Here is a 127,223-nt window from a genome sequence, read left to right on the forward strand (position 1 = left end):
AATCGTTATATGTGCATCAAGTGCCTACAAGCGTGTTAGTGTAATAGTTCGGGCTTAATTCACAGGTTCAGTAGGCAGTATTTTGGAGAAGAAATCAATGTTTGAATCTCGGCAGTGAGAGTGTGAGAATTATGTCCAAAGTGGGCAAATCTATTCCTAGCGCACACCGACATTTAGTCCTATTTGCTGAGTCAATGAGTCACCGTGATTTACATCCTATCAAATGCATTGTCGGACCGGAGTGTGGGGGGCAAGTGGATGGTATCCATTTCCATTTCCTAAATTCACTCTCAACTAACAAGGTGGAGGCATAAAAAGGCTGGTAATTAATTAACTTGGTTTCTATACTCAATTAGTTTGTATATTATTGTAAGATGTTCAATTTAATTCTTGTATTATCAAAAATAAAATTATTAAGCAAAATTGTGAACATTGTTAATTAAATCATTAAATATGCTTATATGGTTAGGTTGCGTATATAGTAATAATGTGGCTGACAAATTACTTATTAATATTATGTAACATAAAAAATATTTTAAATGTCACTAATAAGAATAATTAAACTCATAATATTGGAACAATAATAAATTGATTCAACATCTCCAATCCCACAAACTAACTTATATCATAGCATATTTATTAAAACCTTATTAATATAAGAAAGAAAATGTCAAACAATGATAAGTTTCTTAATTATTATACAACACTAAATCATATACTGCCAAAATTGAAAGGATAAAATTAATAATATTAGAACTATATACCACATAAACAAATTTTATGTAATACCACATAATTAATTTTTTAAAAAAAATGTTTGATATATAATTCTTATTATACTTTTTTGTAATAAATGCTTTTTTTATAATCAAGAAAAAATATTTAAAATATTTATGTAGTATTACATAAAATTTATTTATATGGTACATATTTTAATTATATTATTTTTATTCTTATAATGTTGGCAAATATAATTTAATTTTTATATAATTAAGAAAATTGCTTTGTAATATTAATATGATGATAGTATGTATATAATTTCTTTTTTTTTTTTTGAAATACTACTGACTCTATTACAATGTAGTGTTCACTACCACTGAGGCTCAAACTCACAACCTCCCACAAAGGGGAGCAATTTGGTGCCAGTTAACTACAAGGTCCTTGGCATGATAGTATATGATTTAGTTTTGTATATAATTAAGAAAATTACTTTATAATGGTTTCTTTCTTATATTAATATATTTTAATAAATATTGTAAAATTAAAAGTTATAATGTAATAACAAAATTGTGCAATATTCTTATGAAAAAAGGTAGAATCGCCCACCGCAAGTACAGTTTGTGTAGAGATAAATTATATTCTGCAAGCCCAGTTTGTATAGGGATAAATTATAATGACTTAACTGATCAACAAGATTAATGTTGCTCACACATTGTCGCTGATGAGACTCGGTCTTTAATCTCTTATAACAAATTTTATTTTTGTGACCAATTGCGGTATCGATGTCAGCAATTGCGTAGTACTCTCATTTGACTATTTGAGTGGTGTGCGTGAGGTCTCTCACACCAATTAGAAATAGAATGAACACAAAATTTCCCTTTTTGACTATTCAAGATGTGACATTTCAACCAGCGGTTGGTCAATGAAAAGGTCAACGCCTAATTATTGTGCAAACGATAAGTGCATTTTTAATAAATAAAATTCATATACATGATTTATTGAAAGGATAAAAGGAAACAAACAAATTGTTATTCACTTTTTTTATTGAATCAATCAGGAGCGTTATGTTGTGCAACCGTGTGCATCATGCATGGTACACACGGTTACAAAAACAACGTCATTTTGACGTCCGACTTAAAAAAAAAAAAAAAAAAAAACAGTTTCGATTGCTATTAATGGCGTTATTTTGTGCATAATTTGAATTATATAGTTCATTTATTCTGAATATATAGTTCATTCATTCTGGATATATAGTTCAAATTATGCACAACATAACACCGTTAACAGCAATCGAAACTGATTTTTTTTTTTTTAAGTCGGACGTCAAAACGATATCGTTTTTGCAACCGTTGTCCTTTTTGCAACCGTGTGCACCATGCATGGTGCACACGATTGTACAGATAATTTGCCAATCCATCAAAGTATTTTATACTGTATCAACAAAGTTAAAAATTTGTAACAAAAAATAATAATAAATGTAATATTACGTACTTTTTTTAAACTGTATACTAGTTACTTTTTTTTATTCTCCATATTGCGACATTGTTATATTTAGTCATATTCTTTTAATTTCGTCACATTACATACTTGACTTTTATCTCTTTGTCACAATTAGTCCTTTAAATTTTTGTCATTTCATCATTTAATAAAGAAGTATTATTCAAAGTGGTACCAAATTGCTCTCCTATATGGGAGGTTATGAGCTCAAGCCTCAGTGGAGACAGCACTAACTCTTTGTGCTTCAATAGTATTGAATGATTAAATAACAGCTTTTTTTTTTTATTTTAGAATTATTTATTGAACAAATATAGGCCCTGTTTGGTAAATGGCTGTTAGTTGGTTGAGTTAATTAAATGGTATGACTAGTTGAACAAATATAGGCCCTATTTGGTAAATGGTTGTTAGTTAGTTGAGTTAATTAAATGGTATAACTAGTTGATAACATTAGCTGATTGTAGAAAGGTTAGTTGGTTGAGTTAATTAAATGGTATAACTAGTTGATAACATTAGTTGATTGTAGAAAAATGTTTGGTAAATTAGTTGTTAGTTGGTTGAGTTAATTAAATGGTATAACTAGTTGATAACATTAGTTGATTGTAGAAAAATGTTTGGTAAATTAGTTGTTAGCTGATAGTTGTTTGGTATAACTTCTTGTCGCAAAAAGTTAATTGAAAAAATTATTTTGAGCAGTTTTTTAAATTTTAGCATTTTTGAGTTACAAAAAGCTAATTAATTAACCAAACACTTATATTAATTTTTTAACCAAATCAAACAATTAATAGTGGTCAAATAAGCCAAAATTGATTAATAGACTAACTATTTTACCAAACAGGGCCATATTAATTTATTATTGTGATGTGAAAGTAAGATCGCTTTTGAAAGTATAAGTATTACAGGAATGTATAAAACATAGTGAATAAATTACAGATTTGATGATGTAAAGATAGAGTCTACTTTTGAAAACGAGAGAGTATTTAAGAGATAAGTTGATAAGGATAGCGTAATAGTAACATTAATTTGTTGACATGGGCACATGCAAACCATAATGGAAAGGATGGGCACCCACCATTTCTTGCAATGGATGGATTATTGTGCAAATGCTTTGCATTCAAGCTGAAAAGACAATCATTAAACCCAAATTAAAGCTCTTTAGTTTTTATCTTTATACCCTGGCGCAGCTGCTGTGTAGATACAGAAAGCTAGCAGCCATGTAGCTTAGACATTATCATGATACTTGGATGAATTATGAGTGTGGGGTTGAAGAAGGAATTGGGGGTGGGGGGTGGGGGGTGGGGTGGGGAGGGGTCTGTCTATTACTCCAACCCTCAATTCTCAGGCCAACTGAAAATGAAAAAGATCTCTGTCGGATCAGGGTGTGAAAGGCTTTTAGAGTTAGGGATTCAATCATTTGGGAGAAAAAAATGGGAAAGATGAAGCAAAAGTTATTTAGCTTTGATGGCCGTGTACTCATCATGACCTTTCGCATGGATTTGGATATCCTTGAAAGATGTATTTCGTCTGATAGTTAGACTACAAATTTATTATGGTCAACAATCAAATTTAACAATTATTAAGGGTGTTTGGTAAATAACTATTAGATGTTAGTTGATTTAGTGGGGTTCTCAAAAAGCTGATTTGACCAACTTTTGTAATTTTAGCATTTTGGAGTAATAAATTGTTATAAAAAGCAAATTAATCAAACACATATATGCAATGTTTAATCAAATCACGCAACATAATGATCAAATAAGTCAAAATTAACCGATAAACTAATTATGTTACCAAACAAAGCAGAATATGCAATGGAACATGATTCACCTTGTAATCCACAGTATAATTTGCACAAATTTGGTGAAACAAAAGTTTGGCCTGTTAATTTCTAGCTGTTCTTTCTGGATAAGTGTCTACCTGAGCATAGTCGATAGTCCCTTTTTTTCTCCACTAATCTATATCTATATCTATATCTATATAATAACAAAAATACTAATAAAATTTTTTAAGCACAAAGAGTTTGTCCAATCATTTCTATATAAATACACTATATTTCGCTAATAAATGGTATCAATATTAATTTGTGCTAGTAAATGGTTTTGTTCTAATTTTCGTATAATATATAAATTATACTCCATAAAGAGATTTTTTTTTTTTTAATACTATTGACTCTATTACAAGGTAGTATATGTTATATACTTTCTTTAACTATTGCAACCCCAAGAGTCAATACCTCACCATCGAAGTTCGATCTTGTGACCTTTCCTCAAGGGGAGCTACAGAGGTGTCATTTGAGCTAGATAAAAATGGAACGTAAAACTTGTTATTTAGAATTTCAAATTCATGTTCCTAGATTCCAAGACTTTTGCTAATAGAAGTTTAATTGTAAGATTTGAAAAGAAAGTAGTTTTTTTTTTTTGTTGTGACGAGAGAAACCCACTGCCGCTACTCGAGGGTATGCACTGGGTAAACTCCGTCTTGTGACCCTTAACCGACAAAGGATCACAAGTAAACTAACCTAGGTTGTCCATAGCTAACCAGCTCAAACCAAGAGTGCTTGGATTCGAATTCGTGACATTGTTGATTACAAATTCGTATCTTTAACCATCTTTGCAAGAGTTGTCCCAAAGAAAGTAGTTTTTTTATTCATAAGGGTAGTCATCAAATCAAGCCAAATCAAATATCATGTTTGAATAAAACTTGCTATATTGACAAGGGGAGATTGGAAAAGCATATCAAAATCATGCTACCTTTGGAATTTCTGTCCATTTTCAAACCATTTTCTCCCTCACTTCATTGAACCAATAGTTTCATAACTCAAAATCATACCAAGAATGGGAACGGAGGGAATCCTCGCAAACTTATTTTAGAGCTTATAGCTTATTTTAAGCTACAAATAAACTATAAGCTCTATTTGGTAACTACTAGCTTTTAAGCTTTCAGCTTTAAACTAGCTTATAAGAAGTGACAGATTTAAAGCACTTCAATACTCATATCATCAACGAGGGAGACAAGGATCACACCTGTTCCGGTTGCAAAGAAACTTCACCCAAATCTTGAAAGGAACCAGAAATGCGTCCACCCATCACTGAATCTGGTAATGAAATGCTGATGCCAAAAACATAAAGAGTTAGAACGAAAACGAGTCTACAATCCATGAATATGTTGCCCAGGAGTCTCATATGAAACACAACTGAGAGATACAAAAACAATCTAGTTCTAGTCTAGTATAATAAAGTTTGTCATCAGAAGATACTAAAAAAACCCAATGTAAATGGTTTCCATTTTGTCAACCTCATCCAAAAAGCCAAACAAAAGCTATTATACCATATAGGGAGGCAAAAGAAAAAGGACTTTTGAGAATCTAAAAAAGCTATATATTTTTGTTACAGTATTAGTTGAAAGGCTATATTGTACACCAACTTGATAAGAGTAACAACTCCCGAGGCCCAACTAATTTCCCACCCACATTCCATTGGTTGAATGTAGATGCACGAAAAGCACGTTACTATAATCTAAAATTCTATGGTGCATTGCTACAAGCACGAAACGTGAGTAAACAGTATACCGGGCAGCTGACTAAAAGTTGCCAAGAGAGATTTTTACTTATCGACTGCCATAGAGTGGACTCGTGAAAATTTTATAAGTTGAATACCCGTAGAATGGGGAAACATTAGAAGCCATCTGCACTGTTGTCTTTCAATTCTGAACTTGGACCGTCATCGAAACCCGAGCCCGGGGCGAGCTCATTGAGATCAAGAAAGCGCCTCTTTCTTCCTCCGCCTTCAACTTCGTCTTGATCTGTGCTATTTGATATTTCGGGTGCATTTGCTTGCTCTGATGTAGTCCCGGTCGCCACATTAACAGATTGATCGGCTTTCCCGTCCTGATTATCGTTGTTTTCCTCGGACTCGGTACTTCCGGTTGAAAATTCAGCGTTATTATTATAATCAAGACCATTATAGTACTCCTCTGAAGAGTTCGACTTCTCGGGTTTCACTGGCTCCATCTCTGATTCTGACAGCTCATACTGTCTATAATCGGGTGCATTTGCTTGCTCTGACGCAGTCCCGGTTGCCACATTAACAGATTGATTGGCTTTCCCGTCCTGATTATCACTGTTCTCCACAGACTCGGTACTTCCGGTTGAAAATTCAACGTTATTATAATCATAATCATCTGAAGAGTTCGACTTCTCAGGTTTCATTGGCTCTGTCTCCGATTCTGACAGCTCATACTGTCTATAATCGATACTGTTTCTAGTTGCCCTTCTACTACGCCTCAAACCTGATTGAAGCTCACCGGCAGACCTCAGTTTAGTTTCTCTTCGAGTGCGGCCCACCCGTAATCTTTTTAGTCTTCGGTGCTCCCCGCTGTCCTCGCTGGCACTAAAGGAGTCATCTCCATCCTCCTCCTCCTCCTCTTCTTCTTCTTCTTCTTCGGGATTTTCTTCATCCCATTTGTACTCTTCATCGCCTTCCGAGCTACTAGAAGCCATACGCCGCTGTTTTCGTCTCCTTAAATATTCGTCATCGTACACTACTTCACCAACTATATCATCATCGCTGTTGAATTCCGTCTCGTTATCAGATACAGCTTCAACAAACTCTTTTGCAGAATAGCGTTGGGGTCTCTGCCTTCGTCGGTTGCTATACACAGCGAGACTAGTCAGTCTTTGTTCATTAGCGAAAAGTAAAAACAGATATCAATACAGGAAAGCACGCAGTACCCGCGATCCAATGGCTCAGCTTTGTCGTAGTCATCATCGTATTCATCATACTCGGGTGACTTAGGTGACCGTACTTTGAAGGACACGTGTCGAAATTGAGGACCTCTCGATATACCATTTGCAGGAGCTTCACGTTTCACAGGGGATGGCTGTTTCTCTCTGAGGATAAAGAAAAAACAACAAATCTGTCGGCACAAAAGATTGAATTCAACCAATTAGCTAGTCTAACCCATGGACTTATAAACCCATATGCTCTCACTTATTTTATCAATGTGAGACACTCTTAACAAAAAGAAGGGGGATAAAAGGTACGGGGAAGTAAAGGGGGACCTAAAACGAGCACAAGTAGAGAATTTCAAGGTCATAAGATCAATACGTGGTTACTTTGATAGCCTCATTAATTGATCGATCATAATCATCTGCAAGACAAGCAGCACACAATTAAACGTCCGGTGATACTAAACCACACATGAGAAACCTCTACCGTATTCTTAACCGAACATGAGAAATCTCTACTGCATTCCACCTACCAAAACTATAGGTCACGGGCTTTCTACCACGAAGGGAACGTCCAGCAGTAAAACCATCAATATTCATCATACTGTCAAGCAACAAAGCTTGTCTGTGCTGTTTCTTCAACAATTTCTCTTTTCTCTGCAAAAAAAGAGATAACTATAGTACAGAAAAGTAACACAAAACAGGTAGTATTGAGGCAAGAAATTGAACCCTACCTTGTGGACCTTCTCAATCTCATGAAGCATGTTATTTTTCAACTTTTTCCCAACAGAAACCTCGGTTCTATTGCTACTTACAAATAGCTTCTCCTGTAGAAAAAGGTAACCTACTGAGCAATGAGACGGGAATCATTGGAAAAGGAAAAAGGGAGAAAAGCGAAAAGGGTAAAAGTTCAGAAGGGAAGTGGACTGATCAACAACTTATGCATAAACATAATATAGATATAACCCAGTAACGGAACTATGAAGACTACGATATTAATAAGCTATGACTTATGGTGTCAAGGATTTGCACAAATTAAATGGTGGCAAAACAAAGGGTTTGAAGAAAATGTAGAGTTTTCCAAATTTCTTTGTTATGTTGGAAAACTGTTCTCTAAATACAGAACAGTTGTATTTTCTAAAATGGAAAACTGTACAAGTAAACATGTTTTCTGTTCCCTTCAAAAAAAAAAAAAAAAAAAAAAAAAAAAAAAAAAAAAAAAATGTTTTCTGTTCTCTAGTTTTCTATTTATCTAGAAAAATGGAAAATTTCTCCATTAAATGCACCCTAAGTAAGAGCACATAATTGCTCCAATTGACTCTCTTTTTCTCAATCAACCTCTTTTCATTCAACCCTAACATTAAGCCTTACACCCTTACATCCTTTCTATTCTGTTTGTCAGCTGTAAATGCTATGGAGTAATATTATTGGCATCCATATACTATATAATTAGCATCAATCTACAGTTTGGAGAGACAATAAAATGGAAAATCAATCATATTTATTGCAGACAAAGAAAAAAACCGTTACAAACTGTTAAGAGTCCTACATTGATAAATAAGAGAGAACATATGGGTTTATAAGGCCATGGGTTAGACTAGCTAATTGGTTGGATTCAATCTTTTAGTGTGGTTTGACCCAGGTGCATTATAGCCCAGTTGAGTGACCCTGGCCCAATCTTAGTTTATAACACAAACAGAAGAAACAAAGACCAATATTGTGGCTCTATTAGTTACTGTCAGTAGAAAACCTTTCTGCTTGAAACAAAATTGTTCAAGATAAATCCAGATATGAAAGGTAGTGCCTTTAATTTTGTGCTTACATCCAAATAGAATGAGGAATATCTTTTCTTTGTTTATAAGTTAATGGAATATGAAATATCTTAGGTGAATCAAGGAGCTTTCCATTTTCAATTCTGCATTCTAGTTCATGATAAATATAGAAAACGGGCATTCATCATTCATATTTTCTTTAAATGGCAATGATAAAATACAAAGTAACTTACAGAGACATCCTGGAATTCATCCAAATTAGTCGCAGCAGTTTCCCACTGGTAACATGAGTTATCAATAGGCTGAACATTTTTCCCCTTTCCTTTCTTCGCCTCAACTTTTCTGATCTCACGGTATAATCGATGACCAATGATGGGATCATCTTCATACCTAAATTACAACAGGATGTAGCTGAAAAGCTTTCACATCTAGGTAACAGATGGCATTTAAAACAAGAATAGATGTCCTCTAATGCAACAAGAAAATTTCCCGAGGCATATTCTATTGCAACGAACATATAAAGTTAAGCAAGCAAAATACTAACCAATAAGAGATTCCATGTGAATCACCTCCGATTCGTTCTTTGCGAAACACAGAAAGTTGAACGCCTTGTTTTAATGAGTTATCAATATAGTTACGAATATCCTCTTGCTGCAAAACGATATTGTTGGAATTTCAGATCATTACTAGTACTAATAACAGTAAATTAGGATAAAAAGGGGGAACGCAGTCAAGGTTACAGAACTATTCAGGCTGATACACAACGTTTTATCAATTTGCTAAAGTTCCAGCTCGGAATCCTCCACCACAAAGTTTCAGTTATTGATTTACTGTGATTCTGTTCTTTTAAACTTTCAATTCCGGGGAAGGAAAAAAAAAAAAAAAAAACCTTATGCACACATAACAGATTTTTTTAAATTTGCTTTTCTTTTCCACTGAATTTCACGCCCCAAATGGTGCCTCAAGATTCTTGATGGTGCACAGAGAATAAGAAAAGGCATGAAATTCAACCAAATAAATAAACAACCCAATACACTTCCAATTAACTGTAAGGCCATATTTTTTTGAAAAATGTTTTTCTTTTCCACTAAATAAATTTATCCTAAGATTTCATATCTGGAGTTTTGAACAAAAAATAAATATAAACAACCCAACCAAATAGGAAAAGATTTTTATGAATCATTGTTTGCAAGATTGCATCCACCCAAATGGATAAAACATATCCCAGCAGTATCCTTTTATCTTCCCTCTAAATCTGCATTTTCAATGAATATCTAACACAACCAATAATCACTATACTACAAGAATAGATCATCAATCTTTAATAAATCAATAACAAAACCTTATATAAATAGCAAATAACTTAGAGCAGTAAGAAATTGAAAGCCAGATATATGTTAAACTCTACCTCAACACGAATGTCACATAATGCTTTCAGAATAACCACACGAACAGCAGGATCAAGTGCACTGTATGCATCAATTTCAGCCCTAAAATTTCAGAAAAATTCAAAAATAACCAAACTTAATTTGTTAAATAATAAAGACTAAATACGTTTGAATTTGATTTGCAATGCATGATCACTCACCCATGTGATGCTACGATAGGTAATTCCCCCTCTGCAACCTGCAATGCATAAAATGAATAAACGGTTAGCACTTCAGATACAGTTTTTCTCAACTTCACTTCTCAGAGCTGCAAGTAACTTACCCAGTGCCACCAATCTCTTAATTTTCTGCACAAAACAGTTACCCAAGTATTGTATCCAAGCGCCACTCGTGCAACAGGAGGGATTGCCTATGGAAGTGAAATAAATAAAATAATAAGCATTGCCTGTTAGCAATTTAGCAATGCAGAGAAAAGCACAAGTGTCTAAATCAGTATCCAAAAATAGCCAAAACTCAAAGTTACCACCTATCGCTGTGCCTTTAAATGGAAACTTAGTAACAAAACTCATGCATCCATTTTGACATGGTTACATGTCTGTCACCTCCTAAAATCAAACTACTAAGTTCAATAATTTCATAGTTGAATAATAGTTGCTTATCAATTACCACAGAGCAATCAAACTATAATTACAACAGTTATTACATAAACACAACAGCAATGCCTAATTATTAAAATCTTTTTCAACTTTGTATTCTAGTTTTCTCCAAGCCTTATAAATGTGTCTACACACACACACACAAATAGTTCTACAAAAATGACCTCTATCCTTGTTTGTTGCTAGGTTGATAAGAGCAAATGAACAATGCTTAAATAGTTAAATGACTTAAATCTAGCAAATTTGACACCCACCAACATATACTTTAAAGAAACTAGGATAATGGCCAAATGGTTACATAGATTTCAATTCCTTATTTGAGATAAGAGTCCAAACAACAGTTTCTAACAGTCAAAAGGCTTGATGATAGAATGAAACATATCATATCATACATGAATTTCCCCCATCTATCAACCGCTTTGTTGCACCATAGACAAAACAGAAAATAAAGTAGCTTTTCTATGTATACTCATCTTTTCAACCCTGAAAGGGACTTATAAAAATCCACAAGCATAATCGTTGAAAGTAGCAAATAGAAGTTGCAGTTTTAGTCACCACCAATAACATTCATGTTCAGTGTACTGTTAAGACTTAAGACATATTATCTTCAGTGGGTTGTACAAAAGCTTTAATTTTTCATAATTCCTAGATTCAATACACATCATGGTCTCTTTCTGCAAGACCACCATCAAAACCACAACCGCCGCAAGTAGTAAACATTAATTAATGACATTTGAAGAAGGGAAAATGAAATCTTTACAAATATTGTCACTCCAAATAACAAAAGGCACCACAAACACAGAATAATAAGAACAATTTCTTTATCTTCCTCGTGAGTTGCAAGGATGCAATACATTAGAGAAAAATACAATAGTCACCATACAAGAGATGCCCACAGTCCTAAAAAAGTTGGCATATCATTAAAAAGAATAGAAACTAAAATCACCATTGGTACAAAGTTAGATAGCCTCAATTTAGAAAACCAACTTTTTTTTCCTTTTAACAACAAAAATGCACTAACCTTCAATAGTGGCATGTGTATATCAGCTAGTGTACTATTTGGCATGATCAATGCTGTTTCAAATTCCTCAACTGAGAACTCCACTTTAATGTTCAACAACGGCCTGAAAATCTAAAACCAGAACAGCAAGAACACATTAGCTTCAAACCACCAAACTTAACAGTAAAGTCACAAATTTTCTCAACTTGAGACATACATTCAAGAAATTCAGTATGGAAGCTAACTGCCACATGGACCGGAGCTTCCACCGTGGCAACTGTGATGCCTCCGGCTCTGCAACCAAAGGAGTAACTATCTTACTACACTGCTGCTTAGACGACTTGGACAACCCATCCTCCTCTTCCTCTTCCTCGCCCCCATTCATCTTCTCATCCTCATATTCCTCCTCCTCATCCTCCTCCTCCCTGAGCAGCCTAGCAGCCAACCTCTCCTTCCTAGCTGAAGTCTTCTTCTTACGCTGCCTCACTGCGGCCTCCGCCTCGGCAGCAGCAGCCGCCTGCAGCCTCGCGGCAGCGCGTTTCGTGCACTCCCTCGCCGGCCTCTCTCTCCTAACTACAAAATTGTTGTTACTACAGTCACTGTTCCGTTTACTTAGCTTGCTATTACTGTGGTTACTGTTAGCAGTCTTGTCACCGGGATTCTGTTGGATCGGGGATGAACCGGACATGGCGAGATCAGAGAGGGGATTGTCTACGGAGGGTTTAGCAGAGAGATCATGAGGTCGCATTGAGAAAAGAAGGACTCTTTTCTATTGCAAGAACAAGAAACAGAGCTTTTTCGGCAAAGGGTTTCAGAAATTATCGCGAAAATTTGTAATTTGTAATAAAATAAAAATAAAAAATATTGCTGTTAATACTCCTTATTTTATGAGTAGGGTAAAACTGCAGAAATACATTAAGATTTAAGACAACATCATTCGATAATACGAAACATGGATACTATAATTCTGATAAATTTTTAAAAATAAATAATAAAAAACGAAGTTCAGCAGGTTTCTAGTGGGTGTTACACTGTTCTTGGGGTTTTGGACTTTTGGGGCAAAACTGCAAAAGAGACACTGGATTTTCTTGAAGAGACAGAGACAGAGAGAGAGAGAGAGAGAGAGAGAGAGATGGTGAAATTTTTAGAGGGTTTGGTAGGGAATTGAGAATTCCTTGGAGAGGAGAAGAGGGACCAATTTGGCAGTGTCGAGGGTTTCCACTTTCCAGTGAAACAGAGGAATGGGAGAGCGACAAGATTTGCAGATTTGTGGATTATACTATCAAATAATATACATTCAGTATATAAATAATATATTAAAAATCTAAATTGTATTCTGAAAAAATATATTATTTGAATGCTAAAAATATATGGAGTATTATTTTATATAATGTACATTCAGTACATAAATAATGTATTTTTAATATATTAAAAATGTACTTTTTGTTATGATTCACATAATACTGGTCCACACAATAATTTGTTAGGGAGCAAAAGACATTGTATGCTAACAGTGCACCTTGAATTTTACAAAGAGTTTTTTCCATTTTAATCATATGACTTTAGAGTCTCCGTCAACTTGGGTTCACAACTTTCATTCCCGACATAAGATGTGTTTTCATTTTGATTTTCTTTTTTAAATTTAGTCTTTCTGACGACATGATCAATAAAGACTCACCGAAAGTACCATTTCAGAGTCAAACCCGACATAAGGATGGATTAAATCACATCCAATTCACCATCTCCTAAGATTCTTACAACTCATGCAAAAGATCATATCGTCATATTTCTCTATTGTGCTTAATGGCCACATTAATCAGCTAACATGTTGCAACTCTATTTTATTATTCCCTATATATGTGATGAATTTTCACCTCTCATTATTGTTGGTCTAAGGCTTTCATGTATTCCTCAATAAGATTTCTCAACAATCATAGTATTTATAGTTGTACAAACATTGAGTTAGGATTAACTTGTTCTATATTCAATAACATTTCACGTATTTTGGTTTTCTATAGTGATGAATGCATTTGCACTTGAAATGTGTGATTATAAATAGACATATATGGGTAGTGCTAAAACTACTGTGGAAGATATTACAATTTACAACCAAAGTGACTGATGGATATATTAGACCCGGAACGAACCGACCCGGAAAGACGGACCCGAGAAGTCTCGGCCCAGTCAAGTGGGCCGTGGCCGAGTCGGCCCAAGGCATTTCGGCCTTGGGCTGTGGCCGAGTCGGCCCAAGGCATTTCGGCCTTGGGCCGAGTCCGGCCACGAATGGACTCGGTACACCCGAGCCCATCACCTTGGACTCGGCTAGGCCGAGCTCGACACGTGCCCAGCTCGGCCATGCCGAGTCGGTCCGCCTTGGACCCGGTCCCGGAGGGGACGCGGTCAATGCGGACCGATCCAACTAACCCCGATCCTAGGGGTGCGGTTGGGGGGTTTGAGCTGATATAAAAGGACTCCCTCTTGTCCTAACAAGGGACCTGATCATTACACAACACAATAGATTCCTGAATTGCTATCTTCTAGCCTTATTGTCCTAATCAAGCCTTGTAATAGCTTATTAGCGATAATTAATACAATATACGGTCCCTGCGACCTACGGTCCCTGCGACCTTATTATATCTTTGCGTCGTATTATTTATTTCGTACGTATACTTATCCGGGTTTAATAATTCGGGCTACCTCCGGAGAATTAAATCCATCATTGGTGCTCTTGTTGAGAGCTGCTGTACAAGCTTGAGCGCTCTCCCTATTATCATTCATCCACAGCGATGACGAGATCGAGATCCAACTCTCGCCACACCAACGGTTCCCGCGGCAGCAAACGGGAACGGCCCCAACAGGGCCCCCAGCGTCCAACCGGCCGCCTCCAACAGGTCGGGAGGAGACCTGAGGGCCCAGCTCACCAACCACCGCAGCAGTGGTGCACCACCCCCCGTGGCTCCCGCTGCTACGGCTCCCGCTACCGATCCAACTCACGCCCTCATCCAGGAGGGGGTGGCGGTCTTCGAACAAGCCTCCACGGCACTGGCCCGTGTTGCGGCGGGCCTCCGGGCAGAGGAACAAGCCGACCTAGGTGCCACCCAAGGGGGCGTGCCGCCGAGCGCCATACCGCCTCCACCTCTCTCCCGGGGGCGCAACGGGCCGAGCGTCGTGCCACCTCCGGCACGGGCCACACAAGGAGAAGTCAACTCCCCCCGCCCGACGGACAGACGAGGAGGAGGGAGCTCCCGCCGATACCGTCAGCACGGTGATGATGGAAGGGCCCCAACCCAAACCAGGCCCGCCCTGGAACGGTTGGGCGAGCGCGTGTCGGCACGGGACAGGTTGGGTCCGAGGCCGGCCGCCAATGACCCACCAGCGGCCGAATCGGGCTCCCGCAGGCCGCCACGACAAGCGGCGGGCACTCGGAGGTCGCCAAGTCGCGGACCCCGAGCTCAACCGCAACAGGAGGCGGGCTCGCTTAGATCCCCAGACCGTGAGACCCGAGCTCCCCCGCGACGCGGACAGCCCGCCCGGGTGGAGCGAACAGGGGAGACAAACGGCCGAGTCCCGAGCTCCAACCGGGACGAGGTCGAGCAGTTACGGAGAAGGATGGACGAGCTCCATAAGAAGTTCGATGAAAGGGACGGGTCTTCAGAGTCCAATGACATACTGTCCACCCCATTCGTGAGTTCTATCATGGAGGAACCCCTGCCCAAGGATTTCCGTTTCCCCACCGTCAAAGCATACTCGGGAACCACAGACCCGCGGTCGCACCTCACCAGGTACAGGGCCGCCATGATGATTACCGAGGCTACCGACGCCATCCTATGCAGGGGATTCTTTGCCACTCTGGACGGACAGGCACATGACTGGTTTGGGTCCCTCCCAGGGGGATCCATCTCCACCTTCAAGGACCTAACCAAGCAGTTCCTGTCCCACTTCGCTACCAGCATACCAAGGAAGAAGTAGATTGCCGACCTGTGCGACCTGAAACAGAAGAGCTCGGAGTCATTAGCCGAGTATCTCAATAAGTGGAAGAAGGAAGTCATGGGAGTCGCCAACTTCGATGGTAAGTCGGTTATACCAATTTTCAGGAACAATGTGAGGTCGGGTGCTTTCCACCAGGATCTCATCCGGTACCCCCCAAAGAACTATGCCGACCTGATGGACAGGGCGGCCAGATATGCTGACGCCGAAGCTGCCGAGAGGAGAAAAAGGGAGCAGGAAGAAGGGAGAGGTCGGAAGGACAAGGCCCCCCAGGAGGAACGCGGCAGGGCATCTCGGCAGCATCGTCGTGACTACGCCGAGGGGCCCAGGCTGAACCCCACACATTTCCTTACCCCGCTGACGCACCCCGTGAGTGTTATCCTAGCCCACGCAGAGGACCAGGGGATCGTCGAGTTCCCAAAGGAGGAGTGCATGAAGATCTCGGCGAAGGGCGACCCCAAGAAGTAATGCCGGTTCCATCGCCAAAAGGGTCATGACACGGATGAGTGCATCCTCCTGAAGAAGCAAATTGATGAGCTCATCCAGATGGGTTACCTGGGCCACTTCATTAAACGGCCCAGCCAACCCCAAGGCCAGGGCTGGGACAACGTATGGAAGAAAGGGAGCGGTGGCTCCGCGCCACCCAACCCGGCACCCCGCAAGAGAGAGCACGGCCAAAGCTCTGAAGAGGACGACAAGACGACAGAAGACTCCCAGCCCCCAAAGAAGCGGTCCATTTATGTCATTTTTGGAGGACCCGAGGGTGGCGACACCCAAGCCGAACGGAAGAAATGGGCGAGGAGTCTATACGTTGGGGAGGTAACACAAGCCCCACGGGAGAAGAAGCTACGAAGGGAACCCATCACCTTCACCGATGACGACTTGCCGGATGGTCCCCTACCACACCGAGATGCCCTGGTGATCAAGTTGGACGTCAACAACGTGGTGGTGCACCGAGTGCTCGTAGACACGGGCAGCTCGGTAAATGTCATGTACTACGACACGTTCGTCCAACTCGGCCTCCCAAGAGACCAACTGGAGCAGGTTAGGACCCCCCTATCCGGGTTCACGGGGGACTCGATCGAGACAGAGGGGTCGATCAGCCTAGACGTGGAGATAGGCACCTCACCTCACCTCAACAAGTGGAGGGTCGAGTTCGTGGTTGTAAAAATCAGCTGCGCCCACAACATGATACTTGGCCGACCTGCCCTAGAGGACCTCAGGTGCGTGATTTCCATGGAACACCTGTGTCTCAAATTCCCAACGCCGAACGGGGTCGGGACTGCCCGGGGGGACCAGAGGGTGAGTCGTAGCTGTTACCTATGGGCGTGCCGCCAGATGGGCAAGAAGGACCTCCGGGTCCACACCATAGCCGAGAAGGACTTACGAGACGAGACGGGTCGGCCTCGGGCCGAGCCCATAGTCGAGTCGGAGGAAGTCGTCCTGGATCTCAACCGACCCGACCGGGTCGTGAAGGTTGGGGTCGGCCTCCCGGATAAGCTCCGAGCTCGCATCATCGACACGATCCGGAGCTACAAGGAGATCTTCGCATGGGGCCCCGAAGACATGCCGGGCCTCAGCCGCGAGGTGATCACACACAAGCTGGCTGTGGACCCCTCGGTCAAGCCAGTCCAACAGCGGAAGAGGTACCTCTCCACAGACAGGAGGGAGTTCGTGAAAAAAGAGGTCGACACCCTCTTGGAGATAGGTCACATCAGAGAGGTCATATACCCCACCTGGTTGGCTAATGTGGTCCTCGCCCCGAAGCCGCCCACCTGGAGGATGTGCGTGGACTACACCGACCTCAACAAGGCCTGCCCCATGGACCCCTTCCCGCTTCCCAACATCGACCAGCTGGTGGACGAGACAGCAGGGTGTGCCCTCATGAGTTTCCTTGACGCATTCAGGGGGTACCACCAGATCTTTATGGAGGAAGCTGATGAAGAGAAGACGGCTTTCACCACTCCAGAAGGGGTCTACTGTTACAAGGTCATGGCCTTCGGCTTGAAGAACTCGGGTGCCACCTACACCCAGATGGTAGCCAAGGTGTTCAAACAAGTCCTCGGTCGCAACCTACAAGCTTATGTAGACGACATGATAGTGAAGAGCACCGAAGCCAACCTGCACACGGACGACCTAATTGAGGTATTTTCAATTATGCAACGTTTCAATCTGCGTCTTAACCCCAAGAAGTGCACCTTCGGGGTCCACGGGGGGAAGTTCTTGGGGTACATGGTTTCCAAGAAGGGCATAGAGCCCAACCCGGACAAGGTAAAAGCTATCCTGGACATGGAGCCCCCACGGTGTCTCCGGGAAGTCCAGCGCCTCAATGGGCGACTAGCGGCCCTCGGTCGTTTCCTCTCGAGGTCGGCCGAGAGATCTCTGCCATTCTTTGGAGTACTCAAGAAGACCAAGGGGTTCGAGTGGTCTCCGGAGTGCCAAAAGGCTTTCGAGGATCTCAAGACATATCTGATGTCGCTCCCCCCACTAGCCAAACCCGTCAAGGGGGAGGTCTTGTACTTGTACCTCGGCATCTCCCAGGCCGCGGTCAGCTTTGTGCTGGTCCGGGACGATGACGGGGTCCAACGGCCCGTGTACTACACGAGCCGAGCTCTACGGGGAGCGGAGATCAGGTACACGCCCATCGAGAAAGCCATATTTGCGGTAGACATCACCACAAAGAAGCTCGGCCATTATTTTCAGGCCCACCCCGTTCACGCCCTTACCAACCAACCCCTAGATGCGGTGTTGAGGGCCTCGGGGTCGGCCAGCAGGTTGGTCAAGTGGGCCATGCGGCTTAGCCAGTACGACATACAATTTCGGACCCGCCCAGCCATCAAGGGGCAGGCACTAGCCGACTTCATAGTCGAGTGCACTGCCCGGGAAGCCACCGAGCAGGCCCGAGATGAAGACGAGGAGTGGTGGACTCTGTCCACAGACGGAGCTTCGGGACCAAAAGGCTGCGGAGGTGGGGTCGTCCTCATCACACCCGAGGGGTTCAGAGCCTACTACGCCCTCCGTTTTTCCTTCAAGCTGTCCAACAACGAAGCCGAGTACGAGGCGCTCCTCGGAGGACTCCGACTAGCACTAAACATGAGGGTCGAGAAGCTCAAGATCCGATGTGACTCTAGGCTAGTAGTGGGCCAAGTCACAAGAGAGTTCGAGGCAAGTGACGAGAGGATGAGGAGGTACCGGGATGTGGTGCTCCAGCTCCTGGGCCAGCTAATAAACTATGAAGTCCTACAGGTACCCCGAGTCCAAAACACGGATGCCGACATGTTGTCCAAGCTCAGCCAGGGGGCCCTGGAGCACATCTAAAAAATTGCCCGAGTTGAAGACTTCGAGAGGTCGAGTCTAGAATTCTACCCAGTCCTACCCATACAGAGCCGACCCCCCTGTTGGTTGGACCACCTCAAGGAGTACAAACAGACAGGTATGCTACCTCCTGATGAGGTTGATGCCAAGCTAGTGAAGTGGCGTGCCCCCACATATGTCATCATGGGGGACACGCTCTATAAGAGGTCGTACAACGGCGCCCTACTCCGCTGTTTGTACCCGGACGAAGCCAGGTCGGTTATGGAAGAAATCCACGAAGGGACCTGCTCCGCCCACCAGGGCGCCTTCACCATGGCCCGTCGAGCCATCTTGCAGGGGTACTTTTGGCCGAGAATGGCCAAAGAGTGTGCCGACTACGTAAGGAGTTGCGAGACATGCCAGCACTTTCAGGTCGGCGCCGGCCGACCAGCCACGAACTACACCCCGATCAGCTCGGTCATCCCCTTCTCCAGGTGGGGGGTGGACATAGTAGGGGCCCTGCCTATGGGGTCGGGCAAAAGAAAGTACCTCATAGTGGTTGTCGACTACTTTACCAAATGGGTAGAGGCGAAGCCGCTGGCAAGCATCACAAGTGCCCGGTGCAAACAGTTTGTCTACCAAGACTTTCTATGTCGATTTGGGGTCCCGATACAACTCATCACTGACAACGGGTGCCAATTCGAAGGGCAAGAGTTCGAGGCATTTTGCGCCGAGTGGCGCATCAACCATAGCCGAGTCGCCGTTTGCTATCCACAAGCCAATGGGCAAGTGTAGAACGCCAACCGCACCATAGTAAACGGTTTGAAGAAGAAACTTGAATCCGCAGGAGGAGCATGGGTGGAGGAGCTCGACGCCATCCTATGGGCCTACCGCACCACCCCTAGAAGGGCCACCGGGGAGACACCGTTTTCCTTAGCCTACGGTTTTGAAGCCCGAGCCCCCGCAGAGGCAGTCATACCTTCCCGGCGAGAAGAAGAATATGACCCCGACACCAATGAGAAACACCATAGCGCCGACCTCCACATGGTAGATGATAGAAGAGAGGCAGCTTCTATCCGAGCTGAAAACTACCAGCGACAAACCAAGTCCTACCACGACAAACGAGTGCAACCCCGTTATTTCCAGGTAGGGGACTATGTACTCCGGAGGAGAGAAGCAAGCCAACCCCAAGCCGGAGGGAAGTTCGCGGCAAACTGGGAGGGCCCCTACATTGTGGCAGCGGTGGTCCATCCCGGCAGCTACAAACTCAAGAACCCCAAAGGGAAGGAGGTACCTAGAGTTTGGAACTCGGAGCATTTATTGAGATATTACCAGTAATCCACCACAAGCCAACTCGACCATACGGAGTTAGCGACATCTCCATTAATGTTTTGCAAATAATGTCATAGGAGGCGGCAGGCCCCCTCCGTTGCTATGAACAGAATAAAGTTATGTAATAAGAAACACCTTTTCTTGTTCACTTATCGCACAGGAAGGCGGTTTTGTACCCGGCCTCCCCAAGCATACCCCTAAGGGGGAACGAGGTCCGACCTCGCGTACCAGCCCCGACGGAGGAGCCCCAGGGTCGAGTCCAGCAAGGACTGGACTATCGGGGCTAACATACCCTAAGGGGGCACGAGGTCCGACCTCGCGTACCAACCCCGACGGAGGAGCCCCAGGGTCTAGCTCAACAAGGACTCGACTATTGCGGCTAACATGCCCTAAGGGGGCACGAGGTCCAACCTCGCGTACCAACCCCGACGGAAGAGCCTCAGGGTCCATTCCAGCAAGGACTCGACTATCAGGGCTAACATACCCTAAGGGGGCACGAGGTCCGACCTCGCGTACCAACCCCGACGGAGGAGCCCTAGGGTCTAGTTCACCAAGGACTCGACTATCGCGGCTAACATACCCTAAGGGGGCACGAGGTCCGACCTCGCGTACCAACCCCGACGGAGGAGCCCCAGGGTCTAGTTCTGCAAGGACTCGACTATCGCGGCTAACATACCCTAAGGGGGCACGAGGTCCGATCTCGCGTATCAACCCCGACGGAAGAGCCCCACGGCCTAATGTTCAAAGAACTCGGTTCGGACGGCTATATATATAAAAGCCACGGCCGAGAGTCCACTCGGCCAAGGCCATGGACCAGCGACTCGGCCACGGCCGAGTCCTGGCAGCTCGGCCACGGCCGAGCCTTGGCAACTCGACCACTAGGCTGTGGCCGAGTCCCGTATTGGCCCCGAGCCCCGAGTCTAGGCCCCGGCCTACCAAGGTGTTCTCTCTTCTTGTGGAAGCATAAAGGCAAACAAGAGGTGTTCTAACACGTTTCAAAACACGAAGAAGTCCATACAAGATAGAAAATGCAATATCAAATCAAGGAAATACGAAGTTCATGCGGACAATAAGTTCAAACAAAATAAGCGGGCTCCGCACGAAGCCAAAACAAGCGTAAGTTTTTTGCTCTAAGTGCCACCAAAAGAAATCAGTCTTGGCTCTAAGGGCCACAAAAAGTAAGCAACTCAGAACTAGCCATTCAAGTCGGGGGCGTCACGGGCAGCGTCAGGAGCAGCCATCCCCTCAACATAAGTACTCAAGCTAGCATGGATGCTCTCCGTAGAGCGGAAGACGGAACCCATATGATAAAGAAGGGATGACGCTAATCAAGCCGCTATCAAGTCTAATCCTTGAGGTTGGGGTCGGCCACGTTGGGGTCGGCCATGTTGGGGTCGGTCACGTTGGGGTCGGCCATGTTGGGGTCGGCCACGCTGGGGGGTCGGCCACGTTGGGGTCGGTCACGTTGGGGTCGGCCACGTTGGGGGGTCGGCCACGTTGGGGTCGGTCACGTTGGGGTCGGTCACGTTGTGGTCGGCCATGTTAGGGTCGGCCACGATGGGGGGTCGGCCATGTTTGGGTCGGTCACATTGGGGTCGACCACGTTGGGGGGGTCGGCCACGTTGGGGTCGGCCACGTTGGGGTCGGTCACGTTGGGGTCGGCCACGTTGGGGTCGGCCACGTTGGGGTCGGCCGTGTGGGGCTCGGACACATGGAGTGCGACTCGTGTTTACTCTCCTTCATTAACGAACCTCGGCCCAAGACGCCTCGGCACAAAGCACCTCGGCCCAAGAGGGGTTACCTCATGAGCTCACCCAAGAGGAGGACGACTACCTCATGAGCTCGCCCAAAAGTGAACTCAGAAATCAAAGTCTCATACACGATGTCAGGGAGTCCAAGACTTGTTAGTGTTCTTGCGGAAGAGAAGAAGTCCCGATTGCGATCGAGTCACACCAAAGTCGGCCAAAGAGGAATGCGGAAGAGAAGAAGTCTCGCTTATGATGGATATATTATGATTGGAGCAAACCGACCCGAGAAAGCGGAACAAGGAAGTATGGAATAGACCCGGGGCATAGTGGTTGGGCCCCGTGCTCGGCCCAAGGTGCCTCGGTCATGGTGAGCTCGGTCACAGGAGGTCGACTAATTATTAACTCGGGACAATCGCGTCGGAGTCGGCTCGCAATGTGTCTACTCTCTATCGTTATCGACTTATCACAACAAATAGAGTGGGGGACTCGTGATGGATATATTGGACCCGGAACGAACCGACCCGGAGAGACGGACCCGAGAAGTCTCGGCCCAGTCAAGTGGGTCGTGGCCCAGTCGGCCCAAGGCATCTCGGCCTTGGGCCGAGTCCGGCCACGAATGGGCTCGGTACACCCGAGCCCATCACCTTGGACTCGGCCCCTGCCGGGTCGGTCCATGGTGGACTCGGCTAGGCCGAGCTCGACACGTGCCCAGCTCGGCCATGCCGAGTCGGTCCGCCTTGGACCCGGTCCCGGAGGGGACGCGGTCAATGCGGACCGATCCAACTAACCCCGATCCTAGGGGTGCGGTTGGGGGGTTTGAGCTGATATAAAAGGACCCCCTCTTGTCCTAACAAGGGACCTGATCATTACACAACACAATAGATTCCTGAATTGCTATCTTCTAGCCTTATTGTCCTAATCAAGCCTTGTAATAGTTTATTAGCGATAATTAATACAATATACGGTCCCTGCGACCTTATTATATCTCTGCGTCGTATTATTTATTTCTTACGTATACTTATCCGGGTTTAATAATTCGGGCTACCCCGGGAAATTAAATCCATCAGTGACAATTGGACATAAACCATTGTCAATTTTTAATAATATATAATAATACTAATTATGATAATATAATATGTCAATATGATTGGAACGCACATTTTTCTATGATGGCTACAAATTTTCTAATTAATAAGGTCCTTTACCACCTTATTTTTATTCATCTCTTTATGTAGAGAAGGTACTATTATTTTTAAATTTATCGTCGTAAAATTTAATAGTGAAAATGTATGATTTTTTTCACCATACCTCTTTTTTTTCATCATGTTCTATGAGTATTGGAGAAAAAATATAAACCTAATTTTAACTTCTTATAGCATCTATAAGCTCGATCGTTCAATCATTTGGAAATAATACCATAATTTTATCTTTATTTTATCTTTAAGTACAATATTTTTTAAGTAAATGTCTTACAAGTCAATAGTAGTAACAATAATTGGAATCACTCTCTTTTGATGCCTCATGTGATCAACTCACCTTCACAAAGTTAATAATGTTGAGATTTATCAACTCATCAAATATAACCTTCCATTAATGCTTCTTGATGATTCAAGTGTTAGACTAAAATATCACATGCATCAAAGAATATGTGATCATAGGATCGACTAACCTCCAGCCATAGTTTCTGTTACGGTTGAGCGATCCGGACTGCTGCAGAGATAACGAGTATTTTGTCTCTCACTTTACTCAGCTCTCTCTAGATGGTGTATGAGGTATGTAATGTGAGCAGTGAGAGGACTAGTGACCTTATATAACCACTGGCCATCATTGTGGTTGATTGTCTTTAGGTCTCCTAAACCCTAACCAGACTCCTAATCATAATGGTAGTCTAGCTATTAGGTTATTAGTGTTGCACCACATATCAAATACTGAATATTATCATAACTTATCCTAATGTTATAATAATAGTAACGGATAAACGTTACATCAAGAACATCTATTAGCTTAGCTTCCTAGCAACTTGAATGAATATCTTAAGAAGTTGGCCATTCACTACTTCCATAGCATCAATCTTCTCATCTTTAAAAAATTGTTTGTATTGATCTGAGGAGAGCTAGTTTTGGCGTGGAACCGGAAAGGATGAATAGACTCTTTAAATATTTACTAAATTTTAAGCTATACTCTTGTGTATAGCTTGACTATTTAAAGTTTGTTTAGAAACAAATTAATTGTTTATACTTAATTAACTTAATAATTTTGTCAACTACCATGTAGTATGATGACATCTCGGTTATCATTTCAAATAGGTGGTTATAGCGACAGTGGGGGCTTAGATTCTTAATTTCTTTCATTATTTAGCATTTTCAACTAAAATGAGAAAAGTGAACACTGCACCACTCACCACTGGATAGTGAATCTCACTGCCGTTGACCCAACCCAGTCGCCGCCATATCCACCATCGCAACTTTCGCCTTCACTATGGTGTTTTTATTTGATCGGAACAAAGGTCAAGCTTGAGATTTGGGGATTGTATCACTCCCATGGTGAATTATCAACATCATCACTTTCAAGTTTGAAATAGGGTAGTTGAAGTTTAGGTTAAAAAAACTCCACTTCTTAATTTTGAAGAAGAAATAATACCATAGTATATAGTCTATTATAGAGTTAATACCCAATATAATCATCGACTATAGTGTTTTACTCAATTTAATCTTAAATGACTTTTTGTACTTTATTAACCTAAACTTCAACTACCCTATTTCAAACTTAAAAGTGATGATGTACAATAGAATTAATTTCACTTTTGGTCCCACGACTTTAGAGGATCTATCACTTTTGGTGCACAACTTTAAAAGTTTTCAATTTTGATGCCTAACTTTGTTGTTTTTATCAATTTTGGTCCTTTCAACCAAATTGATGACGAAATATTGCCGGATTTTATATTTTTAGGGGTAAAATTGTCATCCCAAGAAAACATCTTCAATATCTAAACAAAATCACTCTAAAATCATATCTATAGGTGTTTGATCGATGAGAATAATTGGGAAGACGGACAGAAACTAGACACAGATCTATGAGATTTATAGCATCGACGATTGCCAAACTCTTATATTTCTCTTAACATGATTTTTCTTTTGTTTAGATATTGAATATCTTTCCTTGGGATGACGATTTTGCCCCTAAAATGTAAAATCCGGCAATATTTCATAGTCAATTTGGTCGAAAGGACCAAAATTGATAAAAATAACAAAGTTAGACACCAAAATTGAAAAAATTTAAAGTTGTGCACCAAAAATAATAGAAACTCTAAAGTCGTGGGACCAAAAGTGAAATTAGTTCATGTACAATATAAATGGGTATTAACTCTATAATATGCTATATACTCTAGAATGTACAATATACTCGTCTAAGAAGTGGAGTTTTTTTTTTTTTTTTTTTTTTTTTTTGAAAAATTAAGAAGTGGAGTTGAAAGTCATAATACACATTCGATTAACTTTTTTTTTTAATTATATACTGGTATATTCATGAATGGCATACATGCTTGACTGGAATGTAGAAATTTCACGAGGATTTACCGTATCTTTTTTCTGTTGCAATTATAAGTAGTAATTACTAGAATGTTTGGCGTTGCCGGCATCCCGGCCACTGCATAGAGGACCTGAAGGTTTGTATGATGTTAGGGATACGCAGAGAACACCCGCCACCCGCTGGTTCTCAGGTTGATGATCGGGGAACAGAGGAGGGGTAGGTGGTGGTGGTCTCGACTTGGCCATGGTTTCCTATCCAGAGAGAGAGAAAGGGTAAAATAGAATAGGTTAATAGGCTCTAGTAATAGTTATTCTCCTTGTAAGGGGGATGAGCTATTCTCTGGAACATGTAAAAATGTTTATCAAACAAAGAAATAGGCCTATTACTAGGAATGATATGTCATTCCAGACCTATAATAAGCATCATTCATTTTAGTGTTCGTGAATCATTATGGGTGATAAGTGATAATGATACATTTAATTCCATTTAAAAGTATGAATTTTGATACAAATTAAAATTATGTTACCATTCTTAATTACCCATGAACCTTGTTGATTTCTCGATAGTATAATCTTGAGATAAAATTGATTAAATATTTTGATTTTGTTCTCAGAGTCAGGGGACTGGACTTGGCCTTTTTATCAGTCTTTATCCAACAATTTTCTAGTCACATGTTGTTGGACTTGATCCTTACCTTCCGCCAAACAATCCCCTTGTCGATCAATCGTTACAAAGTGGACTATGGTTCAATACGACGCTGTTACTATGAATTAATAACGTATCACGTTATAGATATATATATTGTTAAATGAACCTTTAGTAGAATTAAAACAATACTTTAGTATGTTAAATAATAATAATTATTATTTAACCATATTTAAGTTTCACTTATATAGGGTCAAATTCTTGTTATTCCGACAAAGCTCTGTTTGGAAGAGCTTATTTAAGAACTTATAACTTATTTTAAGCTACTAATAAGCTATAAATTCTGTTTGATAATGTTCCCAAAATAAGCTTGTAACTTAAAATAAGAGCTTATTTTGAAACGCAGGTAGCGTTTCAAACCTGCGTTTCAAAATAAACTAGTAGCTTCCTAACTTTTTTTCCATCTTTGTCTTTATTATTTTAAAGAAATAACATCATTTACCCTTCCCAATTAAAATTCTTTTTCTTCTCTTTTATCCGCAACTTTCACCGCAAATATTATTATTATTATTATTATTATTATTATTATTATTTTATTATTATTTTATTATTATTATTATTATTATTATTATTATTATTATTATTATTATTATTATTATTAGATGAAGGAGATTCACAACAATATTGTTATTTCATTATGGGATGCTAGATCATGATAATGCTAATAGTTTTATTTCAAAATGTTAATTTTTTTAAAAACAAAATATTAAATTTTATTGTAAACAAACTAATTTAAATTTTATGAAGATTTTGTCTTTTTTCATTTATCAACTTATCAAAAAACTAATTTTACCAAACACTTCAAGCACAGCTCTTCAGTTTTCAACTCCTAGCTTATAATTTTTCAACTTTCAGCTCCTTTTTAACTTTTAGCTACCCTTTCAACTAGGTTTGCCAAAGATAGCTAAAATCTCGACCTTAAAAGAGAAGAATATGCTAGCATGATAATACTAAGAATGCCTAATAATAGCTAGAATTTCTCAAATAATTGTCTAAGATTAGCTAGGTTACCGGGGTTTTAATGAACTTCAACATCACAACTGAAAAATAAAGCTTCCAGCCCAATACCATCAATTTTCATCATTTCTTGCTAATCCTACCTCTAGCCACAAGCCCAAATCAGTGGGTTTTCTGTCGTTTAAACAATATATATATATATATATATATATATATATATATATATATATATATATATATATATCTACTATCTACTATCTACTATACTAATAAGAGCCCAAGAGAGTTAGGCCTATAATGGGTAGAAAAAATGGCGGTCAAATTTTTTAATCAAATGAATGGCTCAGATTGATCAGATTTTAATTTTTCCTTAAGATTTCCTAATTTATCCTTAATGAATATGATTATCCGTTTTTTCCGTTAAATATTATATTTTCCGTTAACTTCTGTTAGTTCACCGTTAACTTACTCATTGATTTCAATAACAAAGGTCTTAGGTTCGAACCTCATCCCAATCAAAGTTGGCATAATTAGTACTCTATTTTACTCTTATTAAATTAAATAATAATGATAATAATAATAATTTAGTAGCTACAAAAAAATTATAATAATACATATGCATTTCTTTAATTTAGAATTATGTGTCAACAATGTCTTTATTTAAAAAAAAAAATATTCATTATCAATCAATTAAATAAGAGAAATAATTGCATTAGTTAGATTGTCTTTATTTTTCTCAAATATCAAAATTTTTTACATTCAAATTCATCAATTGATTATATTCGCTACATTGTCCCTACAATGTCTTTATTAAAAAAAAAAAATTATTCATTATCAATAAATTAATTAAGAGAAATAATTTTATTAGTTATATTGTCTTTATATTTTTTCAATGTAAAAATTCTTTACATTCAAATTCATCAATTGATTATATTCACTACATTGTCTATTATCTTTTTTGTGCACTATTATTTAATTAAATATCAAAGTTAAAATACAAAATAATGCTATATATTTATTTACCAAGTATTTTATTAATACCATAAAAAATTAAAAATTTATAATTAATAAAGTCAATCATATTAACTACTTTAGGGATTTGTTGACAAAGAGAGTATTCAAATCATACAACAAATTGAAGTGAAAATTACCTCGCAATGTCCTTGTTTGACAATCAGCAATTAGTGGTTAGCGTTAGCGAATTATGACCTTGTTTGGCAATTAGCGGTTAGCGGCTAGCGTTTGCGTATTGTATTAGTGGTTAGCAAATAGCGGATTATATTAGCGGGTTTGACCAGCAGATTGTATCAGCGGTTTGTAAAAAGATGTTAGGTAAAATTAGTTGTTTAGATTAGCGGTTAACATGTAAAATGATCAAAAGAGTATAATAATAATAATAATAATAATAATAATAATAATAATAATAATAATAATAATAATAATAATAATAATAATAATTTTTGAAATAATAATAATAATAATAAGGAAAAAAACACAAATGATGTGGGATCAAAATCCCACATCGAAAGTTTTAGAAAATAAATGGTGTTGAGCCCCCTTATAAAAGGAAGCTCAACGCCAATTAGTTTCTCTTGCCCATCCCACATCGGATGGGCAAGAGAAGAGAAGTCAGAGGCTTCTTATTTAAAGAAGCCTCAGGCTTCTTACGAAATAGTGTAATTTTTTTTTTTTTTTATAAAATAAAATGGAGGATGTTTTGGGGTAGGATTTTCCTTTCCCAAAACTCCAACCCCAAACAGCGTTTGGGATTTCAGTGGTTTGGAGCAAACTGCTGCTCCAAATCGCTGAGTAACCAAACATGATTTTTGGCGTTTTGATGGAAGTCCAAATGGTGGATCTGCTATTAATTAAACAATGCCTAGGTTTGACAATCAGCAGTTAACTCTTTAATATTAGTATATATTTAATATTTTATACCCTAATTTTTATTTGCTCGCCCTTATTTCCCGTATTTGATTTCGACCATACCTATACAATTATTTTATTGACAATTATAATCAATATTGACTATATTATCTTGTATTTGTAAACTTAGAATTGCCTATTTAAATACACAAATTTAACATTTAATTATCTATGCATGAACAATTTCAATATAATCTTGTCTTGATATACCTTAAAGTACTTATTTAAAAAAAAAAAAAATCATTGGGCATTATCCCAATCGCGCAATGCGCGTAAAAAACTAGTATATATATATATATATATATATATATATATATATATATATACACACAACTTTACCGACAAATTATGCTGTGCATTCGTATGCACCATGGTGCATACGGATGCAAAAACGACGTCGTTTTGCATCAAAACGTGCATCTTACTTTTTAAAAAAAAAATCAGTTTCGATTCCCAGCAACAACATTATGTTATTCATTTTTTTAGTTCATTCATTCTGGATTTTTAGTTATGAAATTCTGGATTTATAGTTATGCAATTCTTGATGTATAGTTATGCAATTCTGGAGGTGTAGTTATGACGTTATGGATGTGTAGTTATGCAATTCTGAATTTATAGTTATGAAGTTATGGATGTGTAGTTATGCAATTCTGTATGTATAGTTATGAAGTTATGGATGTGTAGTTATGCAATTCTGAATTTATAGTTATGAAATGATGGATGTATAGTTATGAAGTTATGGATGTGTAGTTATGCAATTCTGAATTTATAGTTATGAAATTATGGATGTGTAGTTATGTAATTCTGGATGCATAGTTATGAAATTATGGGTGTATAGTTATGCAATTCTGATTTTTTTTTTTTAAGTTAGACGTTAAAACGACATCATTTTTGCATCCGGATGCACATCATAACGCTCCAACTTTACCCGCTGTCATACGGTTCGTCTCCGACAGTGTTTTTTTTTTTTTTTTTTTTTTAAATTAATTATTTTATTTAAAATGATTTTAAAAATTATTTTTTAAATCCACAACCGCCACGTCAGCAAAGTTTAAGGTAAACAGGTCATTTTGGACCTAATTGTATTAATTTGTGTTGTTTAGGGACACAATTGTATTTTTTTTTTTTTTTTTTTTTTTTTTTTTAAGTTCAATGGCCTAATTGCACTTTGTGTGCAGCTGAGTGGCTACCCTTATTCCTATAAAAAAAATATATATATATATGTCTCTCCCACCATTACACATTGTTTATCAAATAAAATTACATCCAAATCCTCATCAGTAACGACAGTAAGTACAGTACAAGATAGCCTAAATGCAGCTGGAGTGTTATTATCATCTTATTTCCTAAATCCTAATCTGAAGGGAAGTAAATAAATAGAATCTGAAAGCCTTTAATTTGGAATAGCAGTTCAGAACAGTTAGCTATTTTATCTGTTCTCTTCTTCCACAAGAAGATTATGGTTTACCTTATTATGAAATCACATAATCTCAAGCTTCCCTCAAATTGGCATGTGCTGTTATGTTTTGAGATTAAGATACGTCTTTATAATTCCCATCATCTCACTCCCGGGAAAGCGTCCAAGACAACCTCTCACCGCTGCTATCTCATTGAACTCATTAACACAGTCCCCGCTAAAAGCCCGATGCTGCTTGCTTCTCTCACCGCCTTCTACTCCCACATCAAGAGCTAAATCTTCACCAGCTTTGATAGTTGGAAGGGGAAATGGGTCGAGCGAAGTTTCTAAAAGGACTGTCTCTCCCCCCACTGCACCCGCAAAGTCCTTCAAACTACACAATGCAAAAGGGACTGGTTCGAAGCTGTGGTCTCCATATTCAACAGGTGTAGAGTGGTCTCCGGTGACACAAATGAAGAACTGGAATTTCCCAGATGATTCTGCTGGCCATAGAAGTTTAGCCAACTGTCCAATTGCACGATCTACAGCTTCAAGTCCTTTAACTTTGAAAACACTTGCTTTATCATGACCTGCATCGTCAATAGCCTGCAAAGCCAAGAATGAAATATTTACCTCCTTCAATTATCCTACATGTAACATTAGATACATTATGTCAAGCAATGATTCATGTAATGCTTTTTTTTTTTTAACTTGTTCAGAAGGACAGCATAAAATTTATGGATTATGTTACAAACAATTAGAAGTATTCAACACCCATATGAATAAAGAGAAACATTTGAGAAGCATAGTGATCTACCTTAATATGAAGGAACCCAAAGTCATAGCCATCAGATCTACCAGGTTTATGCTCATCTTCTCCAGGTACAAAAATATTGGGGCAAGACTGCAGAGGAGCTGAGAGTGCATTAGCTATGGCAGTTGCTTTAGATGTTAATATTGTCCGGTAGTCCCCTGTTGCTCCAGGAGCTTCTAGAATATCAATCCCAAGTGATAAACCCAATCCAGCTATAATCTTGGTAGGAGCTACCATGCATGGCCAGAGCCCATGTATCTTTTCAAATTGAGGAACCTAGACAAATTAAACCAACCACCTGAGAATAAAAAAGTTCACAATCAGAAGCAAAATGATTCTTTTTTTTTTTTTTTATGCTCAAAGCACTGTCTGGTAGAAACTTGAAATCAGTGTGAGCATAAATTCTTTATGCATAGATGCATGCAAGAGACGAGAAGAGAGGAATCTACCTCAATTCGAATACCACAACCTCTTAAAAGGACAACATTGGCAATGTTCTTTCCTTCAGCAACCCGCTTTGCATTCAGTGGATGGGCAACAAGAATGCGTGATATCTCTTTAGACAGTTCATTAACAACTGCAGCTGTGTGCTTCGCCTCTTCTGTATCATCAAGAGCCTGGGCTTGTAAAAGAAGTCGATTGTCCTTCAATGGGTCTGTTCCTGATATATTTCCACTTAGCTTTGGTCCCTTTACTACCACACCACATCTATGCTCTGTGGCATACCTAAAATAAATAATCAGCATTAACTTCACTCCCTCATTCGAAAGATAAAGGAAATCTATACTTTAGAAGCAGCAGCAAGAAAAGGGTTAACCCCCTATTAAGAGTCTAAAAAGTATAAACATGAATATATTGTGTTCAAAGATTTAATTGGAACTTTTTAAAGTTCAACGGCCTAATTGATATTTCACTAATAGTTGGAGGGCCAATTTGATCACTTTCCCTTTAAAAAAAAAAAAAAAAGAAAAAGGATTTAGAACTTTTTAACTCCATAGACCAGTGACAAGCAAGGATCAAAGTTTTAGGTAAATGAAAGCATATGTACCTGACTCTAACTTCATATTCAGGAAAAGATGGAAGCTTCATTCCATCCAAAGCTGCACAGAGTATTGGCCCTTCTTCTTCAAAATGTCTATCAGCCCTCCTGCTGATAACTATTCCAGTGGCCTCATCAAGGGTTGCAAAGTTTGACTAGGATAACAAAGTTAGGTTTAGGGCAAGGTCATACAGTGTAAAAGGGAACAAGATCATATCCAACCTCCCTAGAATGAGTTGTAATTCAATACATTAAAAATGATAGGAAAAAAAAAAAAAAAAAAAAAGTCATCGGCACTGCCAAAGCTCCGTTTGTATGCAGAGACACCTGTTTATTGCTTTTCCTAGTGACCCATCTGATGTATAGCATACAAGAAGAGGGAGAAAGTAAAACTATATTAAATGACAGATTTCAATGTATGATGGATAAGATTGGAATATCCAATTAGTTACTCAAGAAGATGCATAGTTAGATATAGCACACACAAATATTTAAATGCAAAAAAAGGGCAATGGGTACCATATATACATACTTTAAATGCAATATCACCAGGTGACATTGCCAGTCCAGCACCCATAGACTCAAATGCACCTCGGCCCCGGTAATACACCCTGGGATTGTAACCCAACAATGACAGATGGGCAGTATCACTTCCACATCCAAGGCCTACTTCAACAGGATCCATTAGACCATTAACTCCAGCAGAAGCTATAGCATCCAAATTTGGTATCTCTGCTGCTTGCATAGGAGTCTGGTAACCAAATCTTGGCAGAGATACATCTCCCAAGCCATCAATAAGCACAAAGGCCACCCTTTTCTTTGGATGCTCTGAGTTACCCATCCTTAATTCAATAAGCCCCAGCAATTCTTCCCTCTCTAATTTAACAATTAAATAAAAAGCATCAAAATGGTAGCTCAGAAGTTTCAAAAAACATTTCATATATGCTACTTGGCATGTTTGAACAGTTTCCCCACTCAAAAGTTTCTTAAAAGCATAAAAAGTTACATATGTGATATATCAAGACAAATTGTTTCATGTATACATAGAACTGGGAATTTCTTCCGCTATTACCCAAAGCAAACCATAAATTACAAGAGATAACTTCATAAACTAATTCGACATGGGATGATAGTACCTGAAAGAGAATGTTGATTTGTAAACTAGTAAAGGGAGAAGATGAAAAGGAGTGAGTTTTAGGAGTTAGATTTTGAGAGCAGAATCTGCTTAGTTCTATCGAAGTGAGGATTTTGGGTTGCGTAGTTATTCCGAAAATAAAAACTTTACCGACAATTTTGAGAGCAGAATCTGTTTTTCCTCTTCACCTAAACCTCCGACAATTTTGAGTGATTTGAATTAAATGTAATGTTTTGAGTGATTTGAATTAAATGTTTTTTTGAATTGAATGTTTCCATTGATTTTTTTTTTCATCGTTGGAATAAAATGTTATGAGGCTTCAAATGATTGCTTCGAACCAAATAGGCAATCTCATTTTTTTGTTGTGTTTATGAAATGCTGCCATTGTGTAGATGGAATTAAAAAAGGACTAGTCCAGACCGTTTATATATATATATATATATATATATATATATATATATATATATATATATATTGGTACAATTGTTTTTATTTAATTAAATTTCAGCTTACTTCATCTATGTGGCTTGAATCAAATGATGTATGATTTGTTATTATGATTGTGGCATAATTTATGAGTAATTTTGGTATGATTACATAAATGTTAGAGAAAATGTAGTTTATGTAATTTTTGATTTATTTGTTCTCATGCTCTTGCAAATCAAGTTCGGGCCATTCACTTTGACTCCTAATTCCTAAATTTCCTAATATGTTAGTTGAAAAAAATATAAAAACATTTAGTCAAAGTTTATCTACTATGAAGACCAATATCAGATTGCTAGCAACATTTCTTTACTTCCTATGGTTTTGTTAATACTATTTGTATTTTTTTATTTAATAATTATCATAACGATTCTTGTATAATTATTGAAAAGATACAAATAAAAATATATGAATGGCATGAATAAAATTTGTAATCACTGATTGTTATGGCACGACAAGGAGTGCATCTTGGACCAATTGATCCGAGTGTGCTAACGTTTCAAATGCAACATCGTAGTAGATCAATTTGGACCGATCCTAACTACGATTATGAAGTGAAAGTTACCAGGTACGATACGGTAACAGTGTGCGATGCCTCACGCGATTCTCGAGTGTAAGAATATCTTCGTACTGTCGGATTTTACGATATTTCTCGTTTGACGTCCATTAAATTGGACCATGGGCTAATTATTGCCCTTCTTGAGCGATGGCAGCCGAAAGTGCATGCCTTTCATATGCTATTTGGTGAGGTTGGAATAACACTTCAAGATTTTGAAGTGTTATTTGGGCTGAAGGTGGACGGGTTGCCAGTATCGGGGGACGATACTCTTTATGAAGCAGATGAAATTGTGACAAATTGTCTGCAACTGCTTGGATTTCATTTGGCACCGCAATTCATGACTAAGACAATGATTAATGGCACTGTGGTTCCGGCGGTTGGCCAGTTAAACGAGCATAGCACACAAGAAGCTGTGATAAAAAACACGGCGTTTAATTTATCATTTATTAAATGGTTTTTTGTTTCCGGACACCAGCAAGATGTATTATAAAACATACTTGTTAGAGTATATTAGAAATTTTGACTTATGTGGACAATACAGCTTGGCCGTCGTACAGCTGGGATGCATAATTTGGACTGTCAGGGTATACCGGTAGTGTTTCAGGTGGACAGACATTTCACACCCCATCTAGTGCGGTTTATGATCCTACACAGCACGGTTCATCTTTTGAACCGTTTTAGGATATACATCATCACCAAGATCCTCGACCGTCGTACAACGTCAGTCCTACTGATCACCCGATCACGCAATTTCTAGGCGATGTTGGAAACGTATTTCCTTCAACTCAACAGTTGTTTGCACCTTTAGAATGAGATAATCAACTACTCCGAAGGTCAAGTAGAGTACGACGGCCCACTGGGTGTGGAACCGGTAGTCGACATACGTCATACGTCCTAGCTGTATTGTCCACATACGTCAAAATTTCTAATATACTCTAACAAATATGTTTTATAATACATCTTGCTGGTGTCCGGAAACAAAAAACCATTTAATAAATGATAAATTAAAAGCCGTGTTTCCAAAATCACAGCTTCTTGTGTGCTATGCTCGTTTAACTGGCCAACCGCCGAAACCACAGTGCCATTAATCCTTGTCTTAGTCATGAATTGCGGTGCCAAATGAATTCCAAGCAGTTGTAGGCAATTTGTCACAACTTCATCTGCTTCATAAAGAGTATCGTCCCCCGACACTGGCAACCCGTCTACCTTCAGCCCAAATAACACTTCAAGATCTTGAAGTGTTATTCCAACCTCACCAAATGGCATGCACTTCCGGCCGCCATCGCTCAAGAAGGGCAGTAATTAGCCCATGGTCCAATTTAATGGACGTCAAACGAGAAATACCGTAAAATCCAACAGTAGGGAGATACTCTTGCACTCAAGAATCACGTGAGGCATCACACATTGTTACCGTATCGTACCTGGCAACTTTCAATTCATAATCATAGTTAGGATCAGTCCAAATTGATCTACTACGATGTTGCATTTGAAACGTTAGCACACTCGGATCAATTGATCCAGGATGCAATCCTTGTCGTGCCATAACTATCCTGAATAACAATCAGTGATTACAAATTTTATTCATGTCATTCATATATTATTATTTGTATCTTTTCTATAATTATACAAGAATCGTTATGACAGTTATTAAATAAAAAAAATACAAATAGTATAACAAAATCATAGGAAGTAAGGGAAATGCTGCTTTAATTTTCTGCTAGTGGTAATAATATTCTAAAGTGATATTGGTCTTCGTAGTAGATAAACTTTGACTAAATGTTTTTATATTTTTTTTCAACTAACATATTAGGAAATTTAGAAATTAGGAGTCAAAGTGAATGGCCCGAACTTGATTTGCAAGAGCATCAAGAGAACAAATAAATCAAAAATTACATAATCATAAACTACATTTTCTCTAACATTTATGTAATCATACCAAAATTACTCATAAATTATGCCACAATCATAATAACAAATCATACATCATTTGATTCAAGCCACATAGATGAAGTAAGCTGAAATTTAATTAAATAAAAACAATTGTACCAAATATATATATATATATATATATATATATATATATATATAAACGGCTTGGACTAGTCCCTTTTTAATCTCATCTACACAATGGCAGCATTTCATAAACACAACAAGAAAATGAGATTGCCTGTTTGGTTCAGAGCAATCATTTGAAGCCTCATAACATTTTATTCCAACAACAATGAAAAAAAAATCAATGGAAACATTCAATTCAAATCAACAACGATGCAAAAAAACATTTAATTCAAATCACTCAAAACATTACATTCAAACTACCAAGGATGAAAATATACATAACCTTTTGATGCAAAAAAAATGTTTCTTCAGAAACAAAACAACCACCAAAAACCCTTGTGCTTCTGTTTGCCGTCACCACCGCCTACGCCGGCTGCCGTCGCCACCGCCGGCTGCAGTAACCACCGCGCACCGCCGCCTAACGCCAAGTGCCAACACTTGAAAACAATTTTAGAATGTGAGTTATTGTTCAAAGTTTTGGGACCACAAATCTTTGTTTTTGCTTTTCAATATTCAAATCTGGGTGTGACCATACAAGATCGTTTGAATGTAAAAAATTGGGTAGAAGGTAGAAGAGATGAAGAAATTCTGATGGTGAGGAGTGAATTTAACATTAGAGTTTACTTTTCAAATTAAATACCGTATGAATCAAATGAAGGGTGGGTCTCGTATTATACACTATACACATACCGTATTAAATTAAATATTTATCCCCCTAAACACACCGTATGTCACCAGCGGCGTATTGGGACTTCAATTAATAAATGCATTGCGGTAGGCCGTTTCTTCTAAAATAGGACTCCTCCAACACGGTTTTCCCTACTTGGAAACCCCTTTTCATGCAGCTACTTTCTCGTATCCACCTCCAAGATTCTGCACCCTCGACAAAATCACCCACAAAATTACTGCTCCTGACGTGGCAGGAACTAACCATTAAAAAATAGAAAAACGAGGACACCTCATACTTACGCAGACAATTGCTCGCCAAACCTCTTGAATCTCGTCCTTGAAAGAAGAAATCTCATAAATCTGAAAAGGGAAGTTCTATTTGCACCACCCTATTTACTATTTGCACCCACCTATTTAATAGGTCAAATAGATAGTGCAAATACCAAAGTAGGTAGTGCAAATAAATGTAGTCAAAGTAGGTGGTAACATTTATTATTTATTATTTTTTAACAATAAACATTAAAAAAAAAAATGATCGCCTTTTTTTTTTTTTAATTATTTGTGTAATTATTTTTAAAATTTTTATTTTCAATACATATGTTTTTAAATTTTATTTTCAATACTTGTTTTTTTTGTTCAATATAATTTTTTTAACTTTCTATTTTCAATACTTGTTTTTGTTTATGGTTTAATTTTTAAATTCAAAATAATGATTAATTTTGTTATTTTAATATTTTTTATAACTTAAATTTGTTGTATTCATTATTTTATCTTTTTTTATAGAGATATAATAAATAAAATTTGAATCGCTAAAAATTGTAAAAATATATTAACTTCACAATAAAAATAAAATAAAAAATAAATTCATTCAATTTCAATCTAATATAACATTTTCCCGAGTACAATTAGAGCGTACATGCTCATTGTAACTTTCAATCCTATTCATATATGGAGTCATCCATGCATTTGCACAATCATATCTAAAATAAGCCCATTGTGGAGCAATTGTAGGCATTGGGTACCCTCCTGTCAATGTTACCTTGACATAATGGTTATTATTAACATAACCAAGGGTTATTGCTACATGCTCGTACCAAGGTGGTGGGCTAGATCGAAGTGGTAAATATGTTGTACTGCCGGCCATACTCAAAACATGTAGTATCACATTGTATCGGGAAGCAATTAGTACACCCATCTCCGGCATAGTCATCCAGTGCTCAACTGGTGCACACCGATCTTGTGCAAAAAAATTCAACATGTTATAGGCATTATACCATCCTTGAGTTCCAAACATATCGGTATATTCCATTGTGTGAGACTCTAGTTCTTCGATTAAATTGGATCGAATTTTGAACCATTCATCCTCCTTAAAACCGAGACAGAGAGCTACGGCTCGAAATCCACAGTTTCCGTCAGATTTCACATCTTGCACTTGCATGATAAAAGGATGGAATATAACCGGAAGTTGAAGCATATATAACTCTGTTCGTGGTGTGATTTCCAAAATTGAGATATCGATCAGTCCAAACAGATACAAACATTTCTTTATACGGTTGCAGCCAATTATCATCAATATAACCAAAAACACCTGAAAATGTGAATAATTGAAGAAATAATTACAGTAGTTGAACAAATATGCCTTGTTAAAAAAAATATTAAAATATACATCGAATAATACCTGGAAAGTCAACCAAAACTGCTTGTATTTGAGCTAAATGGAACATATATGATTCATGAGTCTGAGACTCAACTAATGCGTTCCATGATTTGTAGAATAAATCCCAATGATGGTTTGAGGGGATCGATGCCCTGCACTTTCTCAAAATACTTCTATAGATGTGCCATCTACAAAGTAATCCTTTAGCATCCGGATACACATTTTTACATGCTTTCATCAATGCCAACTCTCGATCCGTGACGATAACACGCGGGGTAATGCATCCCTCAATTGTGGCTTTGAGACAATTTAATGCCCAAGTATAATTGGACTCATTCTCTTTGTGCATGAAGGCGAACGCTATGCAAAATGTCATGTTGGTCGAAGTTACACCAACCATTTCGACGAGAGGCATCGAGTACCTATTTGTCTTATAGGTTGCATCTATCAACAGGACATGTGGAAATGCACGCCACTTCTCCATAGATTTAGGATGAACGAAGAATAAATCTTCTAACTCATCTGTTGCATTATTAGTTCGACTCTCATGCACATAACCATTGTTATGTAAAAAAGACATAACAACTTGCATTTGAGTTTTACCTGCATTATCCATCATCCGGAATTTTTGGCGTGCATTGTATATGGTTTTTGTGATGGAAACATTATCCGGATTTTGCATCTTCACCGACGTTAAAATATCTCGTGGTTTCACATGCATCGCTGACAAATTTTCCACCAATTCGACTTCATTTCCTGATAATCGCCTTGCATAAGGGTGACCTTCAAGGTGCAATGCAGGCTCATGATTATGGACTCCGCATATTACCCTAACCCTCCAGCAACCATCAACACGTATGTATTTCCCCTCCAATTGGAATGGACAATCAATTTTTCTTGTACCCGTGTTTTTAGATGAGATTTTTTTTGGCACGTAAGTACCACCACGGTCACACTGAAATATAACTGTAGGACTTTTATTCCGGGACCTTTTAATCACAATAACATAACCGAGATCCCGACCTCTACTTTGAACCCATTCAATTAAATCTTCGCGAGACATGAATGCCTAATAAAAAAATTATTTGTATCAATAATAAAAATACCTAATTAATTAATTATAATCATAAGTATACGTACTAATTAATAATCATAATAATAATTACATGCATGTATACCAACAAATTAAAAAAAACAAACAAACAAAAACAAAAACAGAAATTAAGTATACGTACTAATTAATATTAATAATAATAATAATAATAATAATAATAATAATAATATTAATAATTACATGCTTACAATAATAATAAGTATGCGTATGAATTTTGTTTACCGTTTCTGTAGACAATTCGCATGCAACCTCGAGATTTAGGTTCACTTGATCATCATCTTTAGTTCTATTGTCATCATAAATTTCGATTGCATTTTCGTCCTAAACAAACAAACAAATAACAACTCTTAATATATAAAGACAAAATAATATATTCAATATTGATATATTAAAGCAATGAATTTCTAATCAAAAATAAATATACATATCTAAATTTCTAAATAATATATAAAAGCAATGAATATATAAATAATACGTAATATTCAATTTACTAAGTTCACACACACACACATATATCTATATATATATATATATATATATATATATATATATATATATATATATATATATGAAATTAATGAACATATATGAAAGCAATGAACTTAAATTTCTAAATAATATATGAAAGCAATGAACTTAAATTTTTAAATAATATATAAAAGCAATGAACAAATATACATAAGTTCAATTGTAACATTTCAGTAACAATTCAAATAAAAAAAAATTAAAATACCTCGTAATGTTGTTGATTTTGATTTGGACCATTGTAACTAAGAAATTGGCTTTGATTTTGATCGTTGTAGCTAAACAAATTATCTATCCAACCGTCCATCACACACACACGAATTTTGATTTTGATTTTGATTGTATGACATGTACATCACACACACACACCACATATATATAGAGCCATTTAAGTCTTTTGGATTCCTTGCCATTCATTCTACACGTAATTTCATTTCACTAACAACAATATTAACTAAAAAATATGAATTGAAATTGTAAATTTACAAAATATATGTATTAAAATTATCAAGTTCAAAAAACTATCTATTGAAATCATAAATTTAAAATAAACATATATCGAAAAACAAAAAAAAATGGACCAGGAAGGCAAGGAGGCAGAAAAAAAAAAAAAAATGGCTGCTGGATGCTCCGTTTTTTTTTTTTTTTTTTTTTTTTTTTTTTTTTTTTTTAATTACATTTTGACCTCATAATTGTAAATTTAATAGGGTGGTGCAAATAGCATTTTGACCACCCATTAGGCTATTTGCACCACCCATATTTACTACCTTTTTACATTTTCAAAGTGCTTTATACCTCATTTTAGTCAATGGGTGGTGCAAATAGCAACCCATCCGAAAAGAGAAAAACGTTGAGAATTTCGAAAAGATACAGCCTATCGAGATCGGACGAGTACGACGTTGTTGCGGACTTGTGTTACTGGGAATTTCGTGACCAAATCCGATGACTCCTTCAACTATGACGACCTAGATAATGAAGATGCGCATGAACATGATGAAACTTGTTTAGATCCATGTTGAGATACGAGGGGGAAACTAGTTATTCTTGCAGTGCTTCTTCACTTTCATCATATTTGTAATTCACTTAGGGGTTGTTTGGTTCACGGAATGTCAGATTACCTTAGGGAATGTTAGATTGTTGGGAATGTTAGATTACTGGGAATGTTAGATTCTTGTGTTTGGTTAAAATTGGGGTATGTAATATAATCATGTTTGGTTTAGGGTTATCTTTTATTCACACACTATAACATCCTTAACATATTTTCATATATTTTAATAAATTTAAAAAGGGAAAATGGCACTTTTTCCCCCTTTGTTATATACTTATAGCACTTTTTCCCCCTAAATTATTTAAGTGGCAGTTTTTCCCCCTGATATATTAAATAGACATATTTACCCTTAAAATAAATATTTCATTTATTTTTCTTCTCCAACAAATTATAACCACGATTTGAAAAAATAAAATACATTAAGTGTTGAATTTAGAATATTTTAAAAATAAAAAAATAAAATTTTAAAAGAAAGTTTGAACCAACCGTTCAAATTGGATCCAAAATCGTGAACCGACGGTTCAAAATAAAACTCAAACCGCGATTATATATACTTATATGTGAGAGTCAATATAAATGCGAAAAAAAACATACACTATTTGCAAATATTATAATTCTAATTTAAGCTATTGCTAGTAGTTGTTCCGATTTGAACCTCCGGTTCACGGTTCAGGATCCATTTTTTTCCAGTTCACGATTTTAATAAACGGAAACCCAAATATTGGGTTATGTTATGAATCATAACCGAAATTTTTTAATTTGATTGCTATAGTGTTTGGTTCAGTTCGAACCGAACCGTGGTCATCACGACGTATAAGCAATAATTTGTTGAAGAAGAGAAATAAATAAAATATTTGTTTTAAGGGTAGAAATGTCCATTTAATATTATCAGGGGGAAAAACCACCATTTCTATAATAATTGAGGGGGCAAATGTGAATGCATGAATAACTGAGGGGGAAAATGTGCTATAAGCATATAACACAGGGAAAAAAAGTGTCATTTTCCCATTTAAAAATTAAAAGTTTGGTTTATGGTTATCTTTTATTCACACACTATAACATCCTTAACATATTTTCATATATTTTAATAAATTTAAAAATTAAAATAAATAAATAAGATAACAGTATCATATATTTTAAAATATTAACTAAAATATTAAACTTGAGAAACAAAATTATTTTATAGGCTAATCTAACATAATAAAAATAAAAAATATATAATTACAAAAATAATTTTATATATATATATATATATGTGTGTGTGTGTGTGTGTGTGTGTGTGTGCGTGTGTAATAAACTAACATAACCAAGGTTATCTTACATAACCTTAGAAATTGAAGGAAATCACATTCCCTTCAAAATCCTATGTGGAGGGAATGTTAGATTCCCTGAGATAATATGAACCAAACATAGAAATGTGAGCTCTGGAATGTCACATTCCCTTGGTTATGTTATATAATTTGAACCAAACGCCCCCTTATAAGAATTTTTTTTAGGTGTAATATTATACCTTGTGATTTGATGATATCACTATTACCATTTCAAATAAAAAATTAAAAATTTGAGTATCATTCCAATAGAAGGTGAATATATTATGTTAAACATTTACTGCAAATAAAATATATTATAATCATAAAAAAATGTGTTAAATTTATATAAAACATATTTTAGAGCTTTCTCATGTAATTAAAGCCTAAAACACTTGTGATCTTTAATCAGGGTTGTATACAGATTACGGAGTAATATTTAATTTAAATATTACTCCGTAATTATAATAGTTCACGATAAATATTACTAAATAATTTAAAAATCTTATAAGATGAAATGAATGTTGTTACCTTTCATTTATGATTGTACCATGCGTTTTGTAGACAAAGTATCATACAAATGTATACACTATATATTTGATTATATTATTCTTTAATAATGATGATGTTTACATTATTATTAGACAAAAAAAATAAATTCCTTTTTTTCTTTATATATGATATTTAGAATGTACTACCTTAATAAATTGTGAAATATAATTTATTAATTTGAACAAAAAATTTTAAATTATTTTAATTGATCAATGTGTTAATATTGGGCACACTTTTCTCACAGTGATATACAAATTTGATTCTTGTCAATATTTTTGAGTAGTGAATATGTGGTTTTATTACTAAAATATTAAGAATATATATAGTTAAAAAATAATATATTAAGGGATTAAGAGAGGCGGACGGCGTGCCTGAAGCAATGAAGCCTGGTTCCGGTTGTTGCTGGAATATCTGGACAGGAGTTCAGTGATCTCGGCGACGAGGGCGGCGGACTATCAGATCTGAGAGGCGGCGACGACGGCAAGGAAAAAAACTCTGATGCTTCGCTCCGAAGAAGTGAACTTTTCTACGAAGAAGCATGCGTTAAAGGGATTAAGGGATTTGTTTTTTTTTTTTTTTTAAAAATAATTATAAATACATACATAATTCACAGGCCGGGTAACCGGGTTCAGCCCTTACAAGTGTATAACGCGTAAGGGATATTAGTGAACATAGGTTACCGAGCTTTCAGAAAACTACTCATGTTCGTGTTCGATAAGCGTTTGTTTATGTTCGTTTATTAATGTAAACGAATAAAATAAACAAATTTTAGAGATCGGTTCAGAGTCTGAACAGTTATAGGCTCGTTTGTTAAGAGCTCGTGAACAAGTTTGTTTGTATTTGTTTATTAATATTCATGAACAAGCTCGTTTAGTATTCGTTTAATAATGTTCATGAACAAACTCGTTTAATGTTCCTTTAATAATGTTCACAAATACCTCTAAAGTATATATATATATATATATATATATATATATATATATATATATATATATATGTGTGTGTGTGTGTGTGTGTGTATTTGTGGATATATATATATTAATAGTGTATGCAAAACCATCTAATTGATACAACTAGAAAACATAAATGATAAATCTAATGGATCCTCCCAAGGCTACTACAAAATCAACAGCGTGTATTTGAACACACTAAATTATCAAACCAATTTCCATTGCTAATGAATTCATAGCTTAATAAGTTCATCAAAATGTAAAGTAATTTCTTCAAGAATAGGCTTTCTCCCTAAACTTTTGAATGTGGAGCTAAGGATTACATTACTGCACCTTTAAACATGCCTCTCGGACAAAATAAATAAAGACAATAGCGGTTAGGCCACTACTCTTTGTTTAAATAGTCAAAGATGATTATTGCATCTTTGTTTTAAAATGGTAAAAGAAGTTCTGCCACTTCATTATTTGAGCTAGGAAGCTCCTTGGGAGCTTGAATATTAAGACTAGTGGTTAGGCATTTAAACAATTAAACATGAGCTTTCTATTAGTAAAATAATATTTCCAAGCAATCCAGTCAACTCAAACAAGTTACTTAAGCATTATTTTCATCTAAGAGAGGCAAAACCCAAAAAAAAAAAAAAAAAAAAAAAAAAAAAAGGAATGAAGGAGAGTAGTGAGGCTCAGCTAAGGGGCTCTTTATACTTGACCAAAACACTAATAATAAGCAATTATGATGTTTTATTTAGTATGTTTAATTCCATTCTCTTCATTAGTCTCTCATACCTAATATTGTCATTGACAGGCAGGGCCGCAAGGGCACATGCAGAGCCAAAAAAAAAATGTTGAGTAGGGGGCTAGAAGCAGAGTTCAAGCAATTAAAAAATGTTCATGACAACAAACCAAACACCAATAAAAACAATTTAAATACTGAACCATAACATTTTTTTTCAAAAACTAAACCAAAAAATGTATTTTATATCAATTAATCAATCTATGACAGATTATGAATTCACAATTCAAATTTTATAAATTATAATTCACAATCAAAACTCACCAATTTACAATAAAACATTAACAATTAACAATTCACCAATTACAATTTATAAGACAATTAATATATTGTAAATCTCAGGAAAATTTCATGATTTATGGAATTAGGGTTTAGGGAATAAGGAGGTTGAGGTTCGAACCTGAGGAGCTGCAAGCTGCTGTTGGACGCTTTACGACTGGTCGGAGCGGATGACGGTCGACAGAAGACGGCTACACGGTGAAAGTTGCGAAGCTACTAGTCGCTAGCTCGCAGCGATCCAACGGCAGTGCGGCTGCGATTCTTTGAAGACGAAGTGGTCCTGCAGCTTTATCTTATTTTAGGGTGCATTCGGAAAATCGGAAAATGAATTTCCAAAAATGTTTTTTTGGAAAATAAGTCATTTTCTAAAAAATATTTTTATTTTCAGGGGTTTGGCTACACAACAGAAAATTATCTTTGCGTGTTTGATTCATTTTTCAGAAAATGAAAAGAATTTAATACTTCAAAATTTTAATTGCTTGATACTTTTTGATAAAATTCTTTTGTAAATAGCTATCTTTTGATATATATATATATATATATATATATATATATATATATATATATATATATATATATTAGTACTGTCAAAGCGGGCCGGCCCGCCCCATCGCGAACCTAATTTCTGGCGAGCTTTTGTGTGCCGGCCCGCCCCATCACGAGCCTAATTTCTGGCGGGCTTTTGCGTGCCGGCCTGCCAGGTAAGATTCATGCAACCATAACTCGCCCTGTAGGCCGGCCCGCGTTTTTTTAAGCTTTTGTGTTTGTTGAATTCAAAGTTAAAAAAAAAAGAAGTAAAATCTACAAAAACTAACATTGCGAATTTGCAATCCAACTTTATAATCTAACAAAAATTAATATTAATTCAAAGTTCAAAAAATAAGTAAAGTCTAAAAATAATATTAATTTTTTTTATGTTTAAAAATTAATAAAATATATATATATTAGAGCTCAGGCATGCTAAAGTAGCAGGTTTGATAGATGAGCAGACAGCTACCTGGAATTCACATATTTTAACAGATTTATTTAATGAGGAAAATGTGAGTAGAATACTAAGAATTCCTGTAAGTCCGGGATATGAGGACTCATGGTATTGACCTGATGACCCTAATGGGGTATATACAGTTAATAATGTCTACAGGAACATTATAGGAAATTATAACCACTCACCAGGGGATTTTAAGAAATGGACTACAATGTGGGGATGAAGGTACCTCCAAAGTGGAAGACTTCTTTATGGAGAGCAATTTGTGATGTTCTTCCTACAACTAATAATTTGATTATAAAGAGTGTGGAAGTGGATCCCACATGCCAAATGTGTGGGGTGGCACATGAGGATGTGATGCATACATTGATTACTTGTGATTATTCTAGATATATTTGGAATATTTCAGGACTGCCTGTGACAAATATACTCTTTCCCCGAGTGGCTAACAACTGTGCTTACAATGTTAACAGAGGATCAAAGTGGAGCTGTAGTGGCGATACTTTATCGTCTATGGAGATGCAGGAATTCGGCTGTGTGGGACGCCGCACTACCACACCCTACGGCGGCATGGAGACAAGCCATGGCGGCACTACACTCATTTCGTCAGGTTGTACGCCGCTGCCCAACCGCATCCTCGACTCCTACGGTGGTGAGCGGGGAAGAAGCCATGCCGCGATGTTATGTGGACGCTGGCTAACGGGAAGGCACGAGGGAGGCTACATATGGCATTGTGTTGTTGTCTCCCGAAGGGTCCTTTTTGGCGGCAACAAACGGAACACTCCCGAATTGTTTGTCGCCGTTTATGGCAGAGACTTTGGCATGCAAGGAGGCTCTATCCTGGTTACTGGAGAAGAATACAACAACGGTCACCCTTCACACAGACTGTATACAGCTAAGGAATGCTATACGACTGCTATCAACCAATATAATGTCCTATGTTGGGGTCATAGTGGACCAATGTAGGAGTTTAATTTATTCGTTTAATTATGTCTCGTTAAATTATATTTCTAGACAGATTAATTCGCATGCGCATACGCTAGCTTCGTTAGCTTTTGTTCAGGATCAAGCTATGCATTGGGACTATATCCCCCTGACTGCATTGCAGCTTTGATTCATTAATACAATCATTCTTTGGTTGGTTTTCTATATATATATATATATATATATATATATATATATATATATATACACACACACACACAATGTTACACAGCAAGCAGCATACTGCCTTACTGTGTAACTATTACACATGTTACACTGTAACATATGTTACAGTGTAACATATATATATTTAATAATTTTTTTATTTGCGCGGGTCGCGGGTTGCGTGTCAATTTTGTCCTGTCCCGTTAGACTCGCATTTTCGCCCGCCTATTTTTTCATGATCTTAATCCGTTCCATCGCGGGGCGGAGGCGCAGTACTATATATGGCTTTACGTTTTTTTTTTAAACTTAGAATTCAAAAAAAAAAAAAAAAAAAAAAAAAAAAAAAACTCGCAACTCGGCCCGCGGGGCCCGCCAACCCGCATGGGGCGGGCTTTAGTTGCATGTACCCTAGCTTGTGGGTGGCGATTTACAACAAGTCTTTCTTCATTTTTTTTGCAAGAAGCGCAAATCCCAGCATACCCCTGAACCTCTTAACATTACACCACTGAATCCCCAATCCTTTGCTTGTCGTGCAGTGACAGTACCCCAAGCCCTTGAACCAACCCGCGCCGAAGGTGGGCCGACTCGCAAAGGCCTGCAAAAAATTTGGCCCGAAAAATTTGGCATGGGAATCCCTTGGAAATGACTTCCCCCCCCCCCCCCCCCCCAAAAAAAAAAAGGGAAGTCATTTTTCCCTAAAACATACCTATTTTTCTTTGACTAATGTATCATTTTCCAACCCAATAGGGTAGCTTAAGTGGTAAATGAGTTCTCTTTGTGGGGGAGAATTTTAGGGTAACTTGAGTTCAATTCCCACAAGTGATGATTCCCTTTGGGCCAGCCTTTGGACTACATTGTGGTTTACATTAAAAAAAAATGCATCATTTTCCCCCTCTCTTGCCAAACACTAAAAACTCGGAAAACATTTTTCGGAAGTCATTTTATGAGTTTCCAAACGCACCCTTAGTGTAAGGTTGAATTTAACACTCAGAAGTAGATTGGCATATTAGACCCTTCTGCATTTTTGTTTTCTTTTTTTTTTTACAAGAGAAGTCCGCAGTCATGACCCAATGCAACATGCTCAATCAAGAGTGACAATGGACTACTGGCATAAAGTTCATTTTTAATACATTTAATGTTCATTTTTTAAAAGTTCATTGAGTAAATACCAGCCAAGTCTCTCGAGTTTAGTAGTTCCACCATTAATAGTTCTAAACTTTCGTTTTGACTCTTCGTCATCCTTTGAATTTCATAAATACACTCTGCTAGTCCTTCCGTTAAGTTTCCCCGTCTCAGCCATGAAATCTTAGGGGCATAATAACCTTTTTATTTATTTTCCCCAATATACAACCGTGAGCCCTTTGATGCTGGCCCTCTCTTCGCAAATCGCCGACAGCCCTCTCATTGTCTTTCAAATGACCTCCGCTGGTCGCCTCACTCCCCGTCGTCCGACAAATTGTAAGTCAACTGTGATTCTTTTTCCTTTTCATAGGTGAATGGTCACCATATCATATATATTGTTCGCTGAAGGGGGAGGTTCCAACGAAGTGATAGATTTTTTTTTTTTTTTGAAAATAACGAAGTGATAGATTGGTTGGTCGTTGATTGAAAATCTTGATTTCTGGTCGTGAAACATCACCCCTCTGTCAGTGTTGATCTTGAGGAGATCACACATGCATATTGCTCTCCTCTGATTTGCAGTGTCTACACTCTTTGCATTCCCCAAGTAGCACATGGTCCCCTGGTGCTAGTTCTGTTACTCCCTCTCCTACACTCTCCACAATCCTAAAATCCCACAAACAAAATCAAGAATTTAATTTCAAAAACATTACATCTAAATAACCAGAATTCTTGATTAATGAATATAAGCTTACCCTGTGGCCTCGTGTCCTAGAATACGAGGAAAGACAGGATTTTGCCCCTACAAGACCTAAAAAAAAACAATCATTTTTTAAAAGGGCAATCAAAATGCAATATATAAAGAAGGGTCTGGGATTTGTGCACGTATAGTATACCTTGGCTAGTTGGCAAAGAGAAGTGAACAAAATCTTGATTTGGACTTCCATTTTCTGTGGCGAGGCGACCTCCACTTCCTCTATCACTAGCGGTTTCCCTACTTCCTAGGCCACTGCAGCTGCAACCAAAAACCCAAATCAAATATACCATTAGCCTAAAACTGAATCACTCCCGACAACTCAAATGATACTAGATTGTGGGTAAAAAATTGAGCCACCCATGTATTATGAAGAAGATGAAAATGTAAAAAAGATAGAACTTTTTGCATCGAATGACTTGCCCAGCAGTGCATGTCATTTTTGTTGTCTGAGTGTTTAAAGCTGAAAATATGTGTTAGTGCGAATTGAATTGGAATGTTGGAATCGAATGAGAGGGCCGTCGGCGATTTGCGAAGAGAGGGCCCGAATCAAGGGCTCACGGCTGTATTTGGGGGGAAATAAACAAAAAGACTATTATGCTCTTAAGATTTCACGGTTGAGATGAAGAAACTTAATAGAAGGACTAACGGAGGTCATTTTTGAAATTCGGAGAATGACGAAGGGTCAAAACGAAAGTTTAGGACTATTGATGGTGGAACCACTAGACTCGAGGGACCTTGGCTGGTATTTACTCAAAGTTCATTTATAATTATAGTATACTAAATGTTTATTGTTTGGTATAGTATAAATAAACCTTTAATGCATTACTAATGAACTTTTAGTATATTAAAAATAAATATTTATTAATAGTTCACATTACAATGTGAACGATGGTCCATAGTATAATTTGCCGAATTGTACTTCACTAACTCAGTCACCCATTCCGGGGCTTAATTAACTCAACAATTGTTTGGATAATTGATGGCGGGGCAATTTAAATTTGGACTTAATTAACTCAATAATTGTTTGGACTAGTTAATTTTAAAATAAATTACTCTAATTAAGCAATCAAACTAATAAAATATTATTAGATAATTTTAATTAACCCAAGCAAATTAAATATTAGTCTAATTAAAATAATTAACTCAAATTTAATTTTAAAATGAGGTCCAATAATAATAATAATAATAAATTTACCAACTCATTTATCATTTTTAAGTTTTCATCTTCTACAAACATTAAGGCAAAAGGCTAAAGTGTAATATCATCACAGAATTAAATATATTATATTTACAAAAGTGGACAACAAAATAGCCAAAAATGCAATTCTTAGATTTATCTATTTGTTTGTTTACATTTGAAAGAACAAGGTTCGAACCTCTGCAGTAGTGTAGGGATATGTTCAAAGTGGACAGATCCCTTGTGCGCACCGACATTTGGCCCTGTTTGGCTGGAGTTGGAGATTCAATCTTTTAGGAGAAGAAGAATTGAATCTAAAGCTGTGGTCTGAGGTCTTTGAGTGTGCAGGAGCAGAATAGTTTAAAGAGAAGAGGACAAAATTCAAAGCAGATCAACAGACCAACAGAAAGTAGAGAGTTAGCAGCAGCAGTACCAGATTGAGATTGTTATAAAGGAGTGCAGAGAGGGTTACTCCTGAGGGAGAGGAAGGAGGAGAAGGTGAAACAATGGTGGAAGTACCATTTTCCTTGGAGCAGATATACTTGCATCGACTAGGACGAACAACTCTGTAAACACCGCTACTTGCTAATATGTACATGTCCTTGTTGTTATCTTCTCCAAACGAGAAAATGTAGCCCAGAGCAGGAACCGATGAGCTTCCAGGAACTAAGGTACAGTTCATTGGAGAATCATGAGAACAGGCGAAAGGAATCTCGCTGGTGTTGAAAACTCCACTGCCCCCGGGATTTTCAGTGCCTGCCCATATACCACCTGCGTAAAGATCTGCATACAGATACCTGCCAAATTTATTCACATGATTACGCTAAATCTTCTATTGGTAATCTGTAACGGATTGATTTTGATATACTTACCTTCCAAACATGCAAGGATCGGTTGTGGCCCGATAGAAGTATCCACCAGTGATTGATGCAGAACCTTCATTGTTATGTACTTCAGAGTGGTTGTATCCCATTACTGGAAAAAGTGGATTTATTGAGTTGGCAGATGTATTTCCTCCAGGTGACTTTGGAGGAGTGTATGGATACTGGCCCTCATAAACACGCCACCCATAATTCCCGCCCTTTGTGATCATATTTACCTCTTCATATCGATCCTACGGGATAACCATAAGGGTAAGAGTTCAAATTAATCCAATCACACCGGTCCAGGAAAAAAAAAACCTATGCTTCAGTAAAAACTTGAAAGAACTTGAAAAAACCTATGATTATGTGTCTGAAAGTTTAGTAAAATACCTGCCCAACATCTGCACACATGAAGTAGGATGGCCTTGAAGAATCAAAACTACACCGCCAAGGATTTCGTAGTCCTAGGGCCCATATTTCTGGCTGCAGTTCTTTATCTTCAGCATAAGGATTATCCTTGGGGATAGAATAATTTCCCCATAGACCAAGTTTCATGACTTCTTTTGCACCTGGAAAAAGGAGAGAATTGAATTTCTGTTTATACCTATCACTCCTATCAGTAGTTTACAGTAAATTGGAAAAAAATTTGCCCTCATCTTTTTATGACAACTTACTTGGTATAGTATCAATATCAAGCCGGATAATCTTTCCCAGAAGTGTATTTTTGTTTTGGGCAAAGTTGTATGGATCCCCCAAACCTCCACCATCCCCCAGACTGAGGTACAAATATCCATCTGTAGGTCCAAAAAGAATCTGGCCTCCATGATGAGACAAAAATGGAAGGCCCATTGTGAATATCCTTCTCACTTCTTTGGCATTGGCAATTTTTGCCTGAAAGAAAATGCAAAAAAGGCATTTAGGATCACACACTGAAATTGGGAGGGAGCGAAAACTACTATCTTAAGGGAGGATGAAGACCTGTGAAGGTTGCGATGATGTCCCGTTAACTGTAAATTCAGCTATTATAGCTTGGTACTGGCACGGTTGGGCACCGCTATCTGGAGGAAGTTTTGAAGGGTCACAGTTTACGTCTGAGTTACAAGCGCATCTTCCTCCACATCCAGGCGACTGCTGCTTATCACAATTGAATGAAACAAAGAAGCGTCCGTTTTGGGAGAATTTGGGATGAAACGCGATGCCCATCATTCCTAATTCAGAATTGAAGTAAACTTGGTCGCTTATATCCAGAAAAGGACTCGCTTCATCAAGCTCCAATAAGCCTCCTGAATCAACTTTGGGAATGGTAGCTAACCAAATTTTTCCTTGCTGGCTAGCAAAAAAGGCACGATTCGAGCCATCGGGGTGAGCAACCATATCAAGGTAAGACCCATTTGCTATTCTCTCAAGGCACAGACCACTTGGAGGACTTGGAGGCTCAGTGCTATTTAGAACGATTGATCCACCGTCAAAGCATAATGATTCATCAACAGAGGCTCCTCCAAACACACGGCAGAAATCTGTTTCTGACTTCCAGAAATCTCTTAGTTTTGTAAAATTACATACTAGAGGTGATGGATTTCGACCCTTTAAGGAAGCAGCAAACGGTGAGTTCATTATAGAAACATTTTGACATGAACTCCACACTTTTGAACAAAAGTTGTTTGCATCTTGGCTAGTTTTCTTTGAGGTTCCTGAAGATGAGGAGGAATTGCAGAGAATAGGAACTTGTCGAGGAAAAGAACTAATTTTGTAAAGCTCTGCTGAAAATTTGTTGCATTCCTAAAAAGGGCAGAAGATATAGATCAGTACACGCAGAACCAATTTCCATATAAACTGCATATATTCATTCAATACAACTAAGCTGTGTTAAATCAAGTTATAAATTGAAGAGAATGCCAAGTAAAACAAATGCCAAAACCCAATCCATTTGCATTAATAACAAGATTTTGTTGCCAGAAGAGAACATGTGAATTGATTTTTCCTACTTCTCGAATTCTTCTATAGTTAACTAAGAAGAATTGACTAAGCTAACTCTTGGCTAACTCTACTTTCTCATTGGTAGAGTTGACTAAGCTAAGAAAAGTTCTGCTTTAAATAAATGGAGGCTTTTTCATATATTTCAGACAAAGAATACACATATTTATACAAGAAGATATATATTAACTAAGGTAAGGATCGGAATTTAATCCCTAAGAATATGCACAGTAATCCTTAATATCATGTTGAATATATTCCTACCATATATAATGTCTAACATGGATACAATTAATCAGTGTTTTGGACAATGACTAAAATTCAGGCCATGATAGCAGACTTTCAACAGGCATCCATAACCATAAATGCATATAGTTTAGAAACTCGATTCATACCGCACATAGAATAGATTTAAAAATAGCAGCACAGGCAGAATCTGAGATGTTCATTGCCCGAAACTGCTTGTGGAGGCGCGAGTCATCAGCAGAAGTGCAGCATGAAGGTCCAGTATAAGTGCAGAAGTCCAGAGGGGAGTTTTGGGCAAATGGAGGCCCTACAACACATCAAACATTCAGATTATAATGCAGGGAGATGAAAGGATACAAACACAACATCTATCATTATATTACTCAGGGTGAAGTTCAGAAAATTTTAATAAAACAGTGGAACACTCACTTGAATTTGTGCATAAAGGAAATGGAGCAGCAGGGCCAAGAAGGTGCAGTGAATTGAGAAGAAGTATGAAGAGAATACCTCTCATAACTGCTTAACTATGAAGAAGAGATTACATGCAGATCATATTCTTCCTTCTGTTTCGCATATTGTCAAACACCTTGCAAACAACTTTCGTCTTGGTCCTACCACCTCCCCAATCTCTATGTGAACTCAAACACTTCCCAATAAGGGCTTTTTCTTTCTTCTTCTTCTTTGTTTTTTTCCCTTTATTTTTGTCTGTCATTATCAGCCTATCAGGTGTATGATATTAATAAGTTCCGGCAGCACAGACTTAACTCACTGGTTTAGTAGGCAATATTTAGAAAAGATACTAAATTTGAAATTGGGCCATGTCAACAGAGAGATTATGTTTAAAGTAAACAAATCACTTGTGTGTATCGATGTTTGGCTCAATGTTGAGCTACTGAATTACCTTGATTTACATTATCTCATATGCTATGTTGATCCGGAATGTAAGAGCTCTTAGAATTGAGATTTAATCTTTTGAAAAAAGATATTAATAAGTTCTGTATAGAATATAGATTTACAGGTGGCATTTGAGAATTTTATTATGTCAAATTGGGGTTGGGACATCAAGTGGGCAGTGTACATAAATAGTTGACTACAGAATTCAAATATTTAAATATGGAATAAAAAAAATATACTTTTGGTTGTTGGTACTTGGTAGGAAGCAAAAAAGCGTAGAAATTCTAAATCAAAATCCCGACAAATTGGGGCATCCTCAATAGTGAAGATTCTGGGGTGATTTTTGAAAAATTTTTGTAGGTGAGATTAGAAAAGAGAAAATGGGAGAATTCTCAAAATGGGAGAAAAGACTATTTTACCCCTTCCAATTTAGTACAAATGTTAACTTTAGTTTTTTCGGTCACAATTCGCCGGTAATTTGGCCGGCGTGACCAAAATTGATACAAATTGCATAGTCAAAGTACTAAATTAATATTTTTTATAGTCAAGTGTTACAATTAACACAACCGCAATAGTCAGTGGACCAAAATTGAAATTTTCTCTATTAGTGATGATAATTTCACAAACATAAAAGACATTGGCATCTTTCAATTTGTCAATTTATCTTTAAATAAGCCAAATCTAAAGTCCATCTTTTATAAAGATTTTAATAAAAACATAAGCTGTTGTTGTTGTTCCAATGTCATGGATTCAACTCTTACTAACATTTTAAGTATTTTTTTTTGTCAATATATTATTAATTAGTAATTTAACAACCACATCATTAAGATGTAATCTAACACATTGGCACATTGACATAATGAACAGTGACCTTAATACTTTTATTTAATAATACATAGACTAAATTGACCAATTTGATAGTACAACACTAAATTGAACATCTCACAATAATATAGGAACTGACTGATCTGAGTGCTTAAACCGCTAAGTAAATATAGAGGAAAAGAAAAATCTTGTAAACCCATCCAGTCTACAGAAACTGGCAACCTGATACATAATAATCACCTATATAATACACAATAATCCTTTACAAGAGTAAAAGCCTTAGCTTGCACAATGAAGGAATGTCACCTCATCACTGCGATAAAGGCCAAGCCGAAGCAGCTAAATGTGCTTCAGACACACAGGGCAAAGTTGCATTTCTCGGTCCCAAAAAACCCGAATGTGCTCATGGATGAACGTAGTACGGTCAGCCCCAGAATGTTTTCTCTCCAATTCGGTGATCTACAGAGTGAGTTAAAAGCAGTACGTCGCCATTAGGTAAGTGGAATAACAATAACAATAACAAGCTACAGACGACATAATCATCAAATTTCGCAATATAGGTAAGCAGAATCACAAGCTACACAGGTCTTTATAATCAACAAATTACTCACGATGTGGAAAGCAAGTGAGAAATATGGCACTAACCGAACCAAATATGAGTGTCTTTTGTCAGTTGGGATGTGCCAGTCGTGTAACATTTCTATAGAAGTTCCTAGTCCGGAAGAACAAGGCCAAGGCAACAAGAGCGCCCGAGAAAGTGGTGGCTGCCATAATGAAAGAGGACAACATGAAGCAATGTGTCCCAGTGCAGATGTTCAGTTCACCCGATGCTGCTTCTTTGTCATAGAAATACCCAACCACTCTCACGGAAAGAATATAAGTTGCAATAGGGCCTGCTATTGTTATCGTATTGAATATTGTTCCCATATGTACTACACCAAATATTTCAGAAACGATTGTTGGCATTAGTGACCATTGTGATCCATAACAAATGCCCACCAAAATGGAGCCAGCGTATAGACCACCAGGCAGACCTAAAGCAATCACAATATAGCCAATGCTCATAAGAGCAAGAGTAATGGAGATAAATAATGGTCTCGGCCATCCAAGTACATAGAGGAAATAATCTGAAACATAACCAGCTCCAAAACGGCCCAGAAAATTCCAGATACTCCATAAAGATACCAAAGTATCTATCTCTAAGCTTCCATAACCAAGAGACTCTCCAATTTGGCTCATGTTATTCACTGTCGCCAGTCCTGAGCCCATACCACAGGCAGTGGTGAAAAACAAAAACCAGAAACTACTTGTGCACATTGCCTGAAAAGGATTCAGGTTCTCTCCAGATTCGGGGGTCTTCCTCTCATTTGTATCTCCCACTTGATCAGAACTGTCAGGCAACTGATGGTACTCAGTAGGATCTTGTCCAATGTTGACAGTGTGAACATGGGATCTGTTTTGCTCGTCCATAACTGGGTTTTGTTCAAGTAGGAATTTTATAATTCTATAAGATTTCTCCTTGTAGGCTCCAATTGCAACAAAAACAGGAGAAAGTAGCAACAAAATGAGCACCACAAATGTAGCGATTCGTGCTGATAGATCAAAAGAGAATATGCTTTCAACAATTATAACAGTTGCGAGATAAGCAGCTAGGATCAGAGCAACCAAAGAGAAACCATTCAGATGCTTCTTCTCATCCTCTTCAGTTGTTTCACAGACCCTAACGAGCCACATGAATAGCAAAGAACTGCTAGGTGGCAAAATCGCCAACAACAGAAGATATGAAGTAGGCTTGTTCTTAAGCATTGTCCGATATACTTGGATTAATATTGCTCCACTCAGTCCAAGGAAACCCTAAAGTAGCAGAGGAAAAAAAGGAAGAGAAAAAAATAGGATACTGAATTTCAAGGCTTAAGCTAAAATATGTCACAAAAAGAACAGTATTGATTTTATGAACTAGAATTTAGGCTTTAAATGTTCTGTATTTTCTCTTTCCAACAATGATTCTTGTTTGATCTATTTAATTCTATTCAAAACAAAGCAGTAACCAGACAGAAGACAACTTGAGGTTTAACACTTGTGTCAAGTTGTCAGCAATATGTTTTCCTTTGGGATCTTTAACCATCAGAAGTACCTTAAAAATGATAATTAAAAAAAAAATACATTTCAACTCTTGAAACTTTCGAAATCCTACAGAAATCTGAATCCACACATCAAATATACCATAAACTGCCAAAAGTTTTAACCTTAGAGAGAGAGGGGGAGAGAGAGATTCAGGCACAATAGGCCATCAGAAACTGCTCTTTGAACTAAAATGAAATCTTGACTATTATTGAACCTATATGCACTATGCCCTAGGGCTAAAAAATAGAGTATGCCTCTTCTAGCAATGCAATGGCTGGTTCTAATCAGTCACAAACTGTCTTACAAAAGTCTGCAATGTGCAAATCAATTCTCAACATTTACTTTCCCAGTCAACTAATGGCGTGTTAGAAGTTCATCTCTCATCACAATCGTGAATTCACTGGGATTTCAGTGCTAATTAGTAATTCTAAAATGCTCTCTAGAATATAAAGAATGCGTTTAAACTGGCAGGTGTTACCTTGGGGCATGGAGGAGCTAGATTCAAGCCTCTTAACAAAATTTCATGATCTAATCTTTAGAGGCTAGGAATAAATTTAAAAATAAATATCTTTTGACAATGTAGAAACAGGAAAAATAAATAAATGTTTAAGCTCCAGAACCAATCAACATAGCAGCTATTGTACATCTGAACAGAAGTAGCTTCCTATGCTTCGACTACTGCCAATTTCCAAATAGCTTCTCCCTCTATTCTAAGCTAGTCTTCAGCTTCTAGTTACACTCCAAGCCTACAAAGCTACAAATCTGCTCTCGGCCTCTCTCCAGTTTGTGCATCCTATGTTTCTGAAAGTAAAAATTCCTTAGCACTCTCTGTTGACATAAATCAGGTCTAACTGCCCAAGAATTAAACTAGTATTCCACTAGAAATCTCTTTAAAAGGACCCTGGTTTTCACAATTAAATGCTACACCAACCACTGGGTTCACCAAGAATGCGGGATTGACTTGTCTCAAGGGTACCACAAAAAGCATTAGCACCAAGGGTTATGTATCAAATAGGAAAGCTTTATGTTAGCAATGGCTGCACTCTGCACTCATCAAATTGAAATAGGGAAATGCCCAAACACCATAAGTAAGCATTTGCATAATTTTAGGTGATTGGGTGAGAATCAAACCTTCATAATACCAACCACAGTCCCTCTATGTCTGGGGAAATTATGAACCGCAGTAACAACATTAGCGGTGTTGAAGAAGGTGGTGGCCTGAGCGGCAAGGAGCATGTAGAGGCACATGACAAGCACGTGGGGTGCGGGCAGCAAACCCACGACGGTCAACCACATGAGGAAGTAGCCGGCGAAGCATAGAAGCGCGCCGACCAAGAGCACCACCCAGGGGCCGCCACCGCAGGCGGCGGAGTAGAGGAGGCCGGAGAGTACGCCGACGTTGGCGCCGAAGTCTTTGAAAACGGAAACGGTGTCGAGGGTTGACTGATCATAGGCTTGGGATGATTTCAAGACGGAGGAGTAGATGGCGAAGGTGTAGAGAGAGCCGCTGGTGGATTGAATCCATATGCTGGCCACTGTAGCGACCCACTTGCTGTTGATCTTGGTTTTGAATCGAGGGTTGTAATCCGGGTCTAAATCCATTTCCTTCCTTCTTTTTCGTGATGAAATTATAGTTTCGATTAGCCATTTTAGGTTTTATGGAATTGGGAAGAGGAAGAAGCATGGTGCCAGGTGCCTTGTCTATGTGAGCTGTGAGGTTTGTAAACTTTTTTCACTATGTAGCTCCACACTCATAAATTATTCACCATCTTTCTATAATGCTTTTAATGCTGTGAAGTGAGATGTTTTATTATGTTCTTATTATTTCATCATTCATTTTACACTCAAACTTGTATGAGATTGTCTCATCTAGTTACAATGAACATGTCAGAAAAATATTTAATACTGATCAAGAATCAAAATGTTTATTACTTATAACGCAAAAATGCAATACTTTGAAAAAAAAATAATATTTTTACATTCTGATTTAAAAGTATTACATTTTTCTTTAAAATATTACACTTAAGTAACAAATAGTTTATTATAATTAGTATTACCTTTTTCGATATAAGTATTACATTTATATCTTGACCTGATCCATCTCATGAACAAGAATTTATGAAATTATCTCACACAAGTTTTTGCCTAATATTATTTAGTGGAAAAATCTAAATGTGATTCTTTTGTCGGATGTGCTAAAGCAAGAAAGAAAAAATAAAAGAATTTACAACTAAAAATAAAAAAAATAAAAAAATTCAAAGTGGTTGCTAGTTGACAACTATTCTAATGCGTCTAATTGGCCTGTGAGAGACACATGCCCATTGGGCGAACAAGTAAACTCCACGAAGTTGCCATCGAGGCATAGAATGGTAGGTTTCTCGTTTGATTTAAAAGTCATGACTAGAGACAATGTTGGGTTCGAATTCCATGAAAACATGTATGAAAAAATGACTCATGTTGAAAGCTCTGAATTAGATCCTTTGTGTGTATATAAAGTTTAGAATCTGATAGGTGGGCTGATTACGTAACTCACGATTTACATTCACATAGACTCTAGGAGAGGAAGGCAAATTAGTGTGTGGACCACGGTCCAAAATATCGGCGTGAATATTATGAGTTAAAATAATGTACATTGTGTGTTAGAATAATATACATTATACTTTAAAATAATGTACATTATGTGTTAAAATAATGTACATTTCGTGTTAGAATAATGAAACATCTGAGGTAATATCATGTACATTATGTTTTAAATAAATGTATATTATCCTTTAAAATAATGTACATTATGAGTTATAAAAATGTATGTTACAGTTGGACACGCGAAAAAATAAAATTAAACAAATTGACGTCGTTTTTGGACCGTGGTCCACACAATTCAATAACAATTGGAGGAGTTTGTGGACTTAGAATTAGTCCAGTTATATATATATATGTGTGTATGTGTGTTAAGGATCCAGTGAGATCACCCTAGTTATATCTAAATAATTGTAATTAATGGATATGATTTAATTAAACTTTACCATTACGCACCTTAAATTTTCAAGTTTAGAACTGAAGCACAAGTGTCAAAATGATGCACCTTATGCTTTCAACAATACACAAAATTATATAATGCTACCGTATTTTTTTTTTAAAAAAAAAAATTATGTTAATTCTAGGACGGTTGATCTTGACAGGACAAATGGATTTCATGGCTATCCAATGTTTTACTTGGAGACTTCCTCCGCATTTGATCTTTGTTATATACATAGTTGCAGTAGGCGCTAGGTGGGCGCCAAAAAGATAATGACAGACTTGCAATTTGATAATTTTAATGAGGTTGTTTTCAACATTCAATCAAATAACACATCCAAATAAATGAAATAATGATAATTAATAAGTCATAACATCAAAACAATATTAAAAAAATAAAAATACTCAAATATGAAATATTCAAATACTTCAATTATACAAAGATTCAAAGTATCAAACTAATTTACATACGACTGAACTAGACGATATCAGACGAAATCGGTAGTCGATATCAGACGAAATCGGTCAAAATCGACCGACTCAATCGAGTTGGCTAACGAAATCGGTCAAAATCGACCTACTCGACCGAGTTGGCTAACTAGGTCAATTTTGACTGATTTTGACCGATTTCACCGTCTAGCTGGTCGCCTAAGCGCCCGGTCGATTTTTTGGTGCCTAATAGTGAAAACGAAACGGCCTAGGAGTGTAAACCTATTTTTACAACAGTGGTTATACACACACTATAAGTACATAATCTAAATCAGAATCCACGATATAGCAATTGCCAGTTTCCCTTTCACATGTTGTACTAGTTGGAAAGAAAAATTGAAATATTTTTAGGCCAAAATGCACTTTGCATAGCCGGTCGCGCCTAGGTGCCCGACTGATTTTTCTGTGCCAAATAGTGAAAACGAAATGGCCTAGGGGCTCCTAGGCGCTGCCTAGGCCGATTTTTACAACAGTACACACACACACATTATAAGTACATAATCTAAATCAGGATCCACGATATAACAATTGCCATTTTCCCTTTCATATGTTGTACTAGTTGGAAAGAGAATTGAAATATTTTAGGCCAAAATGCACCCAAAAAAATATATACTTCAATTGCACGTATTTTTCTTGTTTAATAGTTCAATAGGTCATGTTGAAAAAAAAAAAAGTTCAATAGGTCAAAAAAAAAAAAAATCCAATTGCACTTATTTTACTTGTTTAATAGTTTAATTGCACATATTTTAAGTTTAGTGACCCAATTATACAAGAAGTCAAAAACAATAAATTCAGTGATCTATTTAACAATTTTAAAGTTAGAAAGTTTGATAGCTTAGGCCAAGATTTGAAGATTGCAAATGCATGTTGTTTGTTAAGACTGTTAGAGAAGAGATGTGGCCAAAAGATTTAGGACTCTTTCTTAGCCAAAAAATTCCAAAAAGAAAAGAAAAGGCAGTTGAATAAGTGAGTAAATTAAAAGTGAATAAGTTTAAGTAGTAAAAAACATAAAGAGATTAAGGTATATTGCATTGCAGTTCAAACTCACAAAACCATCCCCACCAATATAGCTTTTTACACCCAAATTCTTTTTACTCAGTCTTTTCCCTCAGTAAAATCCGCAATTAATCAATCAGACTTGTACAGATCAACACAACACACAAGAAAACAAACACATACTCTCATCTTCTCTTCTCTTCCACCACCTTAATCATCATTCATCATTCCCACCACCTTAATTCTCATCTCCAAATCTCCCAAAATTCTTCTTTTTTTTTTTTTTTTTTTTGAATTGAAGAACAAAAAAATTTGATATTTGATACACAAAACAATAACATTATCATCATATTCATATTCATATTCATATTCATGGGTTGAGATTTGAAGGGTCTTACCTGATTGTTGGTTTGATGCTTTGCAACGATGACTCGGAAGGGCGGCACGAGCCAGGCCTGTGCCTCTTGCAAGTACCAGAGGAGGCGGTGCAAAGTTGACTGCCCTTTGGCACCCTATTTCCCTGCTGATCAACCTAACATGTTTCAAAATGCACACAGGCTGTTTGGGGTAAGCAATATTATCAAAATACTTAAGCAAATTGATCCTAGCCAGAGAGGCGTGGCCATGAAGTCTATAATTGACCAAGCTAACGCCCGTGCCAAATACCCAGTTTATGGATGTGTGGCCGAGATACAACAGCTCATGCTCAAGATTCAGCTCGCCGAGGAGGAGCTCCAGGCTGTTCAGGCACAATTGGCGTTCTACCGACAGCACAATCAGCAGCAACAGCAGCAGCAGCAGGAGATCTCGTCGACCGGCCCCGGCCCCACCACTGATTCTGTTCTGCCCTTGCAATTGGGGACCTTGCCTCCTCCTCTTCCCATTTCTCCTCCCACCAATGCCCCCGGCTTCTCGCTTTTCCATCAAGACCCTCCTCCCCAATATTGCAATGCTGCTGCTTTTCCTGTTTCCCATCCCTCCTCCTACTCCAATGCTGCTTATAACACCTCCAATGCTACTACCTATGTCAATTCTAAAGACAACAATAACATCAATTCTTTATGGATTCAACAACATTTCACTAATAGTAATAGTAATACCAATAACAATAACAACAACAACAATACTGTCAATCCAATGATGATGCAACCACAAATGGGGAGTGGGACTGCACAGCCCATCACTATACAACAACAAGAAGAAAACATTCAAGATTACGACGAGATACATCCGTTTTTTGATACTATTGATGATAGACAATCCTACATTGACTCCAAGGAAGCATATGAATCAAGGTAGTACACTCTCTTCACCCTAATTACATTCAATTGCTTCAAATTCACAAATTACATGCTGAAGCTTTCTTCATGCCACTTTATGCAGCTCCGAATCATCATTGAAAGATATAGCACAATCTGTTGAGCATGTTTCCGAGAATGAATTAAAGAGCGCAGCAGCTTGTTTCAGTCTCACTAGTGTCAACTTGTAGAAACCATCCAGAGTAAGAAGAAAGATAGCAAGAGTGACACAGATTTGATGCTGTTCAAACAGAAATAAAAGAATATCAGAGTATGTTCAGCAATTTAATCTTTATACTCCTATTTTTATTTTTATTGCTTGCTTTTTGATCACCCTTCTCCTTGATTCAGTAACAACTATGCATGTAACTTAAAATTGCCATAAATACCCTATATGGAATTTCTCTTTTATCTATAAAGTGGGAATCAACAAAATATGAGCTGCAGATATGCATACCATATTCATAATCAGCTGCTCAGAAAATTTAAGCTCCATTTTTTCTCTGGGTAACTTCTATAATGGTCAGTATCAGAAACCATCAAGCCCAATTTCATTATTGTGGTAGTATTACAGAAATTGGTAGCTGTGCAGATCAGGCAATGTACAATTTCCATTTGTATTTCATGAATTCTGTGCTCCATGTGTTTCATCTTTATTTGTTTTCATAGATTCTTCATTCTCTTATCACATGTCAACAATTCCATGGTCTTAAATGATTTTTCCATTAACATAATACGCTGCCAATGTTGTACAACTATGACCATCAGACATCTACTGATGGCAGGAAAGCAGGCAGGTTTACAAAGAGAGTATATAGTAGTAGAGAGTCAACACGGCAAAATGTTTATTCAGGAGAAGATCAAGGAGCATTAATCCTGTATGTGTCTCTTAGGTGCTCTGACATCTACAAGTCTAGAAGTCCCTATTGTAGAATGATTGCTAGCAGCCAAAGTTTGAGTTTCCTTTGTATAAATAGTGGGATGCCTGATAAATGCAGAGAATGAACAGGACTTCCTGCATGCTAATTGAAATCTAGTGTACAAAACAATATGTTGGAAGTTCAAAGCTTAGGAGCATTAAGAGGTGAACAAATGAAGATAGGATGTTTCAGAGATATAAGTCCTTTGTCTTCCATAATGCTACTAGGAAAAGGAAAAACTATGATTGGCAGTTCCTTGATGCGGGTTGGGGACATGGGTATGATGCAGGAAGGAAACAATACTTTTATCAATTATTTAATAGATGTTTTAGTTAGATTAGAATTGCTTAATAGCTGGTGGTCTTAGTCTTTTAGGTGTTCCAGTTATTTGGTGACTATTAGTTATTGATGTCTTGTATTTTCCCTATTATAAAAAGGGAGAATTCATTGGATTAATGGGAAGCAGAATTTTAAATACCAAAAGGGGACTAAGGGAGTTTTGGGATCTCAAGCAAACCGAGCTTTTCAATAAGGGGACTAAGAGTGGCAAAACACTTCTTCCTAATCCTTCTGCCCGTGACTTAGACCATAACATTCCTCCACTATTTTCAATAAACAATTTATTAAGTCAGTGAATGAGAATTTTGATGGAATGATGGATTTCAGGAAAAAAAAAAACAAAAAAAAAAACAAACAAACAAACAAACAAAAAGACCTCTGAGTTGGTGTATTACTTGATCAAAGGCATAGATGAAGGTTTTCTTATGATCGAGTAGATATTACTAGTAACAACTGTGTTTGAATACTCTTCGTCTCTTCATATCATGCTAACTAATGATCGAGTAAATATAATATAATATAATGTACTATTGTACTTCCTAGTTCCCAAAATTGTCTTATATCTGTCACTGAAAGGGGAGGAAGCATACCTAGCACAAGTGTCTTGTATAATGTGGGTTAGGGAATCCTCAGTAGTACCCAGAATGTTAGGAACTTAATAATAATATAATAATAATAATAAAAAAGAAAAAAACATCTAGGCACATGGAGACATGGCAGCATTAACAGAGTCTAGGCATGATTACCCAACCTATTGACAGTGTTAGTGCTTCTTAGACTTCTGAGAATAAGTGAATAACAATGATGGAACCAAGTGTATAGGATTAATTAAAAATGAAAGTGAAGATTATTTTAGTTGTTGCAATAACTCAAGGAGATATATTACAATGATTATATTGTCTATTGTGCATCTATAGAATTCATTGCTTACACTGACTGTGGATGCAGGTCATATGAGTCTTGTATTGTATGAACCGCAATGAGAGCACTTGTGATAGAGCCAGTGGAAGGAAGCAGTACCTCTCTTTTCACAGTCATTGCACAGTATAGCCTGCATAACCAGCACAAGAATATTTTAGAAAATCCAAGACAGCTGATATTCCAGCTAGTCAACCGAGAAACTGCAATAGGTGAACCTGAGTCTGGCCAGCATACTCCTCAGGAATTTTCTCCTCAGCCAATAATGTATCCAACATCTTAAAATAAACCTGAAAGCAGATACGACTTCTTTTTAGATGAGACAGCGACCAGCATGTAAGTAAGGACTACACGACACATGTTACGTAAAGGCTTTTTGCATTTGATGTCCTCTTTGTTTTTTTTTTTTTTTTTTCCACAACCTTTCTGAAGGACTACTCTGTAGTTTTTGAGTTAAATGGCAATATAAATGACAGGTTATTATAGTTTATCATCTCCTCGCCTATTCTGCTCTCTAACTTCAAACAACCATTTGAAAACAGTGCCACTGTGGTGGGAAAGAGTCTCACACAAGTGTAGGCAGAAGAAAAGTAAAGAACAATGTTAAGGAACTGTTTCCAAATCAGCAACATCCTAGGTAAGGTCATTCAATGGGTCACTTGAAGTTTTCATGTACAGTGCTCATATTCAGTTACAGTTGTATATCCATTATTATATAAACATTTATTTTTCCAAGACCACAGTTAAAAAGCATGGTTGTAAATGTGAAAGGGAAGTGATCCAACAGAGATTTAAAATGTGTCTACTACACTGAATAAACTCGGCATTTTGTAGTCATGTAATATGACGATCTTTTATTATAATAGCCTAAGAATCTTTTTAAGATTAACAAAATTATGAATATATAAACACATTTGTATATACCTGCATGTCCCCAAGCGACTTGCTACAGATCGGACAAATGTAATGGGTACAAGTGTAGTCCTTGGTAAAAAAACAGAAAAGGAAATCATCAGCTATTAAAAGGATGCATTATTTTGAGGTAAACTGGAAACTATCTGGTGAATACCTGAAAACATGACGAGTGCATCACATGACCACACGGAAGTGCTTTAACTGGAGAGGTTGAAGTAAAAATATACTCATGGCAAATTGGGCAGTTATCTTCAAAACACTTTTCTCTGCATACATGCACACTAAGGGACCGTGACATACAAGCATTGCAATTCATACAATGGAAGTAGTCAATGCCCAATCCTTTCCCAACACGGCACAAATTACAGTAAGGGCAGTGATATATTTGCCTGTTCATCACACAAGAAATGAGATAAAAGTAGAGTTAGGAAGAGTAATATGATTATAATACAAATTTGGTCAGATGAATAGGAGGAACAATCAAGTTACTTTATACTAGATATATATTTACTTTAAAAAGATAAGCATTAGAGATTAAAATTGATTTCAGGGAGAAACCAAAAGGAAAAAGTAAATTTTGTTTCCCCGGTTTATACTAGAGCATCACAACTTCATAAGAGATGTTGCAAAATAACCCATGTTATTATTATATAATCTAAGATTGGGCCAAAGTCAATCAATTGGGTTATAATGCACATGGGCCAAACCACACTAAAAGATTGAATCCAATCAATTAGCTAGTCTAACTCATGACCTTATAAACCCATATGTTTTCTCTTATATTTTCAATGTGGGACTCTTAACACTTTCATATGAACTAGACTAGATAATCTGGAGAATGGAATCATCACACACTTAATTTTGGACAAAGAGTGTAGTATAACATTTTTTCTTTTGTTTCATTTTGCAAATATGCAAAGTCAATTAAAAGTAAATCCATTATAAAAGTATATGTATGATGCATGCACATAGGGATGTCAGAGAAAAAAAAAACAAAAACAAAAACAAAAAACACTAATAACTTAAAGTTCATCTTAAACAAGCACCAAATTTCTGACATATTTCCTTTTTAGTAAGCTGAACACAACTCCGGTTTTTAAATTGAAATAGAGTGGGCTCTAGAAATTTTAGGAATCTTAACAAGGAATATGATCAACAAGAATGACACTTAGCTAAGAAATTTGAAATCTGAAAGGCAACAGGAAAAAAGGTATAATTTATTTTCTTCCTTTTCATTCAAAGCTTGAGATTGTGATGTAAGAACAAAGACTGATTTATAATTCTCAGCATAATGGCAAAAGTAATGACCACATGTTATTACAAACTTATCTCCCCAAAATTGGCAAGATAATCATGAGAGTCTCTATCTATAAATGAAGTAAACATAACAGAATGGAATAAGTGTTTTTGGTGATCTTACTTTGCATCATCAAACAATTTACAGATCCTGCAATAGTATCTTGCCATGGATAATTTCTTGCAAGTTGGAGTTGAACAATTTGGACCAATAGGTTGAATTAGTAAGCATTTCATGCACATCATCTTGGTAATAGTTCTTCTGCAAGGATAATCACAAGAATGGAAATATGGATGGAAAAAGAACAAGAGACCAGGAAAAATGTGAGTAAGCCTGAGCCATTCGCACCTGTCCAAAGAGTGATCTGTCAGCTCATCATGACACCTTATGCATGTATATAACTTATTGCAACATGGAGCAAGAAGTTTGCAATTCCTCTTGTAATGCTTGCAGCCAAAAACTAGATTTTGTGAATCCTGATAAGCTGGAGATAGACCTAGTGCTTCTTCCTTTTCATTTGTAGCAACAGCCGCTGAATGAGATTTCTTTTGGGTGACAATCCATTGACTGAAAGAAGCAATTATTAAAGCTATAGTTAACTCCATGGAGGGTGCATATGGAATCTATCTAATGTCTGGAAAAGACAAAAAGGGAGAAAATTTAGGAAGCAAGTTCCATGGCTAGTAGTGGCCAAAATGTTTAATTGCTAACCCCTCACATCCTCACCCACCTCAAAATAAGAGATATCATAGTATTCATTCATACCAGGGGAGCATATTTTGCAAGCAATTACCATGGAAGAACAAAAAGATCTAGATCTAATAGAAAGCACTTCCTAGTGGTGGTGTTGTAAAATTCTAATATTTTATTTTTTAAGCAACTTCAGCTACTTCTTGAGAAACAGAATAGAGGACAAGTGCTTGAAAAGCCCACTTACCTCATCAGCAAGCTCTGCATGATATATTGTTTCTTCTTAGAATCCAAAGAAGAATCATTTGATACTCTTCTTATTACAGCTAGAAGCTCCTCTTGAGAGATCACTAGAGAGTGATCTTCTACCTCCAGCTTTTGGGATTCTGATGCAATGTGGCTCACTCTGTTATTTTGAATGGTGCAATCAAATGTTTTACTGTCCCTATTCTTCTCAATCTTACTAGCAAGCTTAACTATTTCCTGAGATTGATAACTACTTTGGTTTTTATTGGAAACTTGTGTTTCGTTCGTACTAATAAAGCCAAGTGTTTTGATTTCAGAATCACTATATCCATCTTTCTGCAGTTCAGTGTCATTGTTGCTGCAGACTTCTTGAAGCTCAACTCTGCCTTTCATCAAATATGTTGATACAACTTCCAGAGGATCAATATCCAGAGGATGAGAAGCATTTGGTCCATGTTCTATCTTTGGTGTTCTATATTCCTTTATACCTTCCCACCATTCTCCGAGCCATTCTTCAAACTTGGTGTTTTTTGTGGCCTTGCGCCACAATGACATCATAGCATGCTGTTCTTCTTCTGTTAAAGATTCCATTAGCCAAGGAATCATTTCTAGTAGAATTTCTGCATTTGTTTTTCCAAGCATGTGGCCCAAAATCTTTTCTTGTTCCTTGATGGAAAAGTACTCACTAAACAGTGGCCAAACTTCAACTTCTTCACGATGCATGTGGTCCGAAAGTACTTTACACATGGAGATGCATGCGCTGTGCAGCTTCAAACACAACTGACTGTATTTCAACATTCTCTGGTCCAGTTTATCCACTTGAAGTTGCAACTTGAAGATCTCATCAAGAACAACTGAAATTTTATTGAATTGCTCAGCCTCTAACCTATGATCAATTGCATAGGAGTGGCTGATGTTTTGTAGTTTTCCCTTTGATTCCAGTGCAGGAAAGGCAACCTCATCCTCTGAATTACTATGGTTCTGAAATAGAAACATTACTAGCTGGAAGCGTCTTTGAAAATCAGTAAGAATTCCAACATCTTCACCTAATTTACCTGAGAGAAAGACCAGATAATTCAGATCCTTTTTAAGAGCTTTGTGGAAAAGATAGAAGCAGTCCATTGGTCTAAGGTCAAGATTGACAGAGGTGCAAGAGCTGCTGCACTCCACAGTTTCAGGAAGGGATGACAACTTCTTCAATGTGTCTGAGAAGAACATATGCAGACTGATACCGTTAGAATAAGACACATTGTCAATCATGGTCAAGGTGTTACACATATTGTGGTTGGCTTTCATGGTAGAATTTGCACCCAATGGAACAGCAGAACATTTGTTAGAGGGTTGCTTATCCAGTTGTGAACAAGAACTTCCAGAATTCTCCATGGTCAGTTCAGAGCAAAAATAGCTTCTGCTACTGAATAGTTCTTCCAAGTCTTTTACAAACTTTTCAATAGAGATCTTGCCTGAGCAACCTGTCCGAATCCACTCACTTAACAGAGATGCAAAGGGCCCATGCATTGCAGAATTTCCCATCTTTATTTTATTCAGAATAGCCTTGTATTCGTCCTCTGATAAATGAGAAGAGAACCAGGTAACCATACCCTTCAACAACCCAAGCGGCATCATATGCAAGCTGCTATATAATAACCATATCTGCAATTCATGGCTGCAGGTTTCACTAAGCAATGAAATAACCTGTACATAACAGAAGAAGAAAAAAAAAAGGAATCAATGTCCAATTTATTTATTATTACCAACTAAAGGCACTCCAGGAACACCAAGGCAGAACTTTATGACAGCTTCAGGTACTGAAGGGAAAATAGTAATAGCATCTTCATGTTAAGAAATCATATTGAATGAATTGATTTGTCAATAAGAACAGAACAAATGAAACAGATCCTGCAAAAATTTCTTATGAAAATGCTGAAATCAACTCATATCTAAATTGGCATACCTCTTTTTCAAGAATAATCAATCTTTTGTTGATCAACCCTGCAACAGACTCTAGTTCCTGACAAAGCATTTCTATAAAATTGCTCTGTAGTCCCTCTTGCAGTTTAGAAAATAGCAACTTCGTCAGACCTTCAATTTGACTTTCATGGATTAGATGCTCATAGAAAGGAGACAGACCAGTCTCAGCAATTTCTTCTAGCAAGGGGTAAAATAACTTATCCAATGCATAGCTGCAAATAGAAAGCAATATCTTAGAGAGACCCAGAAAACAAAGAAAAAAAAAGAAAAAGATGAAAATTGTTTTTTGCTATCTACCTATATTTTGAGTAATGTGCTTTTCTTCTTGCAAAAATAATTAAGCCCCAAAAGAGACTTCTCATTATCTCATCTCATGTCAATATTTTGGTTTGTTGAATAAATTGAAATTGAAAGATAGATTGGATTTATTTAAGGCAACAGGTTTAAATAAAAAATCTAAAACTAATATATGCTTACTTAAAGGTTAGGGTATGTGAACCAGAAAATTACACTGAACCTTAGAAGTCATGACTTTAGTTACCTGTAGAAAGCAAGGATATCGACAAAAAATTTTAACTGGATTACTAATGATGATAAGGTCATAATGGAACTTGAGTTTTGCAATTGATGTAACTCAGCTAAAATTTCCTTGAAATTTCTTCTGATGGCAGCATGCCAAAGACAAATACCACCAATAGGACCATGTGTACTAGTTTGATGGCACAAGTAAGTTCCTTTTAGTTGATTTTCTGAGGAATGAATCTTTGGAGGATATAGTTTGAGCATGTCCTTGAAATTGGCTGGTCCAGAATAAATTTGAGCGCCTTTTCCATATTTATTGTGTGCTTCAAAAGGACAACTTTTGTTACTTTCAAGCCAGGAGATGACCACCTAGGAGATTGGATATCAATGGCCAGGTCAGGAATTCAAACAACGATGTTTGAGAGAATATAATATGTTGTATTGCATACCTCTTGAAGTAGTTTTTCATCGGGTACAATGACCGATATGCATTTCAGAAAATCATTCTTTTTGTCTGAAGACAATGTAGTAGTCAGCCACGGTAGGAATTCTTCCAGCAGAATAATAGGAACACTACACAGATACTGCCATACAAGCTTAGCCTGTTCTTTGGGAGAAAAATGCTGCACCAACAAAGGAAAAATCTGCAGCCAAAAACATGCTTGAGTGTTTTGTGAAATTGACAAGACAAAAAAATCCTATTAAAAACTATGTTTAGAAAAATCCAAACAGAGGTGTATTCACCTTTAATCTTATTCAAATATTCAATTATACATAATATCATGGAAACCTATTGCATTCAGTGGCAGTATTTTTATTTTTTTTTTTGGTATTTTAATATCAGATAAAAATATCATGTGAAACCAGCTCATATAAATTCCATATCTACATATTTGCAGCAAAAAAAAAAAAAAAAAAAAAAAAAAACACATACAAAAATGTTACTCTTTAGTAATTCGTAAAAATGGTGCTCACATAACCAAACAGAGGGAAATGTGGCTTATTCAATTTTCTCAATATATATTATCTTTCTTTTGCTTAGCTTATTTCTTTTCCTCTTTGGTACATTCAGCACACATGGCAATTTCATCCTTTGTATAGTTTTCAATTGCTCAAACATTGAATAATAGGTCATGGCATAACAAGTTTATACAATACAAATTGTGTTGACTTTTCAATTAAAAGCAGTGAACTGAAGATGGGACAATACTCAGTTTTGAACTCAGCAGTCCAATTCAATGCATAGTGTACTATTGTGCTAGAACTTCCATGTGATTTATATTGCATAAGAGGAGTTCTGAATATACTGTACATTAAAAAAGAGAATACACAGCCCTATAAATCCATGCTAGAAGACATCAAATAAAGAAACAAGTTTCCATATGACTACCTACTCCAATCCCTATAAATCTCTAGACTGCATAATATAATATATACTTTTCATAATACTAATACATTCCATAACAAGATTTATATTGCATAAGCACGTGCTCTTGGCTTCATTGTTGTCTCAGTGAGGATACTGATTAGATTTCATGAAGGGCTTACCATTATTTTCACAATACACTATGCTTCTTCGGGAATAAATTTAAGATGGCCTAATCACAGATAGAATTAAATTTGTTAAGCTTGAGGAAAATTCCGTCACTATTTAATGCTTGTTGTGGTGATGCTCTAATGCCAGACAATGTTTCATAGATTAAGATAACATGCAGTAAATTTTAATGGAGGAAGCAATTAAAGCCAATAGAAAATAGGGATCAAAAGGGGAATTATTCCATAATGAAATGTTAATGAATACCTGCTCTTCTTCTTTCAGCATATGCTGACTCATGATGGTCCACAAAGTACCTATGCAAATTATAAGTTCTTTAAACAAATTGAGCAAAGTTTCACTTTCCTTCTTCAGGAGATCCAAGTAATGGAAGATAGAAACAAACAGATCATCTATGCTTCTATGTTCGAGTGAATATGTACAAACCACATTCTTCACATGTGCATCTAGTGCAAGAAAGATGACCTGTCAAAAAAAATTTGAAATCAACATTTGAGACAAACATTGTTTGAATTGTTACTGATCTTTGAAAAAAGAATCAAGGTTAAAACTAGATGAAACAATTATTATTGATATTGAAACAAGCAGAAAATAAAGAAATCTCAAGTTCAATTGAACCATGAAGATTTCAATTCCATTATTAATCATTTTCTTTGTGGAAAAGAATTCCAAAATTTTATGAAAGGCAACGGAATAGAGCTACCTAAAGGATCATGCAACAAATTTAAATATGGCTCTGCATTTATGTTGTCTTTTAAAAATTTAAACAAAAATTGAACAATAAGGAATATTTTATTATTCTATACATCAAATTCTCCACTAAAATTGACTCATTCTGGGAGACATTTGGTTAGAGAGTTTTGAAGGTAGGAATGGAAATCATGGTAATTTATATTGTTTTCTTTTAAATTTTTACTTGCAGGAATGGTAATGGAAAATGGAAGAAATGATATCCTCCTCTTTCTTCCGCACCACCCCTAGCCCCAAACCTTCAGCCCCTTTGCCACACAGCATATTGATTCTTGAGCTACAAACACTCAGCCTCTAATGGCAGCGATGAGTGATGATAACAGAGGCTAATGCTTCAGTGAAGCCAACATTATTGATGATGTTGAAATAGCATCACGGTGGAGGGTGTCAGTAAGGCCAAGCTTTGATGCAGACAAGTTCGTAAACCTTCTCCAGCTTAAATCTGGTGAAGGAGTTCAATTAGTGATGTTGGAGTGCTTTGTTTTCTGGTAGGAAGTCATTAATTGCATGAATTCATTTGAAGAGGTGTACATATATGGGAGGTGTACTTGCATATATCTCTTTACAATTAGCCATTGTTATTGACAGAAACTCAAGTCCAAATTAGAGCCACATAACAATGGCTAATTTTGAAGAGTATACAGACTTGGTGTTGTTATAAACTAATATTGGGCTAGGGTCAATCAATTGGGCTATAATGCACATGGGCCAAGTGGCCAACTAAAAGATTGAATCCAATCGTCTAACCAATGGTCTTATAAACCGGACTCTTAACACTCCCACTCAAGTGAACAACCGGGCCGGGTGAACCCAAAGTGGACCGAACAGGCTCTGATACCATGTTATAATCTAAGATTGGACCAAGGTCACTCAACTGGACTATAATGCACATGAGCCAAACCAGACTACAAGATTGAATCCACCCAATTAGCTAGTCTAACCCATGGCCTTATAAATGCATATATTCTCTCTTACTTTTTCAATGTAGGACTCTTAACACTCCCCCAACTGGGCCATTCTTGAAATAGCCCAGTTGAGTGACCATGGCCTAATTTTAGATTCTAATGTGGTATCAAAGCTTGTTCGGTCCATTTTGTGTTCACCCCGGTTGTTGCTTCCGTCGCCCATGCACATTATAGATTCTAACAGGCGCAACATTATTATTCATGCCTAAATTCCTAGGGTTTTTGAATTAGAATTTTTTGGGATAAATCAAGGTTTAAGATACCATGTGAAAATTTAGGGATTGAAAGATCTAATGGGAGAGAAATAATCACTACTCACCATAAGTTAATATGTATAAACTAGAGAAAGAATAATGATTATATTAATAACGCGCGTGCATACATTCAAGAAGATACACATGTTTATATAGGAATATTATGGGCCACATAATGAGCTAAACCTAAGGTTTCTATATCAACAAATTGTTATACCATAGACCAGGATCCACCTTGTATTCTGGATGCTGGTTCAAAAATTATGTGTATGCAATTAACATATTATGTGCCTGTAAATAAATTGAAGGCACATAATATATTAACTACAGTCTACATGCACATAATATGTTACACCAAAAAAAAAAAAATTTTGATTTACTCATTTGATTTAGAATTTGTTCAATTAATTATAACTTTTTTTTTTAAATTTGACCATTTGATTGTAATTTTTTTAAACATATTATTAGATATTATTAGCTTGTATTAGTAATAACTTATCTTTTACAAGGGCGCTAAGGTTATATATTTATACACAATATTACATATTGTTCAACAATAAGAAGCCATAGTCTTATTCCTCGTAGGAGTGACTTCAACACTTTGTTTCCTATTTCTTGTGAGAGTAAGCTTAACCCAGTGTTTCTATAAATATAGGATTCAATACACATAAATATAAAATACTATTATTGATATATTCTCACTTTCTTTGATTTCACATAGTTTGCTTTGATGTATTTTATCTTTCTTTGGTTTTTCACATATTTTGCTTCTGCCTAATTAGCGGGTGGTGACTATTTGCCACTCCCAAGACCTTTCGGTCCTTCAATTTCAACATGGTATCAGAGTTTGTGTCCTATAACATTTGTTTTATCTTTCTGATTAGAAACAATCTTTTTCGACAAGATTTTTAAAATCCCTTTTCACAATGTCTTTTTGGAGAACTTTAGAGGCTTTTCGGTCAGTTGCCAAATTTCTTTCTTAAGGGTGTTCAATTTTTTGTATTGACATGTTTGTTTCCTTATGTCATATTTATTCTCCGAGGGTGTGTAATTTCGATATTACTATATTTTATTTCCAAATGCCAATTATATTATTTCACAAGTTTCAAGAAAGGGGGAGTGTTACTATCAACAACTAACCAGTGTTTTATTTTATTCTTTTCACTATTATGGGTTTCTCTTCATTGCTTTGGGCTATCTTCATTACTATGGACTCTATTGTATCACTTTACTACTCCTGCTCCATTTTGCCTCTACCTCTCTTGAAGAAGGCTTATTGGCGTGTTAGAGTGCTTGTGTTGCCAAGTTATTTTGGGGTTGTTCATGTCCAGCTCCGTCCTTAGCACTTTCATCTTCATTCCCAAGGGTTGTGTATAATGCATTGTCTTCCGAAGCCATCTGAAAAATTTATCATCTAACCCATCTAGTTTTCTTTTGTAATTTTGACGTCATTTTGAGCAAAACAAACCAATTTCCAAAATCCCTCAAAGTACTAAAAATCCCTAAACGGCTAAAAAAAAAAAAATGCCAACATCACAAATCTCCCTAACCCTCTCCACAGCCGCACTCCAGTCCACATAGCCTGTGATATGTGTCAGAAGTTTGTCTTCGGGTCACAGGTCGATGGCCAATAGAAGAAGAAGTTGGTTGCCCTATGGTGAAGGCAGAGCAAAACAAGAGAACATAAACTGGAGGAAGAAAATTTCCTTTTGATTTTATTCAAATTCCAAACTTACTTTAGGCTGCTATGTAATACTTCCCTATATAAAGGGATAACAGATTGTGTTCCATAAAGGAAACAGAGATTATTGCTACTAATACTATATTCTAAAATATACTTATGGGAAAAGGGTCAAATAGACCCCTAAACTTTACACCAAAAGTTAATTAGGCATCTAAACTTTTAAAAGGTGCAATTAAGCCCTCAAACATGTCAAATTGAGGCAAAGAGACTCAAGAACAGGTAAATGACTTGTGATAACAGGTCACTTTAGATCCGGTGGAATTCAGGTGAAAATCCGGCTACCGGCGACGGCCAAACCGTCGTCAGTCGCCTCCTCCGGCAAAAGGCGACCATCTGGTCGCCTTCTCCATGGAACGCGACCAATTGATCGCCAAGGGAAGGCGACAGGCGACCAGATCTGGTCACCTCCTGCAGGAGAAGGTGACCAGGCCTTCCCTTGGCGACCAACTGGTCGCCTTCCATGGAGAAGGCGACCAATTGGTCGCCTTTCGCCGGAGGAGGCGACCGGCGCCACCGGATTTTCGCCTAAATTCCACCGGATCTTAAGTGACCTGTTATTATAGGTCATTTACCTGTTCTTGGGCCTCTTTGCCTCAATTTGACATGTTTGAGGGCTTACTTGCACATTTTAAAAATTTAGGTGCATAATTGACTTTTGGTGTAAAGTTTAGGGGCTTATTTGACCTTTTTCCCTATACTTATAGTAAAAACGAGCAACTAAATCAAATAGGAAATAAGATAACTAAATTGATTTCAAATCAATTTGAGCAGATTGGGCAACATTTGAGGCTAGGATCTTTATCTTTGACCCAAAAATGTATCAGCTTGAGCCTTGCCAAGTCGTCGTCGTCCACCCACTCACACAGTCGCCATCGCCACAACCACTCTCCACAGTGTCGATGTCACAGTTGCAACATCCACACGGAGAAGCCTATTTGATTTTAGTCGCCCGCCTAGGCGGCACCTAGCGTCTTCCACAGCGCTATTCCTATTCCTAGTAAGAGTGGGTTACTGGGTTTAGCCCGATGTTTCTATAAATATAGGATCTTTGTCTAGTTCAATGCATAGAAATACAATTATTAGTATTGACATATTCTCTATTTCTTTGGGTCCTCACATATTTTGGTTTTGCCTAACTAGAGGGTAGTGGCTATTTGTCACTCGCGAAGCCTTTCAGTCCCTCAACTTCAACACATATAATAACTACAAATACTCATATTTACATAGTATTAAAAAAAAAAAAAAAAAAGAAAGGGTGGGTAGGGCCCCTGCCAACCCCCCTTAGCTCCGCCACTAAACTAAACCGACTTTAAACGACGAGAATGGCTAATTTCAAAACCAAAACCAACAAGAAGTCTACTTTTGTCACTCAGTTTTATTATTTCATCTTTCATGTTTCAACAACTCTTGTTTATTTTATTGTCTTGTGTCAAAAACATAAGAATTGGACACTTTGTCTAGGGCTCCAGTGGATTATTGACTTATTGTTATTATTTATTTAATTTATTTCTATGTCTCACTTTCTTGCAATATGTTTGTGCTTAATTCCTTGTATTCTCTATCCATGCTTTTGCTTAGCTATCAAATTCATTGATTTGACATATTAATACGTGAAGGTAATTTTCAAAAACAAAACTCGGTTGAATTATCACATAGTCATTTAGGATAAAATATTCCTGGGTTCTAAGCAATAGTAAAAAACCATGATAGCCTATACCATTAATGTATAATCTTAATGGATTTTTTTTATGACTAATTGGCATAAAAATATAGCATGGTAACGTAATTGAAACAATATTAAATACATGAAAACAAAGAATACAAAAGGACTTCTAGTAGGCACAAATAGTTATCAAGAAACCGAGTGTAGAAGCTCTACATCCATCTTCTTATCAGTTTTCTAATTACTCTGCCTTCCTAATTTGGTTAGTTCCTTAATTTTTATTTTTATTTTGTTTATTTAGTTTGCTAGGTTTTGTGTTTCCATTTATTTAATCTTTCCAAAGCTTCACATTTTCATTTGCTTAAATAAGTCATAAGCACTCTAGTTATGATAGTTAGCAAATAAGAACAATCATGTACTAGCCTCTTTATTACTGGTTGACCATGTCCTTAATTTTCAACACATTTTCTTGAGGATGAGATTTAGTAGTGATTCTTGTAGCTGAACTATAAAGAAGGTATTGGGCCGAAGCCGGTAACTGGCCAAGTCTAGCAATTAGTGGAATGGTGGCTAGGGAGAATTATTGGGTGGAGGTCTGTAAAGGGCCAAATCCAGCACCCTACCTCTAGAAAATGTGATGGCAATATAGGGCCAAATCCATCCTCACTACAACTCTACAAGCTATACACTTAATCCTAACAAGTGGCAGGCATGCGGTTCGAGTCCCAGCAAGGGTAAAACTGTGCAATTAAGACTGGCAAGTGGAAATTGTTGAGTTTCTTTTCTGTTTTAGCTGTATTTCTAATCAATAAATACATTGAACCAAATTATAAGAAAACTAAAATTAGCACAGATATGTAATAAATAATTTATGGAAAAAGTAAGAAGCCCAACCTCATCTTCTGCAGCACAATGGTATTTACAGACTAGTTTCAAGAAGTCAAACCTCCTTCTAAGCTCGTCAACGAGGTCAAGGCCAAGGGACCCATTCCCCGAGGCGGCCTCCACCGCCACGCGGCGGAGCTGAGCTAGCTCAGATCTCAGGGCCTTATGAAAAACAGCGAGGAAAAGAATCGGGGAGTCAACCAGCTTGAGAGCAGCAAGTGAAGGCGACAGGAAATCCTCCTCCGTCTCGGGTTCTCCGCCGCCCATTTTCAGACGCAGCGCCACCACCACCACCACCTATCATCAACGGCGAGAGAGACCAAAGGGGAAGCTTCAACATTGAAGGTGGAGGAGTATATATGGGTGCTTGTGGGCTCTCACAGTCTTGTTTTTTTTTGTGCAAGAAGGCGTTGTTGGTGCCTCTCCCATGTCCAAATCGCAATTTTTTTGGGAATTTAAAAATTGGGTTTTGGGTTTTTGCGATTGTTTAGAAGAATTGAGTTGATTAAAGATTAAAGATTTGTGGTGCCTCTGTGGCGGATTGAGACGTTATACCTAACTCCCATTGCCGCCTGTAGCATTTTTTTTTTTTTTTTTTTTTTGTTGGGGCTCCCGGGAAGAGAGTGTGAGACCGTGCGCAAACCACACGCACAACGCTGCGTGGGTCCCATTGCACTCTGCCATATATGACTTCTTATTAGGGCATCCCCATTAGGGGATCTTCCCTCATTTTGGAACAATAAAATCTCCATGTTTAATTTGTTAACTAAGGGCATCCCCATTAGGGGGATCTTTCCTCATTTTGGAACAATAAAATCTCCATGTTTAATTTGTTAACTAATGGGAAGCAAAAAAACATACCACATTTTTCTCCTGCAAAAACAAAAAATTTGTCAGAAATTTTAAAAAAAAAAAAAATAAGAAAAGAAGGGTGAGACGCGCAGGTGCGTCTCACCCTTCAGCCTGGCGGGCGCGTGTAACACACGCGCCCGCCAAGGCGTTTCAGAGTGGCCGCCAACTGGCGGCCACTCTGAAATTAATTGACTATGGTTGCTTTTTGGATTGGCAACGGCCAGAAGGCCGTTGCCAATTATTCTTTTTTTTTTTTTTAATTTTTATTATTGTTATAATTTTATATATTAAAATAATATGATTTTTGCTATAATCATGATTTTTACATATGATTTTTGTAATTAATAATTATGATTTTATTTGTTATAAATAACACATTTTTTACAACTTTTAACACTTTTTATTTGCAATTTTTACGTATGCTAATTTACATATTATTTTTACGTATCATTTATGTTTATCTCTAAAATTATAAATTTATAAATGAAATAAATAAAGAAATAATTAAAATATAGAGATAAAATGGTGGGTCCACAAAAAGTTGTGAAAAACTTAAAACTAATGGGAAGAAGAGATTTTGTGATTGAGTGAGATAGTTGATGATAAGGTGGATGTTGGGGCCCACAAAAATTAGGGGTAAAATCCCCAACTATTGAGGATGCCCTTACCATCAACTGCTTCCAAAATCCAAAAGGGATTTTGACTTAAATAGAATATTTTTGAAAAAAGTGTCAAATTGATCCCTAAATCATTTAAATAGTGTAATTAGGTCTCTTAAGTAAAAAAATAAAAAAAAAAAAGCTCCATTCAGTGCTCTTAAACCTGTAAAATAATTTAATTGAGTCCAAATCAACTTGTATAGCAGGTTAATTCATTCCAAGCTTGACACGTGTCACTTTTAAATTTTTTTTATACATTTATTAAATTATAAAAAAATAAAAATAAAAACAAAATAAAGGACTTTCTGTCATCGGCTGTTCGGCGAGGACAGCCGGTGGCAACATCCTTTACGGGCAACAATGGCTGTCAAACATGAGGTCCAAATATGCACCTCATGTTTGACAGCCGTGGTTGTCCTCGCCAAACAACCATGGGCCCATGGTTGTCCATGAAAAGCCACCGGTTGCCCTCGGCGGACAGCCAGAGGCAGAAACTACTTTATTTATTTATTTATTTATTTTATAATTAAATAAATAAATAAAAATGTTTTAAAGAATATAAATAAAAAAAAAACATTTTAAAAGTGACACGTGTCGAGCTTGGGATAAATTAACCTGTTACACATGTTAATTTAGACACAATTGAATTATTTCACATGTTTAAGGGATCTAAATGGAGTTTCTTTTTTTTTTTCTTTTTTTTTTTTACTTAGGGGACCTAATTGCACTATCCGAATGACTTAGGGGGTCAATTTGATACTTTTTCCAATATATTTTGGGAGGGGTAGATAAAAGGGTAAATGTGTAATAGACTGAAATGAGCAAAAAAGTAGAAGAGTGGATAAAAACAAACACTTTTAAAATGTTGAATATTTATAGAAAAAATTTCTTTGGGACTTTTTGTTGTAAAAAATGCAAGTCCCAAATAAGTTTCTTAAATTTATGGAAATCATTCTTTTTCGCGTAAAATATGAAAAAACGCAAGTACGACTTGCGTTTCTCATATTTTACACCTACATAAGAAACACGGTTGTCATACGATATACGAAAAATACAAGTCGTACGATTTACATCATCTCATATTTTGTTTTAATTTTATTTTATTTTAAAATTAATTTAATAAATTAAAAATAATAATTTTTAGTAGGATGACTGCCACATCAACGGTGACAAGTTAATTTTGGTTCAATTACATGATTTTGTTTTGTTCAATGACTTAATTGTATTTTTTTTTTTTAGTTAAATGACCCATTTAAATTTTTATACATAGTTCGATAACCTATTTGAGTATCATTCTAGAAAATTATAAATAAAATAAAAAAGAGAAAAAAAAAAAAACTTTATTGGAGGAGGAAGAGAGTTTTCAGATCAACTTGAATATGGCCCCCGTCATTGGATGATACTAGAATGCAAATGAGCCCCATGAAAATAGCTTGGCTTATGAAAAAAGTATATTTATTCATGAAAAGATGCAACTATTCATTCAAACTTCAAATTTAAAATTAAATATAAAATACTACAACAATTTTAGACTTTGTTTGAAGAGCTATTGAAACAACTTTCTATTCTTATCGTTCTACAAATACTTATTTGACATCATTGTGATTCAATCGTTATGCTGTGTATCCGTATGCACCGTGCATGGTGCATACGGATGCAAAAACGATGTCGTTTTGACGTTCAACTTTAAAAAAAAAAAATCAGAATTGCATAACTACACATCCATAATTTCATAAATATACATCCAGAATTACATAAGTACACATCCATAATTTCATAACTATAAATCCAAATTGCATAATTACACATCCATAACTTCATAACTACATATCCAGAATTGCATAACTATACATTCATAACTTCATAATATAAAATCCAGAATTGCATAACTACATCATGCATAATTACACATCCATAATTTCATAACTAAAAATTCAAAATGAATGAACTAAAAAATGAACAACATAATATTGTTGCTGAGAATCAAAACTGATTTTTTTTTTTAAAGTAGGACATGCGTTTTGATGCAAAACGACGTCATTTTTACATCCGTATGCATCATGCAAATTTGCCATTGTGATTAGAGTGGTCCATCATCTTATTCAATTCACTAATTTTTTTAAAGTAAAACATTAATCTCATTGATACCCTTTTAATCACATACATTTTGGACCCTTACATAGTTCATATAGCTCAAAACAATTCATTGAGATTTGGCCATAAGAGAGATGCAGCGTGCAGGTTTGGTGTTGATAAATAAAAATAACTTTATGTTTTGCTTCGCTTTGGCTCAGGACTGCATGAGCATTTCGCCTTATCTAACATTATCTTATCTCAATAATTCTCTCTCATTTTCAAAAGTAAACTCTAATATTATATCACCATATTTACAATTTACAATAGAGTACTATTTTCTCTATATTCCAACACACTCTTATGATGTAATATAATAATAAAATTATTTGTATCATTAAAATATTATAAGTACTTAATTGGTGCAAAAAGTTTTTTTAAAAGCTTATTTAAACAATAATTGCAATTCTTTCAAATTACGAAAACTTGCAAGTGTTGTTCATAGTTTTACTTAAAAAAAAAAAAAAAAAAAGGCCTTGTTTGACAACATAATTAGCTTATCAATTAATTTTGACTTGTTTAACCGCTTTTAATTGTTTGACTTGGTTAAACAACTAATAAGTGTTTGATTAATTTTTTTTTTGAATGCTATTGACTCTATTACATTGTAGTATCTGTTCAAACATACTTTCTCAAATGTTTGATTAATTAATTATTCCAAAAAATTAAAATTCAAAAAGTTGTTCAAAACTACTTTTTTCGATCAGTTTTTAAAAAGTCATTTTACATGTAATCAACTATCAGCTAATTTACCAAACATCTTTCTACAATCAGCAAATGTTATCAACTAGTCAAACCCACTAACCCAATTAACTAACATCTATTTACCAAACACCCACAATCTGTTTGCCACACCAGCTTGCAATTTCATTTTGTTTCAAGTATGTTCACAATCTAACATACCCGCTATCACACACAGACTTGAGCAAATCTTACTTAGATTTGTGCTAGTGCTGCACTTGTTTTTGAAAATGTTAATCCAAATCTCCGGCTCTCCGAATGTCAAATAAAGTATTAAACTAAAATGATATTGCTTTATTGCTTATGATAACACATTCTTGTATTTAATATTTATACTTGCTATAATATTTCTATAAACTACATAATAAAATTTTGGGGAAAGTACATTAAGCCATCGCAAACAAGAATTAATTTAAAGCAAAAAAATTGTTAAAAAAGTGTCATTGATGCTTTTACTAAGAAATAACTTGCAATTAGACATGTGAATATCTCATATGACATTGTTATAAAATATATTTAATTTATAATTTATAATAATTTTTTTAGTTAAAAGTTTTAGATCGAGTTTGGAGGGTAACCTCAACCAAAATGATTAAGTATACAAACTTGTAACCACAAAGTCACGAGTTCAAATCTCAACCCTTTTGGTTTAAGCCGGTTAACTATGACTCTATGAGCAACCTAGGCTTACTTATCTCTTTGTGATCCTTTGCCAACTAGGGTCACAAGACGAGATTTACCTGATACATACCATCAGGGAGTGTCTGCAGGTTTCCTCGTCACTCCAAAAAACAAAGTAACCGTAAAGCAAAATGAATGATATAAAAAATCAGTTAAGTGCAAATAAGTCTGGAAAGTCCCTACAAAGGAAAATCCCTGTTCAAATAGTTATCAACAGAAATATTGCATTACTGGTAAAGCTTTGCAGCCACGGGCAGCAGCTAGAAAAACATTGAGAATCCCTCCCTTCCATTATCATCAAAACTTACAGGTTTTGATAAAAGCATCTACTCCATTCAAAATCTTTCTTCCAAAAAAGAAAAAAGAAAAAAAGAAAAAGAAAAAGAGAATGTATTATAGACTGCATTGCTAGAAGGCTATAGAAGACTGAAGATCGGATCTATACAAAGCTTTCTTATATTGGAAATGTATAAAGATGACCAAATTTACCTTGAATTTCCTGTGTACAGCAATAATGTCAATATCATAGCCTCGGTGACGGTGAGTGCAAATGTCTACCAACTCCTACATAATAGCTCAGGAACCAGTGGCTAGTAATTCTTCTTCCTCAATGGCTCAACTGAACCACCTTATTGGAAAGATCCATGGATCTTACAAAAAAATTGATGGTCCCACAAAACTTGATCCAGAAGGTAAAATAGTCAAGGGCCAAAACAGCTAGCTATACTTGCTCTTCCATTATCTTTCTGTGATTCTCCAATCTTGAAATACTACTTCAAAAACTTTTGCCCTTGTACAGGCCAAGAACCGCATCCGTGCAATGATTGCATGGATATATATATCAATCTCCAATCAGAATTAGTTTAAAGCTTCAAAGAATAGGACTTGTGGTTGCAAATGCCCTCTTTCACACATGGTGAGTACATCAGCCCAGTTGCCAATCACCTATAGAACAAGCATCCATAATTACACAACTCCATGTCTCTCCATAAACACGGAACAAAAGACAGAAAATAAATTTTACCTTCACAGTCTTGTCGTCATACATGATCCACCGTTCATGGTCATGACTGTATGCAAAACAGTGATAATGCTGTCCATAGTAGCAGACCTGAAGAGAAATATTTCAGATATATATACAACCTCAAAGATATGTAGCATAAGACAATTTTTGAAGTATTCACATATTTAATGAAAGATTACAATTATCTTCATATTATTGACCAATAATAAAAAAGAACTTGTTAGGAATTAGAAAAGCATATGAATGGTTAACTTAGACCTAATAAAAGGTCAAAGGGGTGGTTCTTGTCTCCTAATAAGTAATAACAAAATGGTTATCTACCAACAAAATGGGATCAATTATGTTATAGGAGGTTTACCACTGAAACAAGGCAATGTTTGCTCTTTGGATCAAGACCACGATAAAGGACACTGATATCTATCTCAGTAGATAAGGCCACTAATGTTGCCGTTATGTCTTCAACACTCTCACAAGTATTCTGCCAACCCAGAACTGCAGGAAAGAGGCCAAGCATTAAAATCAGAAAGCACAATAAGCAAACATTTTCTCAATGCTGCAGCTCTTGAAAATATTGCACAAAGCCAGAAAGGGTAAAGAGATGAGAGACTACCTGTTGTGAAAACATGTGGTGGAGTTGATAGGAAATGATGGATATGGTTATGTTTCCCACATCCGCGAGCATCTGGATCACAAGCCAACTGGTGGTTCATCTCTACAAGATTCAGAAGCTCATCAAAGGAGCTATCTTGACACATAACCTGAAAGGCAAAAAACAGATAACTTTGTGAAGTCAAGCCACAAAACTATTGACTGTCCCATAGCACACTTCTTGTTCAATTCTCAATATTATTTCCATATGACCATGTAAGCATCATTGTAAATGTTCCAAATAACATACCTTCATTGTTCGGAGAGCACTTGCATTAATATTGTGAAAAAAAGAGGTATATTTCAGATGTCTAGACTCTAATCCACATTCGTAGCAGTTCATCCGTTCAAAAACATCCATTCCAAAAAGAGAGTGTACAATACAAGCACTGTTTGCACAATCCCAAGAGCCCATACAACTGCTGTCTACTGATTCTGTATCAGAAGCACCTGAGGCTGATGTAAATGATTGATGCAAGCACTCAAATATTACACCCAGCACCTCAGAAGCATCGTTCATCTGGCCCTGTCGATGAGAGCTATTTAGATCAGTACTTGAAGCCAGGGGTGTCAGATGTAAGCATCCGTGCTAATGGCAAAATTATGGTTTGATAACTAAAGAAAAGGCAAAAATAGGGCAGTAAGGATAGTAATTTGATTTACCTCCTGGAAGAGCAACCTATCAGGATACAGGTTGCTCAGGGCAATCCTCAGGGAATTAGGAGCAACAGCATCTCTTCGTGTTTCAGAAGATGCCAAGCTCAAAGCAGTAAAGATATCATATAAAGCGCATACAACACAAGGATCACCAACATGAATATGCTCTGAAGATGATCTCAAGAATTCATCTCGAAATCGTCTTAGATGCCACAATGACTGCAATGAAACAACACAGGAAACATCTCAAATACAACATCTCACAAAGTACAAAACCAAAAAAGTAGAAGTAAAATACATGTAAAGACATCCTGCTATGACCTAATGTAATAGTACTAAAGCAGTTTCTCATTACAAACCTGAATAATTACATTTAGGAAGCAATTATATTCACCAACTTCATTCTTTAGCCCTGTTCCATATACTTCAATTCCATTAACAATCCCAGTGGCAACATCCTCACATGAAACCCCTAAATTAGCCATCTCTGAGATCTGTGCTGTCCCAGAACGAGGTATCAAGGGTAACTTTTGATGTGCATGGAATGTGTCTGGCAAAAAGGTGAGAGAAGTAACCAAAATTTAACAATAAATCTCAGGGGTAAAGAATTCGAAATAAAGGATCATATTATCATAGATTCCAAGTAAAAATTAAGAACTGACAAAAGATGAGATAAAAAAAGGATATACATTTCCTTGGAACAAATTTGTACGATAAGCCTTACTAAGCAAACTTTTTAAAACGAAAAACTGCACCAAAGAGTGAGGCCGGGCTTTGATTTAAAGCGAAAGCGCAAAGCAAAGCGTCACTTTTTCAAACAAAACGAAGCAAGTCACTTTTTTACACAAAGTGATGCTTTTCCAAAGAATAACAATTAATTCAACACTGAATATTTAACAATCAATTCAATAATCATTATTCAAATTTCAACAATCAATATTCAAAGATTCAATATTGTATATTCAATATTTGTATCACAAAAACCGAACAAAAAAATTGCAAAATCAAAAAACATTAAAATTACAATTTTCAGCCTTAAGCCTTTTAAAAGTTTTAAAGAAAAAATTAAGGGAGTATAACCTGATTAAAAAGTAAATTTAAAATTACAGCTTTATGCCTTTATAAATGTGTTTTTTAAAAAGTAAACCTTTAATATATTTTTTAAAGAATAAAAGAATCTGAATATAAGATCTTCAGAAATAGAGAAAAGTGGAAGACTACCTTACGGTCCTTACTGAAAACTTCGAGAAAAAAAAAAAAAAAAAAAAAAAAAAAAAAAAAAAAAAAAAACTGAGAATCTGAGAGCAAGAGTCACAACTCGCAAGAGTCGAAGAGAGTGAGATAAGTGTGTCATTTGTCAATGACAAGGTTGCAGTTGGCGGGGAGGTAACAAGATGGGGTCTGGTTGTCTAGCAGTGGCAAGCAACACCCTTTCAAGTCTGGAGTCTCACAACTAAGAAGAGAGGTCGTGACTTGTGAAGCCTAGAATTTCAGGTTACTATGTTTCTTTTTTTTCCCTGTGCTGACGGACGTTTGACTCCACCTCACATGAGAAAGCATCCCCTGGCCTCACCTTGTCACTTCGTCACCCCGCAGAGAAGCGAGAGCTTCCCGACAAGGCTGCGCCACTTTAACACAAACCGTGCATATAGCAAAACACATGTACACACATACATCTAGGGGGCCATATAAAGAAACAGCTCTATAATATAAAACAATACACCAAAAACTAAAGGGGAGATAGATTCACATACCAAGGCTTTGTCGTACAGCTTTCATAAGATCAGCTTGAAACCTTTCTTCATCATCATCCTCCACATGCAGCTGTCTCAACGTTTTCGGGCCACTCTCTCCAGCATGCTTTTTTTCTACATTGCAAACAAAAATATGGTGAATTCACGAGTTAACTTCAGAAAAAGGAATCATAATTACATCTCTTTTAGGTAAAGTAATATTTGACAAAAATATTTCTTTTATAAGTTAATATTTGAAAATAAACTTGAGTATAAAACTGCTAATCTACATGAAGATGCATACTGTAGTATAGTTGTATCCTGATGGAGTGTTCCTTAACTTACTACTATAATCAGAATAATTTTCATTGCTTGAGTAGAAAGATTTTTCAGGGGTTAACAAAGAACAACGTCGTTAGCTTACAAAACACCGGTACAGTTTGCAAATCAATTAGAAATGTCACCCGCTCCCCAAATTCACCAAGCAACGCTAGTTGCCAAAAGAAGGTGATGACAGAGGTTACTCAATTGTCCAATGCCCACACAGATAAACTACCATTCTAATATGCTTATGGTTCTTCCAAAATTTATGCCATATTCATCTATGGAAGAGAATGTGATCAACCTTGTAGACTTTGTATGGTATGAAGAGAAATATGGAATTAGCAAGTGTGCTCAATTTAACCTATTGAGAACCCTAAGTAGTCACTTCAATATTTCGAACCAGCCATCCATCTGGAGCCACATTATAGTTTTTTCTTTCAAATATATTACTGTGACTATGTTTTGAAAGTCATAAGAATCATGGATCAGTATTTGCTGATGCAACCCTCCTTGCAATAGTGGCTGGCTATGAAGTAGACATAGAACAAAATGACAAAACAGGGAGTTATCACTAGAAATCTTTGAAATAATCCAGTAGATACTCTGCCCAATAAAGTGATCTGAAGAAATCAACAATTGCAGCCTATTTATGCAATTCTAAAGACACTAATTATTTTTATACTAATATTACTTTACATAAATTAAGCAACAAGTTTTCTACTATTCCATATTGCACATTATAAAGGGGTTTCTTTATGAGCTTTGGTTCACAAAATAGGTCTGGGATGGAATAGACAATGTTGTAAAAAATGCTTGGCACCCAACTAAAAGAGGAAAATCAGAGAATGGCGAGTGGCAAGACAAAGCCCAAGTGGGAAAGTAAAAACCAAGGCCCAAAAATAAAATTGGAAAAGTAAAAGCCTAGGTGCTTAGGGTTTAATTTTTAAGTTCAAAAATCACAATGAAAAGTGGAAGAGTCAAAGCCAAATCCCAAAAAGAAAAGTTGAAAACCTCTGGCGACTGGTGTTTGGCCGTCAATGGTGTTCGGAGAGCGGCAACTCAACGCCGTCACTGATTGTTGATCGCATCCACATCTTAACCATCGTCATTCGTCACTGGCTGTGACAATAGCATTGGCACCTAAGCTGCGGCAATCAACTGTCAATGGAGTCTCAACGTCACCAACGATCGTCGCTTGTCAGGCAGCTGGGCGACGAAAGGGGGCAAAGGGTGAGTAGCTGACTCCATGACTTCCGATTTTGCAATTTGGTGTTGTGATGTTTTATGTGGCTTTGGTTTTCAATTTTCCGTTGTGCGGCCCATAAGCTGACTGGGTCAACTAGTCAGCTGGCCACCTAAAATGGCGGCTTTCGCCTATTCTGCTTTGGCATAGGGGTGCCTAGCGCCTAGGCATGTTTTACAACAATGGGAATATATCATTGGGAATAGGCCTATTCCATTGTTTGGTAAAGCTTTCTGTTCTCAATTCCCTATGCACATTCCGTGTGTGTGTGTGTATCATTTAGTGCACATGTACACACACACGTGTACACGTATCTATTTACATATTTAAATATATAATACTCAGCATATGAGTATTTTTGTCTTTTGTAGATTTTTATTCCATTTCCATTCCTTAAACCAACCAAACAATGGAATAGAGATATTCTATTCCTATCCTATCCCTATGCAAAAGGATTTTTATTCCTCCAAAACCCATTCAATGAACTAAACATGCTGTAAAAGTAAGATATCAAGAGTTTTCACATGCTATGTAATAATAAAATCTGTACTTGACCATGCACATCACACACACAAATAGAGGGAATTAGCAAATAAAAGAGGCCAAGGAGCTCTCTACTATCTTTCTGTTGTAATAACCAATGCTTTCCATCAGCAAAACTTGCACTACCATAAAATGGGGAACTATTCCTGTCAGGGGAGGGAGGGCAAGGAGGGGAATCATTGATTGAATAACCAATTGATGTTTCTTAAAGTGTATGAAAAATAACTGTATTTACTACCATAATCTGGAAAACATATGTAGGATTCCAACAAATAGACCCAAAACAGAAAAAATTAGATTAAAATTACTAACAAATGAAGAAATGTTTTTAGCAGTACCAAGATTCCTCCTCCATATGTTTAACAATTGGAGCATTACATTGAAGAAAACCAAAACAACAATAGTAAGAAAGATTGAAATTATTGTGAGGATCATACATTGTAGAATTATTGAAGAATGAAAGAATTTTTTTCAGGAGTATAAAAAATCTCTCATGGACAATTCAGTACACATGCACAAAGCGGAAAGGGAAAGGGAGAAGAAAGGATCAAGAAATTTGCAAACACAAAAACAAACACATCTCATAGGCCAAGACCTAGAAAACAACTAGCTAGGAAAATCCTCAGACACTCTATTAGCTAGCTAGTTAAGGCTCGAGATGATAATACAGCCTCTTACTCAAAACTTCTGGGTAAGGAGCATGAGAATAAACAATTTCATGATCGAGGACATTTTTAACTTTGAAGTGTAAATGATATTTTCAGCAGTAGTTTTTTACATGTTAGCAGTAAGGGGGAGGACTGAAATCCTAGTTTATAATCAATTAAATAGTGTTATCTTAGATACTTAGGTAGCAACATAAAATAATAAGTCAGAAAGAAAAGACCAGACGTAAATTGTTAAATTGTCCAAAAAATAAAGGTAAAACACTGTCACTAACCTAGTGAGTCATCCACAGGTCTCACTTCACCAACTTCAATATTTTCTGCTCCAGAAGTAACTGGTGGACACTTTTCTTCATTATATTTTGCCGAACCCTTCTGACGCCTACTTCGTCTTCCTGCCCGTCGATCAGAAGTCAAAGCACCATCCTCAAGAAATCCTCCATTAGAAAATCCTGAGCAACATAAAAGATGTTTAAAATTATAATGGCATCACCCAATACCATGAAATCTCTCATACTGACCAAGAGCAATACCAGCTTTGTGTATATCTGAAACTGTGGAGTTCTTTGGATGGCCCTCCAATGGAGATCCATTACTCTGAAGCAATTCCTAAAAAATACAATCCTTGCATGTTAGAATCATTTACGCTGAGCCAAAAATCCATGTAACTAGCCATCCTCCAAACTTTAAGGGGACTCAAGGTCTAAATTTCAGGGAAGAAATTTTGAAAGGCCATATTTGTATAACAGAGAGAGAGAAAGATGAAGAGCCCCAAATCTTCACCTTCTTGGTAGTTCCCTGTTGCTTATTGACAACATGATCTTGCTCATTGTAATTCAAAAAAGTATTGGGCGCTGCTTCAGGCAACTCCAGAAGTGCTCTTGCACCTTTTTTATGTTGTTCAGCAAGATGCTTTAGTTTAGCCTCATTCTCAATTCGTCTTTGATACTCCAAAGTTTCTTCAAGCTTTCTTTCCTCTGCTTCAAGCTCAATCCTGCGTCTTTGCTCCTCCTCCTCCTGAGTTATAGAGTTGCTCCCCCCATTAGAAAGCTCAGCATCTTCACTGCCTCCATCATGAACAACTGAAAACGAGCTGTCAAAACATAGAAATTTTGAGAACATTAAAGGTACTCTACAGCTTTCTTTGTGCAATTTGTAGAAGTTAAGCAGTTCACTATATGAAATATCTAAATTATGGAGACATACGCCTCTTCAGCAGTGTCATGGTGAAGAGCATGCAATCCATTCCCATTAGAACCCTGAAAAGAAAAGAGGTAAGTTATCAATTCTGCTCCAGCATGTGACTACATCCATAAAAAAGAATAAAGAAAAGATAGATTTGACAGTAAGGACCTTTAAATCCTTGGTTTTCCGATAATCCTTGATCTTTTTCTTATCCCTTGTCTTTTCATGTGAATGTTTTGCATTCTCACTTCCTACATTTGAGCTCTTCTTGGAATCACGGGCAAGTTCTGCCAGAAATGCTTCTCTTGCAGCATCAGATTTCTCTGTGGCATCTCTCTCCGCTAGATCCTCCAAGTGGGCCTGCAGACAAAGGTTATATCATCTAATCATCATATGAAAGAACAGGGAAAGAAATCAAGAAATAAAAAGAAGAAAAAAGAAAAGAATAGAAAGCATTATGCAGACAAGAACATTTACAGACCCGCAGATATGACTTCACTAGAGGAACTAATATCTGTCTATAATCATGGGCAGACACGGATTCAAGCTTAACTTCCAACTGCTGCATCCCACTAACTACCCGCATGATTCTTGCATCAATTTTGCTCAGCTGCATTAAGGAAAAAAATTAGAATTAGAGGAGCATGCTGATCTTGACAATATAGTTTTGAGGGAAAACAATGACTTGTGCACCAACCTCAACTGAGACATGTTCCTTCTGTCTCTGTATTGCAACTTCTACACATGAGTCTGCCTGATTAAGGTAGTCTTTCACCCTCCAATCATCATCTTCACCAGATTCCAAATCACAAAGATGAGATGAAATTCCACCATATGTATCTTCAAATCCAAACTGATTAACATTAAGAGATTCTGCGTCTTTTAGAACACTTGAAATGGCTTCAATCTCAAACCTGTAGTTGGTACTAGTAGCCTCATGATGACTTTCCATGAGTTCATCTCGCCGCTTCTTCAAGGCAATATCATAACTTCGGCGGACAAAATCTATTGTGTGCTCCCTTTTCTTACCCTCTTCTAAACAGAGATCTTCTACCACCTGTAAAGCCTCCTCATAATTTAAATGCTCACATTTTCTCTCACACAAGCCCTGAAGTTCATAAAATTCCTTCTCAAGTAATCTTACAATTTCCATAGCCTGTTGGGCTTTCTCTTCTCTTGAACGTGACCAGGATGTCAACTGCTCGCCACTTGATGTGCCCATAAATATCCATGATAACAATTCATCAGAATCAAGTAAGCCTCCATTGTCACATTGGATATTAGAAGAAATTGCTGCAGAATTAGGATTAGAATCAGTAACAACTCCATCATGAAACGTGATGGGAGTAAGCTTGCATGGCTTGAAATGCTCGTCAAACAATAAACATGAACCATCCTCGCTGAAAACTATTTTCTCCATAGCATCAACTCCCTGAATGCCAGTACTAATATCATCTATGGCAGTACTTCTCTCAGGATACCTACCGAGACCACAAGAATGAGAAAGCTCCTGAAGAAATTTCAGAATTTTCTTAAGTTCTGGAGCACCCAAAAAACAAATACACAAGGGAGTTTGATCAATATTGTAGTTGAGCAGCTGAGATCCATAACCAAGACTCTGGAGCTCCTCTACTGCAAAATGTATAACCTTGCTCAGATGACTAGAACCAAGATATTTGTTTTTAATCAGTGTTTGGAATACAACATTTATCCTTTCAAGAAGCTTTGCACGTTCAGGGTCATCGGCTATTGGCCAGCTTTCAGAGGGAGGACAAATCTTAGTGCCTTCATTGCCATCACGGTCCATCCAAACTTCCGAGTTCTTATCATATTCTCTACTGTCAACAGTAGTTCCATTGCATCCATCTCCAAATGTCTTCTTTATAGGTGATCGATCCCACCCATATACATTACAATAGGGGTCAGAAATATCATCTTTAGACTCATCCATGTCACTCCTTGTATATGTGTTTTCTAGAAAACCATGCACCCGGCATTTTAATTGTTTCTCAAGCAGTTTTGCTGCAGCATTAATATCTAAGGGTTTCCAAGAACAGTTGAGAAGCATCTCAACCCACTCATTCTCCACATTTTGAGGCAAAACTGACTGCAGCTTAGGAGACAAACTACACATGTGCTCATTTATGACATGCTGAATATGAGATTCAGAGTCTGCAAATCTTTCAACACAGTGGCAACATGTCCAAAATTTCCATGCTTTATTAGCTTCAGCAAATGATAAAGCTTCAGATAATACTTCATTTGCCAACCCATCCTTCAAAGAACCGAAATGGGATTTGAGGTCCACAATCCTAATCCTAAGCAATTTTTTCTTCATATCTGTACTCATTGAATTCCAATAGGACCGCACACAGTCCCTTCTCTCCATGGAAGACACATTCTTCCTGGCATTTCCACTCTTCCTTCTCTCATTTCCCCTCTGCCCTGTCCCAGCTGATAAGTCTAAGCTCCTTTCCCCATCATTAAATGACTGAGCTGATTCCGACTTCTGCTGCAATAGTCTTGCGGCAGCCACTCGAACCTCAATCTCTTTCCTTCTTTCTTCAGGTGTCTTAGTGGCCTTCTTAATTTCATTGGGCTTTCTTGCCTGTACTAATCTTAACTCCATGGGGTCCTCTGACATCCTCCTAATTGGTATCAACCTGAACTTCTCCTCACCACTTCCAAAGTTTTTCACCCAAGTAGAAATGGATGCAAGGTTAGATCTCTGAATCAAATTCCTTAGCTCACCTTGTACATGGGCTATCCGAGCCTCCGGCGTGGATACCTTCTGTTGATTCTCCTGTAAGCTCTCTTTTGCAGGATCAATTGGGTTTTCAATTGCCAATGCCCTCTCACACTCCTGGACAACCTCCTCATATTCCTTCCCATCATTTGCAGCCTCATACAACAAATTTGCATAGAAATGTGCAAACTCAATAGAATTAGGGGACATCATCACAGACTTCCTAGCACTGTCAATGGCATTCTTCAAATGCCTGTTCTTCACGTTGGGATCATCAATAATAGATGCCACTTTAACACAAACCGTGCCCTGGACCCGGTAAATCAAGGCCAAGTTGGGCGAGTTCTCATGCTTGGCGCACAAGTCCTTCATCAACCTTAGGGCTTTGTTGTGGTTCCCTCTACGCAGGGACGTGAGAGCCCGCTCGCATTCGAGCTTGATATTAGCATAAGACGACGAAGCATTCGTCTCCGATTCAACCACTGCCTGGTCATGCCGAATCAAGGATTTCTCCTGAACCAAAACCGCGCTTGTGTCCGATTCGAGCGGTGCCGGTGGCGCCGCCTCGTCGACTGCAACGGCCGCAACCTCCACCGGCGCAACTGAGGGTTTGGAGCGAGGAGCGATCGGTCGCTTCTTGTGCCCCATCAATTTCCCCTATGCCAATTCACTGACATGCATATATATGCATCTATCTCTTCTCTATGTACATAAACACGAAATTAAGCAGTGATACGAAGGCGCGCGGGCGTGTACATATACAACATACGTATCTTATCGCGTAGGGAGAGATAGACTCACTGTGAATCAAGCGGGAGAGAGAAGAATGCCCGGGAGACGTCGGAATCGATCGACGGCCGATCAACGGGGAAGGTGGATATATGTAGACAATTGGATGAGATGTATATAGAGAGCGTCGCAGTTTTCGTCTCTCTCTCTCTCTTCTCTCTCTCTATAACACAGTGAAAGATTTGGGAGTGGGAATGGGAGTGGGGGAGGCGAAGGCCGTGCTTGGGAAGATGTGTTTGTGTTGTGTTGTTGGGGTAGAGGACTGAACCTGAACACAGTCCTTATTAGAGGAGAAAGATGAACGACTTTAATTTGTGGGCGAGGATACAATCGGAATTTCATTATCCATCGCGCTTTGGGTTCGCATTTCGCATTTAACCCATCGCCTCTTGTGACTCACCTCCTCATCTTCCTTCATTCATGGGTAATTCAATTATACATTTACAAGGAGTAAAAGACAATTTTGGTCCTAGACTTATAGTGGCACAGACAATTTTAGTCCTTAATAAAAAAATCAGACAATTTGTGGACACTCTTATTGTGACGAGGACAATTTTCGTCCTCCGTTTATATTTCGGTTAAATGGCCGTCTGAGATGAGGGCAATTGCGTCAATTTACCCTATCTTCTTCTCCAACCTTCAATTCTCTGAGCACAATTGGAATCTCAGCCTGCTAAATCAAAACCCTCACTCACCTTCTAAAACCCGTACCTTCTCATATCGGCTGGCTTTGCTTGCTTTATGGTATGCACAACCCCGAAACTCCTGTGGCGCCTCATCTCTTTCCTTCATCCATCGCCGTCGAACTCCAGCTTCATTCGCCGCTTCTCTCTCCGGCCATCTCAAATGGGCAAGCCCGACAAAAGCTCTGCCGCCAACAACTCCGTGCCGGAGCACCCCAAAGACGATGCTTATCTCCAAAGCGTGATTCCTAAGCGAATTTCTATCTTCAAATCCATCAAATCTCAGCAGCAAATGCAGCGCCTTTCTCTCTCTCTCTCTCTCTCTCTCTCTCTCTCCTTATCCCATCAAGTAAAGTACCTGCTATTATCCATTGATGCTTTCACATAGAAAATGCATAAATGATGCTTGTTTTTTCGGTTTATGATTTCATTCAATTGACATTTTCTAGTTTCCAAGGATCGAGTTAACGAATGGGTCAGTGATTCAGTGAAGGAGGGGAAGAAATGGAATACAACGCCCCTTGACATTGCGAAGGAACTATCCAAGAGCTTGACATCGAATGCTTTGATTTCAAAGGTCAACAGTGTGCTCTGGGATATGTCCAGGCCACTGGAGGGTGACTGCAAGCTCGAGCTATTCACATTTGATAGTGACGAGGGGCGGGGTACTTTCTGGCACTCGAGTGCGCATATTCTCGGTCAGGTCCAGTGTTTCTTTCAACTCCATTACTGATTTAATAATACATTTCTGATTTTTTGAGAATTCAGTGCAATATAAGTTCTGAATTTTGAGTGCTTTGTGTTTGATTAGCTTTCCTATGAAGTAATTTAGTTTTGGTGCGTCTTAAATTGCAGTCTGTGGAGATGAAGTATGGCTGCAAATTGTGCATTGGTCCATAGTACAACAAGAGACTTACAGAGATTGAAGGTTGGAGAAGAAAATAGGGTGAATTGACGCAATTGCCCTCCTCTCAGACGGCCATCTAACAGAAATATAGACGGAGGACTAAAATTGTCCTCGTCACAATAAGAGTGTCCACAAATTGTCTGATTTTTTTATTAAGGACTAAAATTGTCTGTGCCACTATAAGTCTAGGACCAAAATTGTCTTTTACTCCATTTACAAGCCATTCTATTCCTAACTATAAGGTTATTCTTTTTTTTTTTGAAATAACTATAAGGTTATTCTAATATTACATAAGTGATATAAATATTGATGGAACATGGACTAGGGGTAGTGAACCAAGCAGGCATTAGATAGTAGTCGGACCAGCACTCAGCTTGGGACGTGACTCGTCAATCACGACTGTAAAAGAAGGAATTATATGGCAACCACGCAATTATAGAAAGACAATCAAGATCAACATAAATTAGCTTTTACTCCTTAAATTATCTTTCTCCTTCCTAAAATCACTTTCCAAATTTCATTAATTACCATACCTCACTATAAATACCGAATTACCATATAGATCCCGATTACCATATACTCTACCTATTTTTCCACTATAAAAGGTCTTAGTCAGTCACAAAGAAAGGCATCGAAATCTTCTCATCCCATATCTCTCTAGAGAACACCATATTGTACATGTACCAAACTTTCAAAATATAGTGGATTTTGGTTTGGAACCGCCTAAAAAGACCCGTGATTTTTACCTTTCGATTTCCACGAAAAAATTAGCGTGTCTATTTATTTTTTTCTTCTCCATTATTTATCTTTTATTTATTCAATCGGTTGTTGACGTGGTAATTGGACAAGGTACTGAATCCGACCCGGTGCATTTGGTCTAACCCATCAAAGCAGTGATGACAGTCAAGAGCACATAGCATGTGGAACAGTTACAAGAGCCCACACAATAAGATCACCGCCTTATCAAAGAGAGAAGTTATAGAAGGTCAATGCACTTATGGAGGAGGGCGCCTCAATTAACTAGGGAGGTAGCGTCACTTATTAGGAGGTCGTTGATATAATTATTGTAGATGTTACAAGTTTATAGTATAAATGTTGACCCTGTGTAGCAAGATGGGAGACGCTCTGAAAATATTGTACTTGGAACATATCAATACAATTGCTCTACTTCTTTCCTAATATACTCCAGTAACATATTTACCGTCATTGATGTTTTTATTGAGAGCTTGAGAATCAACTCAAGGCAATAACACACATCTTTCAATCCCATCAACAAGCTTGGAAAAATGGCACAATCTAGATTGAACAACGTTCGTGGTTCCCCTAGCATGAACATCAACGGCAATGGCAGTGTTCACATGGATGCCCGACAAACAAACTCAAGTAACCTCAGGGACCAACTCAACAACAATCATGATGAACTCCGCAACCAGCTCAACAACAATCGTGGTGAAAGGCAGCAAGAGCCCAGGGCATAGGTACAACATGTGGATCTCCAGGCGACGGCCAGGTCATTCAGCAGGCAGCGGCGGCTCTAACCCAATTGGTGACAGGGAATCAGGGATTCAATGTCAAGTGCAATGGGCATCCGCGTAGGAAAATGAAGTGATATTGCCACGGCGAGAGAGGACCCAGCGTCGCAGTTCGACCCCTAAAACTCAATCTCGCTCCAAGGGAAGAGAGTTGAAGGGCAGAGGGGAAGGAGTTCAAGTAGGCGGCTCTGTCGGACATCGGTCGACCGCTTCTATGCCCGTCTTGGAACGATTGGGCGAGAGGGTGACTATCCGGCAGAAGTTAGGGCCACAACTAAGGACCGAGGGGTCATCCACCAAGGGACCACACCAGGACGAAACCAAGACAGTGGGTGAGGAAGAGCGGTCGGGACGGTCAGAAAAGGTGGGTGAGTTTGGACGACCGATTCCGCGTCAGTCCACTGTGCATAAGTGAACCCCGACCATGCAGGAGTAAGTAGTAGAGCGGCTGCAGAAGAAAATATAGGAGCTAGAGAAGAAAATAAAGGCGAGGGAGCAATCGCCTGAACCCGAGGTAAGGATGGCCGCACCATTTACCCTGAGAATAATGGGTGTACCCCTTCCGAAGGATTTCAGGCTTCCGGCTATCAAAGCTTACGCTAGGACCTCGGACCCGCGTGCACACATTACAAGCTACAAGGCGGCTATGGTGATGATTGGGGCAGATGATGTCATCATGTGCAAGGCATTCTTGTCCACCTTGGATGGGACGACCAATGATAGGTTCAATACAATCCTGGATGGATCAATCCAAAATTTTGCAGAGCTATCCAAAAGCTTCTTGACTTACTTCTCCGGCAGTATACAACACAAGAAGCCTTTCTCTCACATGTGCGTAATAAAGTAGGAAAAATGAGAGAGCCTAAGAGATTTCCTAAACAAATGGAAAAAAGAGGTAAATAATGTGCGCGACATTGACTCAAAGGCGGAAATCTCGGTGTTTATACAAGCTCTTAGGTCCAGAGACTTTCACAGGCAGCTAAACACCACCATCCTCGCTCCTATGAACATCTAATGAGGACGGCCAACTGCTACGCAGAAGCAGAGGAGGATGATAAGAAGAGAAGGAAGGCAAGACCAGAGGAAGTTCAAGAAAACGGGTCCAGCTAACCAGGTGTCAGGCTCGTCTACATCAAAGAAGGGAAGTAGAGATCAGTCATTAGTAGGACCTCGCTTGATCTCCCTGTGTCATTTAACCCCACTGACCCATTCGGTTAGCGTAATCCTGGACCAAGCCGAGGAAATGGGGATGGTGCAATTCCCAGATGAGTGCATGAAATTTTTCCCTAAGGTAGACCAGACCAAACATTGTCGATTCCACTGGCAGGTTGGCCACGACACTAACGAGTGTCACGTTCTGAAGTGACAACTACAGAAGCTCATTAAGAGGGGATACTTTACTCAATTTGTGAAGTGTCCAGGACAACAACAACAAGGCCAACTTGAAAATGTGTGGCGAAAGGGAGAGGGCCCCGAGACATCCGCTTCTGACACGAAAAAGATGGGGTATGATCAGATCATGGAAAAAGGAGACAAGGCGTTAGATGAGGAACTCGCGCAGTGCAAAAAAACATGTTATTCGCTAAAATGCAAAAGATCAACAATAAGACTATTGATGTGACTATTGGTCATGGTCCGCCCTAATCAATTTTGTTGAATAAAAAAATGTTTTTACTCTTGTCAACAAAGCCCTTTGTGTTAGCAAAGTGGGAGGTTGAGGTCATGACCTCATACTCATTCAAATGAGGTGTGTCCTCGTTCTAAAAACAAAAATAAAAACAAAAACTCATACACTATATTCCCTAAGGGCCATGCACGAGATCCGATCTTGCTAGCTACCCGACGGAAGGGCGTTCTCTTAGTCAAGCTCAAGGCTTGGTTAAGAAAACGCTATTCCCTAAGGGCCGGCACGGGATCCAATCCCGCTAGCTACCCAGCGGAAGGGCGTTTTCTTGGTCAAGCTCAAGACTTGGTTACTAAAACGCTATCCCCTAAGAACCGGTACGAGGTCTGAACTCGCTCACTACCCTACGGAAGGGTCGACCTTTGACCGAGCCCACGGCAGGTCGAAGTGAGCTATGAACACCAAAATTCAGAGTATATATATTCTAGAGAGAATGTAGTTATAGAGAGATAATGAGAATTGGTCAAAAGAACATCTCTCCAAGTTTTACAAGAACTATTCTAAAAATACTCTCTCAAGATATTCATCTACAACCTGAATTTTCATTGATCTTGAAGAGAAGAAACTTGATTTTATCATTTCAAAGACCGCATTCCATATTAGTTGTGGTGCAGCAGTGGGTGAATCGGTGAGTCGGGCAACAACAGTGTTGAACATTGGATTATATTCACTATTGGGGGTCACTTAGACGTAGATGTGATTGCATAAAACTGGGTTATCAAACCTTGTGTTGATTGACTTTACTTACTGTTTGATTCATTTTATTGCACAATTGCTAATCTGACATAATGTCTTATTAAACTGTAATTGAGTTTGTAATTGTAATATGGAAAAACAGTTCAAGTAATTGCAAGATTAATCAAGATAATTCGAGAAACATTTGAACTCTCAAATTGTGTTTCTAAGAGTTCAAATGTGAACATTTATGCTTTCAGGTAACCATAAAAGTGTGAGTTTGATTAAAATTATTTTGCCCCTTCACAATTTTTAAGAAATATAAAATTTAAATATTAGTGAGAAATCTAATTTCCTAATCTTAACTATAATAAAGCAGAATGGTATGGTCACAATTTTTGGCTCCAATTCCTGCCCACCAGATACGCTGCCATTCTCATTAAAGACTTTTGGAATGGATACATTGAATTGACATATTATTTTATACGACTGAATTGAATTAAATATAAGCTTTTTTGAATTACGAAATTTACTATTTGAGAAACGATGTGTTTTTATTAAATGAATCATGTCTATTGGTTATCCAATAGTTTTGCAAATTAAATACAGTCCCAATACACTTCTAAATCATGCTTATAAATAGAGTTTAAGTTCAGTTCAAATGCATTCTGTACTTTGTAGTCTTATATTATTACAAGCACTCAGTGAAACAAATAAAAGGTAGAATACCTATTTACATTCTTGCCAGTGAAATAACGCTAATGAAAACAACATGTGCTTTGAAAGTATATTAGAGAATGGCGAGGAAGTGAGCCTGTAAAATGTAGGGATAATGTAAGAAACGTGTCTTCCATGATCAAGAGGTATTTATTTATTTATTTGCTTTCTAATTGCAGGGGAATGTTTTGCATGCTCATATATTCTGCGAGCATGTTGTTAATTGGCTTAATAGGTTATTCTAAGGATGTGTAGGAGATTGATATTACAGTTCTCATGCGTTGTCTTTTAGATATGTTTTCCTCATCTAAGAAGTCTTTCTCTATATTTTTTTTTTCTATTTTTTTGGTTACATCTATTGCAGGTAATGATATTTGTCAATCACCCGAGTTGCGTTCAATTGTCAGCAGCTTCAAGTGTTAAAATGTTTGCTAAATTGTCTAATAATTGGAGGTTTTTTTTTTTTTTTCCTGAGTATTAACTATTATCTTTCTAATAGATTTTTTTTTTTTTTTTTGGTAACTAATTCTCGCTATAGAAACTTAGTTAGTCTTATGATTCTGTAAGGGTTAATTATTAACCTATTGTTATTTCAATAGTATTTGTAGTCAAAATATAATCTTAACTTTACATTTGTATATTATATTCAAAGCATTTAACAAAAATCTATTTCAAAGATAAGTGAAAGTACTTACCTTTCAAGACATATTGAGTATATAATTTTCCAACAGTGCTTTGAAATCTTTACTAGCTATATCTCTTGATCCTGAAATTACAAATACAGAATACTTAGACATTAACAAAGAACTTAAAAGGACTTTAAGAGGTATAATGCACAGACCTTTAACACAACTGTCAGGTTAAAAATTGAAGGCATTTGATTTAATTTTCCCCTAAAATAACCTAGATAGTAGAATAATTTGTGATATACAATAGTGCATTTGATTACAAATCAGAAAGTACTAACCTTATATTTGGCACATTACAAATTCACAGTCAGTAATTTTTTTTTTTGAAAACTCCAATCACTATTTTAATAATTGACAAATTGACAAAGTTTGCAGGAACAATCAAAGTGAAACGAAATTTGTATCATACACACAAAAGGATTGGACAAACCTTTTAGTATTCCATTATTAATGTATTGGAATTAACACATCTTATCAGGCTAAACAAATTAATGTGTAGCAACTGAGTAATCAATATGGTAGAAGATCACAACAGATATTAATTTAATGTTAATCTTGTAGTATTTCAAGAAGAAATGAAGGCTACTTGATATTAAAAGCATATAGAATTTCAAAAATGAACATCTGGTAGGTATGCATTTAAAATGAGCACCGAGCATAATTCTTCATTTTGATATCACTACTGTATCTAAGAAGAATGAAGCAACTTACAAGATCAGCTGTGATAGGGAGGAAAAGGAAACAACTTACAAGATCAGTTGTGATATGGTGGAAAAGGAAACACCCGGGAGGTACCAACCATGGCCCTTTTCTCAATAGTAGTAACAGATATGTATAGATAAGGCTTTTACTTTTTATAGCTAAACACATGTATAGGAGTGCAAACTATGTTGACCATACTGTAAAACAGACTCATAGGACGAAGAACACAAGAGTTATATACTGTATAGAATACCCATCTCAGATTGGTCAAATGATAGCATGTCAAAAATGAAAAAAGATTGTTAAAGATAACAGAGAGTAACCGTAATAAGATCGAATGAAAATTCTAGGTCATTAGAGCTGGACGACAGAACAGATTTGAAATTTAGAGAAATTTAGTGAAATTTAAAGAAGGTTTTCAGTTCTGGAATTTGGAACGAACATTATAAACTCTACATCTAAGCATGCAAACTAACTACTGCTTTCTTTTTCTTTTTTCTTTTTTTTTTTTAGCCTTTTTGTTATCGCCATATGCAGTCATTATTTGTGCTCACCACGGGGTATTCTATCACATAGTTTTCAAAAATCCTCGCGCAAAAATACACCAGAAAGACTACATCAGAAACTCTATTACATAAATAGAAGAATATATCGATTGAAATTACAGTACCCATTTGCATGTGCGAAAAAAATATTCAAACTGAATTAGGATTCTTTTGAGCTACAAATCAGCATGCAATACAATAAGTCTATAACAGTAGTATCAAGTATTTATAAAACAATTTTAAAAACCCTATATCTAGAATCTAAGTACCAACTATCTTCTACAACCCTAAATCTTATTAAATCTAGGAAATTTAATAATTATCTTGAAGCTAGCTGAAGGCAACAACTTATCTCTATATTTGAGCATGGATCTTGAAGCTGACTTGACGGTGGAAGATCTGTTCGGCCACCCCTCCATTTCGCTGTACAAACTGATTTTCTAAAAAATTGCTTATGACGAAGGATCTTCGCGATCTTAGTTAGGTACACAGAGAGGTGACAACGTTGCAACAGAATTGAAAGGAAGAAAACAGGAGATGTGGTATGGGATGTCTGAATTTAGTGTTGTGTGTGGGACTGAAATTTCTAGAATGTGAAGGAGAAGAAAGTGGAAAATGAAAAAAGAAAACCTGTGGGCAAATTAGTCTGTTTGCTATAGGATTTATAAAATTATATATTATACATGTTATCATAAAAGAAATTAGAACTTTGTTTTTCCAAAAAAAAAAAAAAAAAAACAAAACAAACAAACAAACAAAATTTGTTTAATTTTTCATGCTAAATTCCATTAAGTTATAGAAAGTTTGTAATGACTAAAATTTATTTGCAATAAAAAAAATAAAAACTAAAAAAATAAAGTTCTAAAATAATTGCAATGAACTAATTGTGGTATAACAAAATTAAAGAGTCGTAGTTATGAAAATGCCATCTTAGAATTTTGTTCATTCTGCATTTGAAGAATTTTTAAATATAAAAATAAAAACATGGCCAGAAACAACGGTAAGCCTCCTAATGCTCTTAATGAATATTATTTTAAAAAACAAGATTATATACATGCAAGTATGCAATATCCAACCCGCACGGGCTTAAATAACATTCTAGAAAATTTAATTATTATGTTTTCAAAAAAATAATACTAAACATATTAATTAATTTTCTGGGCGTTGGTTCACGAAATGTTATATTACCTTAGGGAATGTTTTTTTTTTTTTTTTTAATTACAATTGAGGCTCGAACCTATCACTTTGCTGGAAATGTTAGATTACTGTGTTTGGTTTAAAACTAAGATATGTAAATAAGACAACAATAATGAGATAAATTGATTAAAACGTCCAAAGCTCAACATTAGTAATAAGACAAAAGAACGTGAGACTACCTAAGAAATTGAAGGGTATCTCACATTCCCTTCCAATAGCTAAAAACTTAATGCGGAAGTTAGCTAACATTCTCTGAAAATGTTACATAATATGAACCAAACATGAGAATCTTATATTACCCAGCAAATATAACCTTGGTTATCTTATATAACCTGAGCCAAACATGAAAATATTATATTACCAAGCAAATGTAGTAATTGTACATTAATTTCCTTTATTGTACACTAATAAAAATTTTAAATCATTGACTATCACTTTCTTTTTTTTTTCTTTTTTTTTTGAGGAAATTATAGTTAATTCTAGTAGTCCTTTTCATCACTCATTTCCAATTTTAAAGCTACCAAAATTTGTTCTGTTAAGTATTAAATCATTTCTAATAGTAATTTATTTTTAACTTTTCCCTGTATGAATTGTTACTGTGACTACTGAATTATTACACCAATTGTTTCTCACACACAGAAATTAAAGGCCTAATTCCCTCCCGCACAGGAAACAAAGCACTAATTTCATCTCTTACCATTCACACAAGAAAGGTTTAGAGTGTCCGGACTTAACTCACTGATCCAGTAGAGAGTATTTAAAAGAAGAGACCAATGCTCGAACAACGGCAGCGGCAATGTGGAGATTATGTTCAAAGTGAACATATCATTTGTGCGGGACTTTTGTCTTCGGAATTCTCAACAAATTTTGAGGGATGTAGCAGAAACTGGCAACACTGATAAGAAAGAAAACCAAGTAATATTACACTGAACACTTGTGGTGTCGGACATCGACTGGGTTGACCGAGTTCCGAGTTCAGCCCTTGCTCGATTCGAAACGTGACACTGTAACTTACTATGGTCTATGGAATGGTGTGGTTAAATAGTTAATGTCCATTTACTTATCACCAATTATTTTTACCAATTAATTTTAAATAGGATATGGCAACTAAATAGACAAAAAACTCTATGATTATTAATTAAGCATAATGCAGCGCTAAGATCCATCATTTGGCAACTCAGAAAAGAAAGAAAACCAAGTAATATTACACTGAACGCTCATACAAGTTAGCACACTGATTCCTTAGGAAATCCGAATACAAGAATCTTTACATGATAACTACAGCAAATGCATCCGTTCAACGTAAGGTTGGACCAACCATTTACTGAGAGATTCTCCACGCCCTACAAAACACCCAGAGTTACCATTAACAGGAAGAAAGGGGGAGTTGAGCATGCTGAGCACCTCCTGTATGGTTTGCCTCACAAGAGACGTGCCTGTCACCCGACTCCTCCGGCCCCACCCAGTCACGATATCGATCCGGTTGGGGCAAACTCCAGACGAAAGCATGTGCTTGCGGAACGAGGCTAGCGTCCTCGACAGAGCCGTGACAGCGGTCCCATCAGACATCACGTGAAGGTTTATCAGCCAGTAGCGGGAGCCTTTCTCTCGTACAGCCTCCGGGTAGATGTTCCTCTCTGCAGCCGCCTCCCAGACGGATGCGGCTTCCTCCTTGAGCCCCGACTTGTGGAGGAAATCGACAACCGCATCAATAAGCCCCCGCTTGCTCTCCCTGTCCTCGCTGCGCATTAAGTCCAAGAAGCAGCTAACGTGATCCCTCACATTCTGCCCGTCAGGCCCCGCTGATGGCATCGTCTTCAAGAACGCGTGAGCTGGGTGGCCCGTGATTTCCATAAGCTCACGACAAAATTTCAGGTCAGATGATGTTTGAGCTTCTGTGCAGCAGCTGAGAAGCAAGGTATATGTTTGTAAAGATGGAGATAAACCCAAATGGAGCATGCTCTGGAGAAGGTAATACGCGTCTGATAATCGGTGTACCCGAAGGAAAGCGCTAAGCAGAGAGTTGCAAGTAGGCACATTCGGGCATAACCCCGCATCGAGCATAGCGTGATACCATTCCAGTGCCTTCTCGAGATTCCCCGACTTTCCCCATAGGTCCACCAGGATGCCATAAATATACTCATCAGGAACCCAGTTTTTTCTCTTCATCTCCGAAAACACCGCCTCCACTTCTTCTAGATGGCCAAAATGGCCAAGAACCTCCATTATAGTGCTGTAAGTCACATTGTCGGGTTCAAACCCAGCATTTTGCATGTCCCGGTAAAGCTTTAGTGCAGTCGTATAGTTCCTCGCCTTAGCATGCAAGGCTATCATAACATTATACGTCACCAAATTTGGCATACACCCATGGTTAACCATTTCACAGAAGAGCTTATGAGCATCGGGCAAGTGACCCGCTTTTCCAAGGCAGTTAATGATGACCCCGTAAGTGAACGTGTCAGGAGAAAGACCCGCAACTTGCATCCTCTTATACAAATCCATGGCAACATCGAGATATCCCGCCTTTGCGTGGATGTCAATGAGTGTACAATAGGTGACACGGTCGGGCTCGCACCCCGCTTTCTGCATTTGGTTAAAGACATCTAATGCTTCATTCAAGTAGTTCGCTCGCCCATAGCCATGAATAATGCGGTTATATGTCACAACGTTTGGTTGGCACCCATCATTGACCATCTGCTCGAGCAATTTGTTTATAGCCCCAAACTGCCTAGCACGTCCAAGGATACCAACCATGGTGGTATAGGTATGCCCGTCGTGCTTGAACCCGGGCTTCTGTTTCAACCAGTCGAAAAAGCTGAGGGCCACTCTATGATCTTGAAGCTGCTTGAGAATTTGGTTTGCTTGATAGACGTCCAACGAGCAGTTGAGTTTCCCAAGAACCTCTTCTGTCTCGGGGCCCCAATTCATACGTTGCAGAATGTGAGAAACCGTTTCTACGGGATAGACAGAACCGGGAAATTGCCTGGCTATTGGAATAACTCCCGTATGAGCTCTAGTCTCTCTTAGAGGCTTGTTGAAACCTCCTAGCCTGTCATTCTTGAGACGGTTCGAATAGGGTCTCGATTCTTGAGGCACTGTCCTCTTGCTATCATAAGAATTAGAGGAAACATGACCAACGCCTTTCACTGAATCATGGGTATCAACGAAATTTCTCGGGCCATTATTTGAAACGGGATTAGCACCTTTGACAGAACTATGTTTCTCACCTCTGCTCTTGACACCTCGGGAAGCATTTACGGGCCTTGATGTTGCTGGCACATCAGCTGAAGCTGAAGTTTTTCCCTTGTCTTTTCTGAAATTTTTTGTGGGCACGGGTTTGACAGTAGAAACCGGTTTTGCACACTCAACCATACAGTTACGGGACGAGTTCAATACTCTGCTGCCATCTGAAACCGGGATTTTATAATTTACCAAGTCGGATAAAAAGTTGACAGCTGCCATACCTACCCTAACGAATTGATCAGAAAGTGGGGGCGATGAATGCACAACGTCCAATGCCTCCAAGCTTCCATAACTAACATGGTCCGCTCTCCCTGAGGGATCAGAGGTGGGTATAGCTTGTGGCTGAGAAACTTTGTCATCCGGGCTCTCATTTTTATGGGAAGTCACAGCTTTTACAGCATCTCTCGAGACTAAGGTGGAAGATCTTTGCAGATTTCGAACATCGTTCCCTGTCTGTGGCCTTTTGGAAACGAAGGTCTCGTCCTCGGGACAAGTACATGAACTGTCTGCTGCATTACATCGGGACCCACCAAAGATGATCGACCTAGCAGTTTGGGAGAGGGTACCGAGTTGCTTTGCCCGTAACATGGTCTGCAATTAAATCTAAACGCCAGGAAGGTGTATCTGTTAGATTAAAGCAAAACAAGAATTCCACAAGAAAATGGTTTGGAACTCAAAGAAGCAATCACATCAAGGCTTTAGCCAACTTCATATTCAAGGAAGAGAAGAAAAGAGGAGATAAAGGTATATAACTACAAATGCATAAATCAATACATTGGACATTGGAGATAATTGGGTTGCTTTTAGAAGAAAACTTGCATCAATCAAATTTAGGCATCAATACTCTGGTAATGAAAATAATTTCCCACGAAAGAGGAAATAGTTTGTGAAAATGATTACCAGTATAAATAGTTTAATGACAAGAACAGGAAATCAACGCCATTTGCCATCTACATCATATCAAGACTGTAGCATAAAAAATTTCCAAAGATCAAAACTTTTGATTTCAGAGCCTTTAATCATTCTGCCAACATCAATGAAGAAAAGAAAAGGAGTTTCCAACACATGCTCATATGTGATGAGGATATTATATAAACCAACAGAAGAAATTTTTAATATTTCACTCCTATTCCGCAACCAGCACATTAGCTCTTATTTGTGTTTATTTCTAGTTTATATAACATTTATCGAATACTATATGCTCGCTTAGTGAAATCTGTGGATACTCTCACAGCAGACTAACTTCCAAATCCAGGCTACCTTCATGGCTTCATAAGGTTTCTTCTCAACCCCACCAATCCTCCACCCTTCCTAACATAAAGACAATAAGATGCCCGTATGGGCAGCTCAGTTGGTCATAGGAGTGAAATTTGGGAACAATAATCCGAGATCGAGTCTCACCAATGGTAGTGTGGGAGCAACCTCTCAAAGTGAGGGGCTCCTTGTGCACAGTAAGCAAAGGTCTAGACTCTGTGTTCAGCTGAGTTACCATGACTTACGCCCTCTCAGATGCTCTGTTGGGCCGGGGTGTGGGGTTGGGAATTCAACCTTTTGGGAACAACAAGACAATAAGACCACATTATGTTTTTTTCTTTCTTCTTTTTGGGGTCATCATTTATTTCAAATCAGCAGTCCTGCTAAACCAACACATCCATTTTTTTCTTTACTATGTTCCAAATATATTGGAGCTCTTGAGAATCACACGAGAAAAATTTCACCTTCTTTTCCTTTTGTGGTGGGGGAGGGGCTGAGCAGCAATGATTAGCAGTTTGTCAAGACATTCATCTCCTATTAAGGATTCAAATTTAAACCAGGCATTTCAATTCCAAAGCAGAAGATGAAATAATAGCTTTTCATCAACTTATTCGCATGAAAAAATGAACATTACAAACAGGAAATCTCATAATCCCATACAATCGCACCTATTACCCTTTCTTCACATCAATAATTGGGTAAAAATTCAATCTTCAAACAATCCGATTGCAGAAATTACAGAATATGCCAACTTTATCGAATCAAATAAAAAGGAAAAACAACCCCAGACTATAAATTGCCCAATAACAAGAATAAAAACAAAATTTTAAGAAAGATTAACAAATAACAAATACCCACATTACAGAACATTCAGAAACAGCCGAAATTCATTAATTACTACAAAGTACAAGGAACTAAGCGCTACCCAGAATTCAGAAGCAGAAAACTCACCATAGTAAGCTCATACAGCTGCCATAAACACTGAAAGTCAAAATGAAAAGAATCATATGCAAGAAAGTAAGCAAAGAATGAAGAAGAGTCTCATAGAGAAAGAAAGAGAGAAGTTGAAGAATGGAAACACAAGAAGGGTTATAAAGGGCGGCTCGACTCTCACACTCTCTCTCTCTCTCTCTCTCTCTCTGCCGTCAACCTAAACAAGTCTCCAAGCACTTTGGGGGTATGTGTGTGATTGTGAGAATCGTCACTTGTGACAGTAGTTTCCATATTTCTTTTTCTTGTGTTATTATATTATTATTATTTTTTCCTTCTTAGAAATATATTCAAAATTAGGTAAATAAAAATGAGAAAAATATAATGTTTCAAATTATAAAAAAATATCTTATACGGAGTAATAAGCAAATAAATAAGAAGTTTTTTTTTTTTTTGAAATAAATAAGAAGTTTTTTTACCTTTAAAGTTTAAACCCATTAAACATGTCAATATAATTTTTTTAGAGAATAAAATTTTTATTTAAAAAAAAATTATATAATTAAATCTAATAATGCTAATATTAATAGGTTAAGTGGATTGACTCTTAAAACAAATTTTAATAATCTTCAAAAAAAAAATAATAGGTTCTTAATATGCCCAATCAATCTTTCAAAAGGCTGAACCACAACCCTTAATATGCCCAATCATGATTGCGTGGACCGTAGACCACGATAAAAAAATACATAAAAGTAAATTATTCTAACACATATTTTCAAAAAAAAAAAAAATTATTCTAACACATAAAGTACATTATTATAATTAATAAAATACATTATATTACCTCATAAATTTCATTATTCTAAACACATAAAGTACATTATTATAACTCATAAAATTATTATTTTATCCCAGAATGCTCATTATATTAACATGCGCCGATGCGCGCGGAGTAAGAAATTTTTTTCTTAACATCAAAACGACGTTATTTTGAAACGTGGTCCACACAGCTGTGATTTGCCTTATATGCCAACTCGTTAATTACGTAACGGTCCACAAAGTTTTAATTTGCCTAATATGCCAACCCGTTAATTACCTAGTATACGTTAAGACTAAATGCTAATATGTTATCTTGGTGTCTAATTATTATGTTAATGTATCATGTCCCCGAATTATCACTTCTAAGTATACAAGACAACAATGGAAATATAAAAATATGTTAAAACAGCAAACAAAAAAAAAAAACAAAAAACAAAAAAAGGAAGTTATTTTCCCTTTAAACGGTATATTATAATTTATATTAAAAAAAAAATGAATACACGGTAGAACCGCAATTATATTTTAATTTAATAGTTAATACTTGATAATAGTTACAAAATCCTATTATTTTGTAATTTGTATGTTCTGGTGCTCCAATTGCCACGTGTTCGTGCCTGGGAGTATCAGACCTGGCAGAAGGGAGGTTGAATCGTGCCTGGCACGCTGCTTTACATCTTATTTTTTCCTTTTATTTCCATTTTCCTCGTATTTTACAGAATTTAGAATTTTTTACTTTTTCAAATATCGTTTATTCAATGTAGTTATTTATTAGGTATAAAATTTCATTAAAAAAAAATATAAATACGCCATCAAATTATTTAGAAAATACTAATTAATAGGTATAAAATTGTATAGAAAAAAATTCAAAAAATATATAAATAGGCCATCAAATTATTCAATGTAGTTATTTATTAGGTATAAAATTTCATAGAAAAAAAAAGTATAAATAGATCATATGTTGTAACCTATTAGCTCAAACATGATTGATCAAAGGTGTTTGGGAATAATGATTGATCAAAGGAATTGCAAAAGAGAAAGTAAGAGACAAGACAAGAGGATCATCTTATTCATTCATCTGGATCATCCTTATTACATACAACTACAACATATATAATATACAAATGTAACAGAAGGCATAATGTAGTCATAAATCTCCTAACTGTTACATAATCATCAATCAATACAAATAATAGCCAAAGTTAATAAATTATTTATAACATCATCAAATTATTTGGGAAATATCAATCAATTAAGTAATTAAACTCGAAAAAGTTTTAAATTAATTCACGAACTTGAAAAAAAAAAGTTACAATAACAATTTTAGCATGTTACTATCCGGTTTATGCAGATTGAATTGTTATGTGTAATTATATATTTTTTTTCTTATTATTCTACTCGAAATACATATAAGCATTTGACTCAATTCAAAGTCAAATTTTAAACTTCTAAAATCCAATTATTGTTTGAAGATGTTCTGGTTCACCAAATTAATTTTTTTGAGAATATTATATATTAAATTTCAATTAATTCTAGAATAATTTATCGTTAGAAGTATGTGTTGTAATGTTGTTTGTTTGTGCCCGTTGGCCATTAGCTCTAACAGATGAACTTGAACTTTGCAGGAAGAAAGAGATAGACAAAAGTGAAAAGGGGAATGATTTCATTCATCAATCTCACTTACATTGTACATGGGAATATATATAAGATAATCGTAACGGTAAACATAATGAGGACATAAATATGTCCGTTACATAATAATGTCCACTAAGTATATATATTTATAACACTCCCCCTTGGACATTATTTGGCCACGACCTTGCCTCGCTAAAAACTTGTTAGGAAAACCCGGTGGGAAAAACTTAGACAAGAAAAGAGTACAATAGAAAATATATTCATGCCTCATTAAAAACTTCACTAGGAAAACCACGTGGGAAAAACCTAGTTGAAGAAAAGAGTACATGATATATGTAAAAACATATATTGTATTTGGCCGCCTCATTAAAAACCTTAACTTAAGAAAACCCTGTGGGAAAAACTTAGTTAAGGGAAAAAGAGTACAACCATAAGCCTTCAGGGCGCAAACCGCATAATCTTCAGGATTTTGGGGTTTGTCTATTTAAGCAATTATTTTGCAACTTTTCCTCATTGTCATTACTATATCATACTCATGCCTCGTTAAAAACCACACTAGAAAACCCAATGGGAGAAAACTAGTGAGGAAAAGAGTACATGATATTTATGTATTTATGCGTTGCAAATAGTGCGCAATTGTTAGTCTTTTATGACTTAATCTTCAGGATTTTACGTTCAATCTTCCGGATTGATTCAAGTAAATATACTTCCCGTCTCCCCCTGAAGATAACAATCTTCAAGTTCTACATATATTTCAAAATTTGAAGAGATGGATTGGACAAATCTTCTGGATTGTCTCTAGAGTAGTGTACAATAATCTTATGGCTCTTCTAGAGCTCATATAACATTTGTGCAACACAAGTGTTATTGTCCTCATTTTGATCATTTAGGGAAATTCACTGTATAACCAGTTTGGACTTGGCATTACGGGGATCAAACAAAATAGCCAGTACCCAAGTAGCCTATTCAAACCGTATCACAGTTTCTTACATAAATATCATGTCTTTGTATATTAAAGATACCGGAGGATATGTTAATCATTATTCAAGTACTTCATTGTAGGAGGAGCACTAGATTTTGCTAGCAACTTCATCGCAAATGTCATGCATGTTGCGATTATGGAACTTCTGGTTCTAAAATGGTGCTCCAACGATAATGAAGTAAGGGACTTCGAGTCCAAATGGTTCCTTATCTGCTTCAAGAGATTATTAGGCAACCTTTAGTTTGATAAAAACATGACACCTATGCATATAGACATGTGAAATGCATTTTTTTTTTAGATGTAGGCTGACTAGTGTATAAAAATTCTTCAAGGAAAAACTCGATCTTCAAGTCGAGATAATACTTATAGCTTTCACAAGCTTTTTATTTAAAAAAAAAACGATCTCAGTCTTTAAACATGAACTGACATCATCAAGCTCTTTATATATTTCATTGATGTTTACACCATCAATATTGACTGAGCTAATAAATAAGTCAATTATCAACTCTTTATTGAGCACATAATGGTACATATTATTCCTTCTACATGAGGATAATAACTCCATTCGCAACTCTTTAAAGAGTAAATAATGGCACTTAATAATACTAAAAAAATCCTCATTCGGAAATTATAAATTCATCAGGGATTTCTCATAGATATTTTCTAGGTATACATTTGCTAACTTGTCATTAGAGCAAATCTTCTGGATAAATATATTATCACTCTTCTGGAGTTCATGTGGATCAAGGTTTTTTATCCTTTAGACTTTAAGATGCTTAAAGCTTAAATTGATTTATAATATATCAATCCAAGTCATGGCGTTTAACATAATGCCAATATTCAAATGACTTATCGAAAGATGTATTTTATACCTTTAAGGATATTAATTAACTTCATTTCCTTTTCTTTCTTGGAGAATCACCAAATCACTCTTTACAAATTACAAAAAGAAAATGTGAATTTGGAAATTTTCGGTCTCAAAGAAAAGGGTATTCAAAATGACGTTTTGAAGTATCGGACTTTTGGTCCTGCATCATCCTTTTAGGTTAAAATGGTCCTTATCTACTGCGGGAGATTATTTGGACATAGAATAAATAGTATGTGAAATTCCTTTTAAGGAAATACTCGATCTACAGGTCGATATAATACTTGATTTTCCATCTCCTTTATTTTATAAATAAGCCCCTTAATAAGTACCAATGGTACATATTCATTTCTATAATTTCCTTATTTTAAGAGGAAATTACTCAATCAATTGCTTCACTATTTCAAGTAAAGTAAAGCATTTGTACTTCAACAACAAATATATTGTGATATTTACTTTCTTTCATTTTTGAGAATTATAAATCCATCAAGGATTTTCAGATAAACATTAGTGTCTAATGACCCATAGTTTCTAGGTCATGACTTTAATAAGCTGTATATCTAAATTTATTATTCTACCAATCATGTAGCGGAACTTTTAATAATATTCATCATGGGAGAGTATACTTGATTATGGGTTTCTGCGTGAACCCGTAGGCTACAGACTCGCTTTATATCTCACCACCTTATCATTCTTGTTTTTCCTTTATACAAACACCATTTGTAACCTACAGGGTTAATACTTCAATGGTGTATAAAAGGAATATATTAGCGAGTTGAGCTATTATGCCTTTAATTGCTCTCTTTATATGTTAATCAATCTAGGCGCTTCTGGCACCTAGTTCTGGATCCAGATTGTCATATAATATGAGCAATTTTGAAGGCAATTGTGTTGTCGACAACTTATAATATTTTCAAGAATTTCTCCCATATATATATAAAAGTAATTTTCGAAGTTAACCAGATTATAGCCATTTCCCAAGGATATTTATATCTGGTTGTTCCGCAACCCAATATTATGAATATTTGGTGCACCTTATAAATTTACTGGGTTTTCTCGTCTTCTGGACGATCGTTATAAAGATATAACTTTTTTTAAGATTTTCAAGAGTGACATAAATTCTTTATTTTTCTATCACAGTGAATCTCCCGCACTTCTGGCGTCAAGGAGTATCGATAGATATTTATGGTCCAAATTTTGGGGAATATGTATGGGACCTAGTCACTCTTTTTATGGAATAGATTATTTGGCAGATATGTTTGATTTCTTTCTGAACTTCCAGTTCAGTCTAATTGGTACGTGGATTTAATTTTTGAAGATCATTTCATGAAATTTCTCGGCATTCCATTTCAATTTTGATCATATCTCCCCCTAATGCCGTGAACCGATCTTCATGCAGTCAGCGTATCCATCGCATCTCTCTCAGGGGATTTAGATATTGGAGACAATAGATGGAGGTTTAGATGGATACGCTATGGTGGTTATGTAATAGATTGGACTGCATTCATAAGAATAGAAACGCAGATTTGGGAAATGTTTGTTCGAAAACCACGTATTAGATATAAGGGGGAATAAGGATATGCAGTGTGCCGAAAATTTTTAGCATAAATATTGCATTTCCCCACCAAGTATCCGGCACATTGGAATTTTGAAAAATAACGGTTTAGCAAGTAATTTAAATTTAGAGATTCAGCTAAACCCTTTTAGGTGTGGTCATAAGGCATGTGATGCTTTATCATAATGCCTAATTCCATATAACAATTGTCAAAAGTTGACGAGTTGAATTCACCAAACATTATCCATCATTATATGCTTAAGAGGATAAACGGAGAATTTAATTAAATGACGTTTGCTCAGAAATTTGGCAATTGTTTTGTTCGTAATTGACAACAGCCACACATGTGTCTACTGGGTGGAAGTTTTGCTTTGCTTCAGGCAAGGAAACTTTGTTGGATTCAACATGGTGCTGTTCATTCAGATTTCAGCAAAATGTTTCGGGTGTGAAACACACGTGAGTAGTGCCTTTTATACCCATACGTGAAACATAACTTACTGTTGGGCCAAAGTTATGACTTTGACGAGTTGGATCATTTTTGCTTTTTATTTTGGTTTCGGGAGTTATTGTTCTTGCCACCTTGGCCTTACCTCTTTCCCGTCTTCTTCCTCAGCCCCTCTTAGTGTTGCACAATTAGGTGAAATCGTGTGCTTCGGGCACCGGTGCAGAACCAACTGGGCATGCACTATAGATTTGCGTCAACATTGTGGTTGTGCTTCTACACTCATGGGAGGAGGGTGGTGTGGAAAAGAAGACAAGGGCTTGCCAATCAAATTCGTGCCAGAAAAAAAATTCTACTTACGCAACTTTAGTTGGGCCACAATTTTGCGTATAGTTGATTTAGAATCATGAATTTGATTTAAAGTTTTGAAAGATCAAGGTAAGGCAGTCTAATTGCGAGTTTAGAAAGGACCAATGAATATGTGCTAGTCAAGTTTATCCTTCGGATTTCTATAAGACATAATGGTCCTTTGCAGGAAGGTATTCAGGTGGCGTAAGAAAAATAAAGCGTTGGCTTTCTGGGCTGCGTCGTTTATGGACTTCTTAACGATCATGTCCTCAAAGTGACATAGGATCGAGATAAATTTGAATATCAAGAGTCCGGATGAAAAAAATCACTCCCGTCCAGAACAAGTGTGGTAATAATAGCCAGGATGTATAACTTTCAAATATACGCATACTAAGTCTGGCTAAATCCGAAGGTCCACTTGTAAAGCATAATGCATAATAAAAAATATTATGCTAATATAACCGAATATGCATAGAAATTCATAAAATCATATGATCCAAATAAATTGCACAAAGTAGCAATTTTAATTTATGAGCATATTCAATAATAAATTGAATGGCAATTTGAAAGCAATATAGTTATCAATGATTTAAAAAAATCAAATTGCAGCCCTAAAACAATTTATATATATAAATAAATCAGGTCCAAATAAAATATGTGGATAAATATATCACAAAATGTGACCATTTAAAAGAAATGATCCATCAAAATGGGCTCAAAAATTATGTTATTTTAAATGGACCAAATAGAGGAGAATATAGCCCATGAAAGGTGGTCCAAATAAATGATATAAAAAAATAGGGCTTAATAGAAAACCCTAGGCCGAAGAAAAAAAACAATAGGCCCAATTTATTTGTGGGTTATAAGGGATTTAGGGTCCAAAAGATATAAAAAAAACTCCAACATTGACCCAAAGGAAAAATTGGCCCACATATAATAAGGAATTAAAAAAACTTGCCCAGATAAGATAAGGGATTAGATTTAATTTTCTTTTGGCCACTTATATGAAGATAGAAACGGCAGCAGATCGCAAAATCAAATATAAACGAAGAAATCGCAGCTGTTGCTCGCGAAGAACGCCATCATCGTCGAGCATGCAGCGCTGCCTTCGCCGTCCGTCGCCGCCATCGCTGATCAGCGTCGTCACCATCGCCGACCAGCGTCTCTGATCGCCGATCGTTTCAGCGCCTCGACCCTCTGCCGGAACGATCGCGAGCCGACTTCTGCCGGACAATCACACAATGCCACCGTCGTCGTCGCCATATGCAACCGGCGGAGAGAAGATGTCGCCATTGCTGCTGCCGCATCCGTCCATCGGAACATGGATCGGAGAGAAAAAATAATAATAATAGTGGCAGATCGGCAAAAAAAAGAGTCCTCTTCCGCCGATGGTAGGTCTCGATAGAAAAGTTTGAAAGAAAATTGGTTTCTATAATTTACAAAGGGAGCCGACCGTGGTAACAGCAGAACGCTGCGGAAAGCGGCGCCTGAAGAGAACTTGGTGCCGTGTAGCTTGTAGGAGCTTTATAAAGGCTCCAAAAGGAGATGAAGATTTCAAGGATCGTTCTTCCATGATGCTGGGTATGTAAAAAATATAACATCTTTTTGCACATTTCTATGTGTGTGCATATATACTTAGTTTATGCTTGGTGTATATAAAAATATAACTGTACAGATTATTGAGACCATGTAAGCATCTAAATATCAATTTAATTATTGAAAGCATAGTAAGGCTTTTGTTGTTGGCTATTTTTTAAGTCTCTCTTAATATTTGAGAGAAAAAAAATATATACTTCGTATAACATTGTTATAGAATTCTGGTGAGTAATTCCAAGTAAATCTGATTCTCTATAAGCATGGAGTATATAGAAGTAGCAACAAATATACACAGATTTGTAAAAAAATTGAGATATATTGCATACCGTTCACCGATTGTAATGGTAGCTTGCTGATAACGTGTTGTAATGTTGTTTGTTTGTGCCCGTTGGCCATTAGCTCTAACAGATGAACTTGAACTTTGCAGGAAGAAAGAGATAGACAAAAGTGAAAAGGGGAATGATTTCATTCATCAATCTCACTTACATTGTACATGGGAATATATATAAGATAATCGTAACGGTAAACATAATGAGGACATAAATATGTCCGTTACATAATAATGTCCACTAAGTATATATATTTATAACAGTATGGACATTAAAGAAAAGATTAATTATTCTCAATAAACAATCAGATAACTGATTAATTAGGTTGATGAACATTTGCATCGGGGCACCGGGCACATATATCTCTTGACTCTCTCATCTTTGCCAATTTATTATATATTGAATCATAACATTTACATATTATTGCCAACTATCATATAGTGTGATGACATATCGATTATCAATATAAATAAATAGTCATAGATTCGAACATCGATAGTAGGGGCATAAGACTATTGGAACCGTTGGTAGAAAAACAAATAATAATCAAATAAAATATGATTATTATTTTCTGTAAAGAAGGGAAGAAAAGATGAAGAAATTGGCTAGTGTTTGGTGTTGGATTTTTGCAAGAGTCAAGCGATCACTCTTTTCTTAAAACCTTATTTGTCACCTCCCAAAGATGCTAGGAGCGTTGTGGCCTAGGCTTCCCAGGATAAAACTTGCTATGATTCAATGTTTGAGCATTCAAACAAAGAATCCGGCGAGCAAGACAAGGTTAGAACACAATATGGCTAAAGAAAGAGTAGAAGCAGAGAGGTTTTGAGGCTAAAAGATGAACTTTCGTGTTCCAAATTTCTGTGTAAAAACTCTACTGCCCAACTCCTTCTTATATAGGGATGGAGGACTTAAATAGCTTTTAATTAGGCACTTAAGGGCACCCCCACTACACCTGGTAACAACAACCATTACCATGGGTTTCAATTCAAAATTTAATATTGGAATTAATTCAAAAAATTAATTCCGTAACAGTAAGAATTGAACACCCAACGGTCACAGAAAGCAGTACAGGTTCGTGCAGGCCGAAACTTCCAGTTTTGACCATCAGGCCGAAACATGGAAGTTTCGGCCATGGCCCTTACACAGTCTCGGCCCGCAAGGCCGAGACATAGGTTTCGGCCTGTCCAAAGCCGAACCTACAAGTTTCGGCCACAAGGCTGAAACCATCTAGGCAGCTAGGCCGAAACCTCTGTGGTTTCGGCCACATCCAGTGGCGTGTGTTGGAAAATAATTCCGAAGTTTGGCATAACTTAGCCCGCAAGGCCAGCCAATTTCCGGACGACATTCGTGCCCGCAGGTGTCGGTGCACACGAACTCGGACTTGAATCAAGCCTTTTTCAATCTCGTCTAGTTGGAATTTGATTTGCGCCCCCCACCCCTCCCCGCGCGAGAGAGCCTCTATGTTATACAATTCTACAAGCTTCAAAAGAGCTCTTGTATATAAGGGGGGGAAATCCTCATTCCAAACCAATGTGGGACAAAACTCACTTTTTCCCTTCATTTTTCCAACTCAATGGGTCTACTTTGAGAATCAACATCTCATTCACCCATTATCCGTTTTGAGCGTACAATATATCAATCTCTTCGTCTCACTACGAAGTACCCGAATCCACTTTGACCCGACCCAAATCGGAAGTGGACCCCACTGATAATTGTACCACAAAATAGCCACTTAACATGCCATTTTATGCCATTTTAAGCTATTTTTTCCAACAATCCCCCACATGAATGAAAATTTGATTTTCGGGGTATTTTGAAATTGGAAACAACTATGTTTAAACGGTCGATCCCTGTATAGGATAGATAAGGAGTCACTATACCCTTTGAACCTTCCCTTGTGAAGACATGTTTACTCTACTGGCTGTACGGTAGAACGCGATGTCTTTGAACCGACTGCCGTTTGTATAGACGATGACATATCTCACACAAGAATCTCCCAACCATGCTCTTGCTCTCATGAGTGTGCCCGTTTTGGTCGTGGGTCACCGTTCCTTTGAAGCGAGAGTTTCTAAAGAATTGTGCCCAACAATTCTCCTTTGAAGCGACCCTCACTTCTCTCTAACATAGGTGATTCTTTCTCGAGTATCCCGCATACTCAAGAATCATTAAAGCATTAACATGCTAGACTCGTGCGGGAGTCACTGTTTTAACGAGGAGTGGTAGGGAGTCCGAGACCCCCACAGTGACGCGCTTCGTTCCATAATTTTGTTGTCCCATTGAACCTAGGTGCCAACTAGGTTGGGTATCCACTATAGAACTTTTTAGTCCAAGGGCATTAGACCCATTCCCGTGTCAACTTCTCCACAATTTCTTTGCCTAACCCTTTGGTCAGCGGATCAGCTATATTGTCTTTTAACTTTACGTAGTCAATCGAGACAACACCAGTTGTGAGTAGTTGTCTAATGGTATTATGTCTACGACGCACATGTCTAGACTTACCATTATACATATGACTCTGTACTCTCCCGATTGTGGCTTGGCTATCGCAATGCACACATATTGGAGGTACCGGTCTTTCCCAATTAGGAATATCCTCTATAAAATGGCGTAGCCATTCAGCCTCTTCACAACCTTTGTCCAAGGCTATCAGCTCAGATTCCATCATGGATCTAGCTATCACAGTTTGCTTAGAGGATTTCCATGCAACGGCTGCACCGGCTAATGTAAACACGTAGCCACTCGTAGACTTAGAGTCCTTAATATCATATATCCAATTCGCGTCGCTATACCCTTCAAGTACAGCGGGATATCTCCCGTAGTGCAGTCTAAGGTCACGAGTATACCTCAAGTATCTCATAACCTTTACTATTGCCTTCCAGTGCATAGCACTGGGGTTACTCGTATATCTACTGAGTTTACTAACTGCATGGGCAATATCCGGCCTAGTACAGCTCATAAGATACATCAAACTACCAATAACCCGAGCATATTCCACTTGTGAAATACCTTCTCCGTGGTTCTTGGTTAGATGAATGTTTATATCAAACGGTGTTATAGCCATTTGACCATCATCCTTGTTAAACTTTTCAAGGATTTTGTCAATATAATGTGATTGGCTCAACACGAGACCATCAGGTCTTCTAATGATTCTAATCCCGAGGATTAAATCAGCCAAACCCATATCTTTCATGTCAAATCTCGCATTTAACATGTTCTTGGTAGACTTGATCATCCGATCATTACTATCGACATATAAACAAAGAATGACGTAACCGTCTATGGTTTCCTTAACGTAGACACATTTGTCACTTTCGTTTATTTTAAACTCGTTAGTTAACATCGCATGGTCAAACTTCTTGTGCCACTGCTTAGGCGCTTGTTTCAAAGCATAGAGCGATTTAAACAACTTACACACTTTCCTTTCTTGGCATGGAACCACGAACCCTTCGGGTTGTTCCATATAGATTTCCTCATCTAATTCGCCATTTAAGAAAGCGGTTTTAACGTCCATTTAATGAACTTCCAAGTTCCGCAGCGCGGCTATGGCAAGAATCATCCTAATGGAGTTTATTCTCATCACGGGAAAATACGTGTCGAAGTAATCAAGGCCCTCGCGTTGCTTGTAACCCTTGATTACAAGTCTAGCCTTATACTTCTCGATGGAACCATCCGGTTTCATCTTCCTTTTAAAGACCCACTTGGATCCTAAGGGTTTACTACCCGGAGGAAGATCAACAAGTTCCCAAGTGTGATTCTGTAGGATAGAATCCACTTCACTTTTTATAACCTCTTTCCACATTGGTCCTTCTGTAGAAGTCACGGATTCTACATACGTTCGAGGCTCATTTTCTATCAAACAAGATAGAAAATCAGGTTCGTTTTCTAATAAACAAGTTAGAGTACCCGAATCGTACTCTAACAAGTAAGTTAGAAAATCAGGACCAAATGATTTTCCAACTCTCGCCCGCTTACTGCGTCTCGGCTCGAGCTCGGGTTCTTTCTCAAATTCCCCACTATCATTATCCATAATTTCGTCAAACGTTCGTTTTGACGTACTTGGTCCCTCGTTGGACCTACAAGGAAATATATTCTCGAAGAAATATGCATTCCTTAACTCTATTATCGTGTTCTCGTGTACGTCCGGATTATGGGACTCGTGTACTAAGAACCGATAAGCACTACTATTATGTGCATAGCCAATAAAGATACAGTCTACCGTCTTAGTACCTATCTTTACTTTCTTAGGTATTGGCACCAATACTTTGGCAAGACACCCCCACACTTTCAGGTACTGGTAAGAAGGTTTCCTACCGTTCCACATCTCATAAGGAATCTTATTGAGCTTTTTGTGAGGTACCTTATTCAAAAGGTAATTACTTGTCAAAATCGCATCACCCCATGCATCTTAAGGTAGGCCCGAACTTATATGCATCGCATTCATCATATCTTTCAATGTGCGATTCTTTCGTTCGGCAACACCGTTCGATTGAGGTGAGAAAGGTGTCGTACGCTCGTGTATGATACCTACACTTGCACAGAAGTCACCAATAGGTGATTCGCACTCACCACCTCGATCGCTTCTAACCTTCTTAATTCTCCGATTAAGTTGGTTTCCACTTCATTCTTATAAATAACGAATTTATCAACGGCTTTATCTTTGCTTTTAAGCAAATACACATAGCAGTATCGTGTGCTATCGTCGATAAATGTGATAAAATACTTATTACCACCTCTCGTTTGTATCGATCTAAAATCGCACAAATCACTATGGATTAATTATAGTGGTTCAGTTTCCCTTTCAACCGATTTGAAAGGTACTTTCGTTAGTTTTGCCTCAATACAAATTTCACACTTGTTATTTGTGTCAATTTGAAAGTTAGGAATATGGTCCATGCTAATTAATCTACGCATAGAATTAAAATTAACATGACGTAGTCTACCATGCTATAAATTGGAAGACTCAAGCAAGTAAACAGAATTAACTTTGCTTTTATTGATAACAGGAATTACATTGAGCTTAAAGAGCCCATCAATTACATATCCTTTACCAACAAACATCCCTAACTTGGACAAAACTACTTTGTCTGACTCGAACACCATGCGAAAGCCATGCTTGTTCAACAGAGAGCCAGACACCAGATTCTTCCTCAGCTCAGGAACATACAACACGTTGTTTAACGTTAGTTCCTTCCCGGAAGTCATCTTCAGAACCACCTTGCTCATGCCTTCCACAGCAGACTGAGCAGAGTTTCCCATCCACACTTTTTCACCATCAACGGTCTTAAAAGTGTTGAACATCTCTCGGTTGCAACACAAGTGCCTGGTTGCACCGGAATCGGCCAACCACAAATTTCTTTGAGCCGGCATCCTCACTTCGGTATTTATGATCCAAAGCTTCCCACAATGCTTTTGATGTGCTAATCTTTCGATATACATCATATAGCGTGTCACACAATCCGTTCAGGAGGTAGTTTCGGCAAAGGAAGTCTGAATCCTTCCAATAGCCAACTGCCATCACGGATTGTGCATCTTGTTCCTTCAACGCAGGAACACTCTCGGACAAGAACCTTGCCAAGCCGAGAGTTCCAAGGTAGAACAACATCTTCTGTTGCCACCTCTTGAAGTTCGAACCAACACCGGTGAACTTCTCCGGCTTTTCAGCCGAACCACTCGGTACCGAAGGTACCCGAGACATGGGAATATATCCCTCAGTGCTCCCATCATCTTGTGAACCAACGTTCACTGGTGTAGCTTGGGAATTAGCAACATTGTTGCCGTTTCCTCCATTGTTGTTCTCAACAACATTTTCTTCCCCATTGTTAACGATAGGCAACTCGGGGTTCTCCATTTCTTCAAGGAAATAAGATAAAACAACCAACGGAAAAACAATGATTAAGGTTTTAAGACTGTTGGAACCGTTGGTAGAAAAACAAATAATAATCAAATAAAATATGATTATTATTTTCTGTAAAGAAGGGAAGAAAAGATGAAGAAATTGGCTAGTGTTTGGTGTTGGGTTTTTGCAAGAGTCAAGCGATCACTCTTTCCTTAAAACCTTATTTGCCACCTCCCAAAGATGCTAGGAGCGTTGTGGCCTAGGCTTCCCAGGATAAAACTTGCTATGATTCAATGTTTGAGCATTCAAACAAAGAATCCGGCGAGCAAGACAAGGTTAGAACACAGTATGGCTAAAGAAAGAGTAGAAGCAGAGAGGTTTTGAGGCTAAAAGATGAACTTTCGTGTTCCAAATTTCTGCGTAAAAACTCTACTGCCCAACTCCTTCTTGTATAGGGGTGGAGGACTTAAATAGCTTTTAATTAGGCACTTAAGGGCACCCCCACTACACCTGGTAACAGCAACCATTACCATGGGTTTCAATTCAAAATTTAAGATTGGAATTAATTCCTTAACAGTAAGAATTGAACACCCAACGGTCACAGAAAGCAGTATAGGTTCGTGCAGGCCGAAACTTCCAGTTTCGACCATCAGGCCGAAACATGGAAGTTTCGGCCATGGCCCTTACACAGTCTCGGCCCATAAGGCCGAGACATAGGTTTCGGCCTGTCCAAAGCCGAACCTACAGGTTGCGGCCACAAGGCCGTAACTATCTAGGCAGCTAGGCCGAAACCTCTATGGTTTCGGCCACATCCAGTGGCATGTGTTGGAAAATGATTCCGAAGTTTGGCATAACTTAGCCCGCAAGGCCAGCCAATTTCCGGACGACATTCGTGCCGGCGCACACAAGCTCGGGCTTGAATCAAGCCTTTTTCAATCTCGTCTAGTTAGAATTTGATTTGCAACCCCCCCCCCACCCTCCCCTCACGAGAGAGAGCCTTTATGCTAAACAATTCTACAAGCTCCAAAAGAGCTCTTGTATATAAGGGGGGAAAATCCCCATTCCAAACCAATGTGGGTGATGGTTTTATTAAGACCGGGTCCACCATAAACTGGGTACAGGAGTACAGAATGGGGGGTAGGGCGCTAGGCCCAACACGATGTGTATAGAAGCCCGAGGTACAGGCCCAAGAACAGCGACCCAAATACAAAGAACAAGGCCCACAGGATGTGTATAGAAGCCCGAGGTACAGGCCCAAGAACAGCGACCCAAATACAAAGAACAAGGCCCACAGGATGGGCTATTGCTAACTATGCTACTGCTTGGAATCGAACCCAGGTGACTGGATTGAGAGTATGAGATCAAGACCACTGGACTAGTGTGCCTGTCGTGTCTAAGTTGCCCCTTAGCTAAGGATCCAGGACCCCCATTTATAGCATACCCCCCTCCTTCTTTGGCGTCCACGTGTCCCATATTGCCACTCCCCACTCCGCTTGTTTGTCGCCATTTACATCACGTTCTCCGCCTTTCCCGGATCCTATCTCATTTACCACCTTGCTCACACCACCCTCTCGACTCACCATGCTCGGCGCACCCGCCCACCCCCTGCATGCGGACGCCGCCTGAGACCGACACCATGGGGCGCTGGGATCGCGGCCCCGGATGAGCCGGGTGCACCACGGCCGGCCGAAGCCAACGCGCCCCGGCCGACTCCTCCCTCGGTCACCAGCGCCGGCCCCCCGCCCGGGACCGGCTATGGCCCCAGCGCGCCGGGCGCCAAGGCCGCGCTGGCCCGCGCCCCGGTCGGCGTCCTTGTCAGGCCACCGGCGCCGGCCCCCGCCCGGGGTCGGTTGTGGCCCCCAGCACGCGCTGGGCGCGCCGTGGCCGACCGGGGCCAGTGCCCGGTCGGCGTCCCTGTCCGGCCACTGGCGCCGGCCCCCGCTCGGGGCCGGCTATGGCCACCCCAGCGCGCCGGGGCGCTAAGGCCACGCTGGGCCGCGCTGGGGTCACGACCCCCGGCCGGGGCCAGCGTCCTTGTCCGGCCGCCGGCGGCCCCTCTTGGCTTCCGGCCCAATCTCTTCGCCTCCCCGTGTCGGCCCAATTACGTAGGCCCTCTGCGTCCATGGCCCACCTCCAATATCCCGATCAGTGGGACAAAGCTCACTTTTTCCCTTCATTTTTCCAACTCAATGAGTCTACTTTGAGAATCAATATCTCATTCACCCATTATCCGTTTTGAGCGTACAATATATCAATCTCTTCGTCTCACTACGAAGTACCCGAATCCACTTTGA

At 37.5% G+C, this 127,223-nt stretch overlaps 8 protein-coding genes and 1 long non-coding RNA gene across 13 annotated transcripts; 2 read left to right on the plus strand and 7 right to left on the minus strand.

Annotated features, from left to right (window-relative positions):
- Nucleotides 1–5,509: 5,509 nt before the first annotated feature.
- On the minus strand, nucleotides 5,510–12,999 carry LOC109191151 (DDT domain-containing protein DDR4-like). The gene is made up of 12 exons (XM_019341729.1): nucleotides 11,971–12,999; nucleotides 11,775–11,885; nucleotides 10,420–10,506; nucleotides 10,298–10,335; nucleotides 10,118–10,199; nucleotides 9,254–9,360; nucleotides 8,943–9,099; nucleotides 7,672–7,764; nucleotides 7,471–7,594; nucleotides 7,317–7,359; nucleotides 6,941–7,099; nucleotides 5,510–6,860 (listed from the first exon to the last, which is right to left on the minus strand). The coding sequence occupies exons 1-12, from the start codon at nucleotides 12,499–12,501 to the stop codon at nucleotides 5,885–5,887; spliced, it is 2,508 nt and encodes an 835-aa protein (XP_019197274.1). The 5' UTR covers nucleotides 12,502–12,999; the 3' UTR covers nucleotides 5,510–5,884.
- A 17,453-nt stretch (nucleotides 13,000–30,452) lies between these two features.
- LOC109191178 (probable 2,3-bisphosphoglycerate-independent phosphoglycerate mutase) lies at nucleotides 30,453–37,691 on the minus strand. 3 transcript variants are annotated; one of them, XM_019341764.1, is made up of 6 exons: nucleotides 37,681–37,691; nucleotides 33,012–33,355; nucleotides 32,489–32,634; nucleotides 31,890–32,166; nucleotides 31,444–31,716; nucleotides 30,453–31,232 (listed from the first exon to the last, which is right to left on the minus strand). In XM_019341764.1, the coding sequence occupies exons 2-6, from the start codon at nucleotides 33,318–33,320 to the stop codon at nucleotides 30,750–30,752; spliced, it is 1,488 nt and encodes a 495-aa protein (XP_019197309.1). In that variant the 5' UTR covers nucleotides 33,321–33,355; nucleotides 37,681–37,691; the 3' UTR covers nucleotides 30,453–30,749. The 3 variants fall into 3 exon arrangements, with proteins under 3 accessions (XP_019197309.1, XP_019197310.1, XP_019197308.1); XM_019341765.1 differs by lacking the exon at nucleotides 37,681–37,691 and adding an exon at nucleotides 33,616–33,804; XM_019341763.1 differs by lacking the exon at nucleotides 37,681–37,691 and having other exon boundaries at nucleotides 33,012–33,461.
- A 13,406-nt stretch (nucleotides 37,692–51,097) lies between these two features.
- On the minus strand, nucleotides 51,098–54,623 carry LOC109191177 (HIPL1 protein-like). The gene is made up of 7 exons (XM_019341762.1): nucleotides 54,302–54,623; nucleotides 54,022–54,179; nucleotides 52,631–53,431; nucleotides 52,327–52,543; nucleotides 52,043–52,221; nucleotides 51,662–51,903; nucleotides 51,098–51,586 (listed from the first exon to the last, which is right to left on the minus strand). The coding sequence occupies exons 1-7, from the start codon at nucleotides 54,384–54,386 to the stop codon at nucleotides 51,181–51,183; spliced, it is 2,088 nt and encodes a 695-aa protein (XP_019197307.1). The 5' UTR covers nucleotides 54,387–54,623; the 3' UTR covers nucleotides 51,098–51,180.
- Nucleotides 54,624–55,621: 998 nt separating this feature from the next.
- LOC109191182 (protein NUCLEAR FUSION DEFECTIVE 4-like) lies at nucleotides 55,622–59,448 on the minus strand. Its single transcript, XM_019341769.1, has 3 exons — nucleotides 58,847–59,448; nucleotides 56,237–57,445; nucleotides 55,622–56,050 (listed from the first exon to the last, which is right to left on the minus strand). The coding sequence occupies exons 1-2, from the start codon at nucleotides 59,315–59,317 to the stop codon at nucleotides 56,261–56,263; spliced, it is 1,656 nt and encodes a 551-aa protein (XP_019197314.1). The 5' UTR covers nucleotides 59,318–59,448; the 3' UTR covers nucleotides 55,622–56,050; nucleotides 56,237–56,260.
- Nucleotides 59,449–62,205: 2,757 nt separating this feature from the next.
- On the plus strand, nucleotides 62,206–63,704 carry LOC109191118 (LOB domain-containing protein 27). Its single transcript, XM_019341685.1, has 3 exons — nucleotides 62,206–62,475; nucleotides 62,614–63,510; nucleotides 63,599–63,704. The coding sequence occupies exons 2-3, from the start codon at nucleotides 62,642–62,644 to the stop codon at nucleotides 63,702–63,704; spliced, it is 975 nt and encodes a 324-aa protein (XP_019197230.1). The 5' UTR covers nucleotides 62,206–62,475; nucleotides 62,614–62,641.
- Nucleotides 63,292–79,735, minus strand: LOC109191117 (zinc finger protein BRUTUS-like At1g18910). Its single transcript, XM_019341684.1, has 13 exons — nucleotides 79,157–79,735; nucleotides 73,133–73,351; nucleotides 71,781–71,975; nucleotides 71,351–71,700; nucleotides 70,793–71,021; nucleotides 68,840–70,533; nucleotides 68,251–68,469; nucleotides 68,026–68,163; nucleotides 66,760–66,994; nucleotides 66,615–66,674; nucleotides 65,909–65,980; nucleotides 65,704–65,823; nucleotides 63,292–63,754 (listed from the first exon to the last, which is right to left on the minus strand). Exons 1-12 carry the CDS (start codon nucleotides 79,412–79,414, stop codon nucleotides 65,722–65,724), a joined length of 3,771 nt encoding a protein of 1,256 aa, XP_019197229.1. The 5' UTR covers nucleotides 79,415–79,735; the 3' UTR covers nucleotides 63,292–63,754; nucleotides 65,704–65,721.
- A 4,688-nt stretch (nucleotides 79,736–84,423) lies between these two features.
- On the minus strand, nucleotides 84,424–96,012 carry LOC109191116. Of its 2 annotated transcripts, XM_019341682.1 has the most exons (16): nucleotides 95,783–96,012; nucleotides 92,933–95,683; nucleotides 92,717–92,845; nucleotides 92,404–92,595; nucleotides 92,257–92,309; nucleotides 91,834–92,143; nucleotides 91,572–91,659; nucleotides 91,326–91,502; nucleotides 88,297–88,410; nucleotides 86,902–87,092; nucleotides 86,549–86,761; nucleotides 86,136–86,411; nucleotides 85,848–85,995; nucleotides 85,596–85,729; nucleotides 85,238–85,324; nucleotides 84,424–85,158 (listed from the first exon to the last, which is right to left on the minus strand). In XM_019341682.1, exons 2-16 carry the CDS (start codon nucleotides 95,627–95,629, stop codon nucleotides 85,072–85,074), a joined length of 4,896 nt encoding a protein of 1,631 aa, XP_019197227.1. In that variant the 5' UTR covers nucleotides 95,630–95,683; nucleotides 95,783–96,012; the 3' UTR covers nucleotides 84,424–85,071. The 2 variants fall into 2 exon arrangements, with proteins under 2 accessions (XP_019197227.1, XP_019197228.1); XM_019341683.1 differs by having other exon boundaries at nucleotides 91,584–91,659; nucleotides 92,933–96,011.
- On the plus strand, nucleotides 95,928–100,840 carry LOC109191119. Its single transcript, XR_002055882.1, has 3 exons — nucleotides 95,928–96,024; nucleotides 98,431–98,432; nucleotides 100,830–100,840. It is a non-coding gene; the product is annotated as an uncharacterized LOC109191119 (long non-coding RNA).
- A 5,444-nt stretch (nucleotides 100,841–106,284) lies between these two features.
- Nucleotides 106,285–110,787, minus strand: LOC109191174 (pentatricopeptide repeat-containing protein At1g74750-like). Of its 2 annotated transcripts, XM_019341758.1 has the most exons (3): nucleotides 110,550–110,787; nucleotides 109,555–109,655; nucleotides 106,285–108,947 (listed from the first exon to the last, which is right to left on the minus strand). In XM_019341758.1, exon 3 carries the CDS (start codon nucleotides 108,930–108,932, stop codon nucleotides 106,380–106,382), a length of 2,553 nt encoding a protein of 850 aa, XP_019197303.1. In that variant the 5' UTR covers nucleotides 108,933–108,947; nucleotides 109,555–109,655; nucleotides 110,550–110,787; the 3' UTR covers nucleotides 106,285–106,379. The 2 variants fall into 2 exon arrangements, with proteins under 2 accessions (XP_019197303.1, XP_019197302.1); XM_019341757.1 differs by lacking the exon at nucleotides 109,555–109,655 and having other exon boundaries at nucleotides 110,550–110,784.
- Nucleotides 110,788–127,223: the final 16,436 nt, after the last annotated feature.

The sequence above is a fragment of the Ipomoea nil genome, unplaced genomic scaffold (assembly GCF_001879475.1).
Source record: "Ipomoea nil cultivar Tokyo-kokei standard unplaced genomic scaffold, Asagao_1.1 scaffold1617, whole genome shotgun sequence".
NCBI lineage: Eukaryota > Viridiplantae > Streptophyta > Magnoliopsida > Solanales > Convolvulaceae > Ipomoea > Ipomoea nil.

Excerpts from the sequence above, each read along its gene's own strand:
- LOC109191177 (XM_019341762.1), bottom strand. The coding sequence starts at position 54,386 with ATGAGAGGTATTCTCTTCATACTTCTTCTCAATTCACTGCACCTTCTT. Across the intron at positions 53,432-54,021 it reads TTAAATCTATTCTATGTGCG|GAATGCAACAAATTTTCAGC; the intron begins GTATGAATCGAG and ends TGCCCTTTTTAG. Across the intron at positions 52,544-52,630 it reads CATCATCGCAACCTTCACAG|GCAAAAATTGCCAATGCCAA; the intron begins GTCTTCATCCTC and ends ATTTTCTTTCAG.
- LOC109191117 (XM_019341684.1), bottom strand. The coding sequence starts at position 79,414 with ATGGGCGGCGGAGAACCCGAGACGGAGGAGGATTTCCTGTCGCCTTCA. Across the intron at positions 68,164-68,250 it reads ACAGATCACTCTTTGGACAG|AAGAACTATTACCAAGATGA; the intron begins GTGCGAATGGCT and ends TTATCCTTGCAG. Across the intron at positions 66,675-66,759 it reads TGCACTCGTCATGTTTTCAG|GACTACACTTGTACCCATTA; the intron begins GTATTCACCAGA and ends TTTTTTACCAAG.
- LOC109191151 (XM_019341729.1), bottom strand. The coding sequence starts at position 12,501 with ATGCGACCTCATGATCTCTCTGCTAAACCCTCCGTAGACAATCCCCTC. Across the intron at positions 11,886-11,970 it reads CCATACTGAATTTCTTGAAT|ATTTTCAGGCCGTTGTTGAA; the intron begins GTATGTCTCAAG and ends TTCTGGTTTTAG. Across the intron at positions 10,200-10,297 it reads CCTATCGTAGCATCACATGG|GGCTGAAATTGATGCATACA; the intron begins GTGAGTGATCAT and ends CTGAAATTTTAG.
- LOC109191118 (XM_019341685.1), top strand. The coding sequence starts at position 62,642 with ATGACTCGGAAGGGCGGCACGAGCCAGGCCTGTGCCTCTTGCAAGTAC. Across the intron at positions 63,511-63,598 it reads AAGGAAGCATATGAATCAAG|CTCCGAATCATCATTGAAAG; the intron begins GTAGTACACTCT and ends CACTTTATGCAG.
- LOC109191174 (XM_019341758.1), bottom strand. The coding sequence starts at position 108,932 with ATGTTACGGGCAAAGCAACTCGGTACCCTCTCCCAAACTGCTAGGTCG.
- LOC109191116 (XM_019341682.1), bottom strand. The coding sequence starts at position 95,629 with ATGGGGCACAAGAAGCGACCGATCGCTCCTCGCTCCAAACCCTCAGTT. Across the intron at positions 92,596-92,716 it reads TAGTGAAGTCATATCTGCGG|GCCCACTTGGAGGATCTAGC; the intron begins GTCTGTAAATGT and ends CTTTGTCTGCAG. Across the intron at positions 86,762-86,901 it reads TCCTAAATGTAATTATTCAG|TCATTGTGGCATCTAAGACG; the intron begins GTTTGTAATGAG and ends GTTTCATTGCAG.
- LOC109191182 (XM_019341769.1), bottom strand. The coding sequence starts at position 59,317 with ATGGATTTAGACCCGGATTACAACCCTCGATTCAAAACCAAGATCAAC. Across the intron at positions 57,446-58,846 it reads CTGTGGTTGGTATTATGAAG|GGTTTCCTTGGACTGAGTGG; the intron begins GTTTGATTCTCA and ends CTGCTACTTTAG.
- LOC109191178 (XM_019341763.1), bottom strand. The coding sequence starts at position 33,419 with ATGAAATGTTTTTTGAAACTTCTGAGCTACCATTTTGATGCTTTTTAT. Across the intron at positions 32,635-33,011 it reads CTGGTGATATTGCATTTAAA|TCAAACTTTGCAACCCTTGA; the intron begins GTATGTATATAT and ends TTGTTATCCTAG. Across the intron at positions 31,717-31,889 it reads GTTGTGGTATTCGAATTGAG|GTTCCTCAATTTGAAAAGAT; the intron begins GTAGATTCCTCT and ends TAATTTGTCTAG.